Source organism: Xiphias gladius, chromosome 18, assembly GCF_016859285.1.
Source record: "Xiphias gladius isolate SHS-SW01 ecotype Sanya breed wild chromosome 18, ASM1685928v1, whole genome shotgun sequence".
Taxonomy (NCBI): Eukaryota; Metazoa; Chordata; class Actinopteri; order Istiophoriformes; family Xiphiidae; genus Xiphias; species Xiphias gladius.
Window position 1 is genome coordinate 26439330 of NC_053417.1, and position 126376 is coordinate 26565705.

At 42.1% G+C, this 126376-nt stretch overlaps 4 protein-coding genes and 1 long non-coding RNA gene across 10 annotated transcripts in view; 2 read left to right on the plus strand and 3 right to left on the minus strand.

The window, feature by feature from the left end:
- Nucleotides 1–5328: 5328 nt before the first annotated feature.
- Nucleotides 5329–14369, minus strand: igfbp6b (insulin-like growth factor binding protein 6b). 3 transcript variants are annotated; one of them, XM_040152798.1, is made up of 5 exons: nt 14317–14369; nt 9159–9671; nt 8179–8213; nt 7241–7360; nt 5329–6859 (listed from the first exon to the last, which is right to left on the minus strand). In XM_040152798.1, the coding sequence occupies exons 2-5, from the start codon at nt 9493–9495 to the stop codon at nt 6746–6748; spliced, it is 606 nt and encodes a 201-aa protein (XP_040008732.1). In that variant the 5' UTR covers nt 9496–9671; nt 14317–14369; the 3' UTR covers nt 5329–6745. The 3 variants fall into 3 exon arrangements, with proteins under 3 accessions (XP_040008732.1, XP_040008731.1, XP_040008733.1); XM_040152797.1 differs by having other exon boundaries at nt 9159–9736; nt 14317–14345; XM_040152799.1 differs by lacking the exon at nt 14317–14369 and adding an exon at nt 10740–10878.
- On the plus strand, nt 13868–75091 carry spryd3 (SPRY domain containing 3). 2 transcript variants are annotated; one of them, XM_040152795.1, is made up of 11 exons: nt 13868–14015; nt 17240–17367; nt 19307–19382; nt 22517–22641; nt 24934–25069; nt 25163–25351; nt 48187–48336; nt 60804–60861; nt 67779–67898; nt 68403–68542; nt 74432–75091. In XM_040152795.1, exons 2-11 carry the CDS (start codon nt 17240–17242, stop codon nt 74564–74566), a joined length of 1257 nt encoding a protein of 418 aa, XP_040008729.1. In that variant the 5' UTR covers nt 13868–14015; the 3' UTR covers nt 74567–75091. The 2 variants fall into 2 exon arrangements, with proteins under 2 accessions (XP_040008729.1, XP_040008730.1); XM_040152796.1 differs by having other exon boundaries at nt 13869–13980.
- A 4980-nt stretch (nt 75092–80071) lies between these two features.
- Nucleotides 80072–108496, minus strand: lima1a (LIM domain and actin binding 1a). Of its 3 annotated transcripts, none has more exons than XM_040152530.1 (11): nt 108092–108357; nt 101607–101789; nt 100143–100188; nt 95064–95483; nt 88131–88197; nt 85800–85894; nt 83983–84048; nt 83699–83750; nt 83094–83158; nt 82865–82998; nt 80072–82180 (listed from the first exon to the last, which is right to left on the minus strand). In XM_040152530.1, exons 1-11 carry the CDS (start codon nt 108229–108231, stop codon nt 81127–81129), a joined length of 2322 nt encoding a protein of 773 aa, XP_040008464.1. In that variant the 5' UTR covers nt 108232–108357; the 3' UTR covers nt 80072–81126. The 3 variants fall into 3 exon arrangements, with proteins under 3 accessions (XP_040008464.1, XP_040008465.1, XP_040008466.1); XM_040152531.1 differs by lacking the exon at nt 108092–108357 and adding an exon at nt 108368–108496 and having other exon boundaries at nt 80074–82180; XM_040152532.1 differs by lacking the exon at nt 108092–108357 and adding an exon at nt 103874–104152 and having other exon boundaries at nt 80074–82180.
- Nucleotides 108497–120479: 11983 nt separating this feature from the next.
- On the minus strand, nt 120480–121699 carry LOC120804385. Its single transcript, XR_005709442.1, has 3 exons — nt 121391–121699; nt 120753–120875; nt 120480–120539 (listed from the first exon to the last, which is right to left on the minus strand). It is a non-coding gene; the product is annotated as an uncharacterized LOC120804385 (long non-coding RNA).
- A 572-nt stretch (nt 121700–122271) lies between these two features.
- Nucleotides 122272–126376, plus strand: part of LOC120803540 (monocarboxylate transporter 1-like) — a 32272-nt gene continuing 28167 nt past the window's right edge. Inside the window, exon 1 of the mRNA XM_040152069.1 lies at nt 122272–122479. The gene's annotated coding sequence lies outside the window, so the exon portion shown is untranslated. The remainder of the gene's footprint in view (nt 122480–126376) is intronic.

The following is a 126376-nucleotide window of genomic DNA, read 5'->3' on the forward strand; positions in this document are numbered from 1 at the left end:
ATCAGTTCAAACAAAGAGGGATTATTCGTGCACTTGATTCGAATACCTTAGAAGCCTGAAAGCTGAAGATGTAAAATTTAAACAGTAATTAATAGATTGAGAAAAGATTAGAAGAAAAATAAACATAATTTTGCATACAAGAATTGGTGTTTTCTGTGTAACTATTATTTTAACCATCTCGTGACCCATCAGATTTATCAAGCGACCCCTTGGGTGGGTCCCAAGCCCCAGGCTGGGAACCACAGCCTTAGGGGAAAAATCAAACATCAGTGGTGGAGGGGGTACTCAGTTACTTTACTCGAGTAAAAGTAACAGTAAGACACTGCAAAAATACTCCATTACAACTAAAAGTCCTTCATTGAAAATTATGCTTAAGTAAAAGTATGCTGAATAATGACGAGTTGAATGAATGAACTGCTGAGAGTTCACTCAACTCATTCAGTTTTCATAATAATGAAAACAAAGCTAGCCGTGATGAAGGTTGGTACTGGTTTCAGTCCTGACCCCTGTACATCAGGTATTTGACAGTGGAAGAGGCCTTGCATGTTAATGTGGAACTCATGCTGGTACACAGCAGCTTCAGCAGCTTCGGCTGTAAGTCCATTGAAGAACTGACTCTTTAAACTGAGAAAACGTAAAAGAAATGCATATTTGTCTGTAATGTAACTGTAACAGTCAATTCAACTTACTATCTCTTTATTAATATCTTTTTGTTAAGTTTATTGCCCTCGTTTTCTCGAGTTCAGTCATCTTAACTCAGTTTCACATTTTCAAAACTCATAAAACTAACTAACTATTCAAACTGAGTTCAGTTAATTCACATTTTTAAGGGGAACTCGTGTTTCTAAGTTGAACAAACTTAAAGTGATTTACAGTGAATTTACTGGTTCCAGCTCCTTAAATGTGAGCTTTTCCTGCTTTTCTGTTTTATATCGTTGTAAACTGAATATATTTGGGCTTTGGACTGTCGGGCAGACAAAACAAGACACTTGAAGACATCCCCTTGGAATCTGGAAAATGTTCATTAGTTGCAGCCTTAAATAAAACAGAATAACTTTATTTTGTGGAAAATTGTCTTTGGCTCAAGTAGCACGAGAACAGGTGACATAGAAAACAAATAACGTGTAGAACAAAATCCGGCAACAAGATAACATTGAGAAAAAAGTCTAGAGTAGACTACAGCATCCAAGTAAAAATTACAGATGAAATACCTAAAACAAAGCATAAAAAAATGAAAGCATAACATAAAATACTGTGGGGCAAGACAAAAATATCTTTGGTTGCCAAAGGCACCCTCAAGTGGCTCCAAGAGTTCAAATAAAGGATGAGGATTGTCTGTCCGGATGCTAAAGGCTTTGTCTCTTGTCCTGGCATGACGCAGCTGACTCATTGGCTTCCCGATATTGGGCTGGCAGCGCCAACGATTCTAGCCGACTTCCTCCTCAGTCTGCAGTTCAGAAGACCAAACCACGAAGTCAAGTGGAATGTGAAAACACTCTCAGTCAGGGTTTGGTAACAGTTTCTATTACTCATTGTTAGCAGCAAAATGGACTGAAAGTAGTAAAAGTATTAATTCAGCAGGCAAATGGCCCCTGTGGCTGACACATTATCGTTTATGACATTCTTAGACTGTTAATACTGATGCATCTATGTGTACGCAGCATTTCATGGATGTAGCTGGACAAGGTGGACCTAGTCTCAACTTGTTTATATACAGGGGCCCGTTGGGTCGGGGTCATAAGATAAACCTCAGGGGCCATGAGGTGATGGTCGAGAGAGTTCCGCTACACATTTTTTTCATTCCATCTGCCGACGTCGAACTGAGTCTGAGCCACGTGAGACACGACTGCGGTCCTCAACCACAAACTGCTTTTTCGTAAGGGGTCAAAGGTCAAAAAAGGCTGGGAATCATTTGGTTAATCCGTAACTATACATTGTGTTTCATGAGCTTATCATGACATACAATTATCATGAAACATCACAAAGGCCAGTTTGTGATGTTTCCAGTATGCTTTCTATTGATCCTCTGTAAAAGTTAACATGGACTTGTCACGGGAATTTAACCCTCTTAAGTTTCCTTAAGGGGTACAGTCGCTTCTGAGCTGCCTTCACCGGGGCGGTGAGGTGTGATGACCACGACAGGTTCTCTGTCTCCAGAACCCAAAAACTCTTCACCAGCACGTCTTTGCCTCCTTTTTTTTCTCGAAAATCATCAATCAGCTCCTTGGTTTTGTCGACGTTGAGCAGTAGGTTGTTCTCTGTGCAGCACTCTGCAAGATCACTGACTTCCTGCCGGTACGATTTCTCATCATTGTTCGACGGTGGTGTCGTCCGCAAACTTCACAATAGAGTTCTGTCCATGTGTGGGAATGCAGTCATGGGGGGGGCTGAGCACAGAACCCTGGGGGGGGGCTCCGGCATTGTGGTGTGACTGCCAGTCGGTTGTATGAGGGAGATTGTATTGAACGCTGGGCTGAAATCAACAAACAGTCGGACTAGCTATCACAAGCTAACTGATCTTCATGTGTAAAATCAGTGGAGCGGCCCCTTAAATCCTCCAGCGGCAGACCTTTCGCATGACCAGGAGTCATCTGATCCAGTTTTAATATCAGAAATAATACTCACTGCAGCTTTAATCATACCCAGCAACTCTTCGACAATTAGCATATTGCCTTACTTCCCCCTGTGTTACATTTCAGCATCATATACTTAATCACTCCACTCGGGTGTATAGAAAAGCTGCCATAAAACAGAATATTGTCTATTTTAACAACTGTTTAATTAGTGTTATGTGCCATTTGTAGATGATGAGATCTTAAAGATTAAAATCGGGTTGATATGTAGTGTTTCACTGGCCTCTTGAAGGTTTCAAGCCTGATTCACCTCTGCTGAGTGTAGTTGGGCGCGGTCCGACAAGTGCTTTGTTGCACCTGTAGCCCAGACCAGCAGCGATGTCGTGGGGTCCTGGAGTACACCTGTGCACCACCGCAGCAAGGTGAGAAGTTAAAACCACTGGAGTCAAAAAAAAAAAAAGGTTTTTGAGGGGTGTTAATCAAGTTTTCAGGGGCTTTAAAGAAAAAGCCAGAAGGTGGGAACAAATAAAGATATCAGGGACAATCAAAAATTCATTTTTTGGTGAATCATGTGGAACTGCTATCCTCAAATTTTAGATTTGAAGTAAAATACATTTTTAGATAAAAATGGCTTGAGGGTCTATATTTTCATCCCATATTCGTTGCTGCTAAAGTACAGCTAGTGGTGATCAGTGAACCCCCACCCTCCATGGTGTAATCAAAACCCGGCACAAGAAAAATCCAAAAACAATGACGATAAACAGGATAAAACGGGAATCTGCTGACTACTCTTAGTGCGCTGCTGACCTCTTCTCTTAATTCTTGTTTGTTTTCATGTAAAACATTAAGCTCCCCCGGGACAACAGATGAGAATTTGCCTTTTGGCTAAATCTGACGTCTTTACATCATACTGATGTCAATTAACACGCATTGCCCCCCAGAAAAATAAACGAATAAACTACATTAAAATAAGGTAAATGTCCCTTATGAGGACAAGTGCAGGATCTTTGGTCTCGACTCTCGAGAGCTTTACTTGATTGTAGAGACCAAGCAAAGTATGTGTTATAAAAATATATGAGAATAATTTACAGTTTCTGTCAATTATCAGCTTTAACACGGGGACTAAACTTTGACCCAGAGAACCGAGTCGCTCCGATCTGCGCAACCAAGACTCTTGATTGAACATTTTGAACATCGAATTTTGGAACGTAAGTACGCTCCCTTTACTCACGTCATAACTGCATAGTTTTTAATCGAGTTAGACAAAACCTTGCTTGTGCTCGACAGACATATCAGTGGCTTCGTCAATGCACAGGGAAGAATCTCCAAGAATAGCAAATGCAACCACCCCAGATAGAGAAGTAGGACGTGGGGTGGTGTGATTCTGCGATGGATCATGCTTCCTCCTTCATTTTCTGCAAGGCCCTTGGTTTCATATTACGCGTGGACAAATGGGACATTCTATGCTGTTACCTTGGAAACAGGCATGTATTGAGTCCCTGTGTGGAGAAGGGGGGAGAGAATTATCCTTTATGTGCCTAGTAATGGCAGAAAAAGCAGCATGACTCTAATGTGCTCTAATGTGTCATTTCTGTCTCACTGCCGGCAACTGGTTACGGGGACTGCAGAGGGGTTTCTTGCAGGCACAGTAAATGGATGCGGGCGCGAAGCCTCAAACCAAGGCTCTTCAGATCGGTAATGTACGGTAAATTGCTCCTACGATTCGGAGGAACGCTCACACGGAGGCTTTTTTGCTAAATGAGGCTTCAGAAGCGACTGAAGCCCCCCCCCCCAAAAAAAAAGTCCCCGTTTTTGTTCATATGTTTGAAAACTCACACCTTTATGAAATGAAGAAAATTTCCATCCGTGCTTGTCCTCCAGAGTCGTCCCACGACTGCTTCATCTTCTAGATCACCCTTTTTCATTTGAGCTCCGTATTTATTTGCAGCTTGTGAAAAAGCTAAGGATGAAATTTTGGGGGTTCTCTTTTGGAAACAAGGCCTGCCTCCCTGAGCCTAGGACAGAAAATGTGAATTTTTTCATTTAAGAACAGTTATTTTGTTGGTTTTCACTGAAGAGTCTTGACAGCCACTGGATGTATGGCCATGACATTTGGTGCAGATATCCACAGTGTCCAGGGGAAAAATCCAAACCACTTTGGTGATCCCCTGACTTTTCATCCAGCGTCACCAGCAGGTCAAAGTTTTCACACGTCCAAATATCTAAACTACTCAGTGGATCGGCACCAAATTATATTTTGGTTGTTTCCAGGATGACATATTTGTGCGATTGTGCATGGGTGTAAGTATTTAGATCCTTTGCTCCATTGCAAGTAAAAGTCCTGCGTTCAAAATCTTAAACAAGTACAGAGGTATTACTGGCAAAATGTACCAATATCGAAAGTAGAAATACTCCTAATCCACGCTGGCTTCTTCTATAGTTTATGACATCATGCGTATAAAGTGTTATTATTACTGATGTATTAACATGTAGGCAGCATTTTATTGATGCGGTTGACGTTTGGCATGTGAGAGACTGTATTATTCTGTAGAGTAACTAGCAACAGTTGCTGTTCAATATTAATTATAATCATTATTATCTTTGCCCTGCTTCTCCTTCGTCCGTCATCAACAACGGCAGCAGCAGCAGCAGCAGCATTAAAATCTCTTACAAATATCCCACCACATTAGCGACACCACTCAAAAGAACCCACTCAACACCTGCTGTTATATTAATATATGTTTTATTCTTCTCCATTTTTATTATCATTATGTTTTATTTTCATATTTGCAAATCGTAAGGTCCTTTGTGCACGGACCTATCATCACGGCACACACATTGGCACAACAAGATTGGTCAGAAATAGATAAATTCTAATTACACTTTAATAGCACACAATTTCATGACTTTTGCAAGGACTTGGGAAAGACATACTATAACAATAACAAATCTGATCATTTTTTTTCCCTCTATTGAAATCAGAATTTATAGTATGATGTGCCAAAATAAAACATAATAGTAACATGGACATTCTCAATTCTCAAATGAACAAAGCATAAATAAAAAGGAAATTAAAAACATGAGATATAACCATAAGATGTACAGCAGTTAATAGAATAGAGCTCTGATGAATGTGATGAGTTTTGCCATAAAGGTGCCTCTGAAGCGCAACACTTCCCCTAACATGAAATAAAATAATCTCTGTCTTTAAATAAGAAACTGCTGACAATATAAAAATACATGGCATTGTACTGTAGTTCATTAAATAAACCAACAATTCATATATAAAATATTATATTGACGTGTATAAAAATATGCCTTACAACTTTTTGAAAAGGGTAACAGCCGTAAGCTTTTTGTCTGCCACTTCAGAACACACAGTCAACCACAAAATTCCAACATATGTACAAACAATCAACTAATAAGCAGTCAGAACGCCATTTTGACAAATAAAATGAACAGAAGCATCCAGGATCATATTCGTATGACTATTTTTTCTGACTTTACATATATATAAGATACTGTAAGATTCAAGCAGTACTTGATGGTAATACATACTCAAAAATAAATTAAAAGAAAAGAAATATTCTGTCAATTAGGTATGTTGATATCAGTGTATCTTTGGAGAGAGGGAGAGAGGACGGTGAGGGAGACACATTTTTCAAACATTTGTGTCACATCACCTGCGTAACAGTATTTCAGCCCACTGAGATCGGAACAAACACAGGCAGTGTCAGCTATCCTAAAGTAAAGAGGAAAACAAAAATCTACCAGAAAAGCCAGGACAAGAGCCAGGGAATATAGAGATCATTCGGAGTTACACCGCTTGGATCACTGAGGCAGTTCACGGAGCATTAATGTGAGCATGCAGCATGTCACCAGACAACGCAGAGGACGTTGCTGCAACTGTTGAACATTCAGGCAGATTTTATTGTTGCTGTGACTGTGAGAGTGTGTGTGTGTCTTGCTTCTAGAGAGGACATGAACGTTAACTGGTGTGTGTTTTCCAGAGGAAGTGGTTTATCCCTGCTACCTCCTGTCCAGGCACTGTCTAGCACATGCTAAAGCCACCCCCTCTCCCTGTGCTCCTGCTGCTCCACCACCTCCTCCTCCTCCTCCTCCTTCTCCTCTTCCTCCACATCAGGCTCAGAGCAATAGTACGGACTCATCCCTCACTCCCCATCGCATGGTAAGGTACCATCTTCGCTGGCGTGCGAGGGCACGGGCGTGCCGAGCTCATCCACGCACCAGCAATGGCCACGCTGCATGCCCTTGGAGGAGCGGCACTGTGCGAGATTTAGAGACGGAGAGGGAGATTTTGAAAGGGAAAGGAGGGTGGAGATTGAGTGGGAGAGTGGGAAAGGTGGTGAGAGAGGAAGAGAGAGAAAATGATATGTCATCATAGCGCAGTACTGATTCTCGGTGCCCACAGCTGAGAGGCTCGCAGAGGGAAGTGTCAGTTATTCTCAGCCCCTGTGGTCACAGACAGATCTCTGGATGCACCGAGCAGAAATCTGCAGCGGTGTGCAGCTCCGACGCTCAGAAATATATGCAGTGACACCAAGTTAGTGCAGCAGACACACGTTTTCACATCACATAAGATCAGGACAGCCAACAAAGTTCCAGTATTACACGTCACGATGATTCGGGTGGCCGTGATACTCTACCTGCTTTTTCCTGTAGAAGCCACGGGTGTCGCAGTTGGGTATATAGATGTCGCGGTCAGACTGGAAGATGGTCAGCTCAAGACCCCTCAGGACACTATTGAGCAGCTTGCGGCAGGGTGCCTGAAAACGGCAACGCAGAGTGTGACTACAAACATCAGCAGAGGCAAAGAAAGAGGACCTGTCTTCATCTAAAAAAGAGTGCCCCCCCCCAACCCCCCACCCCACCCTCAGGTGATTGTGTTGGCAGAAATCCCTCTTGATCACAAAACATGTCGATGTGAATCACAAAGGATTAGCTACTGTGATGCAGCAATAGAGGCAGAAGCAGGGAATATGTATATATATATATATATATATATATATATATATATATATATATATATACATATTAGAAGTCACATATTGTATAACATTATATAACCATATTGTTACACAATGCTTTGGCTTTTCAGGTCACTGAATGGTTTGAGGTGACTGTGCGTTTTTGTGTCACTTTTGTGAAATTAAACTGTGTCATCAGGATCATTTATGTGACTGTCGACGTCCCCATGATAGCACGCACGGTAGCTCAAATGCTTTCAGATCAGCCGGCTCGCAAAGCGAAAAAAATCTGTGGCGGCAGCGGCCGACTCGAAACTTTCCTGATTCACATCATGCTCAATTAGTTCTGCCGCATAGCAGCGCACACATCATGCACCATAAACCATTGGCTTCAGAGCAGTGTGTGTACATGTCACTGCAACACCCAAAACAGCCGAGGACGGATCTATGGCAATAGCGCTCTATAGTGCAACGCAGCTCGATACACAACCCTTCCCGTCACATTTGATGCGTATTAATGCCACCTTGTTATATAAAATCAGCTTCATACATCTCATTCAGGTGAGGGTCCGTGCGCTTCATTCGTTCAAGGCTGTAAAATAAGAGCATGAACTTACTTTTTCAATTTCACCACTGTGTGAGGGATGTGGACCTGAGAAGAAACGACACACCGGCATGAAAACGTCACATAAAACCATCTTAGCCCTTAACATCAAACCACATCCACTGTCACATTTGACAATACATGCTACATACAGACATTTAGACTGTGTTATGTAACTTTGCGTGTTTTTGCACAAGACATTAATAAGCCGCCACACGGATGAGGTCTATCTGGGGGTGTTCATTGAGAGACCTCATTTCCATCCGTATATTTCCCCTTTCAGGTAGTTAATCGCAGTATCTCTGTTTGAACAGTAGATGGGGATCACTACAATAAAAAGCAGCTCCATCAGGACGTTGGTAACGCTGTCACAGTTTCACATTCATTCTAAATTCTCCACAGAGAGCATGACTTGTAGGACGGATCATTGGCATGCACCCTGTCATTGAAATGAATGGATACATGGCAGACAAATCATATCAATGCAAGTCTATGCATCTGAACTTAGACACTGTTGCAACCCCCCAAGACGGAATAAAATCTCACTGAATGCCGTTCAGAAATAACCCCCAGGTTTTTGGGGATTTTCCATCATTTCTGATTAACAACAGGACTGTAAAGACAAATGACATTTTTTTTTTTTTTTTTAAATCACAGTGACTCCAGAGGCACTGCAGAGCAGTATTGGACTGTAGGGGTTTGCAAATTCATCTGTGGTGCACAAAAATGCATCCAGGCGTAAATGTCACACACTGATTGGCCTTTCCTTTCGTCGGTGAGTGACACAGCATCACATGCAATTTACAGACATACAGGAGGCAGACTCAGGATACAGTCATGTGTGGTGCCCGTGACAATACCCTCACTAGACCCGTGTACATTTAGAGGCTACCTGCAGTGTCCATGCATGTGCATCTGTAGGTGTATGCATGTATGTATGCATATGTGATTTCATGCACGTGTGTGTGTGTGTGTGTATATACAGTATCTTACCTGTCGGGGGGGGCCTCTCAGTGGGACTAGTCCTGCTGTGCTTGGCGCAAATGCCCCTTCCCTGCAACAGAGCCTGGAGGGGGCTGTGCTCCCGTGGTGGGGGAACACAGCGGAGCCCCTTGGCACAGCTCAGCGTGTACACACCACAGGGCTCTCCCTGGGCCAACACTGACGTGCTACCGGCAACATTATGGTCCCTGGGGGGCCTACCTGCCCCCAGTGGATCCCTGCAGGAGGGACAGACCTTGAAGGGCCCCAAGCGATTTGCCCCAGTCCATGATCCGCAGTGGGCAATCAGCAACAAAACAACGGTTGTTAAGTTAGAAAGGATAGGCATTTTCTGTCCAGGTCTCAGGTTCTCCAGACTGTCACCCTCTGTCAGTTAAATGTGGCTGATGCTATTTCTGGATGTATATTTTTCTCTCACTCTCTCTCCCTTTCTCTCCCCTTTCCTCAGTCTTCTTCCCGTTTTCTATACAGTAGCTTTCCTTGGTGCTTTGCCGGTTGAGTCCCCTGCAGTGCCAGAGGAGACAAATGGAGATCGCGAGAGACACAGCAAAGCACCAGCTTTTAAAGATCTGAAAGGCGGTGATAGAGAGTGAGAGAGAGAGAGAGAGAGAGAGAGAGAGAGAGAGATTGAGAGAGTGAGAGAGAGAGAGAGAGGGGGAGAGAGAGAGAGCAGTTATGACACCTTCAGGGGCTGGGACTCAGAGAGAGAGAGAAAGACAGAGAGAGAGAGAGACACAGAGAGGGAGGTGGCAGGGAGGGAGAGAGCAAGTGGGGGGTGGATTATGTTCCTTTCAGAAATTATCAAAATCTCCCCACCCTTTCCTGTTATATGCTCACACATACATCTAGCCCTTCTTCTTACACTTATGCTCAACCTTACACATGCATAAAGAGTAGTAGTCATGTTCAGATATTTGCACTTTCTTTCCGATGTCAGAGACCTTTCTGGCACACTGTTTGCCATGGTAACAAATACAAACCTATGCGTGCCTCCATCAGCATCGCCACTGCAATGTCATTTGCTACGACAAATGCACAGCTGTGTGCTTTCCCCCGCTTGAATTCTTTAGGATGTTATGACAGAGAATATTCCCCGTACAAATATGTTATGCTAGAGCCGAATTCCACACCTGAGGTACCCTGTCCTTTTCGTCATATACATCGAAGTTTAGAGAATACCAAATGAACTGGTGGGCTCCAGAAGAAATCTGTCAAGAAATGAAGGCAGTGATACTGCATGTACCTTAGAAACGTCAGTGTATTACTTAACAGAAGTGTAACACACTGATGTGACATTAGTTTTTATACCAACTGAAACTGTGCCTCAGCTTAATCAAAATCACTGCTGAGTCAGATATGCAATGCGCTGCCCCTACAAAAGGAACTAATCTGGTCTTTAATAAGCAAGTCAACTTCTGAATCCCATTTCCGCAGCCATCAGATATTACTTGACTTCACGGACCGTATCACATGTTGAAGTATGAGGGCAGTGGAGACTATTGCTCGCCAGTTGTTTGAATTGCAAGAGTAATCATCTGGATAATTAGGAGGAGGAGGAGGAGGAGGACTCACTTTTGCAGGAATGCACGTTGACCGGCCTGAGCCAAACTGCTAATAGTGCAATCCATCGCTCCACTCAGCCAGTTAAGATTTTCTACACGGGTGCCATCTTCAAAAGAGGACCACTGAGCCCCTGGCCCTCCTGCTCAACACACAGCACTCGATCCTGACATTCCTGATGTGATAAAACTGTCATGTCCGCACAGATCCGCAGGGTGTTCCAACTAAGGCAGGTTATTTGGTGTAGTCAAATGATGTTATTACATTTAAAATACAACTGGCATAATTCTTTTACTTTTCAAGACAGATACCAGATACAGGTAACTTTGCAACTACTGCAGTTAAAATACTTTAGTACACTGTGTAAAGTGTAAAGACTGTATGTACTTTTATATAAGCCTTTTAGTGATTTAGTCATAATTTAGTGAGCTACTTTTACTTGAATATTCTATAGAAGCGCCTCAAATTATAAACACAGTAACACTGGAGGTATCAGCAATTCTATTGGGGTGAAATATTTTAGTAATGGTTCCACTATTGCCACTAAGGAATGGTGCCCTACTGTCCGCACAGAACATTATGGCCCTGCAAATTTAAAATACGAACGTCGACGCACAGGGATGTATGTGCGGTAACGGTATGTGTAAAAACAGAAACTGAAAGCGAAGTGAAGGGTGCGCACATGAAGACAGTTGGTAGAGTCTGGCAGTAGGTAGAGCGCTGAGGAATGAATTCCTGTCTTATCTAGAGTCCCATTGTCTCCTGTGTTATCGGGCTCTGCCTTGCTGCCATGGGTTGCTCTGTGGGCAGATTTAACATGAACACAATTCCAACGAGTTTTATGAAGCATGAACAGCTTTAGGATACTAACCTAGCCATGTTGACCTGTACTGATAAAACATAAGTTTGTGTGAGGCACATGACTTGAACCTTAATGATTAGTCCATCAATCAATTGGTCGATTGAAAGAAAATGGATCCGCGACTATTTCGATCATCGATTAATCTCTTAAATCATTTTTCAAGCCAAAATGCCAAACACTTGATGGTTCCAGGTTGTCAAATGTGAGGATTGGTTACCTTTCTTGTTCTCACATTATAGTAAATTGAACAGTTATGGGTTGTGGACCGTTGGTTGAAACAAGAAAAACATTTAATGACGTCAGCCTGTGCTCTAGGATATTGTGAGGGGCCTTTCTCGCTTTTTTCCGATGTTTTATGGACCAAACGATTAATCGATTAACTGATAAAATATTCGGCAGATTAATTGATAATGAAAATAACTCTTAGCTGCAGCCCTACTCATGACATATACTTATGAACAAAATGTGCTGCGTGTGTGAGCAGTTCAGCTGGCACTTGCTCACTCGCCCCTGCAGTAGGAGTACAGACATTACAGAGCACACAGACATACCCAACGGCCTGTACTTGCTGGAATTCAGGGCTACACGAGGCCAAAATCTGCCTTGCCATCAGCAGCCTGTTGTTCTGATTAATCTTGGCAAGGAGGGCCGAAATCACCTGCCGTCTTGTGTTCCCATCAGCTCACGAGCTACAGCACTAGTCTGTTTCCACATATCAGGAGAATGTTCCAAGACCCACGCCAGACCAACGGGGGCTCTCTTTTCCACATTGCCCTGGATTATTCATTTTTTCTCCTCCAGGCAGCTACACAGTTTCTTCCCCAGTTTGTTCCTTTTCTCTGCCTCCCTGGCTCAGGTCTATCACAGCTGGTTCAGAGAGTCTCTCTGCTGCCACTTCTGCTTTCAACACAGCAACCAGAGTCCTCACTAACCCTTGTTTTGGGACACTACTAGTGGTGGACTGTAACTGAGTACATTTACTCAAGTACTGCACTTAAGTACAAAAGTGAGGTGCTCTGAACTTCACTTTATACTTTTACTCCATTACAATTCAGAGGGAAATATTGAGATTCGGTTACTTTACAAATTTGGATTTGCGCACACAAAACATATGAAGAGCTTATAAAATATGATGCTTTGTTACAAGTTAAACTCAAAACTATTTTTATAAGTAATTTGTCAAGCAAAAGTTTTTTGTTGCTGCTTTTCCTTTTAATCATTTTAATTTTTTGAAAATAATTGTTTGAGGTACCAAACAATCAATCAGAAAATAATCATCAAATTAATCCCTAATAAAGATAATCAATTACTCAAGGTCCTATACAAAAAATCGCTCCACTTCCACCAACTAAAAAACTAAAAAGCTTTTTAACACATTAAGAAATGGGTGATAATAATCCAATGATCGAATATATAATAGTATAACCATTTTTCTGCATTAAATGGGCTACTTTTACTTTCAATACTTTAAGCATATTTCCTGGTTATACTTACAATATTTTACTTGAGACAGATTGCAAACGCAGGGCTTTTACTTGTAATGGAGTATTCTTACAGTGTGTTATTAGTACCTTTACCCAAGTAAAGGATCTGAATACATCCTCTACCAGCGGACACAGTGCTATGCACTGCCGAGCAGTATCCCCCTGACTTTCTGTTAAACTGGCCGCCTGCCTGCTTCAAGGCTTTGTTAGTTATATGTCGGTTTAGGATCATGAGACACAACCGTCAGCAGTAGGACAAAATACAGGTTGTACTGTGACACTCACCAGACGCAGTGCTAGTGAAAGAAGTCGGTTCATAGAGTGGGGTTGCGCACTTACCACAGCATTCATCATGGTGAAACCCAGCTAATATTTTCATTATTGTGGCTCTTCGGCGTAAAGACTAAACATTAAATCTGGCCACCAATTCAGATGACATCACATTGAATTCGTGTCCTGGAGATTTACCCTAATCCTAACCCACTTGTTTTGTCAACCACTACTTGTTTAATCCTAACCCTAACCCTAAACTAAGCCTAATTCTAACCTGAACCTTAAAGCCCTGTCTTAACCAGCAAACACCCCTTTGAAGCTGTGATGACCGGCCAAAATGTCCTCACAACGATGGTTTCGAACCAAAATTTGTCCACACAACCATAGAAAGACATATACAAACACACACACACACACACACACACACACACACACACACACACACACACACACACACACACACACACACGCACATAAATCGAGCGACAGGATTGGCTGAACACTTGTCACCACTTCGCAAACCTCGCTGTGATTGGCCATTTCGGTAACGAGGGTGTGATGTCACTGGGAAGCGCCGAACTCCAGTTTGTAAAGTTTTATATGGCGGTAATGGACTGATGGCTGATGGATAAAAGTGAGTTTCTGTCTTATTAGCCGCCTAGATAACAGGTAAGCGGCACCTGTAATCATTTTTTTGTTCTACCCTCCACTTTTTGAAAATGACCTCTCGTCATCCTCTTGTTAAGCACCGAACCTCAGCTTCAACCAAAGAAGCTATCCCATTAGCCGCTAATGATGCTAACCCATGTCTAGCTCGGCTACTAAACTAAATCCTCGTCACCAACGCGAATTGAAAATGACTGTTTTGAAATGTTATTTGATTAACACTAAGTGTTATACCATTGCCAGCCGAAATGGTGGCAGTAAACTGTCTTTGCCTTCTTGCTATCATAACTTAAATTATCTTTACCGTTAGCGCGGTTGGTTTTGAGTTGCTAGCTTGTAAACGTTGACAGCGTTAGCTGTAAACACTGGCACGCCCACTGTCCCTCCTCACGTTTTCTGTTTTAATGTGGGACTAATTTATCTTTTGATAGCATCGGAAATAGAATATCGGAACGAAGAAAATCGGACAAGTAAGTCCGAGTTTGACGTTTTTGTTATTTACTTAAAACATCACACAACGTCAGTGAACGACATGTAGAACCAAATCCAAAATAAATCAATTACTGTCTATAGAATCAGCTTTATTGGCCAAGTGTGTTTGTATATACAAGGAATTTGACTCCGGTTGCTAGTGGCTCTTAATGTACGTACAAAGTACCAATAACAATATTCAGGAAGACGCACAAGGGCATACAGCAAAAACAATGTCAACAAAGCTGAGTAAAAATAAATAACCATAAACATATGACTATTATATACAAGACAGTAGGTGAAATAAAAAAAGATGCATACATATAGCAACAACAAACAACTTAAAATATCTATATACAAGTCAGACAGTTAATTTAAACAAATGGTGCAAGTTTGGAAGAGTGCAAGGAGTGCTGAAATAAATATCAAATGGGTAGAAAGGGGTCATTGCAATCAATGCATAGAACGACTATTGTTTACGGTACCTTCATCTTTGTGTGTGTGTGTTGGTCACCTGTGTCTCTCTTACATAGACAGGTTTCATATGCACAGCAGAGATAACCCCCCCCCCCGTCATCACTGCAAGGAAGGTACAGCAAAGAATAAATTCACATTTAATTGAGTCACATAATTGAGTTACATAACCATGCATAAATTCGCTATCAAATCATGTATGGATGAAGCATGAGAATAATAATGATGGTGTACAAGAGAAAAGTAAACCTTCTCAAACAATAAAAATTGTTGGGGGCAATTCAAAGTACATTACATTAAACATAGAAGTCATACAAAAACACATTTAAATAGGATTTAAAAGAGCAGAAAAAAATAAGAAATCAAAATAAGCTAAAACAGATAAATGAAGAGAGACTAAAAATTACAATGCCTTGCTAGATCTGAATAAATAGTCCCAGGTATAACATAATAAAATGCAGTGGCAAACAGACAACTTTTAAGCCGTATTTTAAAAAAGCTGAGAGTTTGAGCAGACGTCAAGTTTTCTGGGAGTTTATTCTAGACATGTGGAACATAGAATCTGAATGCTGCTCTACCATGTTTGGTTTTGACCCTGGGGACCATAAGCAGACCTGTCCCAGACAACCGTAGAGTTCATAATAGAGCAGCAGGTAAGAAATGTATTTTGGCCCTAAACCATTCAGTGCTTTATAAACCAGTAGTAGTATTTGGTATGCTTTCACACAGTTTTCCAAGGTACTTGGCAGGTAGGTTGTTCCACACATCTCGGCAAACTTGCCTCAGTTCTTCTTTGGATTTAGGCCGTCTCAGTGTCTTCTGTCTCTTCACGTAATCCCAGACTGACTCCATGATGTTGAGATCGGGGCTCTGTAGAGGCCAGACCCTTTGTTGCAAGACTCCTTTTTCTTCTTGTCTCTGAAGAGAGTTCTTTCTGACTCTGGCTGTATGTTTGGGCTCGTCCTGCTGTGGAATTCATTTGGGACCGGTCAGATGCTTCCCTGATGGCATTGTGTAAAATGTCCTCATCGTCTTATTTTATTAGACCAACGGCCCATAACCCAAAGATCACAGACGACTAAGAGAGCAAGTAAAGACTTAGTTTTGAGAGGCTGGAACCAGAGAATTTATGCCATTGCTTAAGAAATTACTACTACGGTGAATTGATTATTAAAATATTTGTTGATTAATTTTGTATCTAATTGTTGCAGCTGTAGTATTAAGATTATAGAAGTAGTTACACTTATCTGGTGTGTTGTATACAAGTTTTATACAAGAGATTCATTCACATATGAACTTTCTTATGCAAACTGAACATTATGCCTTTCAAATGTATCTGGAGTAGAAATAATTTGATTGATTTGAATAGTCAGTCAACAGAAAATTAATCTCCAACTATTTTGAAAATCGATTAAAGTCATTTACTAATTAGACACGTTCTCTAATGACAGCTTCTCAATTGTGAGGATTTGCAGCTGTTCTTTGACCTATGTGATATTAAACTGAATATTTATAGATCTAATTTGGACCGTTGGCACCAAACCAGGAATTTGATAACATCACCTTTGGAAATTGTGATCAGCAATTTTCACTATTTTCTGACATTCTATAGACCAAACAATTGTTTGATTAATTGAGGAAAAAACCTCACAAATCGGCTCACGAATTGGTTTCCTTTTGTTATATTCTTCTCTTTCCCCGTAGTTGTTATTCCAAAATATGCTGATACATCAACTATAAAGCTATAGAGTGTCTTGGCTTTATTGTGGCTGTGTTACAATGAAGCAAGCACCTTCAAACCCTCAAACCAAAGAGCATAATGTGGAGATTAACTACAATTGCAGGATCTACGATAAACACTGAATCGTCTGTAGTCTTACCTACTGAGAAAAACTACAGGATTAAAACATCAATATTGAGAATTTCTTAATCAGTGTCAATCTAAACACAAACTACAATGCTTTGAACTGTTGACATTTTGAACCTGCCTCGTCGGGGTCACATCATGGCCACATCTTGACATGACAAGATAATGAAAACCCTTTATGCAGTCAGTGTTAGAGAATAAGCATCAGAAACTTTCAACCAGTTATTGTGTAAAGGATGAGAGGGGATGGGTATTGTCATTGGTTCTGTGATTCAGCTTCTTCCAAGCGGTTTTTCTTTTCATTTTTTTCCTTTGAGGCTCAGCCAAAAAACGGGCAGGACAGGAAACATTGCACAGCCTGCTGAGCTTAATGGTAAAGTGTTTATTTTTCCACTGCCCTATTTTTTTCATTCAGATGGATGACATCAACGTACTACACCACAGATGCCTCCTGAATCTGAGGCGTCGAATCAGAGATATTGGGGACGGGCGCCCTGCACAGGAACGATATATGAGGTTGCAGAAGGATGGAGACACACTCAGGTCAGCCAGTCCTTGAACTTACCTGGGTGGGGATTGACCTTAGGTGATCATGTAGCTTTGTTGGATTGGGTGAATATGACTTTATCTTAAAAGATGTTTCTGTTTTGTATTGTGTTGGTTTTTCTGCCTACTCATCGGTGACCTTTGCATAATAAGAGACAAAACTGTGCCATAGTGGGTTAATTACACATTGTCAAATACTTTCTCTTTTATGTAGGTTTTGCCTAGCAAGATGTTGTGAGGAAATTGTTCTTATTTTATTACTATTCTTGTGGGCCACGTGTCTCTGGGCATTTACAAAAGAAAACAGAAGCTGTGGCTGGAAAGAAGTCACGTTGATATCATCAACATGCTGACCCACCATATGCAAGGAGTAACAATGTACAGATCTGACCTTTTCTCGCCTCGATACAGATTCCGATACCTCAACAGAGGGTATCTGTCGACCTAGAGTACTGATCCAATACCAGTGTCCTCTTATTCTCAAATTTTTAAATTTAAGAATCACTGATTGGAATTCATTATCAATTTTACAGCATGTAAGCTAACATGAGACATTGCTGTGGTGCTAAAAGTCTGCTGCCATGACTGAATATATGTAACTGATTACGGAAATGCTGAACTTTATATGACATTGACGGGGAAACTGTTCAGTAAGGGGAGCAGACTCACAACAGGGGTACAAGATGGAAGACAGACAAATTTAAGGGCACTATACGTGTTCGCATTTGTTTTGCCTTCTGCATTATTAAACCCAACTCTAAACTACTTTTTTGTTCAAAACAGCTGACTGAAACTGATTGTTAATGGAGGCTTGTTTCGAGGGCAGCATAACATGGATAACACTGTATTTTCCCAAAAATCTTATGCTACCCATACTGGAAATTTAGATACTTTATAATTAGGTTAGTTTGAATTAAAGGACCAGTGCGTAGGATTTAGTGGCATCTAGTGGTGAGTTTGCAGATTGCAACCAACTGAATACCCCTCCCCTCATCCCTCCCTTTCCAAGCGTGTAGCAGACCCTATGGTTGCCTTCAGGTAACGTAAAAACACAAAAGGGCCTCTGTAGAGCCAGGGATCGGTTTGTCTGTTCTGGGTTACTGTAGAAAAATGGCGGTGCAACATGGCGGGCACCGTGGAAGAGGACCCTCTCCCTATGTAGATATGAAGGGCTCATTCTAAGCTAACCAAAAAACACAACAATTCTTAGTTTCAGGTTATTATACAATAATGAAAACGTAATTACGACTATAATATTCCATTTCTGCTGTTGGATCCAGCTAAATCCTACACACTGGTCCCTTTATTTGTTTGACTGTAAACCTCAAAGGCCTATACTGACCATTCATTTCTGTTATATAGTGATCACGCTATATAAAAAAATTGGTGCTTGTGATTCCTTATTTTAAAGACGATGGCATTTCATTCAGTTTCTAATGCTGTGCAGAACGTTAAACATATAACAGTACTGATATAGAGGTTCAGAAGCTCCAATGAACTATTAGATCGACCGTTTTCCCAGCAGAGATTTTAACTAAGCACAAGTGTTGCTAATAATATTAAGGATGGTTTTGTTCGATTCAAGTTTACCAGTAAAACAGAAACTGAAAGCAACTAAAAGGAATTAGACCATCTTTAAGTTTAATTTTTCCACCTGTGCTTTTGTTACTGTCACATGTAAAATGTCCTCTGGGAAACAGTCGTTTGATATATCAGCAGCAGTTCTACATCTGCTTCATTGTCTTCATTGTCAATAATGGCTACGAATTTTTGTGTTTTCCATTGCACATGTTGGCGCATGTGATTACACTGATGGTGTTTGACAATCCTTCGATCAAAGATGAGGTTGTTCTTCGAGATGTGTTTCTGATTGTGCATACAGCAGCCGAACCCATTAGGAGTTACCTATTGTTAACCTGTAATTTCTTCTCTTCAGTTACCAAGGGAACTCTGAAGAGGTGGGTTGCTATGTGGCTGGCCATCCTTTATCAAAGGGAAATTGCTACTTCGAGGTAAGGCACATTGATATTGATGCTGTAAGTCAGCATCTGACTTTGTTATTGTAACTGAGTTCTGCAAGACCTTACCGTTAGCAACAATTTTCTTTGTGCATCACGACATGATCGCTACAAAATGCTGTCTCTAACTTTTGTGGCTGTCACCCTCCTTTGTATACCATAAATCCAAAAAAGCAGATAACCATTAGAAAATAAGTTGGACTGTTGGTCCTTTTGTACAAGTATTCATTTTGAAATGGTATATATGTGTGTGTGTGTGTGTGTGTGTGTGTGTGTGTGTGTGTGTGTGTGTGTGTGTGTGTGTGTGTGTGTGTGTGTGTGTGTTTTTGGGGGGTGGGTGGGGTGGGTTCTCAATATGATGGGCTTACCACATACCGTCGTCCCTGGTTGTGCTCAAGATTGCTTTTCCATCCAGCCAGCAATTTTATCCACTGGAATCCCATTGCTGACAATTTTCTCAACTTCATATTAAATTCTGAGTGCCCCCCCACAGTCCCAGTTCACCAGTGCAAAACCACTACCTCAAAAATGTCCTAGCTGCAATGGAATGAGGGATAGGGTGTGGGTTAGGTGGTATCTCTGAGCACAAAGATTAGTCTAACACACAGTGTTTTTCAGCAGTGTGGCAGCAGGAGAAGCATTGGACATTTATTTTAGCAAAGCTGAAATGCTCCTACAGTACGTATCAGGCCGTTCTAATTGTTCTCATCCATACAGTAGAGTAAAGAGACAAGTATCTTGGTGATTTAGCGCAGGAAAGTTGCAAGGGGTTCAGTCTTGAATGATGTGCTTGGGGCTGCAGTGTGTTATTTATGAGCTTATTTCTGGATGGTGCACAACACAGTAGTGTAACGTGCAGTGAAGATCCTGCGGGTGAGGCAGGCATACTTATTTATCTTGGTTTTTAGGCTTCAGGAGGAAACGTTACGCTCTACATTATCCAGCGAACCTAGGTCATTCTGCTGGCCTGCAAATAGACCCAGGTGGGACCACGCAGCGTCAGAGTCCTGTAGCTATACCAAGCTCCCAAGGAAATTATTTACTTCTTCCACTATTCTTTTCAGATATGTTAAAACATTTCAGGTCTGCTACACTAAGACTTTATAAAAGCTGGCAATGTACTTTGACATTATTTATCATGGCTGTGAGGTGTCCCTGATTTGTGCAAGATGTGACATTTCTTTTAAATGTGATGTCAAACTCTCATCTGACCCCCAGATCTTTCTCTCTCCTGCCTTAGCGTGCAAGTCTTGGCGATAACAATGGTTATATTTAAATGGGAATCACATTGGGAGCCTGATAGATCTCTCTTTGACATTTAAACAAGTGGATTTTAGTGTGGTCATTACCCAGAGTTTTTAATGCTACATTTTTCTCTAGTCTGTGACGCACATGCTGTCAGTTTCGCAGATATCTCGAAAATTTGGGAGCATTTATTCTCATAAAGGTCAGGCTTCTGTTGATGTATGCGTCACTGCTATCCTCGTGTTTCTCTACATTCTGCTTTCATAAGGAATCCATTTCACCTCTGTTGTCAGTACTCTCCAGTTTTATTCATCCGTCTACTTCAAGCCCAGCTAAACATCTGCAGCATTCCACTTGTTTTGATAGATTTTTTTTGAAAAATCGATATCAACATAACTGAACGGCTCATCAGTGAGCACATTCCAGTTCTTTCCTAATCTAAATAATCTCACGTGTTTTTTGTAATTTTTCATTTGGACATTCATGGTATTTTAACAGTTTAGATGTGGAAGTGGTAACCTGCCAAGGTAAAGAATTTACTACATTAACAAAGCAAAGGTAAAATGTATTATCCTTAAATTGCAGGACTTGAAAGGAATCGGGCCTGGAATTTTTAGTCAGGGGAACCCAAGAAGTTTGGTTTCACGTGCTCATAGCCATCAGGAACAGTGATTTGGGGATGAAGAGGCAGGTAAATTGGAAAAGGAAAAAGGACATGTGGGGAATGATACAGAAGAAGAGAATTAAGTGGGGTGAGAAATTACTTGGAGAGTTCACCAACAAAGGAAAGGGAAAAAAAATATAGACACACACAGGATGGGGTTATTCTCCTGTGTTGCCTGCATTATCTTTCACGTAATTCTGCTTGGCAGTCCGTGTCATTTTGCTGTGATTGGGCTTAGCTGGCGGACAGGCAGTATGTCTGAGGGGAGGAGGTGACTGTGGAGGTTTTTTTCTGCCTGTCATTCGGCCTCTGAACTTTGGATGTGCCGGTATAACAATTTCATTGCTACGATTATTGTGGCCAAAAATGTCACGGTAAACGGTATTATCATGATGATCGTCAAATTTTCCCTGAAATACTATTATTAATGCTAAATGTAGTAAAATTACTCCACACCATGATTGCGTTGGATTAAACCATTTCCAACAAACTGAATACCGAACTCTATATTGCAGCTTTGTTACACTCTGCAAATGAACACTATCAGATACCCTAAAAACCCCATAAACAAATGCAGGATAATTCTGGTTTATTTCAATTTGGTCTATTTCCCATAAATGTGGCTATTGTGGCTCTATGGGTTGGGGAAACAAGGACTCGTGCAGAACATGATATATTGGGGCAACCAGCACGAGCTTCCTTCAGCTTTCCAAATAAACGTTTCAAAAATTAGTCTCGGAGTCTGACCCATGGTAAACACAGAATGTAGCTGCTAGGAACAGCCATTATGGCTAACTTATAGGGATCTACATCTGGGGCAACTTGTTGGCCGACCTAATCGGCCTAACATTACCCACACTACCCACACTAGCCACACAGACTGAGAGTCAAGAAAGAGGGAGATTTACTGGGGAGGCTTCCTTTCCTGAGTCAAGTTTTCCATTGAGGGTGCAACTTGGTGAAGTCTCAGTAAAATATAAAGCTCGTGTTTTGATTTTTGATTTCGTTTGACTGTAAATTCATGCTGTTTTTCAAAAATTTACCTTTTCATTCTCCCCATATAAGTTAGTAACAATTACAAAGAGCTGCTCCAGATTTGCCAGTGAATTAAACTGCTTAAGTGGTGCCACAGTCATAGTTACTGTGTGTGTGTGTGTGTGTGTGTGTGTGTGTGTGTGTGTGTGTGTGTGTGTGTGTGTGTGTGTGTGTGTGTGTGTAGGTGACGATAGTGGACACGGGGGTGAGGGGGACCATTGCTGTTGGCCTGGTGCCTAAATTCTACAGGCTGGACCACCAGCCTGGCTGGCTGCCATACTCTGTAGCTTACCACGCTGACACCGGCAAGTAAGTCAAACCACAGTCATCTATACAGTACAGTTCAGCATTGGTTTCTTGCATGGTTTGGGAAGATGGATTGTTGCTGCTGCTGCATCCACACATAACCGCAACAGTAATTCCCTGTATCATTCTCCTTAGCTCTTACTTTTTCTTAGCATTTTTCACCAGCATAAAACACTCTCGTTACAGGAATAATGGCTCCGAACCTTGCTCGCCTCAGTATTGTTTGTACGGCTTCAACTAATGAATATTTTCATTAGTTGAAGCCGTACAAACAATTTCTTTTTTTTTGATAAATTATTTATTCTATGAAGGTAGAGTAGTGGTCAATTTCTCTGAGCTCAAAGTGACATCTTAAGATTACTTGTTTTATCTGACCAATATTTTAAAACCCAAAAATATTGAATTTGCAATAATATAAAAAAGATACGAAGAATCAACAATTGAGTATCTTGAACCAGTGAAAGCTTTGTATTTTTGCTTGATAAATGTCTTAAATTATTAATCATTGTTGTTGTCAAAAATGGTTTTTGATTTTCTGATGATCTAGTTATCAATTAATCAACTTATTGTTTGTAATGTTGTTGATCTGGAAATTGTAAATTACTCAGAATAAAGTCATCTGCTACATGCATAAAATACTTAACCTATGCTGGGTGCTAAGCAGTTCTACTGGAGGTGCTATGTAGCGTCAAGTTTAAAACTGGATTTATATTTGTGGTTTGCAGTGCGTGGGAGTCTCAATGTAGATTCCTCCAGCGTGGGAACTACTTCATATTTCAGCATCTGATTTAATCGGAGGATAGCAAAATTGCAACACTAGACAGATGTGTTGTACATAAGCAGGCCATATCAGTTGCTGTAATTATATACCTTTTTAAAGTGTGTTTGCATATTTTTATTCACTTTGTCATTAAGTGAGCGGATGGGAAGTTTTTCCTCGTCAAACTAACGTTACAGAGTAGGAGGTTATTATAGTGCAAAAGTTAATATCCAAAGTAATCTTGTTTACATTCTTGTATTTGTCGTAGAGAGCAACAATTGCAGCAAACATAGGGTCTGCAGGGAAAATGGCTTTGCAGGATTGCAAAAGTGTGTCAGGTCATACAAAAAAGGATAAGATAGCCAAACCTTTTTAATACCTGATATACTGTATGCTGTCTTCATGTACAGCAGTCTCTACTGCCATTGTGTTTTGTTGGTGAAAACATAAGCAGGAAGCTGACCAATGACAGTTCTTGCACCGACGTGTAGTTTTGTTTCTGAGGAGGTGCTTATTACCTATAGTGTAGTCTACACGGGAAGGCTTCCTTGTGACGGCATAAAATCCTAAGCACAAGTATAAATTCAGCTTTACGCCTGGGCCTACACTACATGCATCACGTGTGTGCTACTGTCGCTGAACGTCTTGGTTTTCATTTTGGCGCTCATGTTAACAGGTTAGAGCGGCCACACAGTGGCTCACGCTTCGCTGCCGTGGCATGTCGTCTAGAGTTTCGGCACCTCGCCTATTTTTCATGCATGACATGCACGGTTCCCAGCAAAAATAGACAGGGAACAGATCTGTTGATAGTCTGATAGACATGATACCAGCAGCGTAACATAAAACTGAGAATTTTCTCTATAGTTTCAATGTATGCGCTGTATCTGAATATGTCACAGACATGAGAAAAATTTAAAAACATTTTTTAACCATTTTAGCAATTGCGTGTTATTAAAGGAGAAAGTGGAAGCTACCTGTGATCTATATAGTCATAGCAGAAACCCAATGTAGGCCATAATTATATCAATAATTAAATACAACATTGGGTAAAGGGCAGTAGTCTTTCGCTCTCTCTCTCGCTCTCTCTCTCTGCTAACAAGGCTAAACAAAAATCATATGACTGTTTTCTGGTTACAAATCTCTTTTCTTTTCGGACCGCGCATCAACAAAAGATTATTATTATTATTATTATTAAAGATGGCCATTATCAAAGGCAAAAACAAGATAGAAAAATAGGGCTGGCAACAGCAGCACCGCAGCGGCTGCGTTAGCGGTGTGGACACACACGTGCGCGAGCTGCAGCAGTTCACCGAGGTAGGTGTCGCGCACAGGTAATGTAAGGGGTGTGGCCCAGGCATTAGAGTCAGTCAGTGTCGTTTTGAGTTACTGAGAGATGTGGGAATCGTGCTGTCACTTCGAACAAAGGACTAGAGTGATAAAATAATCATGATTGGATCATTATTTTAGCAGTCACAAGCAGAGCAGCAACAAGGAGCAAGCATTTTTGTTAAGAAGATTTTTATCTCGTCTCTTAGGTTATACAGTGGCAACCCTGTGGGGCAGCAGTTTGGGCCAAAATGTGCTCGCGGTGACCGCGTTGGCTGTGGAATACACTCAGAAAATGTTGAAGCAGGTTTTACAACAGTCTTTTTCACCAAAAATGGCAAAGAGGTTGGTGTTTTAATATAGTGTTGTCTCTGTTTACCTTCTGTGTTTGTTTATGTTTCTTCACTCACTGTTTCCTTACGTCCCTCTCCTATCCAGGTGGGTTCAGTGGAGGTTCCTGTGTTGGCGGAGGGGCTGTTCCCCGCTATAGGGATGCACTCCATGGGGGAGGAGGTGAAGGTTGACCTGCAGGCTGAGTGGTTCCTGGAGGAGGATGATAGTATGATGATGGTTGACAGCCATGAAGATGACTGGGGTCGGCTTTACGACGTCAGGGTTAGCGGCACGGTAAGGAATATTTAAAAAAAAAAAAAAAAAAAAAGGTCCCTATTATTTACCTCATGGTTAAAGGTTAGGGTTACATTTTTTCGGAATTGACATCATTTGTATAGTTTACTGAGAATTACATCAGATCCGTACTAGTTTCATCTTTCTTCGTTCAGAACAACTCTGTGTTTAGCCTAGTTTAGAACGAAGTTTGTGGTCATGTCGAGTATTTCTTGGAACTTAAATGATGACCGTGTTGCTCTCACCACAAAGCAGTTGGATTACTGTACTAGTTTTTGCTTATGTACTTCCTAGTAAGACTGCAAGTAGGAGTTAATCTCTAGTTTTTTAAAATTATTATTTAGCCTATAAAACAAACAACAAACACTTATTTATTCTGACCAGTAGCCAAAATAACTATTAATTCATTCGAGACAGTAAAGCAAACAAATCTTACTAATTTTTAAAGACTTGTAGACTATACAGTATAAAGCGTTATCTGTATAATTATCTCACTTAACTAAATAATTATTCTATTAATCACTTTGGCGCTATTTTCAGAAGTATTGAACATAATGGTGTAGCATAGAAGTATATGAGTTGTTAAGATGAAGGCCAACTGGTTATTTGGATTATTTGTGTTGGGAGACATTATGTGAAAACAGACTACATATATTTTGTGTGTTTTTTAATAGCATATGTCTTTTAATGACTGTATTGGGGCTTCTCTGTAGCTCGTACTTGTGCATGGTTGTTGCCAGTTCCTTGATTTGTTTTGTTCTCTTACAAGATGATTCAACTGCCCTTTCGTTTGCAAATCCCTCTTTGTTGACAACTGTACTTAATGCACCAGGGAAAGCTCTAGAGACAAGCACATGAATTTGAATCGTTTTGTCTCAGTCGCTGAATGAGCTTGCCGTGATTGGATTTGGGTCACCATTGGAGTGTTTCTGGAGATTGCTTCAGCTCAGGGGTTTTTTCTCCACGTTCTGTTGACACCAGGTTCAGTGACAAGATAAACAGCAGACTTTCAGTGAAGACGTTGAGTCTGTTGTCTTTCATTCCTGCTTTGCTACATCAGAGTTGGGGATTATGCAACGGTTTGGCAAATTACCTGCAGCCACACAAGCAGGGTAACACAGAAACTTTTTTTTATTTTTTTTACCTACGGATAAAAATACAGCTTTTGGTTGCCGGATGTGGCAGTCTGGTTGCCACATTGTAATCATTTTAATTGCAGTCATAATTTGCAGTCATAATAGCCCTGTGTTATTATACCATTATACACCAATTAAACCTAATAAATTGTAATTAAACCTAATTCACACAACACACCGCATTTGGTTTTCTCTTTTTCTGTCACTCAAAGACATGCCCACACACACAGTTAGTTGTGTTTCTGGCGATTACATGTTGGTTATTCACTCTCCTACTGTTGTTCTCCACCGTTTTTTACCTGCTAGACGTTTGACTTTTCATCAGTGAGTCACTAACTTTGCCTGGCTGTGTTTGGTGCTGGGCAGGTATACAGAGCTAAATGAGACTAAAAAAAGCTGAGTAAAGCTGAGACGTGATATTAAAATGATCAGTGCAGCCTTAACAGTGAAAGACTGACATCCCTCTACAGTTTGATTTCTCGTCCCCAAAATAATTACAGAACAGCAGGTTCAATACATTGAAAGAGATACACCTCTATGACGTGTTAAAGGGCAAAGTGCAATATAATAGTTACAGTAAATACAACCTCACCAGAATGTTCAGTTTCTTTGAGATTACAAATTTCATCGTGTTGCTTCATTATTGTGGTACATTTTCAGGCTGTAATTTGTGGCAGTGTTGTATTTGACTGCGTTATATATGAAACTGCGTTATATCTGATATTTTACCCCTAATACTTTTCAAATACCACTTCATTTACATATATGGAGGACCACAAAGTTAGAAACAGCAACATGATTTATTCAACAGCACCACAGACTACAGCCTCAAAAAATTGACATTAGAGTTGAATCTTCTCTTCCCTGACACAGGGCTAACAACAAATAAAAAGTACAGACGGGACACAAATTAAAGAAAAAACATAACAAAAACAAAACATAAAGTGTCTTAGTAAGGTGTTAGGTCATCACGTTCCACCAGAACATCTTCAGTGTGCCTTGGGATTGATTGTACAAGTCTCTGGATCTCTATGGGCGGGATGAACCCCATTCTTCCAAAAGATCTTCCCTCAGTTGGTGTTTTGATGATAGTGGTGGAAAGCGCTGCCTAACATGTTGGTCCAAAATCTCCCTTAGGTGTGTAATTGGGTTGAGATCTGGTGACTGTGAAAGCCTTAGCATTTGATTCACATCATTTTCGCACTCATCAAACCATTCAGTGACCCCTCGTGCCCTATGGATGGGGACATTGTCATCCTGGAAGAGACCACTCCCATCAGGACAGAAATGTTTCATCGTGGGATGATGACTCAGAACAACTTTGTATTGAATGGCAGTGACCCTCTTCTCTAAAGGGGGGGCAAGTGGACCCAAACCATGCCAGCAAAAGGCCCCCCCACAGCCTAACAGAGCCACCGGATCCCCTTACTGTAAGTGTCAAGAATTCAGGCCTGTATTGTTCTCTTGGTGCAGATTCATCTGACCATATCACTTTTTGCCACACCTCTGCAACCCTACTATAATATCCCTATGTAACTGTTGACGGGCTGTTCTTGCTGCTACAGTCTGATCACGTCCTGCAATGACATTCTCAGTCACCTGAGGAAGAGTTGCTCTTCTGTTGCTTACAAATGGCACTAATCCACCATTAACACGGTCATCAAATGTACCCGTTCGACCACAATGTCCGACCTTATTCACTGATCTCTTGGCCACAGATCTAAATGCATATCTCACTTTGGTCACTGTTCCCTTTGAAACACTAGCCAGTTAAGCAGTCTTTGTGACTGAGGCCCCTGCCAACTGTGCCCCAACAATGAACCCTCTTTCAAAGTCAGTTAGTTTTTTCCTCTTGCCATCTTGATACAAAATCAGAATAAACTGGACCTGCTGAGCATTTTCATACATGTAAAAGGGCATGATTAGATGTTAATTGCTTAAATGTAACATGCAGTGCACCTGTATAGAAGCATCTGCCTTTGTTAGCTTCCTGCACTCATTTATTCAGGTTTTTCCTTTAATTTGTCACACATCTGTATATGTTTCGTAAGGGCAGTATTACAGGACTAATGTACTGAATTGAATTTCACACTACAGGGTTTTTTATTTTTCTGTTCACTGTAATTACCTCCTGCAAGCCTGATCAGGTTAGTAGTTTCTCAGTTTTGTCAGATCAAAGCAGTTTTTGATCTGGAGACGCAGCAAGTGAGGTAAGGCTACTTTTTGTATTTGTAGAAAATGGTATTGGAAAGATGGCCTTCTTTTTCTGAACAACTTTGGTGCCCATTATGCTCCTCTTGTAATTTGTTAACGGATATTTAAAGTTAACGGGTATTTCCTCAAAAATGTCGCTATGCATTGGGGTGTAAGGTGGCTATAAGTGTAGCCACCTTTACGTAGACCTCAAGATCTGTGACTGCTCATCTTGGATTGCTTCAGGTTTCAAATTTAATGATGAAGATGAAATTATTCAAATAAGTAAGAGACCTACTTTGCACTGAATTGATTGAGCGAACAATCTGTTAGCTGCCATTGTTGCTCTGTATCACAAAGTGAATGGAGGAATGTAAAGACTTGAGGGTATATAATTAGAACGTGACGCAGCAATAAAATATACAAAATGTCGTGCTAGTGTTGTGGTGCTATCAACGGGTGAAATCTATAAATCAGTGCCATTCCTACACCAGAAGGCATCTATGATGAGACCATGGTAACAGACCTGGATGAGTGCCCCACCATCCACACCCCCTTTTATTTACACGCTCTTGACAGCATCGCTAAGTGGCAGGCCATTCAGAATTAGAAATGCCATTACTTTTCATGTGAGTTGTACCATACATGGATGGATAGACGAGTGTCAGTGCTATAGACATGTAAGAACCATGTTGATGGGACATTCTTAATGTATAAAAAATGTATTGATGGTGCGAGACAAAAAAAAGCTTACATTCATAGATTACCTATTACTGATGGGCCTTTTTACATCAAGCATTTTTATTTGTCGTAGTATGGAAAGCACAGGTTTTTACTAATAGCTTTAATGAAGGGCTATTGCACTATAGTTATGGATGTAGCGACAAGACAACAATTACTGGACTTCTTTTGATACCGAAAAAAATGTCTGAACATGATAATTTTGCGGCAAGATCTAAAGTTATAAGAAATGTCTTTTTTTTCCCTTTGTCTATAAAGTGTAAATTGTGCTGATTCCACGAGGTTGTATATATCGTGTCTGTCGCCCGATTTATGGCGGGAGTGCCAAGTGATTTTTTTCTTTCTCTCTTTCCTTTCCTCTTCTTCTCCATGCACCCACCATTGCCCTAGGGCAATTTCCTATCTTGCATATATACCACAAACCACCACTCCCTGACCCAGAAGCATAAATCCACCTGAACTCAGTTAAATATGTTTGTTCTCACGAGACATAATTTAGCTCTTGTGTACACAGTATTTGTTTTGGTTAGATATAAATATTAGATAGACTAAAACAAGACTAAAGGTATGTTCAGACACAAAGCGCGGTGACTTTTTTCCTTTGTAACACTCGCACACATTTGACCGCCGGACTGTTTGTGTTTATTCATTCCAAACAGCCAATGTACAAACTGTACATTAGCTAGCAAACAATGTAGACACTGACCATGTGTGTGGGAGTGTGTTCAGCTCAGCTTCTGGCTGAACCCAAACTTTCCAGTGACTCCAGGTCGTTGTACTATTTCCGTACAGTATCTCGCAGAGGTTGAAAGATTTTCAACTCGTACGAACTAGTCCTTGTGTCAGTTCATGCTGCCCTGAGCAAATTTTGTGTAATCGTGTCTTTCCATTGACCCTGCGTGCAATTGCGGCGTCTGTAAAATTTGTTTTGTGTTCTTTCAGAAGACACAGTAAGGGCCGGTTTATGATCTGTCAGAACCAGTTGATAAGACGTGTTGTCCAACCATGTCGGAAATCATTGGAAAGTGTTCATAGTTCTGAATGGCCACACTCAGAGGCAGACTGAAAAGCCGGCTATTATAGAGAGGGAAAACGTGATATTGTTTAAATACAGGGATTAAGGTGCATATTTTTAGACAGTGTCCTGGAAGACATTCATAGCATTGCACTTGGTCTTATACATGAAAAAAGTCACAAATAGTTGTGTCGAGAATGAAGAATGAGAGTTAGAGAGAGAAGTTCAAACCCTGGCTCCTTTCTCACTTTTGCTTAGCTAACCAGCCACGACGTGAAGTGAGTGTGAATGTCAAGTCGTCGGTTTCAGAAAGTTGAAGACATGGTCAAAACACAGATCTTCCTAATCTGACGTCGGAAGGATGTAGGGGGAGGGGGCTTCTGAAGCTCTACGACCATCTGACACATTTCAGATGGAGAATAAAAAGCCGGTTTAGGAGTCTACAGCTACACTAGCGGCTCTGTCTGGCTGTATTTAGGCACAGTGGTGCTTTGAGCTAAATGCTAGTGTCAGCATGCTAATAATGCATACAATGTTTTTTACCATCTTAGTTTAACATTCATGCTAACATTTGCTAATTAGCAGTAAAAGCAAAGCTTTGATGGGGAGGTTATTAGTTTTGCAGGCATTATTTTGTCCTTAGCCAAAGTTATGAATGTCTGCACCAAATTTCATGTCAGTCCCTCCAGTAATTGTTGAGACATTTCAGCCAAAACCAGAAATGAGAACCTGATGGTGGCGGTAAAAAAAGAGTCTGGTGATCACCAAAGTTATTAGGCTTCATCCTCTGGGCCATGAATGTCTGTACTATATGGCATGCTGATCCATATTGCTTGAGATATTTCAGCCTGGACCACATGGTGGACCAACCGACCGAAACAGCGACAACACCATCAGGAGAGCCATGCCACTAGCATGGCTAATAAGTCACTTTGTAAAACAACGTAGCACATTTACTATATTCATCTTTGCTACAGGCCAAATTCGAGTGTTACACCTTAATTAATAATGTCTAATATTTGACCTTGTTGGTGGGAGGGTTAGAGGGTTAGAGTTCAGGTTCAGGGCTGTTTTCTCAGAAACAGACTAAACTAAGATTTAAGTAATTGATATCAGCCACTTGAATGAAGTTCATTGTTGGCAACAACTTTGTCATCAGAGGGAGGTATCACAATGCCGTATTCCCACCACTTTACAGTAGTGAACTGTAACGCCTTTGTTCTGTGTTAAGGTGTGAGCTCTCATTGTCCCCTCCTCCAACTTCTAAAAGTAACCACAAGACTACAGGCAGGTCTCTCATTGACACAGGAGAGATGAGGGCCAGGCTGTGTGTGGGTCCCGCATGTGGTTGCATGATAAACGTGTCTATCCGCAGTCGAACACAAACATCTGTCACACACACACACATACAGTACAAAGGCCATCATCTTTTCGGAAAGCAGATTGCTGTGGGTGAGAGGGATGATTCAACCAGCAGTCTTGCTGCTCTCGCTTTCTGTCTGTCTCTCTCTCTCTTCTGTTTTTCTGGACCAAGGAGTGGCAATGGCACGAAACGTGTTGCTAGAGCCAAGTGCCTGGCAGTCTACCAGGTTGTAAAAATTCAATAAGTGGAGTAACGGGACTCTAAGGAATCTTTTACTCTTTCTCATGTGGTTGGAGGTTTTCACAGCTGGGGCGCCCGGCTGCATGGTCCGCTCAACAGTCCAGCAGTGATTTTTCTTTTCTTTTTTTTTTCATTTCTCTTCTCTCCCTTGCCTTTTTAGTTTTCTCTCTTAAGTAAGGAACCATTAGCCTCCAGACCCATGATGTGGTCACCATTGTGAGGGTTTTAAGCGGGCGATAATACTCAAACTGATAAGGTTGTCAAGTTCTGACAAGTACACCCTGATGACAGGGAAGGGTGTGGGACAGTAGCTGCTTCCTGGAATGACAGAGAAAGTTTGGTTTGAAGAGCAACAAGCAAAAGAAAAGGAAAGTGGCAGAGGAAATGAAAATACAGGAGGAGAAGTAAAGGGAAAGAAGGGTGTTTTTTTTTTTTTTTTTTTTTAAGGCTAGAAAGGCTAGAGGAGCAGGATTAGAGGAGGTAAGATTAGGCTTTAAGGGCAGAACATTAGCCACAAGGTGGTCTCACTTAATCTCTGTGTTGGTTTTGACTTCAAATTCACTTCACTGAGTGGTTTTAACCAGGGCTGAAACTGTCTTAGTTTGCCTCAAGTTTTCCAAGTGTACTCTGGATCTTTGAACACTCTCCTCTCTTCTCTCCTCTTCCCTCTTCTCCTCTCCTCTCCTCTCCTCTGTTTCACTCCTCTATCCTTGTTTCTTCTCATCTCTTCATCTCTCCTCCTCTGTACTCTTTTATTTATTTTTTATTTCTCTCTTCTTCTCCTCTGTCCTTGTTTCCTCTCCTCTCCTTTCCTGTTCTCTATCCTTGTTTCATCTCTATCCTTGTCTCCACTCCTCCTTGTTTCGACTCCCCTACTTTTGACTCCTCTTATCTCCTCTGTACTCTTTTTCTCATTCCTCTCCTCTTCTCCTCTCTCCTTGTTTCCTCTCCTCTCCTCTACCCTTCTCTCCTCTCCTGTCCTCTCCTCTATCCTTGTTTCCTCTCTATCCTTGTCTCAACTCCTCTCCTCCTTTTCTGTTTTTGTTTCCTCTCCTCTGTCCTTTTTTCTTCTCCTCTGTCCTTGTTTCAACTCCCGTGCTTTTGACTCTATTATCCCCTCTTCTCCTCTATTTTTCATCCTTTTTTAAATCACATTGTTTCTTCTCCTCACCTCCTCTCATGCTCTCCTATCCTCTATCCTTGCGGATTCTCCTCTGTCCATGTATCCTTTCCTTTCTTTTCCAGTCTTCTATCTTCTATCCCCTCTCTTCTGGTTTCGTCTACTCTCCTTTTTTTTCTTCTCCTCTATCCTTGTTTCCTCCCCTCTCTCCTCCTGTTTGCTCCTTCTATACAAAACCCCTATGGATTTCAACAACATTTTAGTTGTCAAGCCCATAGCTGTTAGGTGTATATTTTAAGAGGCATGGAAATTTTTTTCCTTCTTTTCTCACATGTGTGGCTTGCAACGGATATTTCCAGTCTTGGTGGTTTCCGATGACTTACGGATCTATCGTTCGGTTGCCATAGATAAGTTACACCTCTCCAGCTCCTCTGTGTTTTTTTTCACCCACTAGCACCTCGCAAACATCTTGTCAAAACAGTGGAATAGTTTTTACACGTTGCTATTTGATAAGTGTGGATAATAACTGTTCTGGATGATAGCTGTCCTTACTGATTGTTAAGAGGAGGGGCAAAAAAACCGGGTGATGGAAAAGATTGCTGCAAGATAAATTACTTTTCTAACTGGTATGCTTTTGATGAGGCAGCACTGAGAAGTGCAAAGCCGCAGAATGCAAGAGTACAATGGTGATGGTAGTGACTTGTCTGCAGCTAAGTCGTTGCCTTTGTGAACTGTTTACATTACAGTTGGGGGGGTATCTGATCCTAGATTTCTGCCCACTATTATCATACCTACCTTGCCAAATATTTCCCTTCCTGCTCTATTCTGTCTACTCATGTGTTCATCTATTTTATAACTCTTCCTATTGCTTTCTCCCTTCTCAGTTCATTGTCATCAAATATTGAATTTGCGTCTTTCATCTTAGTTATCCTTGAAACTGTGCAGATAAAGTTGACATAAAAGAAAACTTTACAGATCCCTGTCAGGGAGGTTACTTTTTCAGTCTGGGGGCCTTCATTTCATTTTGGTCATCCTTTATTTTTGCTACATTCTTGTTCCTTTCAGCTTTTTAATCACTAATCTGAAGGCCATTTGTTCAGGGTAATGAATACTTTCCCCTCATGGTTCTATTTGAGTGGAAAGTGCTCTTGTTTGCTCTATTTTGTCTACGAAAAGTTTCACTGACAGCTTGATATATGATTAGGGATGGGAATCAAGAGCTGGTTCCGATTTGAGAACTGGCTCCAAATTGTCTGAACCGTAGGAATCGTATGCCTCCAAAGCTTATCAATTTCTTTTATCAGTGCTGGCATGTTTTTCTGACTGTTTTGCATTGCAAAACAATGATGTAAGTGCATCTACGCTGCGGGAAAACTGCAACAAAAAGGAGTCATGGCAGAGAGGAACAAACAGTCCAAAGCGTGGGTTCATTTCACAAAGAGAGATGACGACAGTGCTATTGGTTAATGTTTAAAAAATGCAATTTCAACTAAGAGTGGAAACACCAGCATACGCTGAAACATCTTTCTACGCAACATGGGCTTAAATTCCAGGAATGCCATTTATTTGACACTCCTATGCATGACTACCACTGGTTCCCAACTGAGCAGCACGTCTTGTTTTCTGAGGGTAAATATCCTATTTTATAATAACATTACAACCACGCAGAAAGGCTTCAGAAATCGTTAAGGGAACCGATAAAGAATCGGGCCGATAAGCAGAATCGATTATGGCATTGGTATCAATCAAATCTTATCAATTCCCATCCCTATATGTGACAAAAGCAGGTTTACCATTGTGCAAAATGAAAACAAACTTTTGATGCCTGCCAAAGCAGCAGATATCCTCAACATATTAAATCTCCTAAATAGTGAGACCACTTGAAATAAAGATATCTCTTTACAGTGTGATCCAAGTACATTCAATGTTAATCTTACTTCTATTTGGTAACCAGTGTCTATATCTATTTAGTAACCAAATACCTAATTTAACAATAAATAGCCACTGGTGATTTAATAGTATGAAACATGACATTTATTGTTTTCTTATTCATTATTTTGTCATACATACATATTTTTCAAAATGTTTTTATCATGGTTTTTACATTCCATTATATCAGATTTGTCAAAATTACAAAAAGCAAGCTGTGCAACTGTCATTCTGACAAACTACACTGCACTGCATTAAATCAGAGCATCAAAAAGACGAAAATACACACACATTCCTGTCTTGTTCCCAGTTCTTCTTTGATAGTACGTAGATATTACCAGTGTTATATATATATATATATAAAATATATATAATATATATATATATATCAGACTTCCTAGGAAAAATTTCAAATTCATAGTGAATAATCCGGATCTGTTTGTTTATATATATATATGGTTTTGTTTGTTTGTTTGTTTGTTTGTCAGCAGGCTTATGCAAAAAGTCCTTAACCAATTTGCACGGAACTTTGTGGAGGGAAGGGGCATAGAGCAGGGAAGAACCCATTAAAATTTGGGGCAGATACGGATTATTCACTATGAATTTGAAATTTTTCCTAGGAAGTCTGATATATGTTGTTTGACATTGGTCTTGATGGAGGTTGGTTGGTTGGTTTGTTTTGTTTATTTGTCAGTGAGATAACTCAAAAAGTACTGAACTGATTTCCACTAAACCTGGTGGATGGATGGGGATGGGCCAGGAAAGAACCCGTTAAATTTTGGTGAAGATTATATTAAAAGACCTTGTCGCAGGTAATCGCTCTACTGAGTGCCATTCTAGTTAAGTTTTCATTTGATAAAACATGGCTGCATTTACATGTAGCAACACAGGCAATATATTAATACTCATCTGTTTAAACCTTACATGGTTGCATAAAATTAACTCTTCCATGTCATGAACATGTTTATATGACCACTTTGGTAGTTGCACCAATTTTGACCGCTGGACTGGTTTTGCAGTCCCTGTTAATTTGCTCTCAAGAGTTTTTTAAATAATAATGTTTTTCAAATTTTCAAATGCATTTGGTATTTCATTACTAGGATTCAACATCAAAAGCGAGGCATCTGAAATGTTCGGTCCACACAGACTCCATCACGTTCAGTCTTCCTGAGAACCAGCTGTCCTGTCAGCAGCACAGCTCCAAGACAGCAGGGGGACAAACTGTCTTCACCAGTCTGAGTAACATCAGAAATTTACTGGACAAAAAAAGGTTTTCATTATAAGCTCTATGAGACATGCCTATAATGAAAACGGAAAACTCATTGTGAAACGGGAAGCTTTGATCGATTATTTGAGATACTGTTAATAAGTTCAGAAAATATAGACAATGGGAGATTTGTGTGATTTGATACAAAAAAAAAAACATCTGTGTGGATAGTTATATTTGATCAAATTAAAGTGTAACTGTACTGTGACTGTAATGGGTGAATGATGGGCGTCAAAAACCCTTCAAAAAATGGTATCTGTGTGGATTGCCCTGTACATAGGGTCATGTATGGTGCACTGCCGCAGTTTTACCACACCTGCGACAGAAACGTAAACAATAAAAAATCCATTCTGAAATATTAAACTGATTCATAAAGTTGCACATGAGTGGACAAATTGACTTTGACAAGACTGGAAGGTTAGGTTTCAGAGGCATTTTTTGGCTGGCATATTATCACCAATTAATTTACGCCAAAGCCATTTGGCTTTTTTTTTAGCTAGGATTAATTAAAAAGTGTTTGTTCTGAAAGATATTTTATAAACTAATAAATTTAGTGTTCCTTTATAAGTGATCTGACTTCTTGATTTCTAAAAGATTATTTCATTGCAAATACATTAAGGGATTTCTTTTCCCTACCTTTGTCATAACTCAGTGTTATAGGCAAACAAAACATGTTTGATAATAATCAACATGAATTATGTTTTTTTGCTAGCCACCATGCTCCTGCTCTGCTGTTTTTCTTGAGAGGAGAAATTTGGCTGGCTTTCCACTGCGTACGTGCGGCTCAGTATGAACACAAGCCTCCAATCCTTTGCCTCCTGTTGTCACAGCAGTCGCTGTGTGCCCACCAACTTAATCCCCTCAGCTGCGGATGAGCGGGCCGACAAGTAAGTTGACAGCACCTGAGTCTGCAGTTATCAGTTTTCCCAAGTGTACTGGCGCTCACTCACAGTTCACATCTCACTTTCCCTCCCTCCCACTCTCTCCACAACTCCCCTCCATGTGGAGATTAAGGATGTATGTATCTTAACCTGTGACACATTTTTTGTGCTGTAGAGGTGTTCAAAAGTTTTTTAAACTTGGCTGCATATTGCAGTATCTACTCGGAGCATCTCTTCTTCTGCCCCAGCTTCGAATTTTGTTAGTTTGAACCACACCAGTCATTGTCAAGATTGTAATAACCATCGTTCCTCGTTGTACCTTTTCCAGTTGCCAGAGCCAGCTGTAGTACCAACGCCCCTTTAAGGTTGCCTGCTTCCTTCCTTCCTCTGGAAACAATAGTCATGAAGCCCAACATGACACTGCTCTTGGATGAAAGTTCACTACTTTCCCATCAAGTTGTTGTGGTTGCAACCTCTAAGGCTTAGCAGTGGCACCATCATGGTTGGCTCGTTCTCTGACCTGAGCAGCGTGAGAAAAGAGGAAACTAGCAATAATTTAATCCAAGACTGAGTGGAGGCTGGCTGTGGCAGAGTGGACCTGCGTCACACAAGATGACCGGAGTAAACCTGGAGTTCCAGTTGACGCAAGGGGTTAAAGGGAGTCCTGCCTTAGATAACTATGACATAAGTTTTGTTTTGTAGATCAGCGTGGGATTACACGAGTTGATATCAGCACTGCAACGCAAGACACTTGCATTCTACTTGACCCAGCAATATCGTGCTTTAATTACAGCATACAACAAAACTGATTACACCCCTGTGCAATTTCACTAAAATGTTACATAATTCAAAATTGTACTATTTTACAATAATTGTATTATTTTTAAGTTGAACTGTAGGACATTGGATCTTATGTATAAATAAAAACAAACAGGCTAGATTCATTGAAAATATGGGCCCTGAAGTACATTCTCAGTGCAACAAAAGTGAGTACACCTGTGATTTCCAATTCAGGCGAATTGCATGAACAAGGTTATAAAAGAACCTTTTAACACCACAGCCTTTTCTCAGTTTTGTCCTGGGTTTTGTGTAGTGCAACATGGCTGCATGTGGTGAGGGTTTGCCTGGACATGTTAGAAACCAGATTGTGAGACTTCATTAAAGATTGGAGCGGGTACAAGAGCATCAGTATGCTAGTGAACATAAGCCTTAAACACAACTGATGAAGTGGTTGGGAGGTAGCAAAAGAGCCATACTACCAGTAACAGAAGGGGTCCTCAAAAAACGACACCACACGCAATTAGCTATTTACGCAACCCTTACATTGAAAACAGACGGGTAAGTGCTTCTGACGTGGCACAAGGATTATCTGTGGAAACTGGTGTTTCAGTGACTGATCAGACAATGTGAAGGATATTGCATGAAGTCAACCTTTATGGACGATGACCAAGAAGAAAACCATTGCTGACAAAACTGCATAGAAGTGCAAGATGAAACTTTGCCAGAGAAATGAAAAGAGGCCTGACGAATTTTGGCAGCACATTCTTTGGTCAGATGAAACCATAATAAATTCGGTTGGATCATATGGAGTCCAGCATGTTTGGTGTGGACCTGGCAAGGACCACCACAGTGACTGCATAGTGCTGACTGTGAAACATGGAGGTTGGAGTGTCCTGATATGGGTCTCCATGAGTCCAAAAGGTGTAGGGGAGATGATATTTAGGTGGCAATATGAATGCAGGATTGTATACCCAAAAACTGAATGAAAAGATGACCCCCAGTTTCAGGAGGCTTGGCACAAGAGGAATTTTCAAATATTATAGTGATCTCAAAAACATAAGAGTTTGTAAAGAAGAAGAAAGTGAAAACTATGACCTGTCTTGAATCCAACAGAATCCAACAGCAAAGAGAAGTTTAAAAATAAAAATCTGAACGGCAGAGTATCCCTACATAGATTTAGGAAAGACTGGTATCATCCATGCCCAGGAAGATCTAAATTGTCATTGAAGAAAAGGGGGGTGTTCAAAATATTAAAAAATAACAATGAAATCTCATTAATGAAGGGTGTATTGAGTTGGTTCTTATGTTTGACTAATTAAATTGTAACGAAAGATCCATATTTGTTTTTCAAATGAATTGGCTTTATCCGCCTTGGGCTCTGGCTAAACAAAAAAACAAATAAAAATGTATAAAGTGGACAGGATTTGTAATTAGTTAACAATTTAGTTATACTGACTCAGTTTTGTTGTATAGTGTGTATTCCCCGCAGTAACTGTTCGCATTCCTAGATGTGTGTTATTGAAATGAAGACTACTGAGAGACTTTGATCAACTTCTTTAACATTGGATTCATTGTAAACAATATTCACTGGCTTCAGGAACTTGTAGGAGAAAACACAAGCAGCCTGAACTGAACCATCACAGTTCTAGTAGTCCCCGCATGGTGATTTACATTTTTGAGAAGGTGCATGTCGGCCACGGTGTAGCCTACAGTGTAACCTCATTCACCATGTATGTAGCCGTTGGTAGGGTATAACCCCTTAATCCAGAAGTATAATTCCATTTTAAAAGCTCTGCTTTATCTGCATCTGTACTACAGTTGTTGGCTTTTGTCACCAGAAGATGACACTGCTCTCCTGTTATCCACCTTTGTATTGTTCTCTTCATTTCGCCTTCACTGGCTGAGTTTCATCCTTTCTCCTTTTGTGAGATTCCCTTTCCATGTGTTCACATAATGACTGCTCTGTCTATGCTGCTTTAGCCTTTATATTGCTGTTTCACAATATCTCTTCTCGAAGTTCCCTGATATATATGTTTTGCCGAGGCGATAAAGCACTCTCAGTTGACAGATTTGTGTGCAAATGCCTTTCCAAACCCACCATACCATGCAACTCATTTGTTTCCAGCTTTGTCTCACACAACTGGTTGTAAGCTCCAATCCCCTGGAGGTGTGTTGAGAGTAGCTTTTGTATGTCTGTGTGGGGGGGTCGGTACTAAGCTTTTGCTATAAGCAGTTATGTTGTTAATATTCCATTGTCAGGAAGAGAGCAGAAGATTTATATCTAGTTCAATTATGGCCACAACTGGGGGATTTCAGAGAAGAAAAGAAGTTAAATGTACTTCATGTCTTTGTTCTTTAGTCTGCTGCTAATTTGTACCTTTTAAAAAAAAGTTTTGTCATCGTATATAGTACTGTGTCATGCTGAAATTATTATGTGACATCTGCTTTTAAGTTTGCTTTCAGTGGTAGCTCGGTATTGAGTTTGCCTGTTCTCATTTTTTCTGAATGTGTTTGGGGAAAGACACATTCTTACTTGAGTATATATCTTTTTGATAATTTCCTCAAACATAATTCTTCCAGTTGTCTATTTTATATATTTAATCTGATATGGATATTATTTGTCCATTGGTTTTATAACACACACTTTTCACACATAACAAGAACTACTGAAGGGCCACATACTGTATACTCCAAAACTGACGTGGACAGTGGACACCCACATAGTTCTGTTTATACTACATTTGGTGTTTACATAGGCAGCCATATTCACACATGTACAGTCTGCGCTCGACTCATTCTGCAACTGGAGTGGTGCATGTTAATCATCAAACCTGAGAATATATTCTACCCAATTTATTCAGTAGCAGAGTTTTTTCTCAATGCTTTTGAATTTCTTTACTTAAAGGTTTCCTGTTGAGTTTTTTGACTTCTATGGTGCGTTTTTATACGCGCATCAAGACGCAGGCGGGCGACGCGATATACAGCGCTGCGAATTTTTTCCACTTCATTCCACTTGCGTCAGCAGAAACGGAGAGACTGCTCACTAATTCAGCTCCACTTTTTGTTTGTGTTGCGAAGACATCAGCCTGATATCTGCAGGCAGCCGTTAGCTAGTGTTAGCTCCTCGCCGGGGACGGACTGAAGAAAGTAGCAGCTACACGCCGTTCAGTCAAGTTCCGCGGCCTCACATCTCGTAGCCAGAGCTAATATCTCTTCAATAAACACAAACTTTGCTTAGAGCTCAGATCAGTGTGTAGTCTTCTTTCAGTTTATCCCTCTCGTAGATGGGATCTCTAGATTTGCTACAAGACAACCAGAGTCACCTAACCATCCTGAGTAACAACTGTCCCATAAACTGCGGCGAGTCCACATGACTGTAATTATTCATGACACAGTTTATGAGACTCTTGTGACTCTAGGCGGCTGACATAGCAGCTATCATTTACGTTACTTAGCTTAAAATGACCTTTTTTTCGCATGTTGTAATAACTCGATTAGACATTTTACACATCATGCAGCATTAACTGAACCACTTACAACAATTAACCATTGTATACACAACATTTACCACAGATGTACATATTTATTGAGAAAAAGTGTAAATGTAGAAATTGATCTTTGGATTTTAGGAACCAATATCCAATAATACAAATATTATAATCATGCAATTTTTTTATGCAGCCCTAATTCCACTCATGTACAGGTGGCGATAACTCACCAAGCTATGCAGCAAAGCGCTAACAAAGGCGGGAGGACTGCACGCTAGTAAACATGAATGTAAAATATGCAGAATTTAACATACTTGAATTTCTCAGCTTTGCAAATGTTTTATGAGGAAGGAAATGCATTCATCGCATTTGTTAGACGAAAGTGATACACTGTGTGTGTTTTTGGTGAATAACGCTGAATGTAAACAAAACTTTTGGTTTTTAACACTGAACTCTGCTTTCTGACCTTGTCTTCAATTGTGTACTTCACATGTGCCTTGAGGGCAGTCCCAGGAATTAACTACATCATAAGCTGCTGCCTCAGTAAACCCGGTTGTAAATACTCACAGATTCTGAGTGGAAATTTGATCTTTACCTACATGTTAGTAAATATAGTTGTCTGTATTTCTGAGATTTTCTTGGTGAATCCAGTTATTCCGACTCTGGCTCAGATGGAAGCTTGTTTCAAGGTGTAGATTTAATTAATATATATATATTTTTCTGAAACACCTTTCTCATCCTCCGGAGTAGTGCACTTGTTTCAACCAGCACTAAGATGCAACATGAAGTATAACCGAATTTTGCTATTCTATACCCGCATTATATGTTTTTTCAACTTTTCATGTCATCCGCTCTCTGGTACTGTTTAGCTCTGCTAAACGCTGTGTTTTTCCGCAACCTTCCCGTAAAACTGTAACTTTTTACGACTTTGTCCAAATAAATTAGCGCTGGTGGCAATACTTGCTGGCATTGGAGCTGCAAGTTCATTTGGGCAACATCTTCCCAGCAGTGGTAATGGTGATAATAAATGGAGTGTATTAAAAGGTGATGAAAAGCTCCACATGGCCAGTGAATGATGAAGTGTCAGTGAAGGGCAACAATGTGGGTCCTTCGTTCTCACACGTTTCAGAACTCCCACAGAGACGATTGATTGATTGAATCTGAAAAGTGACTACATATGTCTGTTGTTTTCGGGCATTGTTTCGTGACGGAACTTGGGGCAATTGTGTAGTGGCTTAATGTTATCGTCAGTGTGATCACAGCCAGATCATAAAGGTAGTCACTTGCTGTATTGCAGAATTTTAAACAAAGTCTTGATGCAGGTGGGATGTTTCCGTAAGGAATGCCGCATGCATCCAGGCAAATATCATCTTGTCTTCTAACAGTAAATACTTGTTCACCGAACTCCACCTCACTTACTGCGTCAGTACTATGGTAATTACAGGTTGTGTTTAGATTTTGCATATTGCTTTGGTGCTAAGTGCCTCTTTGAACTTTCTAGCCCAGTTAAACAATGTCAGTCCCCCCTGAAAAGCACTTGTGATATCACATGACGCATTACATGCTTGAACAAGAAAGTTGTTAAAGCTTAGTAATGAGTGAGTGTTTTGTTTTGGATGCACTGTTTTTTAAAATTACACAACAATGCATTCACATATAATAATGTACTGGTAATACGTAAACATGATGTTTGAGGCATAAGGTATGAATCTGCCATTTGAGTTGAGCAATTGTGTTGTTTTGAAATATTTGAACTATTATGGAATAGGTGGGTCAACTGTGTAGCGGTTTTTTTCACGTAATTTATGACTCAAATGAACAAGGTTATACGGTATGTTTCAGTTTGATATAAACAAAGTCATGACATGGTTTTGGTAGAGTAACTTTAACACCATTTAGCATTAGTAGGATGCATTCACTACACACATCACCTATTAGCTGCTAGCCCATTAAAACAAAGCAGCAATGACAGAGTGGCTGTAACCTGCGGTGGTGTTATTGTGGTGGTTTTCATTCCATTAGGTCCATCTTGGTTGTCCTATGCACAAAACAGTGACTGATTGTCAAGTCAGATTTAGCTACTGGAGGGCATCCAACCCAAGTGAGAGATGAATTAGAGCAGGGAATCGCAGCCTCTGTTCCAAGGACAAGGAGGGCTCATATACTTTCCAAATTAAAGTGGCACATTTGGCCTGGATCATTCACATTATGTCCATATTTTAGTCTTTAAGCACACAAATTGTAAAGATTTATTGAGAGATGAAAGAACAGTGATGACGAAATGTGTAAGACGAGGAGAGGGGACAAAAATACACTTTTGCAAGGACCACAAGAGATCTGACATTGGAAAACAATTAGGAATACACAAAGAAGCAAACCCAAGAAAAAGCTAAATTTAATGAAAAGAATAAAAATATAAATGCAGTAAAAACAAAAGTAAGTAGCTGTGTTATATTGACCTACCAACTGTTATGTGATGTTTGATCAAGTTAGTTTGTTTGACAAGTGTGAAACACACGATAAAGAGGAGGTCTCCTAATTTCAGTCTCACCTTTCTTTAAGTTCCCCCATTAGGTGTGACAGGAAGCTGGCAGGACCACTCTTTGGGCGGTACATCTGTTTCCCAGGCAGCAGCTCAACAAAACATGGCCTTGCACACCGCCATCACCATTTTCACCACTCAGAATTACAGGAGAGAAAAAGAGAGAGAGAGAGAGAGACTGTCAGCTATCTCAGTGAGGCATGCTTTGCTCAAGGCTACGTCTCTCCTTTTCTGCCCTCTTGTCTCTCTCTCCCTTCCATTACTCAGCAGCAAGAAGCAAAAAAAAAAGGTGTGACTGAGTGCTCATCGCACCGAAACTCTTTCCTCCTCTCCCAAAAGAAAAGCAGTTGTCCAGGCATGAAAGTGCAGCAGGTTAAGGAGACACAAGAGTACACATGAAAGGACAGTCTCTAACAAAGACAGTGGAGGGTAATGCTGAAAGCTCTCTTTCTGCGAACAGTTAATCAGCAGAGTACTATAAAGAAACTATAAAGAAATCTTGTTTTGGTTCCAGGAATGTGAAGAGATTTTCTTTGTTTCCATTATTGTGAAAATGCATAGCAACGGCTCTTTGAAATAGCACACTAAGGGGAAAGTTGGCACTAACTTTCGTTATGGTAAATAATCTACAGTCGAAGAATGTTGCTCTTGAAATCACAAGTTGTTAACAGCCCAAATGTTAAATTATTACTTCACAGGTCCACCAGCCTTATCATTGCTGTTGAAATTGTCACAAAGGGTCTCGATCACAGATTAGACACAGAATATTTTTCTGCAGCTTTATGCAACAAGACTGACAACTACTAACTGATTGAATTACATAACTGTAGCCACAGGTATTAGTTTAATAATCCTGTAAGGCCAACTCAGTCTATGCACAGTTCTTCATATAGTGAGATCCTCATGGGGTCTGCTTGCTTTAATTTTGGGGAAATTGATTCAAGTTTATGAAAATCTCCAGTTTGTACTCCCTTAAAAAACCTTCAGTTTAGTTTTCAGCTCTCAGATGAACATAATGTCTTCATTAAAGGTACCCTGTGGGGATTTTGACCACTAACAGCACTCTAGAGTAATGATTTTGACCGAGTACTCGTCTTGTTTATCGCATGCATGCACCCAAGGGATGCACATGCACGAGGACGGGGATGGCAAACACACGTTCCTGCCACAGTTTCATGCTGTTGCACTGATCACAAGTTGGCAGTGGTAACCGTTCCAAGAAATGTAGCATTGCAACAGGGCACGAAAGATGACGACTGGAGGCTGGCAAAAATGGATATAAACAACAGAGACTTTAAAATATTTAAAAAAAAAAAATCAGCTTTACAAATGTTTTTTATGAGGAAGAACGTGTATTCAACATACTTGATAGATCTCAAAGATACACACAATGCGTTGTGGTGAGAAACGCTCAATTTAAACATGAAAAAGTTAAATTTTAAATGTTGCAAAAAACTCACTGAAAGGTGCCCTCATTAATTGTCCACAGTAGAGAGAAAACAGGAAATGAGGGCAGAGGGAGATAGCAAATAACATGCAACAAAAGTCAACGGGTGGACACAAACCAGGGATGTTGAGTTTTCAGGACATCTCTAATATTTCTTATGTTAATGAGTTCCCTTAACAACCTGGAATTTGTTGTGTGTTCATTGTGTGTTTTTGAAGGAACTACACAAGTACAAGGTCTCAGCAACCAGTTTAATCTATCATCAAGCTCAGAGACTTAGATGAAACTTTTTGATTATGTCAGCTTCATTTCTGAGTGATTTTCAGTTTGATGGATCCCTAAGCAACAGGGAATAACAATAATAGTAATAACTTAATTGACACACTTGACTTTTTTTTTTTTTTTTTTAACATAGATGTTGAATAGCTGTTCCAACGAGGTGTGTCCATCAAGTGGCTGGCTAGTGAAACGTACACCCCACACCCAGGTGGTGTTACAGACACGTACACACACGCACGCACACACGCTCGCACACAAACGCGAACATAAAGGCTTAATACAGAAGTATTTCAAGCCGGGGGCGTATTTTTCATTGTGCAGACTCACACATTTACACTCATGCACTCATAAGGCATGAAAACACTGCTCAGCCTAAAGGCTTTGTGGTTGCCTAGCTGCCCACCTACTCACCTGCTCCCACCTTTCTTCACCTGTTTAGATGCTTAAGACCAAAATAGACCCAAGACTAATTGTGTTATCAACGGGTAATGTACGTGCAATCTCCAGTGGCTGTTCATACTTGTAGAGTAGTCAGCAGGGGCGGTTCAGCGAGGGTTTGCCTGGGTTTGGAGGTTTGAATTTATCATGGTACCCACTCACTTAAGGACACACTTGTAAAAGCTTGTTGCGTGAGTAAGTCCTTCACCTCTTGAATGACATTGGGTCTAGTATCCTGCCCAAGCTTGATCTGCTGCGACCATCTTTCGTCTCCATCTCAACTTTTCCGTTTACAAAGACTTGCATTACTGCAGGCCCTTTGGGACCGGTCACCTAATTAACCAATTAAAACAAAAGCTGAAACAAAGACAGTGAGGAAAATTAAATAACAGCTATAACTAGGTCTACTGAGAAACCTAAAGCTAGGATATGCTTAAAATAAACTAGTTTATACGATTTGTTACCCCACCAAGTCTGAGGGGAAGTGTTTATAGCTGTTCTGAACACCCACTCTCAAAGGCGGGGTAGAAACCCTGCTGTCATAGAGAGGTACGAGACTTTCTCTTCTCACAGGCGTTAATGGTGTTGCCCTTTCTTGTACACATGAAAACTGACAAAAGTAATAGCAGTAGTTGTCTGCAGCTTGTTCTATGAGATTGTGCTTAGGCACAGTGGTGCTTTGTGCTAAATGCTAATGTCAGCATGGCAACATACTCGCAATGACACTGCTGATATGGTGACGTTAAGCATGTATAATGTGAACCATGTTAAGTGTTTTAGCATGCTAACATTTGCTGATCGGCACCAAACACAAAGTACAGCTGAGGCTGATGGGAGTTTGATTAGTTTTGCAGGTGTTTTGGCATAAACCGAAGTATTGGACAAGTAAAAGATATTAGAGATATTTATCAGGATAAGTAAAATGTTTCGCTTTTCGTCTATCGCCACAAGCAGTTCAGAGGTTGAACACGTTGGTAGGTTTCATTCTCTTGGCACCATGAATGTCAGTACCAAATTTCACTCCAATCGTCTAATAGTTGTCAAAACATTTCACCAAAATCCAAAAATCTCAACCACATGGTGACGCTACAAGTAAAGTTAGGGGATCACCAAATTTAGTAGGATTCATCATCAGAGGACCTTGAATGTTTGTACAAAAATTTCATGGCAATGCATCCAATATTTTTTGAGATATTTCAGCCTGGAACAAAGTGTTGGAGCAGTAGACTCGGCCAGCCCTTGTACCATGTTGCTAGGTGGCTAATAAAGGGAGAGCGTGAGTGAGAAGTTCAAAACCCGTCTGTTTTCCCACCTCTACATACCTGGCCAATCCCTGTGTGAAGTGTGCATGCTTGCTGAATCGTTGGTTTCGGAAAGTAACAAAAATTGTCAGACCTTCTTCTCAATCCTGGCCTTTATTGTCATATGTGAAGAAACACAGTGAAGCCACAGTTAAAGAAGGGGAGAGGGGTTAAAAGACTAAGACATGTCAAAATACATAGAAGCTTTTAAAACCAGCAATAATCCGGATATAAGTAATGCATAGTATAATTTATCTGCAGGTGTGTAGTGTAGTGCAATGTTCAGAATGCGCAAAATGTGAGTTGTGCAAATGATCTTGGAGTGCAAACGTTCAGCGGAGTGCAGCTTTGATTGTTAATCACTGGCTGTTCGTTGCCCTGTGGCTTGTTGAAAATGATGTGGAAGATGATGCGACGGTCATTTCATTTGAGGCACTGACTCCTTTAGCGTGGACGTTGTTGTTTTTGTGAAAGCTTAACCAGCAACACGTCATTTACATGGATAGTGATCGACATCCTTATCTGGCTAGGGTTAAGTGGGCAATAACTCAGATGGTAATATGAGCCTGTATCTGATCATGTTTGTGTTTAATTAGTCCCTCATTTGTATTATGTATTTCTTAACATATTAACCCCTATTACTCTTTCTCTCTCCTTCTGTAACGCCTTCCTCAGCTCTTGGAGTATGTTGGCAAAGGAAAGAGCATCATGGACGTGGGTTTGGCCCAGGCCCGCCAGCCACTCACCACCCGCTGCCACTACTATGAAGTGGAGATCGTTGATGCTGGGGAGAAATGCTACATTGCCCTGGGCCTGGCAAGAAGGGTGAGCTTTCTAAAAAAAGAACAACTTTTGAAAACTTCACATGTATCTACACTCAACAGGGAAGCAGTTTTTTTTTTTGTTTTTTTTTCATCTGGCACCTTCCCCCATTTTTCCACACTGTCATATATTAAGCAGTCTAGCTCAATGAGCCCAAGGGATGTGGAGTGCATGAATAAGCCTCCCATTGGCGCAGTCTTGCAGTTTGCTTTTTTATACTCGGGTCCTCATAGTTCAACAAGTGGTTGAGCTAACAGCATACTAACGATGGAAAACTATGACAAAAACCTGAATTGGGAATAAGCAGACAGGTAATTAGCTTGTGCAAAATGTTCCTCAGACCCTGTTTTGGAAGTGTTGAGGAAGAGCAGCAGTTCTCCTGTCCTTTTAAAGGTAGAATTTCCCACATACATGCAAACATGCCCCTTTTTAGTGGGCAGAGAGTGTGTGAAATAGTCTACTACTAGTAAACAGCAGTACTGTCATAAGCTTTATTTATTTTCCCATTATCCTGCAGCTTAGCCATTCTCTTTGGATCTAATGGCCTACTTTGGGTACATGAAACACTTCCAAGAGGAAAATACAATTAGAGAAATTTTAACACCTCCCATTTGAGCCCTCATTTCTTTTTCCAAAGAATGCACATACGGTTCCCATTTAAGCATTAGCACACTGCAGCTCTGCGAGTGACTGTTACCATGTTGACCTGCTTTGAAGAATAAAACACACAAACCTGTAGATGTTTGGGCACTGACGGAGAATGATACACATCAAGAGGTGCCAAGAGTGAATAAAATAGGGGTTAACAATACACAGCTGCAAGGATGTTAAGTATAAGCGGTAATAGTTTAGGATCTTGCACCAGTTACACTAGAGCTGTTTTGAATCCTCTTTACTAAGCTTATAAGGACATGGTTAAACTTGTATAAATGTCTGCTTTCTGACTGATGGATTTTCTCATAAAACCTATTCGCATTACAGTTTTACCAAATCTTCTGATTCAGGAACTATGTCTTATACAGTAGGGGTGGATTTGTGAGTTTTTTACACTCTGTACGTTTAGCCTTGAAAGTGTTATGAATGTGAAATATTAGTGACTGCCGAAGCCAAGGCATGTGGAGAGCTGCCAGCACTGTCTCTCTGCTCCTTTTAATAACAAAAATAAATGATGAAACTTGTACAACATCTTTCAAGGTCTCAGAGGCAATTTATATAAAAAAAGGAACCGAGGGATGCACAGGTCACTGAATAACATGAAGACAGAGAGAGCTGCATACAGAGAGGAGTGGTTGAGCTGGAGAAACACACTTACACAGTATGTGTGTGCCCGACCTACAGGTTTCCATCCAAGAATATTGGTAAATAATTAAAAATTGGAAACCCTTATTTGGACAGTCTTCTTAGGTTTGTTTGCTTTTTGCAAATTAGTTGACGTATACAATGAGAAAATAAGAAATAATAAATCAGTTACGCTGATAGCGTTTACTGTCTTAATAAATGTGTTATTCGCCATCATACTCTTTGACAAACTATAATTCTGAGGCTACAGTGCATATTTGTCCATTTTTCAAAAGAGGATGAAACAGTTCTTGGAAATACTTGTGGAAACAGCTTTTAAGCATCAGGCATCTGGGAGGGCATGTCCCTTGCCAGCGATTGACATCTGAGAGCTAGTGTTGTTAGAAGACCTGCTACCAATTTCTGTGGTGTGCTACTGACAGGAGCATGTCACATTGTTGATATAAAACGTTTATTTTCCTTTTTCAACAAGCCCAAATTGCATCGGTTATGTACCGTTGTATCCTCTTTACAACATTGTACATTTGGAAGAACTGTCATGCTGCTAAGTTTGTTTTTTCCCTGGAAAGTGGAAGTTAGCTAGCATAGCCAGCACAGAGTCCCACTAGACCTTATTTTTTGTTCAAGTTATTTCAACTCCTGCTGAGTCTTTGGCAGCTCATGAACACTGTGCTGTGTTCATCCAGCATTATAAAAAGGCTAGCATTAGCAGCAAATGACCAGACTGTCAAAACGCACAGTAACGAGTAGACCTGTAACCTCAGCACTCTGTACGTTATCCCATGATTCGAATCAGAACACAGCAAACAAATGTACTGAGTCACAGAGTAACACAGCGAGTGCTCAGATCACAACTGGGATAAGCTAAAGGCTAACAAAGACAACCCCAAGCGGGTTTAACCGCCCGTGTGCCCTTTGAAATTGAACAATACAACACAGCGATACGATTGGTCATTGAAATTGTGTGAATATCATCAATAATAAACACACAAAACACTGTAGTAGATGAGTATAAAAATATATATATTTTACAGCATAGTGGTATGTTTACATACACAAGCATCGTGTCATTGGAGATTCTCCCGAACAACAGTGAAACTCCTTTTTTTTTAAGAGAACGAATTAACTCGTGCCCTACCTGTTTGGCCCACAGTAATCCATGACAGATTTATAGCCAATATCTTGAAGCACGCAGTCTCATTTATATCAGACCCATGGAAATACCCCTATGCTGGAAAGAACACACTAACACATACCACAACTCACATAGACTGTACCATGTACTCACGTAGCACACCTATATCATACTGCTATTTCATGTTCAGATATCATGTGTAAAGAAAAATGATGCAAAGATATTATATAAGGATGTTATGTAAGGATGTTTTCATAGTCTAAAAGTAGATAGTTTCACAGATGTACAATATAATAAAATTGTACAATACAAAACAACTATTAGTTCCTGCCCACACAGATATTGCACCATCACCAACTGTACCGTAGTGGTGAGTGGTACCAAAAATTCATGCCCCCTTAACTTAAATGTCAGTTTAAAAAAAAAATTATTATTAATTTTAAGTACACAAATCAAAATAAACACCAAGGATATACTGTATATACTAATTTCTTAACAAAAATGGAATTTTAAATTCATTTTGACTTTTACAGCCATTAAATCACATTATACTCCGAATATACATATCTTATATTTACTGAATTATATTATATATAGAGAGAAACAAAACGACTGGAATATCCTCTGATGGAGCTAAACAAAAACAGAGTACATGTGCACACACATTCTCTCAGTTAAACACACACAGACAGTGCTCCCATGGGTGAGAAAGAAACTGAGTGGTGATAACTCCAGTCCCATTACCTCCTCAGAGTTCCCCTGTCTTTTCTTTTTGCTCCACTACTTTTCTCTCTCCATCTGGGTTTCATTATAAAGATATTAAGCTTAAGTCCAAGAGAGGTGATAAAGGAGCAAATTGAAGGGCTTGGGTAATAACTGTTTACTCAACAGCAGTCGCAAGTTTGAATACTGGTCTTTTTCACATAGCAGCCGTGGTAAGAAAGCAGGCCTGAATACGAGCAAAAATTCACTCATTAATATCCTGCAGACTTTCCAATTATTCCTGTCTCTCTCACTGTCTCTCCCTTTCTATTTATTGTGGTTCCTGACAGCAGGCTCAACTTTGTGCTCAGTTTTCATTATATTCTTCCCTCACGCCAAGTCTCTTCCCATCTTAACATTTGCAGTAGACAGTCATGTCTTAAGAAAAGTGTCACATTTTTTATTAAGGTCTCTGTGTTTGTTTTTAGCCATGCTAGATGTGAGGGTCTGGGGATGGTAATGTCAGTCGGTCCACCACTTTGGCACAGACTTAAATATCTCAACAACTAATGGATGCATTGGCTGGAATTTGGATGGATTAAGCAGAGATCCAAAGTAAAACTGGAACTTCCAGGTTCTGTTCCAGAAGTAAGAAAACCTCATTCAAAATCCCATTGACATTTGTAACTACGCTAACAACTAGAAATCCAGCCTCAGAACAGCGCCTTTCTCAACATATCATGTGGCTTGCTTCAAATGTCTATAGAAGGATGGTAGTTTTTTGAAGAACAATTTAGTATTGTTGTTCATTCATTATTTATGTTTTTTAAGCAGCCTTTAACCAACACTGTTTCCCATAAGCCCTAGACAATTGTGGGCTAAACATTACAGCCTGACAGAAGAGGTGACTACATGAGCGTGTTGAGGGGTTGCATCTAGTGCAGATAAGTCTGTAATAACAGCAGGACAGAGAGGACTGAACACTGTAGAAGCTTTTAGACAGCAGAGATTACAATTACAAATTTGAAAAAAACAAAGAGAGTGTTGGAGACTTTTATGGATATGGACAAAATGGAATTGTCTGTGTTTCCACTTTCTTTTTTTTTTCTTTTTTTTTTTCTCCCAAAACCACAAAGGTTTCAATTTTTTTATAGCAACTGCTGTAGTGGAGCTGATTTCTTTTAAAATATGAAGAGTAAACCCCAGGAACATTTTTTCATAAAGCCTGATGAAAGAAATGCTGAATTAGAGATTGCAGTGAATTACAGAAGCTCGTGGAACAGAGGCTAGCCTGGACGAGATGCAATGACTTTGGCTCTTTTATTTGGTTCAGACACACATGTACTCCTGAGGTCGAGGGTGTAATAATTTTAGTGATCCCCAGACTTTTCCTCTAGTGTCATCAGCAGTTCAGGTTTTTATTTCTCCAGTACCTTGATTTATGACTAAATACACTGAAAAACTAATGACATTACCATCAGTCTCAGCTGTACTTTGTTTCCTGCTAATTAGAAAATGTTAGCATGCTAACATGCTAACACTTAGATGGTGTGCATGGTAAACATTACACTCGCTAAACATTATCATGTACCGGAGTAATGCCTCACAGAGCTGCTAGCATCAAGGCAGACTCTTAGGCTTGTTTACGTGAACATTCATTGTCCAATTGCACTGCACTTAAATTCTGGTCAAAATCCAAATGTTTTCAAAGATGTCAAATAAAGGGAAGGTTGAGGTTCAAATACGTTAGAAGCAAATTAGCTGGTTAAAAAAGAAGGTGAAAGTAAATTGTTAATTCCCCAAGCTACTGTTACCAGTTTCCTGTCCAACAGGGAAGTTGAAGGAATTTGTGCTATGTGATAAGTTTGAATGCTTTTTATGTAAGATAAATGTGTTGTTTTGTATCCTTGTAATCTCAGATCTGTTTTGACCCCACTGCAGTTCCTAAACCTGTCATGACCTCTCGCTTTCTCTCTCATTCCTCTGAAGATAAGGGTCTTCGTGAATGTACAGCATGCATATGCTTGGTAGCACTGTTGTTTTTCATCCGGTACACACACTGGTTGCTATGCTGTGGGACAAAGAGAGATCTAGCCTTAGTTATGAGGTTAAGAGTGTAGGGGTTAGATGGGACTGTTTGCGTGTGAGTGTGCGTGTGTGTGCGTGTGTGTTTTTTGGGGGGGGGGGCAGCAAGTCGGGAGGTAGAAAAATCAAGGGAAGCTATTCAGAATATGAAAAACACAGGAAAAAAAATCAGGAAAACCCTCATGTCCTGAAAAACAAACCCTAAAATCCTACAAAAAAGAAAAAGATCATAACCCTGTGGGAGGGTAGGGAAGTGAAGAAACAGGATAGGTGTCATAGTTGTAATGGAGGAGTGAAGGGACAGATACAATATGTGGTTCAGCAGCCATCAGTGTTCTGAATGAAACAAATGGTTTTCTAGGTTCATCTTTGACCCTCCATCTCTGATGAGTGTATTGGCTAACTCTCTGTTCTGTTAATGAACATAAACACAGTCATAAAGCCCCACACACAAACTAACAGTATGCGCTCTTACACATAAACAAGAAATAAAACCACTCAGGAGACTGGAATGGCAATGTTTCCTCTGTCCTCGTATGCCCCAGGACCTGGTCCTGGGAACAGCTTTCTTCCTCTTCCTCCTGTGATGCAGCAGTCCTACTAACCATTTTTCAGTGCTGCTCTTGTGAACCTGTGTATTCTAACAGGGTCAGTTTGGTACAAAACAAAAGACCAGTCACTGTGCCAAGGCCTCAGTACACACAGCACCACCAGCACAACAAGTACAAGTTCCTCCCTGATATAACTTAAAAATACAGCTGCAACGATAAGTCGATTATTTGATTAGTCCATTGACAGAAAATTAATCTGCAACTATTTTGATAATCGAGTAATAACGTATTAGTGTTCTTTAACATGTCATACATGACATTAAACGGAATATTTTTGGGTTTTTGACTGTTGATTGGACATAGCAAGACATAGCAAGACATTTAAAGATGTCACCCCGGGCTGTTGAAAATTATAACAGGCATTTTCATTATTTTCTGACATTTTATTATACAAAACGATTAATTAAGAAAATATTCAGTAGATTTGGTTGAAAATGAAATAATTCTTGTATAATTTGTTGTTTGTTTCAATTTTTTGTTTAAGATCATGTAAATTAGACTGATAATGGACTAGGAATGACCATGTGGTGAGGTGTAATTTTTGCACAAGAGATACCACCACCAAAGTGATCATGATCTTCGTCATTCCTTATTCTGTCACTGTGATGACTGAATATATGTTAGTTCAGAGGTGGAAAGGCATGACTACCTAGCTTGGCTCTAAAGATGGCAAGGTTGGTTAGTTTGTGGGTCCACAGACTGAAATAATCTTGACACTGATGGATTGCTATGAAATTTAGGAGAGAGATTCAATTAAAATGCCTTTGATCCCTGTACTTTTCCTGTAGCGCCACCACCAAGTCCACAATTTTGGTTTGGTTGAAATATCTCAACAGTTATTGGATGGATTGCAATAAAATTTGGTACAGACATTCATGTTCCTGATGGAATTATTTTCACTAACTTTGGTGCGCCCCTGACTTTCATTTAGTGTCATCATCAAAAAAATAAACCTGTCAGCGGTCACTGGTTTACAAACTATGTATTGGTGTTTCTAATTTACCTCAGACATATGTTTTCATTACTCAATGGCCAATTTTTATTACTTAGTAGTGGGTTGGAAGAGTGCAGGGGGTCAGCTGACAGGTATACCGATATATCTGCAATGAGCTAATACTGGCTGATATATTGGCCTGGTAGATTATCACTCTACCTCTAATGCTGGCACTGACAATTAACTGAAAGCATCGCTGTGTGTAAGAACGCCCTCAGAGTCCCTAGCATGGATGTAGACTTTTAGACTTCTTTTGAGAGAGTCTTTCCTTAAATGTCAACAACCTTCAATTAATTTCCTCTACCAACCACAATATTGATATTAGTAACAAGTGCTTCCTTGCAGTCTGAATTCTGTACTCTTATAGCACTCCCATGGTTTGTTTTTGACTGGTCCAGGCCATTGGACAGTACTACCTCTGAAGCAAGTGAGATGTGGGCAGGGACCTCAGCTCTAATCTTCTAATCACAATTTGACCGAGGTTCCTGCATTTGAAATGCAGATAGTACCTGACTAAGTACCTTAAAATGTTCACAGAAAAGGTGTATAGCATTAAAATTTGCAGATCGCTAAGGGATCATTTGTTGTTGGGCACACATTTAAATGTATGTATAAAATACTGAGCACACTGCTAAGCTGCCAGTCATTCAGTGAGCAAACTTAGTAGTGTATCAGTTTTATCTCTTTGCATCGAGAAATCGCTTGCATATGCGCTTGCATCAGTAAAAAGTGATGGACATGCCCAAACACATACACACAGATGGGCTGCTGTTCTCTTCTCTCCAGTCAGATCATCAGCTAATGTCAGATGGTTGCTGTTATCGTGTGGGGAGCTAGAGGTTTTAGCCTGATGACACAAGGTTATACAAACAGACCTGCATTAGTTCCACACACAGCCTCTGCCCAACCCCTATATGCGAGGTTGTGTGGGCACGTACAAAGAGAAACACATTACTTTCCCTCCTTACAAACAGTACCTTCAGCACACACACACACACACACACACACACACACACACACACACACACACACACACACACACACACTCACATCTCGGGTAATTCATAGCTTAAGTTATATTTTTAGACAGCGTTGTGATATGCCAGTTTGATAGCTGCAGTAGATGATGGGTATCTGCGTTCATGGTTTTCCTCTTGGCCCGCACCTTTCTCCTCAGTATTCTTTCATACTTGTTTACTCTGCCAAAGTGTGGAAATGCAGGCTGCTCTGATGACACCGATGTAGCAGCTGCGGATCAGATATTGCAGGCCCTTTCTCTGCTATGCCGTGGACACAACGCCAGTGTTTGTTGTTCTTAGAAGCAGCGTGCATTTCACTGATGGCTTCTGCAGGTCAGTGGGGGTATTGACCATGTTTCGACAGTGTACGTGAGAGTGGACCGGCTGGTTAACATAGTGTTCTCATTCTAAAATGCATTTCATCATTTGTTGATAGAGAAGTGTAGGTGTGATTTAGTGGTGCCACAACTGATTGAAGAACAAAAGTTCACCAACCACTGTAGGTCGGTTTCTTCTATCAGAGGTAAGCTGTTCCAGGTTCCACAAAACAAATCTTATTACTATGTCAGATTTTTTTTTTTTTTTTTTGGAACTTAGACATCCATGACTAATACGAACTACTTGGCAAAGTGTATCTCTCTTCTACATGGGTTGCTATCAAATGGCAAATTGGATTACCCCACATAACTTTCAGTTGTAGCAACTATGGTATGTCAAATTAGTGTGCCGTTTGTTGCCTGTCAGCTGTCCGCTGACTTATATTAAACCAAGAATCTCGTAAACAGAGTCTTAAATATACACTTGACGGCCACATACTTGATGTTGTGCTACAGACTGAAGCTAAAGCTACATGTTCCAGACAAATGGTCAGCATCCTTACTATCTGATGATCTACGTAGAGGACACAGACATAAAGAAACAGCTGAAAATTGCTCTTATATTGCAGTGTAGAGGTAGTTAATCCTAGTATTGTAAGTATGATAAAGAAAATGTATAATCAAACTGTTATTTTGTTCTAACATAACCCAGTTTGGCTGCTTAGCTTCCAAACTTCCCTACTACTTTTCACTTTTAACATGTCAGAGAAAAAGGCTTATTGCACGAGGAAGGCGCATGCAACACTATGTTAGCATTGGTTGGGGTTGTAGGAGTGAATAAACTTGGATGGTGCTGTATGAAAAGTTGGGGGATCACCACAGTTCACAAAGACCATGAATGTCTGCATCAAACTTCATGGTAATCCAGCCCGCAGTTCTCAAGACATTTCACTCTGAACCACAAATATCAACCTGTGGACTAAAGTGGTTGGCCAATCAACTGACCTTACTAAATAGGAAATACTGTAATATTCAGATACTGCAATTTTGTAAAGCTGCATTTTCAGTTTGTAGAGAATGGAGTGCCACATATATCAACCTATGGACCAAAGTGGTTTGCCAATCAACTGACCTTACTAAATAGGAAATACTGTAATATTCAGATACTGCAATTTTGTAAAGCTGCATTTTCAGTTTGTAGAGAATGGAGTGCCACATATATCAACCTATGGACCAAAGTGGTTTGCCAATCAACTGACCTTACTAAATAGGAAATACTGTAATATTCAGATACTGCAATTTTGTAAAGCTGCATTTTCAGTTTGTAGAGAGTGGAGTGCTGGTTCAGTGTTTCTCACTGAAACCGTATTTATTTGATGGATAGAGTAAACCGAGTAGATGTTTTGAATTAGAGATGATGGAGAACAATTACCAAGAATACAGCTATGAAAACAGGCATTTAACAGTTGATCCATTTATCAGGCACAAGTCTGTGGTTCACATTAAAGCACTATAAATCAATTCCTTATTTGTTTAGCCGTTCCTAATGTTGTCTTATTTCAGTGTTGTTTCTAATCACTGATCAAATCTGAGTCTGTGGATCATCAATCAGGGATCAAACACTCAGGCGTTCCTCTTCTCCTAGTGGAGATGAAGCCCACATGCCAGTCAGCCAGAGGAATCCTCAGGCTTGTGGTTGAGACTAAGGGGAAGAGGAGCAGACTTGGCGGATCAAGAGGTTTCAGGCTTGGAGCAGTAGCTGCATTCCTCCATGTCTCTCTGTCTTCCTCTGCTGATGTCTCACTCTGTCCTTCTCCCGCACTCTCACTTTCCCCCCATCCATCTCCATTTCCTGTTCATCAATCCCCAGTGGGGTTGTCAGACATGATTGCTGATGTTTCCCTGATGTCCTGGCCTCAAATGGTGCAGTCTATCTGCCTGGCCCAACCAAGCTGCCGTCAGCTGTGTCCCCATTACTCATTACTCTTCTCCCCACAGGTGCTAATAGTAATAACTTAATCGGCCTTATTTTGCTTATGAGTAATGTATTGCCTTTTCAGTCTATGCATCAGTCATCAGTAGCTGTTCTTTTGTTTGGATAAAAGCATGTTTCCCTTTACAGTGACTTGCTAAAGGCTGACTTTTTTTATTTTTTGGATGACATAATGTTCATATGTCGGGTTTCTTTGACTCTAGAGAAGATGAATACGAAAGGTATTTTGGCAGTTTTTGGCTTTTAATAATAGCTGACAAGAAATGCTGCAGAGAGAGTTTACCTGCAAGAGAGAATGTGAACAAGAAAGCATTTAGAAGATGTAGTCTAGTGAGAGATGAAAGAAAAGCATAATGTCATTGCCCTCCTCCTCGTCCTTCCTCTCTTGCTCAGTATTGTGTTTCTACAGTAATGGAGGTGCAGCCTAGAAGACAGATAAAAATCTCTGGTAATTACCTCTGAGTCACGCTCTGATCTTATCTGAAAGTTGGACCACTAGTTATTTCTGTTGGCATTGTGAAACCTGGAGAAAGACATACATACTGTACATGGAGACAGATGTAGAGAGAGAGACAAACATATCCTCAGCTCTGAGAGAAGTAGCAGACACTGTCAGATATCCAAAACGGCAGGAAATGGAAAGGGATCCTCACAGCCATTAATATGTTAACATGGGTAAAGGAATACAGCAGCGTCATCTAAAACTGCAGTGGCCATAATAGACTGCACTGGGCAACACTGTACTGGCTTTGTGCTTAGTAATTTAGAGTTGGTTTAGAGTTTGTCATGTTCAGTTGAGTTACGTATATAAGTATGGATCTGTGCATTGACTGTTGGCTAAACTCCTCCCCTGAACTTTGGTTGTCCATTTATAGCTGTACTGATCTGGACATAGCTGCTAAGTAGGCATCGCAGGCCTGTCAAACTTTCGATTTCCACACACATTGAAGCGATGTGCAAGGGGCTAAGACTGATATTCTGCATTCAAAGAGTTTGGAGGGTGGTGTCTTTATCGCATTTCAAAACCAAGAATACAAAAAGAATAAATGTGTAAGGAATGGATTAAGCAGTGTGTTTAATTGCTCTAATGTAAGCTACAAATATTAGCATGCCCAGCTAACTAGCTTACTGTTACTTTAGTAGTAACTTAGCGTCACTCTCAAAGCTGAGGAGTATTTCATTAACTAACTACATTATTTTGTAGAGTTAATGTTAATGTAATGTTAGAAAAAGCCCTGTCCAAGACTGAAACATCCACTGTGTCGGAACCAAAATGCAACATTATCAGAGTCTAAGCTTTAACATTGGCTGCTCTGTTAACACTCCAGCAATCCCAGCCAGACTTGTTATCTGATATAGCTTTAATTTTCCCAAACTCATCACCCTTTTCATTTTAATTACTTTATATTTCCGAGGGCTAACAGCCTCTACCCTGAAGTACACAAACAACGCTGCTCTGTGTCCTAAATTTGATCATCAACTAGTGAAGCTCCTGACTTTTCGTGGGTTTAGCCACAGTCTCTTTAGCATGATATCATGTATGCAGACATCAAGAGCATATAGTATTCAGAGCCTTTAGGGGCAAGGTTTTTGTTTTAATAAAAGAGTTGCTTGGAAACTCTAAAAATTGAGACAGTTTTCAAAAAATGTGAAAATGATGACCAAATACCTGCAAAACTAATGACATTCTCATCAGCATCAGATTAACTTTGTGCTAATTAGCAAATGTAAGCATTTTAAAATGCTAAACCAATGACGGTGAACATGGTAAACATTATACCTGCGTAGCATTAGCATGTTTGCATTGCCATTGTGAGCATGTTAGCATGCTGACATTAGCATTTAGCTCAAAGCAGCACTGTGTACAGCATCATGGCTGCTAGAATGGTTATAGACTCAGTCTTTTTTTGTGATACTAAATGAATCATACATAGTATATTGAAGTTTAAGAATAAGTCTTTTGATATTCTGCATTTTTCTCATCGTCAGCAAATTCCACGAAAAACCAACTAGCAATGAATTTAACCTACTAAAAAGTATTTTCTGTGCATCCAAAGCCTGATATACTGTACCTTCTTACTCTGTGCCACAGAGCTCCATTGTTGTCCAAAAACTATTAAAAACACATCTATGAGCCACACCTCTTATTGTATTATATTAGTTCTTCCTCTCTGGTAGACAGTGAAAATACCTGGTGTAGTTTTTGAGTGAGCAAAAACCTGCAGGCTCTTGGCTGTCCGTGTCACATAGGTTTAAAACCAATCATATCAATAACTGTGATAATGTTTATGCCGGACCTTTTTGTATCTGTGCAGGACTACCCCAGGAACAGACACCCGGGATGGAGCAGAGGGTCAGTGGCATACCATGCAGGTGAGATTTCAACCTTGTTCCTTTTTTCTCTCTTTCTCTTTCAGTCTTTTGTATTTTTCGGAAAGAAGTTTGGGTGTTATTTCCTTTATGCGTGTGGAATTCCCCTGCAGTCTTTCTTTGAAATTCATTGAAATACATGAATCGGATATACTTCCTCTAAAGCATCTCTCTGCTGCCTTTAGATGCAAAAATCACAGTGCACTACCTCAGCTGGATGTTAAGGTGCCTTGCACAAACGGAGATCAAGGGGGATTGCAGGCAGATGAAAAGGACAGAAGGCAGATTAAACAGTGACAGCGTCAGAAAAAAGAGAAGGATCGTATCTTCATCTCTATCTCTTTCTGTGGGAGTTTGGTGATCTAAATATCTCACTAAGTGATGAACCAAAAAAACAAGACACACACAAAAAAGAGAAAAAACTGAGTTTAGTCAAAGTTATCGTTATCTTCCTATGCTTCCACACACACGTTCAGTCTTGGTTGTTTGTGACCACAGGCCTGTGAGCATTATCTGCACAGGCATCTGCACAAAACCCCTACAGCTCCCATTCCAGGCCTCAGCACCCCTCATTATCAGTGCTAAGAGATTAGCTATCAAACGCTGCTGCCATGATATGAGAATAGCGGCGGCTACAGTAGGTAGGTGGTTGTTATTACACCGTACAAGCTACAGTGGGTAGCCGACTCTTTATCTGGCAATCTACTGTCACAGTCAAGATCTTGTTAGTACCTTATCTGAGCAAAGCAGTTAGGAGCTTGCTGGCTTTTATCAACATTATTTCGGTCTGAAGCATCCCATTGTTAATTTTTCTCACAAGGACTTTCAGCTGTTCTTACTCTGAATGATTCACACGCTACAAATCCCATTTTTTTGTCAATGTTTTTCCACCAGGAAATGTGTATGATTTTATTTTTAGAGGAAGGTTTATATACTTTCTTCCAGTTGACCTCCAAATCAGCTATCAAAACACATTTTCTTGTTCACTCCACACATTCCATTCATGTTTCGAGTTAATTTTTATGGTCTCAAATCCCCGTATCCCTTTGCAGATTCCATTTATATTCGGGATATATTAATAATAATAACAGTTGGTGCTTTGTGTCCTGCTGGGGTCTGTGGATGATACCTCATTGCTGAGTGACAGACGAGACCAGTCATTCAGAGGCTCACCATGCCAGTCTCAGAGGTCTAGCGCTGCGGTCTGACTGGTTTGGCTGCTGTGCATTGGACACCACAGAAATGTGCACGCCCCAGCAGAGCTCCCATTAATCTTATTTGTTAGAGACTAAAATGATGTATGTGGTTTTCCACGCTGTGCGTATGAGGTTTGCCTTCCCATGCTTGGGTTAAGGTGCAGGCTCTGATCCAGCTACTTAAAATCAACAGCCAGGGCCTCTTCTTCATGTCCCCCCTAGCCCCTCCATGCAGCCGAGATTTTCACTGAACAGCTGAGGATCATCAAGCATTGCATGCAGACGCTCTTTGGCAGGATGACAAAAACTTACCGTATACACAGTATTATCTACACCAGGTCATACAACCACAGCAGAAATTGCTTTAAGAACGAATGACTTTAGCTATGTGTCCTTGGTTTTCCTGCTCGGTGGGAGCCAAGAGTGCTGCAGAGAGGTGTTTCTACGACACGTGGTACCTCTGTTTATTAACATTTATGGTTAGTTAGTTATTCGATATTAGTATCTAAAAGGGCAAATATCTGCCAGGATATTCTTAGCTTCATATAGACTGTTGAAACTCATCAGAATGCTATCGTACCCCATGCTGTTCCTTAGTGCACTGTGAGTGTTTGTAAATTACATAATATTTCAGTGCAGCATTCTTCCTTTTCTTATTTATATTTCCAATGTACAGTTTGACTACTGAGCTCTATTTCTGTCACCTTGATTTATGGTGCGTTGTATTAGGCACGCGACCAGTGTTGACCTGGATCACATATGATGTGTATATCTGACTTTTGAGGTTGTTATTTTACTCTAGATATGTTCCAGTTATATACACAAATGCCTGCCAACCATATCGCTGCTCCTTTGTATAGCTTGTATAGTTTGAGAGTTCTCTGGCCAGGGCTGCTGTTACCACCAGTGTTTGTATTGGGAGCTGGCCCAATGTGGACCGCCATTCTATGTGTTGGCTCACATTGGCTCCTCAATTTAATGGGCCGTGGGGCACTGCGGGCCCCAGCGGGCCCCTGTGGACTCCTGTGGGCCCTATCAGGAGCAATCAGCCATCCAACCAGTGAGTGCTCTCCAGCAAGCCTCATTAACCCTGTCACCCCCTACAAATCCCCCATCAGTGACTCACACGTGCTATGACTCAACACCCACAGCTGAAGGTTGTGCCCTACCACAACCACCACCATCCATCCCTCACCACCAATCCAACACGAGATAACAGCGCTCATTCTAACTTCAGTGCTGTATGTCAGTGACAGGGTCTAATCTGATCCCAGCTCAGGTTCTGCAAAAACAGTTATTCAATAGCAACATGTTGTACAGGGTGTCATATCATCCTCTTACCTAATGGGACATAAAATGGATTTGGATGACAACGTCACTGTAAAACTTACAGGCATAAAGAACCAGATGAACGACTAGATGAACTGAGCATGTACCCAGAGCATGTGGGTCCATACTGTGGGTTTCACCACGCAGCTAAAGGAATCAGGAATCAGGGCCGCAACTAGCGATTATTATTCATTGAGTTACCTGCAGATTGTTTTCTCAATTAATCGATTGATTAATTGATTTATTAATAAATCAATCAATTGCTTTATAAAATATAAGAAAACAGTGTAAATGCTCATTGCAATTGCTCGACCAACAGTCCAAATCCAAGGTTATTAGCTGGAACCAGATACTTTTTTTGGTAGTTTTGCATTAAAAATTACTTAAAACGTCAATGGATTATCAAAATCAATGACGGTTGATTTTCTGTTGGTTAACTAATTGATTAATTGACACTTTCAGATCACCGTACATGTGGTGTGTCTGTATCACCTTTATAAAAGCATGTTAAGTGTTCAACCTACCTCATAAGATCGACTTTATAAACAAACCAACTAGAGCTTAAACTAACTGGTACGTTCAGTATTGATTCATCTGTTGATTATTTTGTCTATAAAATGTCAGAAAAATAAGCGAAAAAAGTCTATCACAGTTTCCCCATGGTGGTGATATCGAATTGCTTGGGTTTTTTTTTTTTTTTTTTTCTTCCGACCAGCTGTCCAAAGCCCAAAGACATTCGGATTATTATAACATAAGATAAAGAAAAGCAGCAAATCCTCTTATTTGAGAAACTAGAACCGGAGAGTGTTTGGAAGAAGTAACTTGAACAGTTAATCAGTTCACAAAATAATTGCAGCAGTTTTCTGTCAATCAACTATTCGTTTCAGCTCTAAAGCCAGCACAATGTTGCATGTCTCATCTGCACCAACATACAGCCTGGAGCCAATACAGAGGACAGTAACTTAACCAGTACCGTGTGCCTGTCGAGTCTGTAGTGCCTCATGGCCCAGCAAAACTGCTACTCATGCGGCACTACTTCATTCTGCAGTAGGTCTAACCAAAGATCATTTAAAAGAATTGTTCATATACTTAATAGCTGGGGCCTCACTGGCAAATGGGAACAGGAAGTATGCTGAATATTATATATCAAAATCTCAACACTTTGTTAGTGATAAACTGACATGGCAGCTCCAAATGGAATTTATAGTAAATTCTCAGGGACATGTGCAAACGCACATATGTGTGTGTGGGGGGTGGAATCACGGAAGAATATAAATATTTTGTTTTAATTTTTCATGTTTTAGGAGTCTGTGAAGTCATTGTTCCCGGGCAGGGAAGCCCAGTCTTTTCCAGACAAACTCTCATGTTACGAGAAAGCCTGTTTTTCTATTCCCAGCTGGTCTCAGTCCTCAGCCAGGTTCTCTTAGCTGCTCGGGAGCCACAGAGCCTCCTGCCCTCTCCCCCTGTGGGCCCGGCTCCAAACCCTAAAATCAGATCCAGTTTTCACCCTCTTGTTGCTCCTAGGATGAACCTTAAATCCAGCACCTGGTGACGGCACTGTTATTCTTACCAACATCTGACTCACTCTTATCGTCTTGACTTTTGCATTAACGCCATTACCAGGTTCCTGCTCCATCACTAGCCTCAGAGCCAAACCTTGGCCAACACCTCTATGCTAATTTTAAACTTTCTAGTCTCCAACACAAATTTTAACATTTTCCGTCACATCCTAGCTCCAAATCAAGCCTGCTTCCTGTATATCGATTTCCACCCTTTTTAGTACCAAAGCACACTTAAAAAAAGCAACAGAACATATTATTGTATGCTCAAAAACACAAATAACCTCACACAGCTGCCTGCCAAATTAAATTCTACTTGAACAAATAGACTTTTTTATATAACAAGATTAAACGTTTACCATGCAGAACATTTTCTAATTTAGTGCTGCGACAAAATGTTTATTTTCACTGTCTATTAATGAAATTGTTAATTTCTATCAAATAATTGGTTAAACTTTTAAAGGGGTTATCCACTGATTTATAAATTAAGTTCCTTTGTCGTGAAGAGTAATACTCAGTCTGTGAAAACATTTGTATAATGTCTTCTGTGGCTCTGCAGGGAGCTTTCCAAAGTTTGAAAAAAAATAAGCAGGCATTTAGGAGGTAGTAGGATCAAGTCTTTGTTGGACCTTTACCCGTACTCATGACTAGAAGTCCAGATATTTAGGCATCTGCTGCTTCAATTGTAACCTTTTTTTTTTTTTTTTTAATCTGTGTCTCGTGAGTCTCCTAAATGTATGGAAGTACAATACTAAATTGCTGAAGTGCCTCTTTAAATCTACAAAATGTAAGAAAGCAGTGAAAAATGCCCATCACAAGTTCCGAGAGCCCAAGGAGATGTCTATAGATCTTTTTCTGTGTCTGATTAACTGCCTAAAACCCAAAGATATTCAGTTTACAGTGAAAGATAAAACATATAGAAGAAGAAAATCCTCAGATTTCAGAAACTGTGAACAGAATGTATTGCTTAATGAATGACTCAAATTGATAATCGAAATTGTTGTTCATTCATTTATTTTCTTTTGATAGACTGTTTCAGCTCAAATGTCAATTTGTATCAAACATATACGACACTGATGAAATAAACAATAGTGAACACCGTAAAGCAAATATGAGTCTCAGTGAACGATCAGAGGCTTTCTGTTTACAAGCCTCTCTTAAAAAGTAAAACTAGTGTGTTTTCAGCATAATCAAAAGCCTGTTAATTAATTAATTTAGTCATCAAGTGTTTAGTGGCAGTTTGAGTCAGTGAATCCATGAATATAATCTGAATAAAAACTTCCAACAAATATGAAAATTGCTCCGGTTGCGTGGTGCTGTAGTGAACATCCCTCCAGCACCAGCCCAGCCCTCCACCAGGCTTTTCCTACTTTTACTGTCCCAGTCAACTAGCTCCATCCTTAGGCCCAAACCTGGACTTCACACCCCAGCTCACCTCCAGCGCCAGGCCTTGTCACTATCCAAAGCCCTTCTCTGCTATTTTTAGCCACGCTGCGCCTGTGCCGGCGTGGCTCCACTGTTTGCCTAGTGTGTGGTGTTGTGACAAGGGCCCGCATGGGAGCCGTAATGATACAGTGTCTCCGTCTCCCTCCCAGTGCTCAGATAGAGATTGTTTAAACAGTATCCTGAGCCGGGGACGGGTCCCATGACAACTCCATAAATATTTACCAGCAGCAGCCACGCCGCTTCGCTTGAGGAGAGCTCGTCTGCAGGCTACCTCTGCAATGTTTTTCTTTTGCCCTTTTTTTCCATTGTTGTCTCTTGCAACTGTAGTATGTGTTGTTTTGATGATTTTCTTTGGATGTTGTCGATGTCCTTTTCTTTTTTCTTTTTTTTTTTTTTTTTTACTAGCACTGCTTTTACTTTTACACATCATCATCTGACTGGAATGTCAGGATGTCCTGTATGTTAGTGCTACATTGCATGTACACATGTTGCACACTGTGGTAAACACATCAAAAGTTTTGTAAGTCAAGTTCAGCAACGGGACACATAACAGAAGGACAAAAAAATGACCTTACACAAGTCTTGAAAAGACTTAAAAGCATTGACTTAGTCTCCTCAAAAAGGGTCTTAGAAGGTTTTTAAAAGTCTTAAGTTTAATTTACAAAAGTCTCAAATATTTTCTCTTCCCTGTTGTAGGCAGTAATGGCAGTCATCAAAAGTTTTTGTATGTGTTCTACCCTGTTTAATCCTTTTTTAATGGAGTTTCAGTCAGCACTGTCCCGGGGTCTGTTTCACCAAAGCGATTTGCGAGCAGTACTTAGACGTAGATCACTAATTAGTGAAATTAGCATCCTGTTTAATAAATGACTGTCACTTGCCAATTGCAGATGAATTGGAGAATCCTACAGTCCTCTCACATGCTCATGCTTGGGTCCCAAGTATGGTGTTTCTTTTGATTAGTTAGACATGTCAAAAATTACTGCTAGAGGGAAAGGATCAAATACTGCAAGTTGCAGCTTGCATGTTGCAGATTTGGTGAAACAGGCCCCAGGCCCATAGCAAACACTGTCACTACTGGTGCTACAGATCTTGATTTTAGCAAAAAAAAAGCTTAAATGAACTTATATGAATTAATCATTTTTAATTGAATAATTCTCGGCCATATTGTCCCTACTGGTTCTCCATCATACTTTCCTACTTCGGCTGGTGTGATTGTGAAACGAGTATATAATTGCACTCGATGTGGTATTAAAAGACGTTTTAAAAAGTCTTACATCTGACTTGCAGAAACCCTGCTCACAAGTTAACACACACAGTTGCATTGTAAAGTAATGAATTAACTAATAACTGCGCAACTGAAAGTTTCTTTCTCACTCCTCCTCTCTGACAGATGATGGGAAGATCTTTCATGGCAGCGGGGTTGGAGACGCTTTTGGTCCTCGCTGCTTCAAAGGCGACATTATGGGCTGCGGCATCATGTTCCCACGAGACTACATCCTGGACGGAGAAGGTTAGGGGAGAGGGTTCAGGTGGTACAATTACATCGTCACTCATGCATCAAAGCGCTTGACGTGTTCGTGGGAGGTTTCGCTCTGAAACTTAATTATCTTGGCTTAGCATAAGATAGTTGCAGCCACATTGGGTCTTAACAGAGTTCATTGTGTTGCATGTGGGAAAGAAACTGGATGTGAACCAAGGACCCCCACACTTAAAAGTGAAATTCTTATCCCCTCTCCTTTCCATAAGAGACAAATATAGACTGCCCTGCTCTCAGGGGGTTTCAGTACATCCGTTTCAAATGACCAAACATATAATAACAGTTCAGAAGTACTGTAGTTTTCAAATTTACAGACGGCACAAGACAGCAACTATTGTCATCTAACCCTATAAGGGTTCACTGATAAAACTAGACGTCTCAGTTTGGGGCTGGTATTTTATCAGTTACTAAACCCGTGGCTCTGTCTACTCTGCTCTACTCTGCTTGCAAACACACAGTGCTGTGTTTTGTCCTCAGGTGACATGGACGACTGGGATCGGCTGGAGGTCCGTCCGGGTCATGCAGCCGTCCAGAACGTTCTGTACCTCAACGATGAAGAGGAGGAAGAGGAAGATGGGGAAGAGGTAGAGCAGGGACAGGAGGGAAGGAAGGTCACGGTGAGGAATGCCTCATAAGCACAACACAGCTGTGTTAACCATCGCTACACATATATGTACGTGTACATTTTATAGATTCATTTACATTGCCACTAGGGAGCAGTGTAACAAGCTGTAGAACATAAATGACCTATCAACATCTCATACATTTTGCTTGGCAAACTTGTCAGTGAACAGTTTCTTTATATAACAACATAGAGCAACATCAACATTCATTTGGACTTGTGTTTTTGTCCAGTCCAACTGATGAATGTGACAGTATTTACTCTCATTATATGTATTTACTTACTTTAGCTGTGATTTGGTCTCCACCAAAACCCTAAGGGAAATTTCAGGCTCTTTAGCTGCTAAATTCTTCATCGTTTTCACAAGCCAGTCACTAACTCTGTTGTTTGGTGGCGAGCAGGTAGTGTACAGTGGGTTTATCAGAGCTTTTGTCCTGAAAGACAGTGAGTCCTGGGAAGAGTTTTTACATCATGAGCTCTGTTGTAAAAGCTTGTTACTTGGTCTGTGATTTCCTGGGAAGTAATGCTTGGTTCATGTCATTGTTCAGACTGTAATTTCTCACAGCTAAAATATCTCCCACTTGCCACAAAGAGCTACAGACACGTTGACAAATATGTGGCAAAGTGGCTGCAAAAGTCATCACTGTTGCAGTTACATCTAAGTACAAACCCATTTTTAACACCAACACAGTCAATTCAGCAAATATAGAGGGCGTTAAAAGCTATTTGTATCTGATTTTCCCTACACTAATTACGCTACAAATACAGTGCTGTGAAAAGTACGTGCCCTCTTCCTGATTTCTTCTTTTCTTTCTTTATTTTGCATATTTGTCAAACTTAAATGTTTCAGATAATCAACTAATTTTAATATTAGACAAAGATGACCTGAGTAAATACAAAATGCAGTTTTTAAATTATGATTTTTTTTTTATTAAGGGATAAAAGCTATCCAACCCTACCTGGCCCTATGTGAAAAAGTAATTGCCCCCTCTCAATAAATCAACCAATTAACCACATTTTTTTGAAAGCTGAGTTAAATTTCAAAAGCCACACCCAGGCCTGATTACTGCCAGACCTGTTGAATCTAGAAATCACTTAAGTAGAACCTGTCTGACAAAGTGAAGTAGCCTTAAAGATCTCAAAAAGCAGCACATGATGCCGCGAACTAAAGAAATTCAAGAACAGATGAGAAACAAAGTCATTGACATCTATCAGTCTGGAAAGGGTTACAAAGCCATTTCTAAGGCTCTGGGACTCCAGAGAACCACGGTGAGAGCCATTATCTACAAATGGAGGAATGTTGGAACAGTGGTGAGCCTCCCCAGGAGTGGCCGGCCTACCAAAATTACTCCCAAGAGCGCATCGACAACTCATCCAGGAGGTCACAAAAGAACCCAGACGAACACCTAAAGAACTGCGGGCCTCACTTGCCTCAGTTAAGGTCAGTATTCATGACTCCACAATAACAAAGAGACTGGGCAAAAATGGAATCCATGGGAGAGTTCCAAGGAGAAAACCACTGCTGACCAAAAAGAACACAAAGGCTCGTCTCACATTTGCCAAAAAACATCGTGATGACCCCCAAAACTTTTGGGAAAATATTCTGTGGACTGACGAAAAGTGGAATATTTTGGGAGGTTTGGGTCCCCCCTTACATCTGGCGTAAAACTAACACGGAATTCTGCAATAAAAACATCATACCAACAGTCAAGCATGGAGGTGGTAGTGTGGTGGTCTGGGGCTGCTTTGCTGCTTCAGGACCCGGACGACTTGCCGTAATTGATGGGACCATTATGCTCTCTACCAGACAATCCTGAAGGAGAATGTCCGGCCATCAGTTTGTGACCTCAAGCTCAAGCGCACTTGGGGTATGCAGCAGGACAATGATCCGAAACACACCAGCAAGTCCACCTCTGAACGGCTCAAGAATAACAAAATGAAGGTTTTGGAGTTTCCTAGTAAAAAGCCCGGACCTCAATCCGATTGAGATGCTGTGGCATGACATTAAACAGGCAGCTCATGCTCAAAAACCCTCCAATGTGGCTGAATTAAAAAAAATTCTGCAAAGGAGAATGGGCCAAAATTCCTCCACAGCGATGTGAAAGACTCATTGCCAGTTATCGCAAATGTTTGCTCGCATTTGTTGCCTCCAAGGGTGGCACAACCAGTTATTAGGTTCAGGGGGCAATTACTTTTTCACATGGGTGATATAGGTTTTGAGTAACTCTTTACCTTCAATAAATGGAACGATCATTTAAAAGCTGCATTTTCTGTTCACTCCTGTTGTCTTTGTCTTAAATTAAATGTTCTTTGATGATCTGAAACATTTAAGTGTGACAAACATGCAAAAACAGGAGAAATCGGGAAGGAGGCAAACACTTTTTCCCAGCACTGTAAGTGACTGACTCAAAAAAATAAATAAAAATGTGGGGTAGGACTTCCTAAACATCCTATTGTACTTAGACTGTATGGATGCAGCAGACGCAACCAGATTGGCCATCAGGAGATTGTGAATTGTTATTGTGTTAAGATGTTTATTAGACAATTTTGAAGATAGAAATACTGTACACCCATAAGGAGATGTACAGTACATAATCAAAGGGAGGCATATGGAGACGCTTCAAAGTGCGGCAGTACAACCGTCAACCCTTAAGACACACATGGACACGTCCTTATATCTCCATTCTGTTTGTACAGTGTCCACATCCTAAACAGTCAGGTGGATCATGGACATGCATCAGCATGAAAAGAAGGTTATTTGTAAGCCAAAATTATTTTGCAATTATAATAGCAATTATAATTTTATGGAGAAATTGTTATCACGCAAAGAATGTTTTAATTTAAGAAAACAAAAATAATTTTGTTCTCTGATTGACGTAAGTGCGCAATAATGACATCTCTCAGTCAGTTTTCCTCATTCGCCCTATCTCAGCTGTCTGAATGCTCCCAAACTCTTGGACGCTCTCTCAACATTTCTGCTCCGGGCACTCGTTCAGCCGGACAGCGTTACAGTTAAGAATGTCAGGATGCCAGAAATTTGGTAGTGGGCACCAATACCATTGAATTTCCATGATTCTTAGTACCAAATTCGACGCCACGGCATCAAATGAATGTATTTCAAGATAAATGTTTTTCATTTAAAAAAAACAAACAAAAAAAAAAACTTAAAACATTCCATCAACAGCAGCCTGTAGCCATTAGGTATAAAAAAAAGAAACAGTAATAACATTACAAAAAGTGCAACAGTTGCATGTAAACTTAGGCTGTGTATTGCCTTTTGTGGTGTCTGTAATAAATCTAAAATACCTTCATATAGGACTCCTGCCTTCCTCCTCCTCCTTCCCTTTGCATTTAACATCAGACTTGAACACTTGCTGGGTTATTGTGCTGACCCTTGTCCGTCCCAGAAGAATCTCATCTCCAGAAACTGCGACATCTATGGTACCTTCAGTACCTTCGATGCATTTGGTACTGTAGACAAAAAGTACAGTCACTTTTTCTGAATTTTGGCATCGACTTGGTACTGAAGTACTGTTTCTCATGACATCCCTAGCTACATTGCGCCACAATTCCAGCCAATCTTTCAAGCCAATCTTGAAAAGTGGAGTAATTTATTTCTTTGCTTTAGTAAAACTATCGGTTACAAGGGGATTAGAGAAGCACAGGGAGAATGGTAAGTAGGCCCTCGGAAGCCATATTTATAAAGTTTATAAAGCTTTGTTACATATCTAGTTTTATGAACTTTAATGAAATTCCTTTTTAAAGTTAGTGCTGTAATTTATTAGCGTGCAACCAAGCTACGTTGATGGGTAGCTAGCTAACCAACCAGTGCCTGATAAGCAGATAAGAAGCCTGATAAACAAACTAAGCGTGTTGGCTAACCTAATGAATGCCAGCTACATGGCCAAGGCCTTGTAATAATGATTAATATAGTTCCTTTAAAAAAAATGAACTATATCTTAATAACACAAGTACCTGTAAACAACGTAAAGTCCAGAGTTGAGTATAATATTGCTAAAGGCAGCTGACTTACTAATAACCACCATATAGAATGCTTTTAAAATGAGATGTGGCACGCTCTGCAACAAAATCATATGATGGATTCACAGCAGATTTCTTTAAATGTAGGGGTACAGTAAAAGTTTAGTTGTTTGAAAGGAACTAGATTAAGGATTGAGGCCCAAATAAAATGCAAGAGTACACGATTGTTGGTTAAGTTAAAGGTGCCCTGGGGACTTTTCTTGTAAACAAAGTCTCTGTTTACATTCAGTGTTACTCACCTAAACGTGTTCCGTCTGTGAGGACTAACAAGCATACTTAGGGCATTTCCAGACAATTTTCTTAATCCATTTTAAATACTGCATTGTTTACATCCATGTTTACTTGCTAACAGTCTTCTCCTGCAATCCTTTGTTGGCACATTGCTGCATTTCTTGGCGCATTACTGCCACCTGTAGATCCCTGGAATAGTGCATCTTGTCGCACATGTGATCATGTGTGTGCATGAGAACAACCAAAGAGAGACCCACCTGTGAAAACATCATGCCTTATTGCTACCAGTGTTCAAAAACTCCACTGGGTCCTTTTAACCTTTATTAAGTCTTTTTTGGCAACTCTTCATGGAGCGCACTGCACAGCAGGATTACAGCAATTATTTTTACATGACTTACAAGATCAGAAACCTCAGCGACTTGAGTCACTGTAGCGTCCAGTCTGCCCTCAGTCCAACCTGAGAGGATGAAAAAGTAGCGCTGCCCAGAGGGCGTATTATAACCCCTTGTACTGTAAATGCAACGATGGCTGAAGCTCTTGGCAAGCGGCCATCACCACCCCCCGTTGCAAGCTAGAAAACACGTTCGGTGGCCGAGAAAAAACTTGCATATTGCCCCTTTAAGTGACTCTCTTCACTCTCTAATCATCTAACCGCTTCATGTTCAAACTGTCGTTTGTTTTTCATGGTTTTAATTACTGCGGTTTCACTTTGTCTTCACTTATAGCTGCTGGGCAAACTTGCCTGTGCAGTTGTGCAAGCAGAGGCAAAGGGGGGTCACTGTGCGGGTGTGAGTGCACGCGGTACTGAAACCCAAGTGGGTGAGAATAGAACAGGCTGAATCATAATCCAGGGATTTGTCAATATTTATTCAGTAGGACACATTACCCTCAGTGCACTGCTCCATGACATTACAGAGGCCTCTATGGGTATGGCTGCACGTGTGTGAGGGTGATGGGGGGCAACCGTCTGTGTGTGTGTGTGTGTGTGTGTGTGTGTGTACACACACAATAGAGAGCCACAGCACACACTGTACTGCCATGCTTCTGCTGTTGTTCAAAGTAATGAAGCCTGTTGCTTTTTCACTTACCCTTCATTTGTAATTGAATAGCGGTTAAGCCTTTCTTTTTTAGAGTGGGTGGCACAGTTAACGTTTGATATGTGACTCAGCCTGATTTATTGAAGACACACACTCCTCAGTACTTCACTTGTTGTTTTAGTATGTTGGTATTTGTTCCCAGACTTGGAAAGAAGCCCTCAGTATTAGCATTGAAAAGCTTGTTGATGTTCTTTTGAGAACAGCTGGATAATGTTTGATCACTTGCTGATTTAGCAGAGACATGTACTGTAAACACTGACTTTTTTTTCCCCCCACGAAGACAGACGTTACACTGTCACCTATTTATTTAACAATATTTCCTAACTGCACATAATTCCTGTTTACAACTGGCACACTGAGTGCTCTCAAATTAAGTTTGCTTTAGTATCATAGTCATTATGAAAGACTTTTCTTTCTTTACTAATTGTTCCAATGCTCCATCAGGGGATTTGCCATCACTGAAAGCATTGTGTTTGTGTATTGTAACTCACTGTCACCCCCCTGTGGTCCTGCAGGTGTTCTTCACGAGGAACGGGAAGCTGATGGGCCGCAGGGAGATGGTGGTTCCTCCCGGTGGCCTCTACCCCACTGTGGGGATGCTGAGCAGCGGAGAGAAGGTGAAGGTGGATTTACATCCTCTCAGTGGATGAGCTGAGATCTGGACTGGACTTGTGACGCCCTGCAAACAGCTGGCTGCACTGTAGAGCTCACCCATGGTAGCCTAGCATGCTGCTAACACACTCAGTTCAGCTGCACACATGCACGTCGCTGTCGTCTCCCTCAACACTATCCCATTACATTTCACAATCATGACAGAAACGCAACCAGATCCCCCCCCCTCCTGGTTGTGAAGTGGCAGAGAGAGATCCTACATGGGCCGTGTAGGTTACAGCGTGCAAAGTGCAGGAGTAGACGACTCCTGAGAGACATTTAACTGTTAATTCTATGCAATCTGTACTGCTATCATCCTCTCATCTAACCTCTCTCTGCATGCAGTGTGTCTCTGAAACACTGTGCTGTTAAATCCCACTCATGAGGTCTGGCACACATTGTTTATTTCATTTGTCACGACCCTAAGCAAAGCAAAGCAGAGCGAGGCCAACGGTTGTGCCGAGTCAGAGCTTGTTGGCAGTTTGTTTCAGGGAATAGACCCCCCCTCTCTCTCTCTCTCCTCTCTCTCTCTCTCTCTCTCTCTCCCTCTCTCTCTCTCTCTTTCCCAACCTCCCTCGCCTCTCTCTGGGTGAGGCTGCCCTCCTGTGAGCGATCAGGGGCCTGCTGTTGCCCCACCTCGCTCACTGCTCTCCTGGAGCTGGCTGGAAGTGAACAGTGGATCTGTTTCAATATTTCATTTTTGGATCTGATCATTGCAGAGGATTATTACAAGTTTGGTAATCACAACCAAACGTAAGATTCTGTGCCTGAGCAGCATCAGATCAGACATGTCCTATGAGTGGGTGAACAGATTTGAGAGTATTTTATGGTTTCATGTTGGAGCCATATTTTCATAGTATATTTTCTACAATGAATCTGCAAAATACACATTTAAATTTATCTTCTGTGTCAAAAGTTCAGGGAATGTGTTTTGTTTTTGCACTTTGAGAACATGAAACGGAGCCTGGGGTGACTTTAAAGGAAGACATGCATACATTGGGTGAACAGACCACACACACGCACACACACACACACATCTTCCAGTATAATACAATCCAGTTTAACATCAAAAAACTACAGCCATAGAAATAACCATTGTGTTCAGTAAACACCTCTGAAAGTAAAATTTACCTTTGCAAACCTCACACAGAAGTATCCATTTCAGGGCTATTGAATTGCGTTGCATGATACTATAATGAGCTACACTGTTATTTTGACATTTCCTTCTCCATTTGTAGAGGTTTTACTCCCTGTGCATGTTTTCCCCTGCATACGAAGGATTGTTTTCCATTTAAATTCCCCCCCCCGTTTTTTTTTAGGTAGCTTAAAAGTTGCTTAAGAAAATAATTTCTTGCTTTTCCAGTCAGAACATGACTTCCTTTCTGTGACGCCATATGTGACATAGAAATAACTGCAGGATTGATTCTCTTCTTTTTCTTTCTCTTTGAAGATAAAGACAATGATGTTTGGCTGCTGCATGTGGTTTTACCAAAAAAAAAAAAAAAGTGTGTGGCCACTGGCACTTAGTGATGTGTTTGTGTTTTGTCCAGCACACGACAGCAGCACCAGGGGCCTGTATCACAATGTGAGATTAACGGGGCCATCCGGCTGTCTTTGGCCGTCACTTAGGTTCACTTTAACCGAGGTAAATCAACATGGTCGCCCCACTACCATTCGGTCAGATCACCGGAAAAATTTAGTCATCATTTCTTCAGAATCCAAACGTGGGCAAAAGCACTGAGTTTACAGTAGTTGCAAGTTATAATGAATGACCGAGACCTTTTTATAGATCATAAAAGATTGCTTGCATGGTAATTATGTCAAAGATTGAAGAACCGTTTTCTGCAAAAACACAAGAGTGCAACTAATGATTATTTTCATTGTTGATTAATCTGCCTGTTGTTTTCTTGATCAATTGTTTAAAATGTCAGAAAATGGGTGAAAATGATCCGTTAGTTTTTTTAAAGACCCAAGTTGGTGTTTTTAGATAGTTTGACCAGTCAGCAGTCTAAACCCCAAAAGTTATCAAGTTAATGAATCGTAAGACTGGAAAAACAACAGTAAATCGTCACATCCAGAAACTGGAATTAGAGACTATTTTATATATTTCAGCTAAAAAAAAAAAAAAAAAAGACTGAAATGATTGACTGATTATCAAAATATTTGACAGTTAATTTCCTGTCGACCGACTAACGAGAAATCGTTTCAGTTCTACGTGTGTCCTATCTGGGTTTAAAACTGGGCTTCTAAGAAAAACTGATTACCAGCAACAGACGGATGAATGGTGATTACACAGTAGCTGCATATCAATTGAACACCCTGATATATATATATATATATATATATATATATATATATATATATATATATATATATATATATATATATATATATATATATATATATATATATATATATATATATATATATATGCGCAACATTTCAGTAAGATTGACGTAAGGCAGGATTCATTTCTGTTCAGTCTACCTCGGCCACTTAGCACAGGGGTGGCAGTTGAATCGCCGGTCCCTTCTGTCCACATGTCAAAGTTTCCTTGAGCAAGACGCTCAACATCAACTGTTCCCGACGATCGGGCCAACGCTTTGCATTGTAGTTCGCTGCCATCCGTGTGTGTGAGAGAGAGAGAGAGAGAATGGGTGAATAAGGCGTAAATTGTAGTCTTATTTCCTATTCTTTTAGGTTAGATGAGGCCCTAGATAATTCCCACTCGTATATATAGTCCTAGCCCTACTCATGTTTCTATGGCCTCTTATTCTATTCTAGTTGTGTGGTTGTATTTTATGTATTTCCCTGAAAAGTACTCCACTCTCAGTTCTCACAAGGGACGTTTTTTTTTATTTTTAGAAAAACTGGAAACAAATTTGTTAAGTGGCACGTGATGGGGAGGACAAGGAGCCGGCTACGGAGGTCCGATAAGCTCACTTCTTTCTAACCACAACCCCCACCCAGATTTTTTTTTATTTTTTTATTTCCATGTTCAAACCTGTAGTCTTCAGACCCGACCGACTTTTAGCAACCCATCAGATTTCACACAGCTGCCACTGGAGCCACAAAACTTCACCTTTTTTCCCCACGTCTGCAGTAGTGCTCCCCGAAAGACCTGTAAATAGACTTTGGCGCGTAAATTCAGTTCCCCCGGATTAGTAAATAACGGTTATCCGGGATCACTGATGTTGGGCTCAGTTAATCAGGTGACCAGAAGAGAGTCGGACCAAAAGTTGAACTTTTTTTGTGATACAGGCCCCAGAGCTTAAGCAATCTGTGTAGGTGAATGAGAAATACTGTCGAGTTCTTCATATTGTGTTAGTGGGAGCTGGTTTCCACACAAATAATTCCGATTGATGATCTTTTTTTTTTTCTTCTTCTTCTGTTTGTATTAAAGGGAATGGTTGTTGTTATTATAATGTATCAGCTAAACCGGGTTAACCAAAATCTTCATCATATTGATTTCCTCTGCATCCTCACATCTGTATATGTCCATTACAGCGCCGGCAGCCCTGTAACTGTAATGCACATTCCTCTGTACCTTCCCGCGAAGGCGCATACAGCGGGTATTTGCAGTGCTTTTTGAATGTAGACCAACTAAATCATTCATACACTAGGACACTGCAGACGGTAATGCTAGAGATGTAACATGCTGTAAAGTTACGACACAGGGTTTAACTGTTAAATCACGCATCTGCTGGAGGTCGTATGTTTGTTCTTAGCTGTGTCGTGCGTTTGTTTTTAGAGCCATCGATAGACCTGTGAAAATATGTAAATCAGTCTGTTTTTCTTCTCCTGCAGGGCTGGATAGAGACTTACGTACAGGTTGTTACAGCCTGAACTGTAAAACTTAAGCTAGACAGTGCAAAGATATTAATGAGACACTGATGTGGACATTTCAGCCACATCTAAGTTCAGGGTATTAAAGTCACTTATATTTAAGTTTACTCAGAATCTCAGTTTACGAAAAAAAATTTACACCTTTCAACCAAATTAGAGCTAAATCTGGTTAAAAAATGTTTTGTAGCGTCTCCAAACTTACTCACCGAGGTCTCCTGTAGTAATAATCCCTCGCCTTGTTGACTTGCACTATAATGGCCTTGTTCAGTACATGTATGATCATCAATAAAGGTTTCAGTAATGTAACAAAGTCGTAGCTTGTTTTATTTTAAATGCACTTAAAAAATAATTTTGCCTGTCTAGCTGTCATGTTTTGTTTTTGTCTGAATTTGGTACCACTTTCTGATTTATATATATTTTACAAAGGCTTTATAAACCAGTTATGAACCAATAATAAGCCAATGACTTTTTGGGTTTCCTGTGTGAAAAATCCCTTTAGCAGGTGTTTATCTTTTCTATCTGGTAATAACGCAGGTAAAACCTTCATGATCCATTAATAAATTCTTGTGGGTCTCACACTTTCTAATAAAATCATGTTAAAAAGTTGTTAATGGATTTTGGTCCAGAAGCACAAAGAAAAAACAGGAGAGGCAATCCAGTCACACTGAAGCTGTTTATATTTCGGAATAAAAATTTTGGGTTGCAGTTTTTCTTGGGACGGTTTGCGATCTGCCCGATTTCTTGTGGTGTCGTACAAGCGGCCTTTCAGAGGGTCGTCCTGATAAAATGAGAGCTAAAAAGGCAAATGTCCTGCTGGAGGATTAAAAACCTGGTTCTTGTTAATGGCTTGTAACTAATAGTTAATAAATCACTAAGGCTCAGTTATAACTTAAAATCACTTTCTATAGGGCGACATATCAGATATTGGTATGTTGCCTTCTTAGCCACGGGACGGACGGTCGGTCCACCACTTTGGTCCAGACTGATACGTAAACAAACATTGGACAGATTGGCACAAAACCAATATAGACTATAATGACTTCAGTCAACCATTAGCTCTTCATCAGGTCAAGATTTTAACTCGAGTACTTTGGTTTATGAACCAATGACATTAGCAGACACTCTACCTGTCGAACAGTCGACGTGTGAGCATGTTAGCATGCTACGACGTTAGCGTTTAGCACCACCGCCGCTGAAGACTCTTAAGTCTTGTCGCTGGTTACCTCCCCCTTTCTTTTTAATGCAGCATATTACGTTGAAATGTTCTTATATTTTCACTTATTTTTCTTATTTGAACTGGGATGGGGTTTTTGCTTGTCGTTCCTGTAAATGGCTGAATGTTCTGAGGGATTTTATTTTCTGGCATCCATCATCCTTTTAGGTTTTTTTTTTTTTTTTTTAAAAGAGCCAAAGTTACTGTTGAATCCAAATCCTTGAATAAAAAAAATAATCACAGGGTAATAAAATACTGACATTAGCATTTAGCTCCAAAGAACTGGTGAGCCCAATGGCGCATTGATGTCATACTGGAATGATCCAAATCACAAGTTCAACGCATCAACCTCCAAGTGGCAAATTATGACGGCGAAACGCGGATTTTCCCCAACGCTTCCAAATGATCCGACTTGACCCCTTGAACCAAACAAATACGGACGCCTCAAATTTAACTGATATTTTGTTATTTCATCGGCCCACGGTATTTTAATCCCCACGCGAACGACTCATAATCCTGAAACCGTCTTGACGTGAATGCTCGCGAGTCGTCCACGTGGGAGTCTTTCCCCGTCCATCCCATATGACATGGGCGCAACAGAGAACAGCCTCAGAACCGCTGCGTGTAGGCAGAGCACATTCATAATGCTAAGCAGTACATGAAAACATTCACGTTTGACACGGGATTAGCAACTCGCACAACATTTTCAGCATATAACAATTTATTTAAACAGTAGCAATCTAGGAAATGTGGTCCCCTGGTTTTTAAAAACAACAGTACAGCATAAGTTGTCAAAATGGAAACAAAAGAACATAAGTGTTTTTTTTTTTTCCTGTGTACATGGCAACTGAAAAGGTGACAGGTTTATTGTCTACAGAAATTGTGTCAAAAAAAAAAAAAAAAAAAATGACCCATTATTTATAAAAATGGTAACAGAAGGAAGTTTTCTGTTTTCTAAAGCTGAGTGGCCTTCAGCGTGTCTTTTAAAACGCAACGCCATTAAGAGGCTATTTGGTGACAGGCGATGCATTAGCTGTAATTAGCCGTGATCTTTCCACATCTTGGTATATTTTAAGAACATTTAGTTGGTATTAATAACAGATTACTGAAAATAGAAAATTACAACAGTCGTGTACACAGAAATAAAAGTTATTCTATGTGTCACAACCTTTGGAAATTTCTGTTCTAAAAAAATATTCATTACATGGGGCATAATTTTAAATATTGTAGTCTTAAAAACAAACGATGTCGGAGTGACACAATCTCCGACAGTCTTGTAAAAACTAGAAGGAATGGCTTTAAATGTTTCAAAAACCGCTGAGAGAGGCACGAATTAAGAGCTCAGTAGAGTTCACACTAGACACTGCAGCAGCTCTCTTAAGAAGAGAAGAGGAGGAAAAGGTCTTAAAAAAAAAAAAAAAAGAGAGAGAGAGGGAATGGCAAGAAGACCTGTAAGAGTCCATGGCTGTCATCTGTTTGGCCAAGAGCAGATCATTCAGTTTATACATCCTCTTCCTCCTCTTCGTCCTCGTAGTAGCGGTTTCGTTTGATCATATCCTCCACCGTCAGCAGCTCCTGCTGCTCCTCTTTGACATCCACCTCCTCGCTGTCCCAGAATCCAACATCCTGAGACTGGCTGGCCTCCAGCTCTCCCTCAGGAGACGAGATGGCCGTGGGCTCTGTTGGCATCTCCTCCAACACGCCTCCATCCTCCTCCTCCTCCTCCTCCATCTCCTGCTCTTCCTCCTGCTCGGGCCGTCCTCCCGGAGCGTCGCCTTCCTCCTGGCTGAGATGGTTGTCTGTCACGTCCTCACTCTTCATCTCCCCCTCCTGCTCCTCCTCTCCTGAGCTGCTGTGAACGTCCACACAGCTGTCTTCAGTGGGGGTCTGGCTGTCTGACGACCGGCCGCCGTGCTGCAGCTCCATTCTCGAGGGTTCGGGGCTGAGCGGCCGCTCGTCCACGGGAGGAGGGGGACTCTCTCTTCTGGCCTCAGGAGCAGGAGCGTTTTCGGTTTGTCCCGCTAGCATGAAGGGCATGCTGCGCTCCTTCAGGGAGGAGCTCCGGCGCAGGCAGGACGTCTCCCTGGCCTGTTCGGGGGGTGGGGAGGCGGAGTCCTCCTCGGGGGGCCACTTGGCTCTGATGGGCTTAGCGGCAGAGCCCCCGTCTGCGGCGGCTCCACCGCGGCTTTCCTCCGGCTCTGTGCGTGGCGGCCAGGAGATTTTCAGCCGGCGGGTCTCGGTGGGCCTGTCAGCCTTCTCTGATGATCCCTGTCCCAGAGCCTCCATGGTGGCCGTCAGCACGTTGACTTTAGCCAGCGGGGAGTCCTCCACGCTGGGGCTTTCCAGGTCTGGGGCCGGAGCTGGGCTCTGGATCAGGGGCTTGGTCTGAGCGTTGCACTGTGGCGAGGTCTCGCCACCCTCACCTTTGCTCTCCCACAGCTCTTTGTGGGGCCGGTGGCCGAAGCCCTCGTCGTAGTTGCCCTTGGCCTTGAAGAGCTGGCAGAAGTGCGGCTTGCAGTAGACGTTGTTGTGCAGGGAGGCGTAGTTTGCCAAACTAGCCAGGAGAGGAATGAAAAAGGGAGACGACGTTAGGGACTGTGCAAAAATGAAAGGGGGGAGGGACATATGTATTTTTTCCTTTTGTCCCTGACAGAGACACAGACGGACTCTGCTCTGCGTCCCTCTCTCTCCAGACATGGAGACTCGTTTACTGATCCATGCTGACCGAATGGATGAGAGACGGGTCCGATTCTTATTCCGGTTGCCCTTGTCCCGGTCGAACCGCCAGGGTCAAATAGCTTTTTATAGACTGATCTGGCACGAGAGGAATATCCTCAGCAACACTTGGCTTTCTCCGTAGCGTTTCCTGATTTGTTGAACTGATGTTGTTTTCTTTGGGAACGTGATAGGGACCGAGATAATACATTTACTACAGCCGTGGAACAATATGCACATTTCTCCCCCTCTGGACGGTTTTACCGTGGGCTGTAGCCCTTTGGTTAATCTGACAGACTATAATTCAGATTTATGCCGTGTCGGAGGTGAAATGGAAATGATACTGGGGTCCAACCTCGAAAAGGCTTTTACATGTCTGTGCTCGGGGGCCAGCTGTGTCACAATAACTGTCGATTTGACTGGTAGGCAACAAAAAAAACCCCAAAAAACAAAGCCACAAATGCCGAGCGAACGCGCCTGCTACTGTTGAAAGAAATGATCATCATGTCTGCATCCTCCTCACCTGAGTTTGGTGTTGCAGTGCGAGCAGCGGAAGCAGGAGCTGTGGTAAATGTGCTGGTTGGCCACCAGCCTCTCCAGAGGATAAACAGTCTTCAGGCACGACACGCAGGTCTCCCTCACCGGCGGCCGGAAGCTCTGCGAGCACAAAGTGAATCGGTTCATTCGCACACAAAAAGGTCAGTGTGTGCGCGTTTAAGTGAGCGGCGTGGCCGTTTCCTCCGAAGACTTACTCGGGGGGTCTTGGGCTGAGAAGAGTCCTTCTGATTCGGGGCCGCTGGGTCTCCGGGGCCGGGGCCTGAGGGATCACGTAAGGAGAAGGATGAGAAAAGGCATTGGCACGTTCTGAACACCAGAGGGGGCTCTTCTCATGTTTAATAAAAGTAGAGTGTTGGACTTTTCCACATAAACCTGCACGTAGATGCTCAGGAATCAATCATAAATCAGTGTGACTCCTGCTCTTATTATTATTATTATTATTATTATTATTATTATTATTATTATTATTATTATTATTATTATTATTAGTAGTAGTAGTAGTAGAATAATAATAATAATAATAATAATAATTAGTACTTAATGTACTTTATGTAGTGGATAAAAAAAATAAACATATGGATAAAGGTTTCTGATAAACTCAGACTCTTATCCTCCATACTTTTGATTTAGAATTATCAACCTCAGGCGCTTAAATTTATGCCACAATTAGTGTGTTTGCCCCCTCATTAACCTCACCCAAACATCCACTCAACAATGACAACTCTTAATTACCAAGTTCTCATTAGAAAAAAATTCTCATCATCTGTTTTCATATGAAGACACGGAAAAAGTCAATTACCGTTGCTCTCTGCAGTAAAACTTTTCCTGCTGTTTGGTTCAGACTCCGGACTCTGTAACAAGATAAGAGAAGATCTGTAAGGATCATTTCCACCCTGCTCGCTTGTGAAATTGTTCTACAATACAAACCGTCACATATTTCCATGTGACAGGCTTCTACATGCACCACGCCGGGAATATCGAGTCGTTTTGTAATCATTTAAGTCTCTCGACTGCGCGTGAACTGGAGCCGCTGTCGCGCTGTGAAGCGCGTACAAGCAGCTTTGTTAAAGTCAGACGCCTCACCATGTCCAGGGTGCACGGAGGGACGTTCTCCTTCTGCTTTCCACAGAAACTGTCCAGCTGATCGCTCTGAGAGACAGACAGGAGAAGAGAGACGGTGTTCAGTGACAGAATATAAAGAACACTGTAAACCCACAGCGCTCCTTCATACGTGACGAACTCCCATCCTTTAAAATCTGACGGTCTGAGCTGCCCGTGGCCTCCTTCTTTGCTTACGCGAGATGCACCTTGGCCGCCTCCTGTCCAGAGTAGGTTGGGGTGATTGGATTTGACTAAAGTATAAAGCAGCCGCCTCAAACGCTTTAGTGCCAGGCAAAGAAGTGGCGCAATGTTTGGAAAGAGCAAAACAAAACAGCAACCTCTTTAGATTGTGGGGAATTTCAGGAATGTGGCTAAAGCAAAAATATATTGATGATACAGCAGTACTCCAGCAATTTACTGCTGACTCTCAGTAGGAAAAACTGAAGGAGGAGAGGCCGAGATATCCTGACTTATAGTCCCCAGTATGGGTTTGAGATACAAAAACTCTGGATCCTACAGTTCCCAGAAGGCAACTCAATAGCATCATTTGTAGCTAGGCTTTCTATTAAGATTTTTACGTCGGGGGACATCCTCGTGACCTGGGGGTTTAAGGCACTGAGCGTAAAATGAGTTTGGTCGGGGACCTTTGGCTTCATTGACATTTCAGGTGTCTTGTATCCAGATAAAACCCATGAGAGATTGCGTCAACCACAGTTTACACTTAGCCACATGTGCCCCTGTTTGTAAAAATCGCGAATCCGACTGCAATGTGCCTTGTTTTTCCTCGGCTACATGCAGACCACGATCGGCCCTCCTCCAGTCCAGAGGCTGACTGGGTGGTTAACGTACCTGTTTAGTTACAACAAAAACAGTTGCCCTAGCTAACAACTGTTGGTGCATGAGTTGTGTTAACTTTGAGTGAAGACAAATGTTTCATCTCCTTCACAGTGCTCCCTCACCCGTACAGATCAATCAGAGGCTGAACTGATCGGGATCAAGGTGCCGTCTGTACGATCGACAGAATGCGTTGGAATCACTGGAGCTGGATTTTTCCTGTCGCTTTAATCAGGGCAGAGAGAACAATGTCCAATGTCAGTGTCACTTTAGCTGCCATTATCACGTGGGACGAGACTCTGTAGAAGCTACTTCCAGAGTGTTCACTGATGTAGTTACACTGCGGGAGGAGTCAAGATTACCTATGCATCTCGGAGAGACGGACGCCCTCACGCGTTTTCAACATCTGCCTGGAACGCACCTCAAACCACCTCCCGGTGTTGGTCTGAAATGTCTCTTGGTTGCGTTTACACCTGGCGTTTTTTTTTTTTTTTAAACATCCGATGGCTATTCGAAGCGACGAGCCTAAATGGGGCCTGCCTTTCATCTAAAAAAGATTTTCAAGTCTCCAAGTCCAAGTTGAGAGCTCTGACGACGTTAGGGTTATTTTTTCAGACTTCGGAAAGCCTCTCCAGGGCCACAGAAGAAGTTATACTACCCTTTCCGCAGGCTGACTGGTACTAACCATGACCAGGGAACTGACATTTTTGTGGAGAAAAAAAGAAAAATCAGCGGAGTGACCCTCCTTGTAGGTTAAAACCGGAGGCAATGGGGCACCAGGGGGGCCCCAGGGGGTTTAAAGCGTTGACCGTGACCCTCAACATTCCCGGTCCGGGCCCAGCCAATGACCCTGCAAGTTATTCCCCTGTCATTTCCTGTTGTCTCTCTATTGCCAAATGTATAATAAAGGCATTAAAATGCCAAACAAAACACACAAACAAAAAAAACCCAAAAGAAATACTCACACTGACTGAGGTGGGAGGAACGTCCTGTTTGGAGATGGCAGCTTGGTAGAGCGCCATCCTGTCCCGGAGAGGAGTGGACTCCGCAAGACTTCCATCTGGTACAACAACAGACACACACGCCAGATTGAAAAGTTGAAGTCAAATGAATGTAAAATGATGCAAAAGACTGATTTTAATAAACTAAAACTTGATCACAGTGCATTGTACTTGTTTAGAAAACTGTTGAATTTTGGTTTTTGTGCTCTGGTAACCTTGTTCGGCTCAAACTGGGCCATAACTTGTTCCTTCAAACTGGTTAGAAATCGTTATACTTGATCACTGTAGCTTGGGTTTTTTTTTTTTTTTTCTTTGTTTCCCCCCTTGTTCGTGTTCAGGACGTAATTTTTTCCACTCATCCCAGTTCAGACGGAGTGCAGACTGTGCTGGTTAGTCATGCAGGCCGCGGACGGGAACACGAGGTCAGGCGTCGTGTGCAGAGCAGAGGGAAACAGGAGTCTGTCTCTTCCTGTGCTCTCTGAAGCAGTCTGCTGATCGCAGTGGTTTTTACAGAGGCCTGTTTTCGTCACTTCTGAGACTTTCATTTCTGGGAAGGATGTAATCCATCCAGAGGAAGGCAGGACGACACTCCGCGTTTTGGAGGACATTGTTTGTGACTGACTGAAGAGTACCAGGGAACAATGCTGGATGTGCAGGTGAGGTGACTGAAACAAAGCTTTTGTGAATCTGAGCCGATTAGAGCAGCATATTTTTCTGCCCCTTGCCTTAATATACATTTGTGTTTAGATTTGTTTTAAAAGCATCTATAAACATTTGTTTTTATCCTAACAATGGATGAGGTGTCGCTCAAAGTGACATATCAGCAGATAACTACTCTTGATTTGACTTCATCTCCACAGTGCGTTTTAGTGTCTTTCAGATCATTGTTTTGACTTCCTGACTCGCAACTTAACTGTTCTGGTTCACTCTCGTTTTCAGCCACAGTACACATCCGTTTTCAGCTACAAACCTCTCCAAATAAAAACAGTCCACTATCTGCTCAGCAACAAACAGCAGATAGACACAGATAGAGACCAGCTGGTGACCACGATGGAGCGCTTAGCAGCTAAAGAGGCAGATGTTTCCCTCAAGAGGTGGTGGAGACCAAAAACAGAGCTAAAAGACAGTGAGCATTGGACTTACATTCATCAGGTGGACACAAACGTGAGTCCAAATGAATGATAATGTTGCTGCCATTTTAAATTCTAAAAAGGTGATAATACGTCAGTGTTGCGTTTACAGTTTGTTGTGCTGCCCCCAAGTGTCAAAAAAATCAGTTCATGCAGGTTTAAGTTGTAAACAAATGTCCGATGCCAACATTTGCTTAATAGTCTGTATATTTTAGTCAACCTTCAATAAACTATTGGTAAAAATTAAAATCGACATCATCGCCTTTTAAAGTTGGTTAAGTTGACGAACGTGTTGGCGGAAAGATTGCCTATTTTCACATCAAGCATATATAGAGCAACATTAGCATTTATTTATTGATATCCACCTGATGAATGTAAGTCCAATATTGACTCTCTCTTGGCTCTGTTTCAGTTCTCTACCGGCTCCTGAGGGAAACATCTGCCACTTCAGCCGCTAAACGCTGCACCATGTTCACCAGCTGGTCTCTGACCGTGGTCGGTCTGCCGTTTGGTGCTGAGCAGGTAAAAGCGTGGAGTGGGTTTGATCGCAGCCTTTTTCCCTAAAAACAGCTGCCTGCAGCTGTTGGCAACAGATACTGAATAGATAATGTGGGCCAATCACAATGAGTGACCCCTTTCACTTCAGTGACTTCGTCCATTGTTAATGTAAAATATTAATTAGAGCAGCTTTAGAGAGAAAGAGAACAGAAAAAAAAAGGATGGCCATGTATTTAAAAGGTGTGACTGGTACAAAATTACATTGTACACTACTGTTCTCTTGTATAATATATTCACGTATGCCATTAGCAAGCAGAAGCAGTGCCACTGTTATCATACACGGTGGTTTAAGGGCTGTTTCTGGGGGGCAAGGACAAAACTTCGCTGTAAATACTGGATACTTGTAGTTTTTCGAACTTCTTTCACATTACATTGATTACATTTGAAGAAACAGAAATATGGGGCACGCTGGTGGCCCAGGGCTTTAAAAATAAACTTTATGATGAGAATAAACCCCATTCTGCTTGTATTGAACTTGTCTGAAGTGCTACACTTCCCTCAAATCTCTGTCTCTCCTCAATTTCTGTCGTATCTTTAGTAAAAAATATTTTTTGACGTGGCCAAAAAATACATAAAAAAAAAAAAATATATATATATATATATGTACCTCCTAGTAGCTGGTCCATGTTGGCAGGATTACCGCTGCTGGCTCTACTTGTCTGCTCTCTGGACACCTGCAAAAAGAAAAAGAAAAAAGACAGTCGGGGGTTTAGAAAACAAACACACACACAAAGGGCAATGAAACAGAAGTCAAAGCACAAAAAACAGCGTAAGTGTGTCCTGTATGGCCTTTTCAAACACACACCACACCACAGCACAGCACACAACACACTCAGCCATTTGATGCTCACATGTTTCAGCCAGTGAAGTAGTCAGACTGGAAGCCCTGGTGTCCATCGGGCTGATCAGAGTGTGGAGGGATGAACAAAATGCAAAGACAAGAGGTAAGGAGTCTGTGTGTGTGTGTTTGTCCAGTCCAAACCACTTTAATCCCTTTATGAGCTCAGAGAGACAGAGTCTGAGACAGACACCCCCGTCTGTCCACAGCCGCCAGCCAGAAAACAAACTGATCGTTTCTCTGTCGTGGTTTTCAGACCTTCCGTGTATGCACCCGTAAACTATGAAAATATACTTCAACCACGATCTCTTCTTAAATCTCTGGCTTCACGCCTATGACACGGGGCATAGCTGTGCGTACGTTCAGTTTCTAAAGAACCAGAGCTTTAATATTCTTCCTGCACCTGACGGGTGCGAGGCAGAGACGCCCTGCCGTCACCCAAAAAGGTGAAACCTTATTATCGTATGGCGATTTGGCTTTTGTCGCTGTGGTGAAGCCACGGCAGCCGCTAAGTCTCAACTCTCCCGCTGACAGTCACGACACCGCCTCCGCACAACATTCGCCTCAGGTACAGATTAGGCAACATCCACTCCGACGCTTATACACATTTAGCCTTTAGTCTGCGAGAGCCGCAGGCGACTCGCCTTCGGTGTGGCTCCGACACCTGTTCGACAGATTTAAAAATAAATATCGTCGAACGTGTGGTTTTCATCCTGTATCTGCTCTGGATCCAGTGCCAGGTCGAGGCTGTCGGCGTCGCCCCCGGCTGCCCGCTGACAGGCTGACAGGGCTCGGAGTGTCTGAAGGCGTCGGCAAGTGAAGCTGGGAAAAATTTCACAACAGACAACCAAGCAGAAAAAAACCAAAACAATAAACAAAGTACGGCTCAGACATGTTAATGCTCATCAGTGAATCATGGTTCACCGCTGCATTTTTGGCTCCTTTTCATTACAAGTCTCTCAATACATAAAGAATGAGCCTGGCGATATTCTACAAGGCTCGCGTTGTCAAAAAAACCATGATCAATGTGTTGGGTGTGTTAAAGCTTAACCTCAGAATAAATCTAGTGCAGTAAACATCTCAAAAATGTACCATAATTCCTTTTAAAAGATTGAGACAGGCTGCAGGAGTAGAACTGTAAAGTACCATAAAACAGAAAATACTCACGTAAATGTCAAGGAGCTCAAAACTCAGCTCAACCTCAAGTGCTGGAGTTATTTTCCACCACTGGTACTAGCTATGCTTAATTTAATTTAGCAGAGTCAAAACTTTTCAGGTACTTAATTTTGGACTGATTATTGACCCCCCCTCCCCCCGGTGACACACTTTGGCCTTGGTGGCACTACTTTAGGTGCGGTTCGGTCCGGACTCCGTCTTCACGCAACCCTGACAAATTACTCTTTGCTTTAAGTCTCCTGATTCTATCTGCCGCTTCTATCAGAGCCTTTTAGGAGCCATATCAGATCCTATATCGTGTCATCAACACAGAATCGGTTCAGACTTGTGGCCTCGAAGTGTTTTCCTTCACTAAAAAGGCTCCTACCACAGGCCTTAGATTCCCCTTTTTTTATGCAAAAAAAAAAAAAACAACTTCCATTTCTACCATGTTTTTGCCTCTGTAGCTTTGGTTCAGTAGCGTTTCAACTCATTCTGACTTTTTGGCCATAAAATGTAAAGATGTCCCTTTCGAAAGGAGATCTGGGTCATAACTGTAAATCAAAAGGGCTGAAGAACAGTCACCTTTTTATTTTGGGCGCATTATATTCCGGCTTGTGCACCAAAATGGGGGCGTTTTGTTAAAAGGGTTAACTCTTACAGTCCTGGACTCAACTTTAATCCTTTTATCAGGTGAGTGGTGTGAGCCAGGGTGCAGCAGATGATGTCGAGTGAGGGCGGGTCTGAGTCGGGAGCGAGTTAAAAAATAACGGCATGCAGTCATAAATAATACACACGAACGATGACGTGCACCGACTGAGAGTTGTTGCCCACAGAAGTGGTTCAGACTGTAGGCGGGCTTGTGCCTGACATTAAGGCACAGAGACGAGTCACAAGAAAAGAAACAACCATCATCACACTAATAGATCTATCCCCGAGGGGGTGGATTATCTCCCAGAGACCGGAGGTGCAGCTCTGTAAGGGGGGGGTAAACATGTGGGGGGTCAGCGGGACGTAAACAAGCAGGCGGCCCATACGAGGCCTGGCTGGGTCTCGGGAGGCTGGATCAGTGGGTTAGACAAAGAATCTGCCGCTAATCCTGATACTACTAAAGCTCTCATTCAGACTGACTTGCAGTTCCCCTCATGACCCCACCCTTTCCCCGAACCCACCTGACACACACACACACACACACACACACACACACACACACACAGAGAGAGAGTTTACAAAGGCAATACCCTGTTCTAACCAAAAGACAGACAGAAGACAAAGGCATCTAGAGCATGAGTTAAGAGCCTTTAAACGCGGTAATATACCCGGCACCGGGCCACACAACAGCACAGTTCATAGTGAGCTGATTACAGCTGAAAGGAGCCACTGATAAAGTTAGACCGTGAAGTTGCATCTGAGAAGCCGCTTTCATTACAGATACTCTGCAGCCCTTTGACGTCTACAAGGCTTCTTTCAGCGAAAAACGTCCAAATCCGACAGAGAAGTCAACAAAAACAGGCAGGAAAAGAAGCAAAAGCAGACGGCGTCTCACGGTAATGAAGCAGGGGGCCTGTTAAGAGGCCAAACAAAGAGAGCAGGAAAAACACCATGTGGACGAATAAATGAAAACACCATAGCTACCTCTGGTGACGGTAGACGGAGAGAGAGAGAGAGGAAAAAAAAAAAAAAAAAAAGCCACAATGGATGAAGAGTCAGCAGAGAAGTCGAGGTGAAGCCAGATCTGAGGGAGTCTGATCGTTTGACCGAATCCAGCAGGGGCAGGACTCTAACATCAGCAGGACCGGCAGTGAGCTCCAGAGGAGAGAGGCACAGACTGAGCAGAGCAGCCCGGTCTGGCTTATGGCAGGGGAGATGTGGGGAAGGGTCTCTGGAGGAGGTTTTAGGGGGCAGGAGGAGGGGGGAAGATAGACTGGGTGGGAATAGGGAAGGCGACAGGGAGCAGGTGTTCCTGGGGGGGGGGGACTGTGGGCGGATGAAGGTGGGGATGATGACAGCAGGGGAGGCAAAGTGTGTCATGGTGTTACAGATGGGTAGGGGGGGGTAAAGGGCTTTTTTTTTGGGGGGGAAAACTGTGTCACGATGCCCCAGCTTCAGAATAAACGGGTAGGCGTACGGGGTGGAGTCATTAGGGACAGGGTGGTGGAGGAGCAGCTGGTGCTGGCTGGGAGTAAAGGGAGGGAGGATAGGTGGGGCTGAGCAGGGCTGGGCTGTGCGAGTGTGTAGGCGGTTTTTTTGGGGGGGGGGGTTCCTAGGCAAGCGGGGTGAGTCTCAATTAATTTTCAGGGTGCCTCGTGACTGCATGCCTCCCCCTGCACAGGGAGGGGAGTGGAGGGAGAAGGGTGTTCATTAGATAAGGTCTGGAGGGAGGGGGGAGGCTTTATTAGGCAATGGTAGGAAATGGGTTTAGGGCTGAATTTGACGTATTCATTAATGATCTCATTACCGCTTCTTCACTGTGTTCTCCTTTTATTTTGTTCTCTCTCACCAGGGCAAGGAAGGGGACGCAACAAACTGACCGTGTGTAGGCAGAGGAGGGAGAGTTGAGAGAGAGAAAACAGGGAGGACATGGACACAGGGCCGAGGAGCCGAAAGTGGACAACAGGGATGATTGATTGGTGGTTTTTGAGGGGGGGGGGGCGCTATGGCCTTAGGGGAGACGGTCAGATCAGCTGTCTGCAGTCATGAGCCTGCACCCTTACATCATCTGCCCTGTGAAGAGGAGCTCGACAAAGGGAAGCAGAGGGCCCAGCTTCGGCCTTACAGTGGAGGCTATTGTACGTGTCCCCAGACTCTGCGTCGGCAGAACTGTATAGATCTTATATCGCTGCCCGAGGTTTTCGCCAAACAATTTCCCCTTTGGTAGGAAAACTACGCAACGGGCAATAAAAGACTCTTCGAATTCCCCCAACTCCCCATAGCGCGCTCCTTGATCTCACTCTTTAAAAGCCCACACAGGAGGTCAGTGTTGAGTTGCAAGGGCTGGTGGAAAAACAAAGTCTCTGTTAGAACAGCACATTTTAATGTTTTCTGACTGCATGGCGGTCTTTTTCCTGCCAGGGACCACGCCTTTGTTGGTACTGGATGTCATGAAATCTCAGCAAAGACTATCAGAGGTTTAAAAAGGTCAAGTCTGGTGATATTCTACAGGTAGGTGCATACGTATTTGGACAGTGACGCCATTTTTGCCTCTGCACACCACCACAGTGGTTCTGAAACGGAGCCATCGAGATGTGACTGAAGTGGAGACTTTCAGCTTTAATTCGGAGGATTTTGACCAAAGTTACCGCATTAACCGTTCAGGAATTACAGCCATTTTTATACGCAGTCCCTCGTTTTCAGGAGGCTCCAAAGTAATTTGAGAAACAGTGAATAATCCTTCATCAACGCATGATTGGTGATGGGTAATGTCTGAGCCTGTTTGTCCAGAAGACTTAACAAGGAAAAAAAAAAAAAAAATACAGTAAAAAGGATGAGCAGAAATTCTTTGAGGAGTGGCTGTTTGCCTGGGGGACGGGCTCTGGCTCGGAGCTACAGCAGCGTAAGCGGAGGTGCCGTCTGCTCACTGAGCTGCTCTGACGAGGCCGCAAGCTCAAAAGAAACAGGAGATGAAATTCAGAGAGAGTCACATTCGTTTGGTGTTTTACTCCCTTTAGAGGAGTAAAGCTGTGAGAATATCAGACCTGAGCCTGCAATAATTGACTTTTGTGGCCGCTCGGGGGTGGCAGAAACAAGCTGTAAATGACGCGGCAATATTGTCAACTTTGATAAAGATGAGAAATTTTTTAATACGGTTTCCGGCGGTTTTAGGAAATTACTGGGCTGCTATAATCAGTATTTATTTATTTATTTTTTTTAAATGAAACTATATGAGGGCCGTAAGAGTGAACAATATGGTTGCAGGAAAACCAAAAACAAGGAAAACAATGAGCTGAAAGATGCTAAAATGCACCGTAGAGCTGAGAGGAACTGTAGAGTCGGGTGCTAATTGAGTTTTTCACAACAAGTAATAATATTCAAAAAAACAAAAAACAAAAACTGACTATAGCAGCTTTAATGCACAGTATAATGCAGTGCGTAAAACAGCACTAAATACATGTAAGACCTGAAACGAATTGATCGGGAGGCTACAACAGCTGAAGTCCAGCTGATTCTGGGTCAGTGGTGTTCAGCGTGCTTCTTAAAGCCTCATAACAACAGGTAATGCTCTCTTCCTGTCATAAACGGGCGCTCTGTGTTGAGGAAAGCACAGCTCGGCCGCTGTTAACGTGTCACAGCTCAAGTATGAGCACATTACATTTCACACGCCTGGAGGAAATGCATGACTGGGCGTTACATGCCTCCGCTTTAATGCTCCACAAACAACAATTAGCCGCCCCGGGGGAGCGTGAAGCAGAGTTCCAGTCACCGGTGCTGGCCGAGAGGATGTGCAAGTCAGCTGAGGGTGTGCGCGCTCACGTGTGTGTGTGTGTGTGTGTGTGAGAGATGAGATGAAGGATGGTGAAGTGAGGCTGCACCATGTGACTATAGCATGACAGCACTGGAGGGATCCGACCTCTTTGAGAACAAGCAGACTTCTTTTTTTTTTTTTTTTTCTTCTTCACACTAAAAAACTAATCATGACCCTGTTTTGTTGGAGATGGAACCAAAGGAGGTTTCAGACTCGCCAGACTGTTAAATCACAGCTCATTAACTTCTGACTCCATATTGTGAAAGTTACAGCAGAGTTTACCAGCAGCAGTCGTGCACACGGGGGGTAGAAAATATAAAATAAAATAAACCCCTAACGCTTGATCAGTTCCAATGAAAAAACACTTGCTCCTGCTTACGCAAGCTTCCAGCGGTGGGGGAACTACTCAAATGCACAGTTGGCAGTTTATTAGGCACATCCAGCTAAAACTGACGCGGTCCAATCCAAACAGTCCCGCTATAAAACCTCCTTCCTGAAGGTTGTGACGTTCGGTTCGCTTTAGAGAGCTGCTGATTCAACTGTGTGGTCATATCGGAAGAGGCAGTGAGTCGTTTGTTACTCAGCCAAACCCTTCATTGACATTAATGGGGTGGACGAAATAATAGAAACCCCCTGTCAGTGTTACAAAGTTAAAAAAAAAAAAAAAAAAAAATCTAACACTCAAGATTTCACTTAAGTAAAAATACAGAAGTATTATCAGCAAAATGTACTGAAAATATCAAAAGTAAAAGTATTAGCTGGCCCCTAATGGTCCTTCAGAGTGTTATAGTATTATACACATCATATTATTATTATTACTGATGCTTTAACATCATAGTTTTTTTATAATGTAAATTCTCAGGCTGGAAAGTAACCAGTAACTCCGGCCATCGAATAAATGCAGTGGAGTAAAATGAACAGTATTTCCCTCTGAATTGAAATGAAAACACTCAAGTAAAGTACAGAAACCTCAAAACTGTACTTAAGTACAGTAGCTGAGAAAATGTACCCGGCCATTGTTCACCACTGCGAGCCCAAACCTGCCGGTCGCCGTCACTGATAAGAACAGATAAGAAGAGACTTGCCTTGTCGACGGGGCTCTCCCCCTTCTCAAACATCATCTTGAGGCTGTTGAGGGGAACGCTGGGCTTCTTGCAGTCGGGCACTTCAGCTGCGGCTGCTCCCTCCTGCCTCTCCGACCCTCTGCCGGGCTTCGCCTCCATGTCTGCCGGGTCCTCGGGTTGAGCCGACCAGAGCTGGTTGGAGGCGGATCCACCGATCTCAGACTGGGCCTCGGGCTCGGTGTCCAGGTCCTGCGAGAGCGCGGTGGTTTTCAGGGTGTCGGACCGGGTCTCGGTGCTGCGGGGCGGGGCCTGAGTTTGGGCTCTGTGGCTGGACGGCTGCGGCTGCTGCTGCTGCTGCTGCTGTTGTTGTTGTTGCTCCCAACGCTTCTTTAAAGCACTTAGATTCCCGCCGCACAGCGTCGGGGGCAGAGGTTCTGCAACCTGCGGAGAAAAATAAGCACTCGGCTGTTATTTTCACAAAGAGATGCTATTCAGCCTGAGACTCAAAGTGGATCTGAACCCTGGTTCACAGGCTTGCTTAAAAGATAAGGCGGCATTATTCTGAAATTTTTCCTCCGGTCAACAAAACACAATTGTGTCTTTCAGTACTTTCTGACTTCCTGTCTGTGGCCCTCGGCTTCAAGCTCAGACATTCCTGCTGAAAGTGCAGAGCTCACGTATCAGGACAATTCAGATTCTCCACTCACACTGTCCCCCGAGCAGGATTCGTACATTCGACTAGACACAACTCGAACTGAAGCTCAGACTTGGGACCCTCGTGCAGTATCTGTTATTTCATTTCGAATGAAATGTGCTGGAGCACAGACCTGGACCTAGGCCCCACATAGGACTGCAACTAGGAACGATCCTCTCAGTAGCGATTAATCTGCCAATGATTTTCTCAATCTATAAAAATGTCAGAAAATAGAGAAAAACGCGACATCCTTGAAAGTCGAGGTGAAGTCGTTTTGTCTGACCCGCAGTTCAAAACCCAACGATATTCAGTTTACAAACATATATGACGAGGAAAAGCAGCAAATTCTCACATTTGAGGGGCTGGATCCGGATAACGTTTGACATGTTTGCTTGAAAAACGTCCGAAAAAAGGTTAACTGATTATAAAAAGTTAATTTTCTGTCAAACGACCGATCGGTTAATCGACTAACCGTCTCTGCTCTACATTCAACAGGTTGTGGAGGCACAACACAAAGCCCTCTGACAGGTTGTGTGTCCATTTTCTGAAACATTTATTAAGTTAACGAAAAAAAAAAAAAACATTTAGGCATTTGTAAACACATTTTTGCCTGAAAAACGACAAGATTAATTGATTATCAAAACAGTCTTGTTTCAGCTCTAACTCGTCAGGTCGTGGACCCATTCATAAATGTCAGCATAAAAGTAGATTAGTAGATTATTTGTCAGTAGAAAATGTGAAAAATAAAGCGTGAGAAGATCCCTGAAAGTCAAGGTGAGCTCCTCAAATTGCTCGTCTTCTGTGACCATCGGTACAAAACCCAAAAGGTATTCGGTCAAGTTATACACACAAGTTAGGCTAAAAACAGTCGACAATCAGTTTTCCGTTGGTTAAGTTGATCAACTATTCAGCTCTGGTCACATGTCTGCCATGCAAACTACACAGTCTACGAGCCCGTAAGAAAAGACACGTCTTTAAACAGAGTGGTGACACAGGGCAGCAGAGGATCAGTCCCGGCCACACAAACAGCCACAGATCAACACTCGTACATCAGAGTCTGTTTTTAGTTTCCTCAGTAAATTCCATCAATGTTGGACTCACGCCTCCTGATCCTCCAACTGCTGAACGAAGCAGAGAAAGAAAAACAGGAAAAGAGAAAGAAAAACTCAAATCTAACACCAGCTGCTGCCAACAAAGTTAAAGTAAATGTTAGCATTCGTGCGAGCAATGTCACAATACTTTGAGCTGTGCAAGGAGAAGAAAAAGGCAGTGAAGTAAACAAACAGAAACAAACTAGACAAAAGACAAAAGAGCTGTAAGCTGCTCAGCGTGCACGTCTCTAAACCTGGATCTGCTGGATACAGAGCAGAAAGCCGAACAAGAGGAGCTGGAAAAACCCTTCTTTTTGTCAAAGTAGGGAGTTAAAAACCTGAGAGAGAGGCGGATGACCCGGCTGTCCAGTTGGCGTTGTGTGTGTGCGTGTTGCTGTGTGTGTGTGTGTGTGTGTGTGCGTGCGCCTTGAGTGTGTCTGCTGGCCGGCTGGAAACGCTACAAGCTGTCCCAGATGTGAGAGCCTTGAGAAGTGATTCGAGCAGCATGAAGTAACCAGCCCACCCCCCCTACACAACACAGAGAGGGAAGGAAGGAGGGAAGGAAACGGAGAGGGAGTGAAGGCGTCGAGGGGCGAGGGGCGGGGAGGGAGAGAAAATCAGAAACAGAGTCAGTCAGGGGAAGAGGGAAAATAAGCCCAGGAAGTGAGGAAAAAGGTAAAGAGGAGAGAAACCTGAACAGAGGGCAAAGAAAACCCTTCCACAAAGAACTGCACAGTGACTGGCTGCCTCTACTGTCTCACACCTCCTCTACTGTTTCTACTGGAAAAGGATGATGCGGGGGGGGGGATCCACAGAACATACACCCAGAGAGGTTCGAAAGAGAACAGAGGCGAACGTTCCTGTATAATGACCTGCAGCCGTGCTAGCGGCTCTGAGAGGCCGTACCGAGTTACAGACGTGCTCCGAGCCCAACGCCAGCGTCAGCCTCGCTCACGACGACAACGCCAACACGGCGATGGTTGGCACGTATAAAGTCTACCAGGCCTCAGTTTAGCGTTTGCTAGCTAGCACTGACGACAAGGTACAGCCGAGGCTGCTGGGAACGTCCGAAACCGAATGCTACCAAAATGTTAATAAACCAAAGACCTGGACAGGATAAGATTTTGGCCTGATGATGGCGCTATAGATGAAAAAAGCAAAGGGATCCCCAGAGCTCAATTCCTCCAGAGGGGGACAACGAATGAATGAATGAATGAATGAATGAATGGTGGCGCTAGAGGAAAAGTCAGGAGATCACCGGAGTCAATCGGATTCGGCGTCTGGGGACCGTTAATGTCTGCGCCAAAGTTTGTGGTGGTCCATCCCGTGGCTGTTAAGATAATTCAGCCCGGACCAAACAACTGACTGACCAACCGACCGACCGACCGACCGACCCCCCTCAATCCACCGAAACAGGAAAGGGAGGAAAATGTGAACCTCTAATAGAAATAAAGGCGGCTAAACCACACAGACTCCATTAGACATTAGATCCTTCTCCTCACGTCTAAGTCACACTGATAGATGAATCCAACTAAAGGCTGTTCGGGCCCATTGACTGACGAAAATTTGTACCGATAACCTAGAAAAGATGACGCGGCTCAGAAACGAAGAAGCTGCGGCATCAGGCGGACACACACACGTCCTTGACACGCTAAACATTTGGTATAACCTCTGCTGTCCTGTGAAAACCATGTATTTCCAAATTTGGAGATGAAATGTTCCTTTAGGAGGTTGAGAAATCTCCCCCACCTCGTAATCAAAATAATCAATTTCCATCCCGGTTGAATCATCTGAAAAATATTGTTATAATGTCCCAAAGCTGAAAACAAGGCAGGCTTTTTTTTTTTCTCTCTTTTTCCCACTCTAACTAATGAAACGTGGATGTTGGGAAATAAAACAGGGCGGCAACAACGTGCTTTCCAATGAGCAACACATCCACTTGAAACCGTAAGGAAGCTTTCTGACCCCCACCGCCACCCCGACCCCGCGGTGCTCCATCCCCACAGAGAGGGCTCTCACAAGCCTCCGCCCCACCCGAGCTGTGTGTGTGTGTTGGGGGCTTGTTAGTGCCCTCTCTGGGGTGGGACAGAGCACAGGGCGTCTCTGGTTACCACTGCTGCAGGACGGCAGATGCCACTGTTGCTCGCCTGCCTCTACAGGTGTGTGGAGACGCTGCTCCAGATGTCTCGCCTTCAGATTAACATCTCTGAAATAAAGCTTCTCCACCCTGAAACTAAATTTACCAGAGTACTAAAGTAACTAAAAGTACTTTACCTAAGTGGAATTTTACCTGACTATTTGCATTTCCTCTACATTTCAGAGGGAAATATTCTACTTGCGCTACATTTATCTGAAAGCTACTGCTACTGACTTTTGTTTTACGTACAAAATATTTAATCAACGTATAGAATATGATGCTGTAGAATTAAAAAACAAAACAAAAAAAATACTCTGCAGGTGTTTTCAGTTACTTTGGGTGACAGGAGACCAACACATGCTGGGATTTATCGCAGGTCAAAAGAAAAAAGAATTAGCTCCACCCCAACCAGCGACGATAAAATATTGCCTATATTTAATGATAAATACCAAATAAAAATAAATAAAACCCACCAATGTAATATATTTATACGGAGCCCCAGAAGTCAGGAACATTTTTTTAGTTTTATTTTGTTGAAGGAAAAAAAAAAAAAAAAAAAAATGCCACGAATGGCGTCTGTCAGAACTATGGGGGGGGGATGGTAAGAGCTCGTAACGATTGGGCGATCGACAGAAAACCAGTGTGCAACTGTCCTGACGAATAATCGCTGTAGTAATTCCTCTAAGCAAAGATGTCAAACATTTGCTGTTTCTAACTTTTCAAACATGCGGCTTCGGTTACATTTCTGTGTTGCTCGTGACACTAGACTTTAATCTTTGGATTTTGCACTGTTGGTACAACGACACGGGGTATTTGCCGAGGTTACCTTAGTCCGTGGGACATAACGAAGGCCGGTTTTCACTATTTACTGTCATTTTATAGACAAAGAGATTAATAAATTAAATCGACAATATAAGTGGCAGATTAATCGAAAACAACTGTTAGTCGCAGGCCTAGTGATTTTACACCCTTAAAATGTGCAGTTTTCCTTTTGATGCCTTAAGCACATTTTGTCTATAATACTAATGTTTTTTTTTTTTTTGGATGCAGGACTAGTACTTTACTTGTAATAGAGTATTTACTTGAGTAAAGGACCTGAATACTTCTTCCACCACTGCGCAGGAGTGAAACCTGCGTGGGCAGAGGAGACATATTTCATACCGAACGCGGCTACTTACAGTTTTCTTCTTCTCTGCGTTGCCCTCCTCTGCTGCCATCTGGTACCTGAGGAGGGAGACAAGTTGTGGGACAGGACGGACGGTGAATGAGAGGACGCCGACGGAAAAACAAAAAGGCCAGCGAAGTAAGAAGCAGAATCATCTGGTCCTGCCCTCATCTGCTAAACACACCCAGGAAATTAATATGAAATGCCCCCGCTCCTCTCCAAAAACATCAGATGATTTCATGTGTTACAGTAAAGCTGGATGGAAAAATCCTCAGCCCACGCAGTGGATTCGTCCACTTCTGCCTGCAAACTCGAAGACAATCTAGAACGTCCTAAAACTCATCTCCCTTGTGCTGTGAGCCTGTGGAACAGTCCAGGTATTTACATCGAACAGTTTTAAATCCCTGAAGGTTTCCCCTCTATCAGTCCAATAATGGGTTAATCGTTGACGGTCAAAGAACAAATCGATCAATATTTTTTTATTTAGTTATTTTTTCTCTAAATACAAAGTACCGGATATCTGCAGGGTCAGTGTTGCCGTTCTGACGTCAGCTTCTTAAAAACAGTGACACCCGCGATCAAACAGCATTTTGATCCATTTGTTTAAAATGTGTTTCGTTGTGATTATTTCCACATCGGTGAACAAATTCAGTGTCTCCCTAAAAAGAATTTGATCGGCGCCGATATCAGTGAAACGCGTATATCTTCTTTAACATTATATGCATATTCTGAAATGTTTTACCGGCTTAAAAATCTCAACACTGTCTCAGAAGTTTCCCCACCCTGTAAAACTCTTGGGGGAAAAAAACACCAATAGTTGTAGAAAGTAGCGCGAAACCGATGCACTGCTCTAGATTCTAGTTGTGGATGACGTTGATGGGAAAAATTTCTGTCTCAGCTCTCCTGACTCTTTACTATGAGACACTCATATGACTGCCGGTGACCCGCCTGTCATCCGGAGCAAATGTACTGTGACACGGACAGAGAACAGCACCAACTCCTAGTGGTCCGACGGCGGAGATACAGAAGAGGAAACGTCCTACCACGCGACCACCACCTCGATTCACGAATGCGTCACTTGATATGTTGTGTTTGACAGGTAAAATAAAAAAGGTGGGAGCCCCGGGTGGCGGCTTGCTTCCATAATGGCCTCAACGCAGTCTGACCCGGTAAAGTCTCCAAACCAGGGGAACGATACAAACACAACTGGGAGTACTTGGTTGGTGGCCGGTGGTGTGGTAATCACATTTTTACATAAGTGGAAGAGGAAAAGTGGAAACAGCTGAGTGGCGAGAAAGTATTACGAGGGAGACCCATGACCTCATTCGTGATCAGAAGTAGATGAGACAGCTGGGTGAGGTTCCAGAAAAAAAAAAAAGGCAGTGACTTATCTGCTGAGTGGCAGCTGGTAAATTATTCATCTCATGTTCAAAGCCAGAGGCAGATCGAGAGAGAGATAAGGTGAGGAGTGACTTACTTGGAGAAGCGCTCGGCGATGGCGTTGTTTTTACCCCGGGCGGAGACGATGGACAGCTCCTTGGCGGTGACCCTCAGTGATTGGGACGCCCACTGCCTGCGGCCGAAGGGAGCGACGGAGGCCATGTTTGCTGTGCTCTCGGAGCGATCAAAGCTGCCTGTCAGCTTTCCGGGGGCGCAAACTCTGAGGGAGGGGAGAACACAAAAAGAGAGGAGGAAGATGTTTATCCAAACGAAGACAAGGCCGAGGCAAAGAAGCACATGTACTGGTGGGGTGCCGCTGCTTCGGCTTCCTTCTCCCCTGAAGTTTTGCTGCTTTAACACCGGCAGGCTGAAGCAGAAACGCCCTTCCTGTGCATTTAAAATTTTTATGACACCCTTCTCACGCCAATAATAACTGTCACACTCGCGTCTTTGCATGTAGTTAAATGGGCTTTAGATCCAAAAAAGGTGCCAGTTAGGCTTTTATATCAGCACAAAGCCTCGCACCCAGGAATCAATATATTTCGTTAGAATACACATTTGTCTGTGTGTTGCCGCTGCAGCAGTACCAAACCTCACCAGGAAAATCAATATAATTTTGTCAGACAACACATTTGACTGTGGCCACTGCGGCACGGACCGGCCCCGGTGTCTGAGTCAGAAAGTCAACGGAGCATTTCACACAGCCACCGACCATCTGTTCCCTGCGTGACACCGCTCTAACTGAGCCCCGAGGGTGACTACCAGCAGACAGGACAACTAACACGCCTGCGTCGCATAAAAACCCTCGTTTACACGCACTTTCACAACACACACACACACGTCTGTGCCTGCCCGCCCGCCCGCCCCTTCTCCAACCTCACAGTCTCGAGGCAAAGGGCGTGCAGGCACACGAAGCGGCACCGTCAGCTTACAACAAATAACTGTCATGTGTGTGTTACACACGCGTCGGCTGAGCTGAACAATGAGGTCGATGAGCGGGCCGATGACGACAAGAGCCTCCGGGGGCTCGACGTCACTCGGCAGGTGGCCCTTTGCGGGATGTCGCCTTATTAGGACTGGCTGCTTCATTTCTACGACACACTTCTCTTTGCGTTGCGGTTTCTCCGCCACTGGGATTGTTAAGATGACGCCCAGGAAACATAGCGACAGAGTATTTTTTACATCCGAAAGAAGCACCGAGCCTGCTTGTACACCTCTAACGGTTATTCTCGTAGTCGATTATCGTGATTATTATTTTGTCGATCAGCCGATTCATTGTTGGGACTACAAAACAACAGAAAATAGTTTTTTTTTTTTAAACAAATAAAAAAAACATGCACCATCAGAATCTGATGTATTCAAACGTCTTGTTTTGTCTCAACAACAAACCGGAGGATCTTAAATTTTCTAAAGTTTCTAACGTTTGGCATTATTGCTTGAAAAACAGACTAATCAATGGTTGCTTATTGAGGGATGGTTCCTACTCACTACAGGACTGGCTCATTCATTTCTACAACCCCGAGAATGTGAGAACTGATAAGCTTCTTATCAGGTGATTTCGGCTGCAGCCAACGATTATCTATGACCTAATAATCTGTTAATTGTTTTATGGTACAATAAGTCGGAACAGTGAAAATGCCCAGTGTGTTGTGTTTTGTCCGACCACCAGTCCAACACTCAAGAGATTCGCAGTTTACAATGATATAAAAACGCAGAAAAGCAGCATCTGGCGTTTGCACCCGAGGAAAGCCTTCCAATCAACTGATTGAACTATTGGTGATTCATTTCCCGTCGATCAACCCATCGACTGTTGGACTAATCGTTTCAGCTGCGCGCGGTGCAGTCGCGTCAGGCTCGCATCCTCACCACGCTCGGCATCACAACCGTCCCCTGCCAAACACAAATGAAGGGCGATAGTGACCCTGTTCAGGCAAATTCAGGTCACCTCTGTCACAACGGGCTAGACTGCAAACAAAGGAGCATGTAAAACGGATGCAGCCCATGCAAAGCTCAGTTTTAAAAAAGGTCTCGTGCCAGGGCCAAGGGAGAAGTTCCCGGGAACCCGGTATCGTCGGACAACCTGCGACCTGAGCCGGGGGGTTAGAGGAAGCAGAGCAGCCCTGGATGCTCCATTTCAAAAACTTTCAAGACCAAGAGAATACACGGGAGCTCGCTTTCCAACTTCAAAGAAACACGCAGTAAAGGACCTTGATGTTTCAAACAGCTTCTCAACATTTTTAAAAACATCCTCAAGTCAAAGAGTCAAAACAACATCGGCAAGGGATTCAAAAGGACACCACCTACCTGTGACTATCTCAGCTGTTTCACACCCTGACGCTTGTCTAGTTCACAACTCCTCTGCTCGCACATTTCCTTCTCTTTTTACTCCTCGGCTGCTTCCACCACAGCTTTTGAGCCGACAGGGAAGTAGGAGGAGTCCCACCCCTCCCATTGAACTCCTCTCAGCCAATAGTGACGCAGCATTCACCTCCACCTGGCAGGTACGGGCTCTCCCTTCCCCGTCCAATCAGCGGCCCCGCTCGGCTCGGCGTAACCGCGAGGCAGCCTGAAGGCATGCGGTTAGCCCGGGGGCCCCGTGTTGAGAGGACATGGCAGCAGGGAGGGCGGGAGGGAGGGAGGGAGGTAGGAGGAGTTTGGGGGGGGGGGGGAAATCCCACACTGGATTCCTGGAAGCTGCAGACTCCTGGCTGCCCACTTTCTCACAAGGTCAGGGGTTTAGAGGATGTGACTCATTCACAATCCTGGATGATTCCTCAGAAATGTGGGGGGGGGGTGTTGACAGAAAAAAAAGGGAGGATGTGGTGCTTAAAGTTTTTTTTCCTCTTTTCTTTGTTAAATGGGACAAAGAGAAATTACCTTCTAACCTGTAAATTCTTAGTTCGTTTCTTAAAAATGAGGAATAAGGTGCTTTCACATGCCGTGACCGGAGCTTGGCACAGTCACAGAGCCAGTGCTCTTCTTCCCCGTTGTCGTCATCAGAGCCGATTATTTCATTAACAATTTCGCTTTTTTAAAGCAACAATACCAAACGTTTTCTTCTTCCAGTTTCTCCGATGTGAGGGTATACTTCTTTTTTTTTTTTCCCCCAGTGTTGTATCACTGTGAACTCAGTGTCTTTGAGCTCAGGACCGTTTGGCCGGACAGAACAGGATGCCTGAGGACGTCACCTTTGGGCTCCGGGGAAACTCCGATGGACATTTTTCACTATGTTCTGACATTTTACAGCCTGAACGATTAACTGAGACAATAATCACTAATAATGACAACTGTTAGTTGGGTTACGCTTCATTATAACAGGGTCTCGGTTAAATACTGTTTGCTGCGTGTTTTTCCCCCGGGGTCGTTAAAATAAAGGCCTCTTATAACCGCCAGACCAATAAAGTGACTGTAATCGTATTTTTAAACCTGCAATAACGGATCTTTTAGCCAGAAAAACAAGTTGGAACCACAACACTGACCTGATCATCACCTTTTGAGCTGATATGACAAACATTATTGCCTTTTTTAAAACATCCAGCAGGTTAAAAAAAAAAAAAAAAATCTTTCACCGTCCACCTGATGAATTTAAGTCATATATTCACTGTCTTTTGATTCTGATTTTGGTCTCTACCGACTCCTCGTCCGCTAACCGCTCCACCGTGTTCACCAGCTGTGCCTTTTTTTTTAAACTGAGAACAGCTGCCCGCTGCGGCCAAAAAAACAATGCCAATGAGACAGAGGGTGGGAGTGAGTCAAAAACAGTGAAGTTGCAAGCCGTAAAACCAGAACAATGAGCTGAAAGACGCTAAAAACGCTTCCTGCCACGGAGTCAGCTGGTAGGTCTCTGTAGATTCAGCACTATGAGCAACACCCTTCACACTGAAGTAGCCAACTGATTCATCGCTGGTACAAAAGTATTGATTATGGCTGCTTTAAATGAAAAAACAACCCACCATTCCCTCTGAAATCAAACGTGGGTCCGACCCGTTTAATGCAAGTCCCACGACCCGAGCCGTAACGTTAATTAAACACATACACTACACAGTTGCTCACTTCAGCTCTCGTCCGGATTGTATAAGCTTGCGTAACGGCTGGTCTGAGGTTATTTTCGCTGGTTTAGATGTTTAAAAAAAAAAAAGAAAAGAAAAACAATTTTTATTGTTTTGTTTGTATATTTATTTCACCCACTTTGAGTGACTACAATTTAAGACAAGGGAATTTCCCGCATGTGAGAAGCTTTTTTCTCAAATGCGAAAAAAAAGGTACTTTATTAATCATCAGGCCGGTTGCGGATTAATTTTCCGTTCGTTTCAGCTGCATGCACGGTTTTTAAATTCACCAGCTCGACCGAGCAAAATCTGCGTCCCTTCCCCTGCACGTTTGAGGTGGCGTGCCGAAAGCCCTTCTGGGGTAATTATACTCCAGCTCTGTGGTGTTCACCCAAGACTTTCAGATCCACCAACGTCACATCCCTCACAGCGAGTCAGTCTAATCCCGAACACATGATGGCTGTGGTTTTGCTGGCCGTAGAGAGGGGCCAGCCGCGTCCCATCTTAGAAAGTCCCAACAACTACGCGCTCGGGATTCCTGAGGATTTCAAGGGAAAAAAGGTTTCATTTTCAACTGCAGTGTTTACAGAAGTCAGAGTGAGACTACTGGAGTCAGTTTTTCTTTTGTTTCCTTTTTCAAACACTTAAGCAGACGAGGGGGGGAAAAGAGTGTGTACAGTGTAGAGAATTGGTTTGACATATCCAGTCTCACTTTCGGGGGGAAGGTGTAAAACGCCGGGCTCAGTTTGTAGAGGACAGTCAACGATCTGCGCAGATAAATACACAAATGTCATGGTGCAAGTAGGGGCACACACAAGCACACTCATCGAGCACAATCGCAGATGAGATCATCGGCATGGGCCAGCGTCCGTGTTGAAACCTGTTTCAGGTAGTCTGCTGAGAAGGCACCTGTGAACCAGACGGTACCGTGGTGTGGTGACACCCCCCCCCCCCAACAGACACGCAACTGATCAACCTGTTAGTCCGGTGATCCCTCCGGTCCTGCCTCGCTCCGTTGTCCCTCCTTTCGATGATCCTCCTCATCAGGCAGCCTCCTGTTACAGCAGCTGCAGTTGCTTTTCAGATGAAGACTTTATGGACGGAATATCGGCTGAATTTATGAAACGCGATAACACGCGTTAATCCAGTGGTTCCCGGTCTTTCTGCCTCTTGACCAGAGAAGCAATTATCTTCTCCGGGCCTCTCGTCACGCGCTTCACAAATCCGTGACCTTTTGGAGGGGGGCTTATTTCCGAGGTCGGGAACCACTGGGTTTCCACAGCCCAGCATCGTGTCGCCACATCGTCCTTTTCTGTCTCTGCAGCAGTCACAAACCCCGAAACGTTAATTTCGCTGTCGCGTATATGATGAAGAAATTTGAGATGCTGGAACCACGAAATCTTTGACATCTCTACTTTCCAAAAATAATAATTTAATTACATTTTGCTGCTAAAGCTCCTGTATTTTACTTGAGTGGGATTTGAAATGTAGGACTTTTACATGTAACGGAGTATTTTTGCAGCGTTGTATTAGCACCTCCAGGAAGACGTTTCTCCGCTGAGTTTGAGGAGACTTTTGAAATACCCGGTCCACGTTGTGATGTCCACAGCCCGGCGTTGACCCCAGGGACAATCCAGATTTTGCACATCGGGGATCAGTTCGTGTGTCGCGGGAAGTACCGCCAAACTGGAGGAGCTTTTCCAAATACCGAAACAGCAGCACTCTCTCGGCCTGGACTTGGACGCTAGAAGATTTATAACAGAAAGCCCCCGTTTTAAACTGGACATGTGGAGCTTTGAAGGACGTGGGCGTTTACCAGGCGGGGAAGGTCTAACAAGATTCTGCCTTGGGCGACGTGTGGGACTGTTTTGAGGGCCTGACCCGTGTTAGGGACTAAAAGTCGGGATATATCAGCCTCTGATGCGGCAGTTTTAATTGTTATCTCTCTCTCTCTCTCTGTCTCTTGCATGTTTCCCAACTTTATAACATTAAATCAGCTGCGTACCCCTTTAAAAACAAAGAAAACCGAAGTGTTAGACTGATCAAAGCTGGGGTCCACAACGTGTGAGGCCCATGAAGTCCTGAAGTTACACCCTGCGGGAGTCGTGAATGTCTCCGCCAAACATCTGTGCCAACCCAGCCTAGAAGGTGCCGAGATGTTTTCGGCGGACAGGTGAAAAGTCATCGAGTCGTTACGATTCATCCTGTGGCTCATCGCTCACGTCTGGGCCGAGTTTCACGGCAAATCGTCACCGGGTCGTTAAAATAATTCAGTCTGGACCCAAGTGGTGGACCGACCGACCAACCAACCAACCAACCAACCAACCAACCAACAAACCGACCGACCGACACTGCCTTCCCTCAGTGATACACAGTATTGAGCGGGTGTTGTCACCTGCCGTAAGGCCGCATAGCCTTCATACTTGACCCGAGAACAAAACGACAACAGGGGCCAACAGACCGACCTCCCCACCTGGGCGCAGGTGACAACGCGTGACTCTGGCGGCAGCCCGGCTTGCGGTGATGAAACGCCGCCGTAACGGACGTTGGGAGTCGGCGCGCTCCAGGCGGGTTGTCCGTCTCCCACCAGACTGCGAGGCAGGTAGATCTCATGGGGCGCACACTGACTCACGAGCCTGTCTCGACACGAAGCCGAGAGCCGAGACGGATCCTGTTCGCGCACGTTCTGCTCCCGAGGCAACCGCTTCGTTTTCTGTCGAGTCGCGTTTCTCCAGTGATTCACACTCACCTGAGCGGGGACAGGTAGTTCATCCGGGAACCGCTCGGCTGGCAGGCGGCGCAGCGATACATCAATTAACACCGATTTTAATCAGCGGCAACTGCGGGACTTTGTATCCTTCCGCCAGGTGGTTGTTGGGCAGCGCGTCGATAGCCCACCTGAGCAGACCTGCAGCTGCCTATCACATAAAATAACACCGGGTACAGCTGATTGATCCCACGCAGATTAAAAAGCGTGAAATGTACTTGATTACAATTAAAAGTCCTGTATTCAAAATCCTACTTCATTAAAAGTACACAAATCTTATCAGTAAGCACTGGCTCAGCTGAAAAATAGTCCCTGTGAGTGTTATACTTGTAGTTAGAGCTAGTTTCAACTACTTAATATAATATAATATAATATAAAAGTAATATAAGAACCAATTTCTGCCACACAAATTCATTTTCGCGTTTTGGACTTTTCTGTAATCTTTGCTGCTTTTAAGACGATATTGGATTAATGAACTGAGCTGCCTAAAATTAAACCATCTGGTGGAACTGCCAGCAACTTCTAGCCATCTGAAAAGTCTCTGCTTCCTCATGGGGGGGGGGGCAGAATGGTTGGGAACCACCTGTTTGATCTGTATTTTATAAACATGTCCTATTTATTTCATATAAAATCCTAATCTGAAAAGTACAGCACAGCTCCAAGATCGATGTGGTGCAGGAAAAAAAAAAAGTACAGGATTTCCCTCTGAAATGTAGTGAAGTAGAAGTATAAAATGGAAATACTCAAGTAAAGGGTTAGTAAACCAAATTTATACCTAAGTACGGTACTTTAGTAAACGTACTTAGTTACTTTTCACTACCGTCTGTAATGTAGTTTGTGTAACACCTTTTCAAAATAAGAGTCTCCACCTCATCAACTTGGGATTTCACAGAAATTTACAACACCCTGTTCACAGTTTGGTACAACATCACACTTCTGTCATCACATACAGTCACCGGTTGACAGTAATTCTTCGGATCCGCAAATTTTTGTTATTTATTTATTTATTTTTTACAAAATCATACTTTAGTCCAGCAGGTGGCGCCATGACCATTAAATTAAAGTTTATAGACAGCTAAACCTTGCTACGTTCCTATTGTGCCACTAGATGATAGACTACAAAAATAAAAGACTGAATGTACTGTATGCACGTTTATCTATCTGTCTATCTCTCTATCTGTCTATCTATTTGTCTATCTGTCTATCTATCTATCTGTCTGTCTATCTATCCATCTATCTGTCTATCTATCCATCTGTCTATCTGTCTGTCTCTCTATCTGTCTGTCTCTCTATCTGTCTATCGGTCTGTCTATCTGTCTGTCTATCTATCTATCTGTCTATCTGTCGGTCTGTCTATCTGTCTATCTGTCTGTCTATCTATCTATCTGTCTATCTGTCTGTCTATCTATCTGTCTATCTGTCTGTCTGTCTCTCTATCTGTCTGTCTATCTATCCATCTATCTGTCTGTCTATCCATCTATCTGTCTGTCTGTCTGTCTGTCCGTTGCCCGGGACGTTTCCAGTCCAGACAATGAACGGCCTTCATGCTGTGTCATTCCACATACCTGGAAACCTACCTACATACTCACATAAGTGTGTGTCCAGCGGCTCCAGTCTCCGCTGCTATATTTAGCCTGTTTGGTCACTTGGGAAACATTTACACAGAAGCAGACGTGAGGCCACGCAGGGACATTTTCACCAAAAAAAAAAACGTCCTTTTACAAGCCTGAAAGACGCGACCAGTTAAAAAAAGTCTGGAGGAAAACTCCACCAACTTCGCACAGTTAGGTAACAGCCCAGCCTGTGAAAACGGCTGTGTCATGTCTTCAGTGGCTCTGAAAGAGTTTAAACTCTCAGTTTAAACTTGAGACTTTTGAAGCCCGCGTCAAACACTGGAGGTGTGGGCTTTACCGGGCAAGAGGGTCTTTACTAGTCCGTTCTTATTCATCTGTCCTCTGTGCGAGGCTGTTGTGTTTTTATGATTTCATCCAGATTGATCTATTCTACACTTCTTATTAATGAACCCATATTTACCTAATCATGTCTGTGCTTTTATTTGAATGCAATCACCAATCGAATATTGTCACAATCTCAACGTTCTGTAAAGCCCTTTGGTCTATAAATAAACTGACTTGGCCGATAAAAAGATTCCTGTTGAGTTGTATCGCGGAAATTGTACGATCCAGTGTTTTTGGAGTTTGACTCGGACTAAAAACCAAAAGTCAGGACATCTGTGACCGTGCTGGACCGATTTTGTCCATTGTGTTATTTAATCTGTCTCTTCTGAGTCCCCCCATTTTATGGAAGTGCAGCGCTAAATCTCTGGCTTACCCCTTTAATAAAGGGTGGGGATAAAATGAAATAAAACAAACACGCTTTGACGTCGAGGCAGAGAAAAGACAGGCAGGGAAAGAGGGGGTGGGTCAGAGAGACGTCAGTGTCTCAGAATACATGAATCTTAATTCTAAAATGAATGATGGCTAAACTCCATTTAGTCCAGGTACCGTGCATCCTGACCCACTGTCGCCCCGAATCCATACTACATATTAATTCTATACAGTATGAACTACATACTAATTGACATAGTGTACGGTACAGAAAAATATCAACGTACCTCGCCATTTTATACTTAGAGGAAATGACACGTGTGACGTCGGAGGTCAAACAAACTGCAACTCTGGGATGTCAGCGCAAAATTAAACTTCACGATGAAACATCGCAGAGTTTTTCCCGAGATTTTATACTTACTTTTTTCTTTTCTTGTTTCGTTTTTGAAGATTTGTTTTTGGTTTTTTATTGGGAGCCTTTACTGTCACGGCTCAAATGCACAACTCGGAGACACTGGGGAAAAAAACAAGTTCAAACGGTTCTTCCTTTATTAAAAGGGCAATGCAGGCAGAGGGCAGGTAAGGGGCTTGGCCAGGGGTGAGGTCAGTGGACGGGCAGTGGTTGGTAACGGGCAGACGGGAGCAAAAAAGGAGCAAGAAAAGGGTGAAGTGCAAAAACAAGGAGGAGGTCAATACCAAGTGGGTAGGGAAAAAAAAAAAAAAGGCTGGGAAACGACAGCTGGGAGGCCACAATGGACAATCTGGCAGAGCGCAAGAGGATTCGGACTTGAATACACAGTACACAAGGGAGCTAATGAGGGAACAGGTGAGCAGATGGGCGCCGGGGGAATCAGGTGACTGGGGTTACTGCAGGACAGGCGGGAGCGGCCGGGCCTGAAATGACAAGACGGTTACAGAAAATGGCAATAGGCAGGCGGAGAATGACCGAATGACCGAATGAACTGTGACAGTTTCCCTGCCGCTACCCACAATTGATTCAAATGTAACTGAGTATTTGGAGCTGGGAGCTGCTCCTGCACCTCCTTCGCGCGCTGCACGGCGGGAGCGTAGCGTGCACCGACGGCACGCCTCGCGTCTTTCCTCTGTGCAATGACGGAGGCAACATGAGGAGCTAGACCCTCAGCGTTCACAGAAAAGAGCTGATGCAGCATTTGCACTTTCGTGTAACACCCACTCAACGGGGATGGATCATAAAGGGGAAGTTAAAAAATATTGTCGGTCAAATAATAGCCGACCTCAAATATCAATATCAGCGTGAAGGTTAAAGTGTGTTTGCAGCACGTTAACGAAAAGGGACTGCATTACACATTTTGTCCACCAGACAGCACTGATATGTTTATTTTTACAACAGTAAAATTTTCCACTGATAACATATCTTGGTTATTCTTTAACAGCCAACATTTCAGGGATCCTTATCATTAATGTTAAAAAGGAATTAACATCAGCTGATACGCTGTTATCAGATTGGTTTTGAACTCTCTCAAATGACACTGATATGGTGTCGACCTCAAAGATCCGAATAGTACAAAGCAAAGTAGTTGTATGGCTTCGCATTCCCCAAGGAAACAAATGTAGTCTGGTGTGTAGAGTGATGTAAAATACTGAAAGTATGAGTATTCATTCTGAGAATACTCTGTAATGTAAGATAGACACTAAAAAAGATCTCACTTTTTCCACACACCTCAAACGTGGCAAAGTCATCTTAAAAATGTCATTCTAGATTTTGGATAACTGATTTAATTTTGGTGAGTAAGTAAGTGAGTTTTAATGCAACCGACCCAATATTGAGAACGTATGTCCGCATGAGAATACAGGAGCACATCTGTGTTCACATGTGGAAAATGCATATGTAGACTGTGTGTGTGTGTGTGTGTGTGTGTGTGTGTGTTATATTTCACAGTTCATGGACAGTTGAGGACCTTGACATTTAAAGAGCAGAAGGTAGTGTCCACATGAAGACATGGAGGACAGGAAAGCAACTCACATGCAAACACACATGTTCTCATGTAGAAAAAGCCTGGGAAAAAGAGGGAAGACAAAAAAAGGTTTTTTTTTTTGCGGGGGTCGGTTAGGACAGCACTGCTCCACCTCTGCTGTGATTGGAGGAAAACACATGGGTGGAATCTGCACACGGATTTAATTTGGGCCTTGGGGACCCTCCTTTTTCAGGGTTCAGGAAACATTTACATCCAGCACAAGCTCCACCGCAGAATGAGGAAGATTACTTGTACCATTTTGTGAGCAACCGTAGCCTAATGCTCACAAAATGTCCTTGGCAAAGCCTGTTCATCTGATGTGGATTAAACTTTATTTGTTTTTCATTCATTTGTTGTGTTGCACTCGCCGGGGGAGGCCGCGTGCTTTGTTTGCCACGTGACTCTATATGTGTGCCTGCTTGTTTAAATGACTGATCACCATCATCTTCATCGCCCTCATCATCAGATGCGTGAAGAGTGGCAGGTGTGTGGCTGAAGCGCCCGTGCGCTTAAACAATGAGACCATCTGACTGTGACCTTGAGCGGAAAAAGCATGTGGTCAACCTGAGGCTGGGATCAAACAATTTATTGCCATGTTAATCATTCAGCACCACGTCCAAGTCCCTCTGTTCATAAGTCACCATTCCAGATAAATGTCATTTTACTCGTGTGTCAAACGACAACTGAGCCCGGAGCTGAGGCCCAGCACAAACCAAAGACCCTGCCTATCTCCTCCAGTCCTTCCCACGTTTTCATTCCCTCCCACTCTTCCTTTTTCCTCCGCAACCTGTCCCACCTGTAGCTCTCTTTAAAACAATTCCTTTAAATGTCTTTACTGCTAAAATTAAGTTCAGATTCTTTAACAAATGACACCCAATTGCTTCAACTCCCTGATATAGCTTGACAGTTTTATTTTAAAAAAATGGTTTGCTATCGCACTTAAGTGAATGTGTGATGATTTGGCTGCATTTCAAGTTTCACGCTTTTAATTTCCAGGGAAACCAGCGTTGGGGAGGAAAAAAAGAGGAATGCAGCAGTAACTTTTTTGTGTTGTTACTGTGATTCATAGCCTTGTCTGGTGCAGTGATGACGACGACGTGGTTTCATGTCTGAATAAACAGTGTCCAGAGAGAGCTTTTGAGAACAAACATTTGACATGAGTGGAATCTCTTTTACCAACTCTCTTTCTCTATCTGTCTTTTTTCTGTCTCTACATGTCAAGCATGTTTTTTTTAAGGCCCTTTTCATAGGCAGACATTTTTACTTGTCTCAGCAGGAAAATCAGAGGTGTACAGAGGTGTGACTAATAATAACAGATTGATTCGTACCTTATTTCTGGATCTATCAAAAGACAGACCAATTTTATGGATAAAAATAGAATTGTTATAGGGAACAATTTGTCAAGATGTTGGGTTGCTATTCTCACAAAGTGCATTTACAGTGTAGCATGCCCCAGGTGTCCATTCTTGGGCGGCTTTTATTCCTCATTTATATAAACAATTTACAAACATAGTTTTGTAAATAATGTTTGCAGGTGACACGGTCTTGCTTCTTTCAAACCGTAATTTCCAGTCATTTTATTAGAGAAGCTAATTCTGGTTTATCTGCTTATACAGAATGTTTTAAAGCCAACAAAACTGTGTCTAAATTAAAAAAAACTCTCTATCTTCAGGCTTTTTAAATGACATTAGGATTAATTTGGATGCTGGCTGTTGTACCCTTCTGGTACTATTAGACCTCTCTGCTGGGTTTGACACAGTTAGTCATGGCATATTAATTGATCGACTATAAAAACTAGACAGGCGTGACTGGGACCACTCCAGACTGGTTTCAGTCTTACCTGAGTGATAGAACTTTCTTTCTTTCAATTGGGAATGTCTCCTCCAGATATACAAATATCCCCTGCAGCGTCCCTCAAGGGTCTATACTTCGCCCTTTACTGTTCTCTATCTACATGCTATCACTGGGTCAAGTTATCCGCAACTCCAATATTCCTTTCCATTTTTATGCAGACGATACACAAATCTACTTATCCATAAATCCATCAGACCTCGCTTCAGTTACCTCACTCACAGACAGTCCTGAAGACCTTAGGTCCTGGATGTCCAGTAATTTCCTCATGCTGAACAATGACAAAACTGAAGTGGTGGTTTTTGGACGCAAAGCACACAGGGATAGCATAAGCCAGATCTTAGTTTTCCAGGGTTTGCAGTGCACCCATCAGGCCAGAAATCTGGCAAAATCACAGAATCAGCTATCGCTCAGATCAGATCATTTCTTTCATTTAGTGATGAAAAAACGCTCATTCATGCTTTTCTCTCTTACCATCTAGATTACTGTAACTCATTATTTGCTGGACTGCCCCAGAAATCTATCAGTTGCCTCCAACTTGTAAGAATTCACCGCAGCTGGAGTTCTTATCAGAACTAGCACGTTTCCTCTATTGTTGCTTCATTGCACAGGTTTCCTGTGGTGTTCATAATGAACTTTAAAATTTTACAACTTGTTTTTAAATCACTGAGCAGCCTTGCCCCATCTTACATCATACACCCCTGCTCGTACTCTTGGATCTGCAGACCAGCTGTTGCTCGAGACAGAGGGTAGTAGGGCATTTGCTGTAAGGGCTCCTCAACTGTGGAGTAACCTTCCCTTGGGAATCAGTGTTCTCTTTTAAAAATTTCTATAAAATGGCTTGTTATTAGAGTTTTCCTTTTTGTTTTATGCTTAAGATCTTTCATTGTCTTTTATCTTTGTTTCTATTTCTCGATTGCATTGAAACTATTCAAATGTGTAATTGCGCTGTGTATTTTCTGTTTTTATGGTTGTGAAGAACTTTGTAAACTTGTTTTTGAAAAGTGCTCCACAAATCATGTTTTATTATTATTATTATTATTATGATCATACTACAACATCAAACTTAATTCTTTTCAGTTGCAAAAAGACCCTTTGTACAAACTCATAAAAGATCTTACTTCAGAATAATGAACGGCTCAAGTGTAGGCAAACTAAATCCCTTGGTCTAATAATCGAGGAGAACTTGAGCTGCAAAGAACACACTGATTATGTCAGTAAAAAAAATGGAACCAAGTTATGTTTGTAGACAGACACTGCCTTCACGTCTTTTAGTATTCTTTTATCTAGCCTTACCTCTCATATTGCATTACAGCCTGGGGACGTACATTTTACACAATTCTTCACAATATTTTTCCTCTGCTAAAATGCTTACCAGAACTGCAACCCACTCAAATATTTGAGCCCTATCAGCTTTTCAGTTTCAGGAAACTCCGCCTCTTACATTATACGATGTTGACATTTTCCAGATGTGTACTTTTATTTGTAAGATCCGATTCAAGGAGGGAATTCTTCCACATCATCTCAGTTACAGGTAACTCTCAGATTCCCTCTCGACCAGACAGTCTTCTAATCTTCATCCTTCCATGCATTTTACAAGCAGAGACCATCTGAGTTGTTTTTTATTCTTTTTGCTTTCCCTGCATATTCATTTCGATGTTATTTGTGTCTTTGTTTGATCTTCAGGTGTGCAAATAAATTCACGCCCAAACACAATTTAGAATGGCTCCATTCCAGAGATAATGCCGTGCAATGCAGCAGTTAACAGTGTCATTAGTTATGCCTAAGTTTGACAAGTCAAAATGTCTGCTGTGATGAAACAGTTTCGTCATTTCATAATGTTTATTCACATACAGACTTTATCAGAGTCATATAAACAGCTCCCCTTTCACATCTCAGAGTAGATTTCATTAAGGAGTAAAGTGCAAGATAATGAAATCTAAATCCCATGCTTTAACTGATTATTTATAAATCTGATAATCCACTATTTACTGTAAATGTTGTGTAACTTTATCTTTCAGAAATATTTCCTATCATTGGAGAGACCCAATAATTCACCAATGAAAATATTCTTTATACTCTTTTATGTTTTAGAAACTTGTCATAAGTTTTGTATGTAAAATCTTAATTTGCAAAGTAACAAGTAACAATACCTGTTACCAATATGTGTAGTAGAGTAAAAAGTATATTTCCTTCTGAAAAGTTGTAGCTTGAAAAGAAAATGCTCAAGTACAAGTACCTCAAATTTGTACTAATACAATATATCTGTTGTTTAACTGTTGTGTGTGAAAGTTGCTGTATAAGTAGTTATACAGTTCTAATCTTATTATTATTATTCTTGTTAATGCAGACACCTTTTGAATGGCAGATATGCCTGAAACATAAAAACCTGTTCACCTTTCTCTTGCATTAGAGTGTTGAGACAGAATATTTCTATTCAAGTTATCTATCAAGTTGTCCATTTCCCAGAGTCACATAAAGCTCTAGCCTCTAAAAAGCTATTTTATGTATGACAGAGAATGACATGATACAACTGATCCATGATGGCGAGCGTGGGAGGTGGACATTGAGAGACTGGGTTAAATGGGAACGGACGTAAGTGGAACAAAGGTAAGAGGGTCTCTGAAATTGGACAGGGACTATCTGTAGGACAAAGGTGAGGGGAAACCAAAGAGCTCAGCAGCAGAGTGGATGAGATAAACAGATCAATACTGCGAGTTCAACCAGTTCCCAGTATTGACCTGTGCTGACTGACCTAAAAAACTCAAAAGAGTTTCCTAACCCTTTCACGCTATGGACGTAACGACTCATCGGGTCCATGCAGAAAGGCTGGCTCAGTTTGTACAGACAGACATAAACAAATAGTACGCCTTGTTTTGACGTGATATTTGTGTGCTTGTTATCTGCAGGTGAAATGACAAAGTCTGAAACCTAAGCTGTCAAACTTTAAAGGAATAGCTCAGAATTTCCGGCTCTAGGGAAGGCAATGTCGGTCAGTGTACCACTATGGTCCAGAGCGAAATATCTTATCAACTGCTCAACGGAACGCCGTGCGATTTTGTACAGAGATTAACACACCCAACGGGAGGAATTTTAACAACTTTAATGATCCTCTGACTTTTCATCTGTTGGGAAACATCAGATCACAGTGTTGTATTGTTGAACACTTTGGTTTGTGACCAACTACCTGCAGAGCTAATGAGATCCCCATGGACCTCAAACATTACACACGCTAAACATCAGCATGTTAACATTGTCATGTCGAACATCGTAGCATACTGACGCCATGGCACTTAGCTCAAAGCACTGTTGGAAGCACGGAGCTAATGGAAGGCATTTGTTCAGTCTGTCCAGAGATTGATCCAAGTCCCCGATGCTAAATTCCAACAACTGTCTCACATCTCTGCTCAGAAAACACTACACATTATATCATACGTCTCACAAGTGACTCACAAGCTGTCACTTTTCCTGTGAAATATCTCAGCATCAACCAGATGGATTGGTACAAAAATCTGGTTCAGTCATTCATGGTTCCCAGAAAATGAATCCTGATGACTGTGGTGATCTGCTGATTGTTCCTGTAACACCAACACGAGGTCGAAATCCGTGGTTTTGAGAGAAAATGTTTAATTTGTCAGATAATTTACGATCAAATAGCTGCGGAGCTTTATTCCCATCAACCTCAGCCATACTTTGTGTTTTGTGTCTTTATTAGCACACTTTAGCATGCTAGCATGCCAAACCGAGATTGTGGATATGGTAAACATTATACGTGCTAAACACTAGCATGTTGGGATTGTCGCTGTGAGCATGTTACCCAGCTGACTCTAGGATTTAGCTCAAAGCACCACTGTGCCACAGTACAGCTTCAGAGAGCTGCTAGACTCGCCGTAGACTCGTAGTCTCCTTCTTTTGTCTACGTACTCGAGGACGGCAAAATTACAATCCTCACACGGTGCAACAAATATACTTCAGTCAGAGTACATCGGTGAACTTGTAACTCCTCACTGCCCCTTAGATTTGTCGGGTCTGGTCTTTTAGCTGTTCCAGAGTCCAGCATTAAGTCTTTTGCTGTACTGGCTTTTTGGCTGGTCGAACAGTCTTTCAGTTAGTATTCGGTCTGCTGATACTGCCTCTGCTTTTTGATTGTGTCTTAAAACTCATTTGTATAGACTCTGACCACGAGACTTATTTTGTTTTAACCTTATGAATCGTTTTATATGTAACTGTCTTTTAAGCTACTGCTTTTTTTTAATTTATACGTGTGCTTGTTGGTTTTTTCTTGAATTGCCTTTTAATGCCGTCCCCTTGCGACGGAAAACACTTTGTGCCTCCTTGAAAAGTGCTATACAAGTACATTTATTATTATTATTACTTTTGTTGTTGTTGTGTACGTGTGTATGCGTGCGCGTGTGCCTGTGTGTGTGTGTGTTTGCACGAGCTTGTGCGGGGGTCACGAGGAAATCCGGTCTCAGATAAATTTCATAGGCGGAGAGCATATGAACGAGTCAGCAAAAAGGGTACGACAGAACGACATGCATGTCAGAGAGGCATCTTATCTGTGTGTGGTGTGTGTTACCTCAACAAGACAATGTGTGCCATGACACGGTGGACTTTGCACACCAGCAGTTTTTTTATGGTCCAAAAGTTGGTCTGGCTAATGATAAAAACGGTCACTATGAAGATGTTTTTTTCTCAGGGTGCTAAAATGACTGAGATCCTCTCATGTGAAGAGAGAAGCTTATGAAAGCAGAAAGAGATCACCGAGGACACAGAAACACTGCTTTCCCTCAAAGCACGCATCCCTGACACCCAAAATCTCCTGCTGCAACCTCCCCAAAACAAAAACCTGTTTCTCATTCTGGGGTTCCAGCCCCCTCATTTTTTTCCTTCCTCTTTAAGCCCCCACCCCTCCATGCCTTTGTTTTTCTCTTCCCTCTCTCATCTGGGTTCGCTCTGAGGTCTGGGCTGTAGCGACAAAACAGGAGTGTGTGTCCCCAACTGTTTATTGTCTTACTGAGCCCTCTGAATAGACAGAGACACCCATTAGGGAAAACAGCTCGGCCCTCCTGTCGGTTGCGGGGCATGGGTCCAGATAAATATTGGGAGGGAATCCAACAGAAATCGAAGGAGATTCTCAGCGCCGAATCGTGGATATGTCAGTCGTTTGGTCCTGATATGTGATATAAAGATAATTCAAACTCTTCTTTCTCTCATTTCACTCATCCAGGCTCGACTCTGCCGCCGTCGTCCCCTTTTCTTCGTCCTCCTCATTAGCGGAAACGGAATGAATATTCCAATTAGGGGCTGTCACATCGCTGTGCCAGAAGCATCCTCACGCGCTGTCAGCTGGAAACATTCGACCAGCGATGGTGACAGCTTTAAACAAAAGCGCATTATACAGGTAGAGCCGCTCCAGACGCTCAGGTCGTTTCGCCAAGCGAAGAGCAAAGAGTTCATCTTCTTCTGCGAGCAGCGGCGGATCCTAGAGGATGGGCCAGTGCAGGTCCGACTATTTTTACCGTTGCAGGGGTGAGGGCACGTGATATCTTGGATACGGATGTAATGTTCATTCAGTGAACTGTGCTTTAGGCCGAGGGTGACTTGTTGTATGGCTCCGGGAGTGTGCCGGTGGGGGCGACGACGTAAGGAAAATCTACGGCCTAGCCCATATTCACTCGACAGAAAAACACCTTTCACATTTATAGTCTTGTGAAAATGAGCGGAGGTTTAGAAACTTTAGAATGGGGTTGGGGGTTGGGGGTTGAAGGGGGGGGGCTCACAAACTGGGGCACAGATTCAAAGAAGAGGGGTACATTAGGGAAACAAGTGAAAATGCGCAGACTCAAGTTGAAAGCCCTGGTTCATGGCAGTAATGAATTGAACACCGTTAATAGTTAAATAGTTTAATCAGTGTCATGAGCGAATGCCGGATAAAGAACTTTACATGTTCTAATATGGACCCTTCTGACCTCGCCTCTGAAAAAGAAGAAGCAAAGATTAACAGTTGTTTTCCTGCTACTGGGGAGGGAAGGTAACTGTAAATGTCTGTTCTTTCTTCTGTCTACATCTACAACATTAAACATTAAAACCGATTACCGGCTTTAATGTACTTTTTGATGTACAGTACTGCTGGTCATAAATGGGGGAAAAGGGGCCAGAGAGCAGGATGTAAAGGGGTGCGTCGCTCACTTTTCTTCCCGCAGCTGTGATGCGGTTGCAAATAATGTTTCCCAGACTCGTTTAAGTTGATCGTTATGTACTGTCTCTGTCACGTGTTGCTGTTCTCATCGTCTCAGTTCTTGCAATGATCGTCTTGCTTGCACGGATAGAGAGAGAGAGAGAGAGAGAGAGAGAGAGAGGGAGAGAGACAGAGGGAGAGAGAGATCAGGATTTCAACACAACATTTTTTACAGTGTTGACCTTGAATGCAGAAGGGTGTGGACACAATGAACTTATCATTTGTACGATATGATGCAATTAAATAAGTACCCCAACAACAAAAAAAACAAAAAAAATACTGCCTTTCGAAGTTTAAGATGTTTCCCAACAATGAGTGTGTGCCGGAGGAGTGTTGTGTGCCAACTGTAGTTTTGAGGCTGCGAGTGTGTGTGTGTGTGTGTGTGTGTGTGGAGTCATTTTACTGGACTGCATTTTATTGAAACAGCCCGGTGTTGATGTTCATCCTCGTTACCCAGAACCTTCACATGCTTCTCTCGTCTCTCGGGGGGGCGAGACTTAGGAATGACTTGACTTCAGGGCGGCGCGTGCTGATTTTGAATTCTTTAATTAATACTTTTATTTATTTATTTATTTTTTAGCTTACTTACTCGGATCCGTCTTCACGTTTAGTCTGATGCGAAGACACGTGTTTAAGGCCTCAAACGATGACCAAAGAGCTGAATCGACACTTCCCCGGCAGAAGAACAAAAACGTAGGGCAGTTACCAGACAACCTGACGCACCGGTTTTATGAAAAGGCAAAGCCCTTTTTTTTTTCCTGTGTCTGGCGGTGATTCTCCGATTCGTGACAGTAGCTCTCGGGTATAGTTAAAAAATCCATCTCGCGATTCATCTCAGAAGTCTCTGAAAAAACAATGAGATTCTAAGTCACGGTTCTGAGAGACATAATGACGTAGTACCTCATCATTATGAGACGATCACATAATGATGAGATGCTCTTAATAGTCAGGAGATAGCAAACCCCACAATCGTTTTCTCATAATAATGATATACTGAGTTAAAATAATGAGACATACCTCTGACTTTAATACCTCATAATAACGAGATAGTATCTCTGTACCTGTGACTTAGTATCTCAAGAATCGTGTCCTAACTCTGGGCCACCAACTTTCTCACAATTATGTTGTAATTAAGTAATAATTAAAGTCATTTTTTTTAAATGGTACATAAAGAGACAGTGATTGTGAGACACTTAACTGACTTCCTCACGATTAGGAGAAACCTTCTCATTTTCTATCTCATAAAGAGACATCGTTTCTGTCTCATTTATACGATACTAAGTCATAATAATGATAAAAAAATCCTCACCCGAGGGAATAAATGTGGTGTTTTTTCTTCCATTACCATTAACTCTTACCTGACGAAGTGTCAGACCTACGCGGCGCGCGCCTCTCCCCTCCGCACGCACGCGCGCGATTTCTCGGATTCCTCCACTGCCGCGCCGAGCCGAAGGCGACGTCGTACGCATGCGCGGCTTGCACAGCCATCACCACATCCCGGAGTGTCTCTGTGCGTGCGGTACTGCGAGCCGCCGCCGCCGCCGTTGCTGCTGCTGCTGCTGCTGCTCCTCCTGCTCCTCAACGTGGAGCCATAATCGCGACCAAGGGCACCCCGGGAGACACTCACCCCGCCGAGCCGAGCCTCCGCCGGACCCAGCCGACCCGCCGAGAAACCGCGGTGAGTGAAGGCGTGAATGGGGGGGGTGACCGTCCCGGCGTGGCGTGTCGAGACAAAGAGGCTGCGGCTGAATAAAACGGGTCTTCTTTATTTTTATTTTTATCCCCCCTGTTCACATCTCAACTTTGTGCTGAATGATCAGTTAAGTTGTACATTAGCTCGCTCCGCGCCTCCATTATTAGCTTTACGTGTACCCCAGCTTATCCTCTCTGCTTCCGCTGTCGTTAATATTTGCCTTTCATTATCACAGGGCGCACATGATTAAAGTAACCGGTTTAACGGGGTTGTTTTGTTTTGTTTTTGTTTTGTTTTTTTAACCAACGTGACTCAGTTCACTGAGGCGTGATGCTAGCGCTGTTTTTTTTTTTTTTTTTACATTCATATGTGAAGTCAATGAGGCTGCCCCGTCCGCATCTGACTAGCCTGGTGCTGCTCGACGGCCCCGTCACTCCGAGAAGGGACGGATTACGAGACAACGGGTACCTGGGCACAGGCATGTAAAAGGACCCCCCCCCCCCCCAATACACAGGAGAAAGACACCAAGACTGAAAGAGACACAAAACGACATATGCAGTCGTTTTGCAGCCGCACCAGGACTCAGTGATGTTATTTTTGCATCTCTCTGGTCGTTTTGCATGTCATTGTGTTCACTTTGTGTCTCCTTGTAGTAATATTGTGAGCTTCTGCAGTTGTTTTGTGTCCTGTTGTGGTTGTTTTGATTCTCTTTATTGTCACTCTGTGTCTCCTTGTAGCTGTTTAGCATCACTGTGGTCGTTTGGCATCTTTGGGGTTGTATTGCATCTCTCGGTGGTCATTCAGTGTCCTTTTCTGGTCATTTCGTGTCTCTTTGAAGTCAGTCTGCATTTCTTTGTAGTTTTTTTTTACATCTTTTTACATACATTTTTGTGTCTCTTTGTAGTTGTTTAGCATCACTGTGGTCTTTTTGCATGTTTTTGTAGTAATTTTTGCATTTCTTTATAGTTATTTTATGTCTCCTTTGTATTCATTTTTTGTCACTGTGGTTTTTTGTTTTTGTTTTATTTGATTGGCTTTCCAACAAGAAAAAATAAAATTTCATAATATACAGATCCTCTGGCCCAGGGGCCAACTGACTTGACTGTTTGGGCCCCTGGCCCTGTGCCCCGGTATGCCCACTCAGTAGTCCACCCATGGCTCCAGGTCACGCGTTGGGGTGGACAAAGAGAGGAGAGTAGGTGATCTTGAGCCATAGCTGTGTTTTCCAGTCGGTGCAGCAGTGCGTTTGACTGCGGCCTAATGTGTCATCCATTATCTACGGAGTTGAATGAGTTTCAATAGCTGGCTCTTTGAGGGCCAGGGCTCATTGGAAAGATCACACGACAGCTACACGTGCTGCCTCCCATGCGGTCCCCGTTGTCCTAAAACAACCAGAGCTGATTGTTGTCTATTAATAAGTGTGTAACCAGGGGATATTCTCTAAGTGTGGCACTGAAAGTGAGTGAAAGCTATGTCATTTTCCACTTGCAGCTGCAGGGTGACCTGTAGAAAGACAAGTACGGGACCTGTTGTCATGTAGAAGTTTCCTTGGGCGAGTGCACGAATGTGCCAGCTTCAGGGTTGTTGTCCTCTGAACCCTGACATCTCTGGAGGACCGACACTTGAATATTCCCCTCTGGGTGTCAGTAAAACATCATTTGTAAAATGACAGAGCAGATGAAACATTGTGTAAGTGTCTCATGTATTCAAATATCGTTATAAAAGGGTCCCATTTACTTGCTTCATTTTGCTTACTGCAAAACCTTAACGACACACTTCTGGCCTCAGGACACGGCTTTGTCGGGTTACCGGTGCCGCTCCAAAACTCTCCAGTTGTCGTTTCCTTGCACTTAAATATTCAGGACAAGTTCTGCCGATCAAGGTCGTAGACAGACAGAAAAATGTAGTCATAAGCGCCTGGTTGTGCAATATATAATGTTATACCTAATCTTTATTGTTATGACTTGTCCCTGATAGGGTATGCGAGGGAAAGTTAAAATGCTGCACCCTTCAAAAGAGCACCATCAACAATGCTGACTTGTTCTTTCCTTGGCTACAAGTATTTGGCAGGTATCCATAGAGCAAATGCAGTTAGTAGAGTGAATGCTATGTGGAATTCACGAGCAGAGAATCTCGAATTTATAATTTAAGATTTGTATCACTTGCACGTTTGTTTAACATTCAGGGTGCATCGGTGAATGTGTAAAGAGGTGCTTTGCATATTTCTGAGTAAGTTGTAAGAGATGTGGCAGAAAATATGGCTAATAAATTAGAGATGTGGGTTGAGCCTGAGGTTTAAAGAAAGGGACATGTCAGTTGTGCGTGTTGCTGTTCTTTTTGACTGTATGTGCGTGTGAAAAGAAGCATGGTATTGATTAAGGGGGAATGCAGCGAGTAGAACCAGATGTATGGCAAGCGTACGTCTGAATATGTTTTTTCTCCTCCAGGCCTCATCCATTCATCTCCAGGCATCTGAATCCCGAAGCCAACCAGCTACATTTCACCGTTTTACAGATTAAAATTAACCAACAATTTTCAGTCAGATAATCGTTTCAGTCATTTTTTAACCAAAAATGCAAAAAAATGCCCCGGTTCTGTGTGTTCTACTATTGTAATTATTATTGTCAGGAAATTCAGATTGGGATTTTTCTCTATTTTCTATACTCTATAGAGTATTTCTGTTTTTATATATACATATGGCTGATCGGTGGTATGTGCAGGCACACTTGCACAAGCTCCTCCCATGGCCACAAGCAAAACCGACATATCAAATCTGTTTTTTGTGTGTGTGTGTGTGTGTGTGTGTGTGTGTGTGTGTGTGTGCATGCACATGCCACGCACAACTGCACATGTTTGGGCAAACAAGGATTTGAGAGTATGTGTGCATACATTTAGAGAGCAGTCAGGAGAATTACAGAACTGTGGGAGAGAAGGATATACTGTACGGGGCGACGTCAACATTAGTTCATGCCTGTGAGGTTTAAGTGGCCTATAGTGCTAAGCTGGCAAGTATTACACAGACTTTTAGCCATAGAGAACAAAATTTATAATGCTTGGGAATAGGACTTAAATCGTCATTTTGAGGTATTAAACTCATCAGAAGCAGTCTGTTGGGTTTGGTACCTCAAAGTCATCATGACTGTTATTTTACAGAGTCACGATGACTCTGTAAAATAACACTCGCTCATTCATGGAAGAAATGAAAATCACCTTCTTTCCTTCCCTTCCATTTATGTCACAAGTTTTTAATGAGTGGCTTTAGTGTCCTGTCTTTCTTGAGCACCATTTGGAAAATTTGGGAAATCCGGCAGGCCGGACAGACACAAAGCTTCTCTTAATCATTGTTGTGACAGAATATCCCCTCGGAGTTCAACCCCTCTAATAGTTGGGTCAGTCCGTTATCCCAAAGAGAGGTTTAAACCAAGCACAGTCCAAACTTGGCCACATTTCTATTGTAAAATTTAGTAACAATTCAGCTGCTGAAACTTTTATTTCGTTATTCGAGGGATGTCAGGTAACTCCAGGCCCTCTACACACTTTGGTAAAGGGAGCGTTTGTGACTGGAGAATGAATGGCCTCATTGATAACTCCTCCAGGAGTTGTCCTGCTTTACTGGTACACACACACACACACACACACACACACACACACACACACGCAGACACGCAGACACCTAACTGCACTCCAGCACGCTCAGAGCAGTGAGACCACAGGGGAGATGGCAACATAAACCCGTTCCCTCTGGTGAAGCCTGCTTCCCATTAAGAGCGGGCTCCGAACTGCATATCGCATTCCTCCTCTGTCCCTTTTCCATTTGAACTCGTCCAACTGATGTGGGATGTGTCCGTGTCTGGCATATTTATAACACAAAATTCATAGTAA

Coding starts and splice junctions, on each gene's coding strand:
- igfbp6b (XM_040152798.1), bottom strand. CDS start 9,495: ATGCCTATCCTTTCTAACTTAACAACCGTTGTTTTGTTGCTGATTGCC. Junction 7,361..8,178: donor ACAGTGGTGAAATTGAAAAA/GTAAGTTCATGC, acceptor TGCCGTTTTCAG/GCACCCTGCCGCAAGCTGCT. Junction 6,860..7,240: donor GCTTCTACAGGAAAAAGCAG/GTAGAGTATCAC, acceptor AATCTCGCACAG/TGCCGCTCCTCCAAGGGCAT.
- spryd3 (XM_040152795.1), top strand. CDS start 17,240: ATGGATGACATCAACGTACTACACCACAGATGCCTCCTGAATCTGAGG. Junction 25,352..48,186: donor ACGTCAGGGTTAGCGGCACG/GTAAGGAATATT, acceptor CGCCTTCCTCAG/CTCTTGGAGTATGTTGGCAA. Junction 67,899..68,402: donor CTACATCCTGGACGGAGAAG/GTTAGGGGAGAG, acceptor TTTTGTCCTCAG/GTGACATGGACGACTGGGAT.
- lima1a (XM_040152530.1), bottom strand. CDS start 108,231: ATGAGATCTACCTGCCTCGCAGTCTGGTGGGAGACGGACAACCCGCCT. Junction 101,790..108,091: donor GCGTTGTCACCTGCGCCCAG/GTGGGGAGGTCG, acceptor CCCCTCCCTCAG/AGTTTGCGCCCCCGGAAAGC. Junction 82,181..82,864: donor CACTGCAACACCAAACTCAG/GTGAGGAGGATG, acceptor TCTCCTGGCTAG/TTTGGCAAACTACGCCTCCC.